This window comes from Rhinolophus ferrumequinum, chromosome 9 (genome assembly GCF_004115265.2).
Source record: "Rhinolophus ferrumequinum isolate MPI-CBG mRhiFer1 chromosome 9, mRhiFer1_v1.p, whole genome shotgun sequence".
In the NCBI taxonomy this organism is placed as follows: Eukaryota; Metazoa; Chordata; class Mammalia; order Chiroptera; family Rhinolophidae; genus Rhinolophus; species Rhinolophus ferrumequinum.
This window is the reverse complement of record NC_046292.1, coordinates 27,163,015-27,284,910: the sequence shown is the minus strand read 5'-3', so window position 1 is coordinate 27,284,910 and position 121,896 is coordinate 27,163,015. Positions and strand designations below refer to the sequence as shown.

General features: G+C 41.5%; 4 protein-coding genes and 2 long non-coding RNA genes across 7 annotated transcripts; 4 read left to right on the top strand and 2 right to left on the bottom strand.

The window, feature by feature from the left end:
- Window positions 1–377: 377 nt before the first annotated feature.
- RHBDL2 (rhomboid like 2) lies at window positions 378–46,308 on the top strand. Of its 2 annotated transcripts, XM_033115297.1 has the most exons (8): window positions 378–602; window positions 18,887–19,147; window positions 21,856–22,004; window positions 24,901–25,013; window positions 35,518–35,618; window positions 38,068–38,128; window positions 42,087–42,148; window positions 42,961–46,308. In XM_033115297.1, the coding sequence occupies exons 2-8, from the start codon at window positions 18,908–18,910 to the stop codon at window positions 43,138–43,140; spliced, it is 906 nt and encodes a 301-aa protein (XP_032971188.1). In that variant the 5' UTR covers window positions 378–602; window positions 18,887–18,907; the 3' UTR covers window positions 43,141–46,308. The 2 variants fall into 2 exon arrangements, with proteins under 2 accessions (XP_032971188.1, XP_032971190.1); XM_033115299.1 differs by lacking the exon at window positions 38,068–38,128.
- Window positions 7,985–14,564, bottom strand: LOC117027481 (uncharacterized). Its single transcript, XR_004423931.1, has 3 exons — window positions 14,355–14,564; window positions 11,898–12,016; window positions 7,985–10,323 (listed from the first exon to the last, which is right to left on the bottom strand). It is a non-coding gene; the product is annotated as an uncharacterized LOC117027481 (long non-coding RNA).
- On the bottom strand, window positions 31,412–62,095 carry LOC117027480 (uncharacterized). The gene is made up of 3 exons (XR_004423930.1): window positions 61,742–62,095; window positions 39,988–40,080; window positions 31,412–34,349 (listed from the first exon to the last, which is right to left on the bottom strand). It is a non-coding gene; the product is annotated as an uncharacterized LOC117027480 (long non-coding RNA).
- Window positions 48,981–51,407, top strand: GJA9 (gap junction protein alpha 9). Its single transcript, XM_033115295.1, is given in 4 exon segments — window positions 48,981–49,293; window positions 49,296–49,437; window positions 49,439–50,264; window positions 50,267–51,407. Coding segments are annotated over 4 exon segments (1,551 nt in total). The 5' UTR covers window positions 48,981–48,992; the 3' UTR covers window positions 50,549–51,407.
- On the top strand, window positions 52,491–59,700 carry MYCBP (MYC binding protein). The gene is made up of 5 exons (XM_033115300.1): window positions 52,491–52,640; window positions 52,836–52,908; window positions 56,425–56,473; window positions 56,715–56,844; window positions 57,939–59,700. Exons 1-5 carry the CDS (start codon window positions 52,557–52,559, stop codon window positions 57,981–57,983), a joined length of 381 nt encoding a protein of 126 aa, XP_032971191.1. The 5' UTR covers window positions 52,491–52,556; the 3' UTR covers window positions 57,984–59,700.
- A 100-nt stretch (window positions 62,096–62,195) lies between the features above and the next one.
- RRAGC (Ras related GTP binding C) lies at window positions 62,196–79,892 on the top strand. The gene is made up of 7 exons (XM_033115296.1): window positions 62,196–62,559; window positions 64,211–64,414; window positions 65,394–65,593; window positions 68,071–68,185; window positions 69,160–69,302; window positions 70,981–71,129; window positions 75,204–79,892. Exons 1-7 carry the CDS (start codon window positions 62,323–62,325, stop codon window positions 75,353–75,355), a joined length of 1,200 nt encoding a protein of 399 aa, XP_032971187.1. The 5' UTR covers window positions 62,196–62,322; the 3' UTR covers window positions 75,356–79,892.
- The last annotated feature ends 42,004 nt before the right edge of the window (window positions 79,893–121,896 follow it).

Here is a 121,896-nt window from a genome sequence, read left to right as displayed (position 1 = left end):
TAATCAGAAACTGGCAGACCTCTTTCACCAGGGCCCAGGTTCTAACCAGTTTGGTGGAAAGAGCCAGGGGCTTGTGACTAAATTCCTGCTGTGCGTCATCAAGTCACCCACCCTGGTGCCCAGGACCAGGCCTGGCTTCCCTCCAGAGCACAACCAGATGCAGGGTCTTTCCCCAGAGAGCTGAGAATGGAAGGCAGAAGACCCAGACATAGAGAAGGAGGGTAGGACGCAGAGGAGGGATGGAGTTCAATGCCGTGTCCACGGAGAAAGAGCAGAGAGGCTGCCACAGGCTCCCTGGCTCAGACCCAGGCAGGCGGAGGGGGAGGACTCATTCATCCAGGGCCAGCCCAGGAGTGAGACTGCGGAGCTGGCTGGCCCGGCCCAGTCCTGGGGTCAGGGCTGGGAAGGATTTCCTCAGGCTCCCTCCCCCAGTGCAGAGCCGCTGGGAACCTGTCGGACAAATTTAGTTCGGGGAGGGGCCAAGGAGTGCCTGTCAGCGCAGAAAGTCGGGGCAGTAGAGGCAGCCCCTTGGCGGAGCACGCCCGGACCCGGGGAGCAGCCTGTCCTGCCTGGGGCGCCCCTTGGCCTACCGAGGGAAGGAGGTAAGCTGCGGGAGCTGCGAGCGGGTGGACGGAGTCCCTCCTTGGGGACAAGAGAGTTGGTGGCAGGAAGCATGGGGGCAGAGGTGGAAGCAGCGGGAGGCGCAGGGCTGGTTAGAGTGCTTCCTTGGCAGCCTCCCTTCCTGAGTAGCCTTCAGAAGTGGCCGCTAGAGATCTTGCAACTTTCTTTTTAAAGTTGGCAACACGTTAGACCAGGAGTCAGGGGGCTGTTTCTTGGTTTTTCCGCAGGGACATGATGGAAGGACCAGGTAATGCTCTTCCCCATCCCTGCCCTGGTCTTCTCTCCCTTGATTACATTGTAACCCAGTAACTCCCCAACTCCTGCCTCCCAGTTTTTTCCTTCCGTCAACTAAGTAAGTTCCTAGCCCTCCTGTGGTGCTCCCCCTCTGCCCTGTCTAGGGCACTGGAGACCACAGTCAGGGGGGACAGCCTCTGCTTCTTCGTGCAAGGCACCTCCCCAGGATTATTTGTTTCCTCCTTCCTGGTATGGGATATCTGAAGGATTTCATTCATTTACGTATTTGTTATTATTCATTTGTTTACTCATCATTGTTTGAACATGTATCTGGATTCTCTGGGGTGGGGGAATACACACAATTTCTGCTCTTCCTGGGAATAAGAAAACTGAAATTTATTTCACAAACATTTAATGATCATCTATAAGCTGGTGGTCAGTGTGGCATAGAGGAAAATTATTTTGGCGTCACAGAGACACCTGATTTCATGTCCCACTTCTCCTGTTCTCTTCCTGAGCCTCAGTTTCCTTATCTGTAAGATGATATTGTTATGAAGATGACATGGGACAATGCATGTCACACACCCAGCTGGCACACATGGAGCCTCAATGAGCATCCATGCTCTTCCTTTCTTTTTGGCCCCCTTCCTACCACGTCCCTCCCTAACTGCCACCGCCCCTCCCCCTACCCCCGTTAGGCTTGTAAAGATGTGTAAGTCAACTTCTGGCCTTGAAAGCACTGAGGCAGTCTTGTAAACACAGAACAATGAAGAGAGGGAGGTGAAGAAGCGGTGGGGGTGGGGCTCAATAAGGAAGGTGTCTCCTGGGGGTTTGAGGTAAGAACTCTGGCCCAGGGCTGGAACCTGGAACTTGAGGGAGGTGTTGTCCCCAGCAGGCTCTCCTGCTGTGTTTCTAAATCTGCGCATTCACACTGAACAAGTGTCCCTAAAACCAACTCTGCTTTTAAATGCATTATCTCATTTCACCATAACCCTGTTGTGATACTATCCCCATTTTACAGATGAGGAAATGAAGATACAAATAGGCTAAATGATTTGCCAAAGGTCACATGGCTAATAAGTTTCTCTGTATCAGAAAGAATAAAAAGGACATCATCATTTCCCAACTTCCTAGACATCAGCTTCTCACTTCCTGCACATCCCCTGCTCTAGGCTGCTTCATCCAAGTGGAGAAGAGCACACTCCTTCCCTGTTTTGTTAAATCATTCACTCATTCATACATCATTCATTCAATCAAGTGCTCTATTGGTCCCAAGAGGGCAGTGACAGTGTCTGTTGGTTCACAGTTGTATAACCAGCAACTTTAATATCCCTGATACAGAAATGTTTGATGAATCCCCTGTGAGTAGATGAGTCTTGCAAACATTTACTGATGTTCCGTAATAGGGATTTGAAGATGAATAAAACAGAAGTCCTATTCTCAGGGTGTTCACAGCCTTGTGGAGGAGATGGTGATAATATAAAGACGACAATGGCGTCCTAGAGAGGAGCAGAAGTTGCTGAGGGAACTAAGAGGGCATTTAATTCTACCATGTCTGCTTTGTTTTCCACTGTATCCAGTGCCTAGCACAATGGCAGGCACGTGGCAGATGCTCAATATGGCTTTGCAGAGGAGATGTTTAGGACAGTGTAGTGAGGGGCGGCCTGCGGGGTCTCAGCTCCCACTCCCCACGTAAGAACGCAGGACATGGTGAGGCCAAAAAGGAACACCCACGGAGCCATAGATAGGGGAATCATACCACTACATTCTCGCTGGTGGCTGGGTTGGGGACACAGGAAGCAGGAGCCACATTATCCGCAACCTGCCGTCCACTTCTTTGCCAACCAACCAACCCCACTTGCTAGCTGCAATCCGCTCTTGCTAGCTCAGCCACCATCTTCTTGCTAGCCCCCATTTTCTGCTAGCATAAGCACAGCAGTTATATTAGTGGCCAATGGCTCACTGGTTACAGCTGACGGCCAACTAGCCACAGCTGATGGCCATCCAATCACAGTTGATGGCCATTTACTACCTGAGCCAGCACCTTTCCACATGAGAGCGAGAGCCTGGAAACTGCACTCCTGGCTCTGTGCCCACAGACAGTCTTGAAGGGGGTGTTAGAACTTCATCAAAAGAACAAATTGGGAAGGGAAGATTGTCTAGTAGAGGGAAATGCTCAGGAAAAGTCCTAGTGGAGGAAGGGAGCTGGAATTGCTGGGGGCTCAGTATGGCTGAAGTGTAGGGTGTATATGGAGGAATGGCAAGAAATGAGAGTGGATAAATAGGCAGGGCTCAGGTCATGAGGCCCATGTGTGCCTTGTTAAGGAACCTAGATTTTATACCAATGGCATTAGGTGACTATTGAAGGGATTTGGCAAAGGGAAGACATCATCTGATTTGTATTTCAGAAGTGTGGCTGATACATGGAGGAGATGAGACCAAGGTCTCCAGGCCTGATGGGGACCCTACCTGTCTGAGGAAATGAATTTTCCCTTTTAGGACTTCCTTTCTAGGACTTCATGATGGTTCATGAAGAGCCTCCTGACTTGTCTTGTGTCCTGATCTATGGGTGCTTGGCCTCAGGTGTATGCTGGGTTACAACTAATCTATTCTTCCTAATAAAAGTACTGAAATTTACAAATGATTTACATGTGTACAATTTGGAGCAAATTCAGGGATATGCTGCTTACTAATTTGCAACCCCTTGTGCTTTCTTAAGTAAAAGAGAAAGAGATGGAGCTGTAGATGGGGCACTAGGAATTTTACCGAGCTCTTACTTAATGTGTCCAGGGAGTTTGTGTCGAATATGCCAGTGGGCCTGGAACAGGAGGGACGTGGACATGGATAACTCTAAGGGAGTCAGTTTCCAGATTGTCAGGTTCTACAGGTACTCTTTCCTGAATCCAGCTGCTTGTCTGGATTCTTTTAAGCTCTCCTTTTCAACTCTAATTCATTGCTTACCTTCTCTGGATTTACTAGACCCTCATTGAATCTTTCTATGGTGTGTCGCTTGGGGATACAAAAACCAGAAGGATGATTGGAGAATGCTCTGTTTCTGAGAGAGCAAGCAGAGAGAAATTAGGTAAAATAGACTGTAGGGGTGGTGCCTTACTACAGACTCTTAGTATTTATTAAAAAACAAAACAAAAGCTTGTTTAATGCTAATTATGTGCCTGACACTTCAAAGGGTGTTACAGATTAATAAACTTTAATACTCATATCAGATCTATAAGTATTTATCTGATATCATCTTTTACAGATGAGGTTCCCAAGGCACCCAGAGGTTTATTTAATAAGTTGCCGAAGGTCACAGCTATTAAGTGGCAAATCAGGATTTGATCTCTTGTACCTTTCCTCTATAATGTATACTATTAACCATTATGCTACTTTACTTTAAACATGCTTTAGCTCTTTATCTATGTATTGTAAAATTAGAATTGGGACTTGAGCCAGTTGTCATGGGGATGAAAATGGATACATTTATAGAAATTTTTAGAAATGAAGGTGGATTTTCTTACAGACAGAAATATTCTGGTTTGGCTGATAAGTTTAACAGTGAGGACTGGCTTTGACAATCAAATTATATGGTAGACAATTTTGTGGATGAAAAAGGAGACACATGCTAAATCTGACAAGCTCAGGGGAAGCCAGCATGACAGGCTGTACAAACTCAGAGACCGAAAGTAACCACATAAGATGGTCTGAACATAAAAATTCCTAACTAAAAGCGGGTCATGGCTGGGAGTCACATCCTAGGCCTGTAGCTTCCTTGACAAAGGTCAAGTTTTACTTGAAGTGAGTCTGTCAATTGTCTTTTTGGAACTAAGATAACATACCTTTGAAATGTCAGAACAATCTCCTTTTCCATACCCCGTAGGGTACAGCCCACCACACCTGAGTATGAGACCACAGAACTTCTCATTGTTATCTTGTTCCCCAAATACCATCTCTATGTGTGCTATAAATGTTAATTATTAACTATCCTGTACCCACCAATGTAAAAGAAGTATGTGTCTCTCTGTTTTACTTTCTATCCAATCCCAGAGATTTCCCCACTTTGCTTTCTCCCATCCCCTTAATCTACCACCAATGGATTTCATAAACCTTCCTTAGGTCCCCTCCTTTGACTAATGCATAAAATAAGCTGCAAAACTGCCATTCTCTGGAACATTTTCTTAATCCATTGAGATTTTGCTTCCTGAGCCCTTGTCAGTTGGGCTCAAATAACTCATGAAAATTCTCTGTAGGTTTGGATGTTTCTTACGTAGAAAATTTCTATAAATTGAACAAGTTAAATCTGTAGCTCCAAGGTTTGGGTGAAAATATATCTAAAGCCTGCCTCTACTAAAGACGGTGCCAGAAAATTCTGCCTTGGAACCTACTTTAACTTGATAAAAATAACTTTAGTTATTAACTTAAAAATGTGTGAGAGGGTCATAGCGTTTTAAAAATTCTTATGGGGACTTGAGCAAAAAATGTGAAGACTTCTGGTATATGGCACACATAAACATCATGGGCCACGTACATCATGGTGGGGGCGAGGATTCTGATCGGGTGAGGTGAAGTGGCTTGTCCGTAGGTAAGCAGGGGCAAAACTGGAGCAACAACCAGGGTTTTCTGACTGCCGTAATTTCAGTGCTCTTTCTATTGTTATTCCATACTTCCTTCTTCCTTCCTTCTTCATTTATTTGATGGTTTGCTTGGGAAGACTTCCAGGGAGATGCTATTTGTTCTGAAGCAGCTAGCCTTGTGTGTATGTATCGGGGTGTGTGAGGGGTAAAGGAGAAAGGGTTTGGTGGCGGGAACTGCCAGGGCAAAGACCCTGAGGCAGGAGAGACCCGGGTGTGTTCCCGGAACAGAAAGAAGGCGCTGCAGTTGCAGCACAGAGATATTGGGGGAGAGTGGTAGAATTCCACGAAGAAGCAGGAGCTAGGTCCTGCAGTACCTGATCAGTCATGGTAAGGAGCCTGTATTTATCTCAAAGATAATGGGAAACCATTGGAGGATTTTATTTAATCAAAGAGTTGCTATATTCTGATTTACGATGGTGTTTTGTTTTGCTTTGGAAGGGGCAGGAGTGGAAACAGATGGAGACTAATTGGGAGGCTATTTCAGATGAGACATCTGCATCTACTCTATGGAGGGACACGAAGAGGAAGTGTTCATGGGAAGGCAAAATGCTGGGATGTCATTCTGTCTTCTAGTTCTGATGAGCTGTGTGGGTAGTGATTGCTGTATAACAAACCCCCTCAAAACGCAGTAGCTTACAACAACAGCCATTTTATTTTGTCATGATTCTTTTCCGTTTTTCTGCTCAGCTGTCAGCTAGGGTCCATCACTTGGCTCTTCGGATGGTCCCTGACTTACAATGGTTTGACATAACCATTTTTCAACTTTATGATGCTGTGAAAGTGATATGCATTCAGGTCTTTGAATTTTGATCTTTTCCCAGACCAGTGATATGCAGTACAATATTCTCTCGTGATCCTGGGTGGTGGCAGGGAGATGATTTTGTCCAACTGTAGGCTAACGAAAATGTTGTGAGCACATTTAAGGGAGGCCAGGCTAAGCTATGATGTTCCGTAGGTTAAGTGTATTCAATGCATCTTCCACTTACAATATTTTCACCTTAAAATTGGTTTGTCAGGATGTAACCCTATCGTCAGTCAAGGAACATCTGTATTTAGTTGATGGATGAGCTGGGCTGGAAGGTCCCAGAAGCTTTCACTGATAAGTCTGGCATTCTGGTGATCGTGTACGTGGCCTCTCTCTCCACGTGAGTGGCTTGGGCTTCCTCATAGCTAGCCACCTCAGGGTAGTCAACCTTCTTATGTGGTGTCAGGCTTCACAAAGGGAGGAGCATTCCAAGAGGAATGAAAGTGGGGACTGCAGATCTCTGAAGGGCTGGCCTTAGGAGGTACCCAGCGCTATTTCTGCCATGTATCATTGGTCAAAACCAGTCACAGCGCTGGCCTTGATGCAAGGAGAGGAGGAACAAACCCTACCTCTTAGCGGAAGGAATGGCAAATAATGTGCTCTCTCTTTAATTTACTATACTAGGCTTCTGGGAACTGGATAACCATAACCACTCTGATGATGCTGACCCACTTTTAAATCTAAATCTGAATCTGTGTTGGAACAATTTGTAGGTCTTTATTCCTCACTGGATAGGGAGGGCTTGGGAAACAGGAGGTAGTTGTTTTTTCGTTTTTTCTTTGTGTTCCCAGAGCCTAACATACATGAGGCATTCAGGGAATGCTTGTCCAATGAATGCACAAATCAAGTAAGAATTCATTGGTTATCACACGTGGTGGACCTAAGAATACCCCGGGGAGCTGTTAAAAAGACATGCAGATCCCTGGGCAAAACCCCAGACCCTATGACTCCAAATCTCCAGGGCAGGAGTTTTCAGTCTTGCCTGCACATTAAAAAATACCAGCACTCAGACCCTAGCTCCAGAGTTTCTAATTCCATTGATCTGGGGTGAGCTCAGACGTCAACCCTGTTTTACACTCTCCTCAGACAATTCTGATGTGTAGCTGGTGTTAAGAGCCACTGTCCTAAGATTAGAACCAGCCATCTTCACCTGATGACGTCCCCAGATGATTCTGATGTAGGCGGTCTATGATAGATGGACTAATTATCCTCTCAGTTTGTCCAGGGCTGTCCTGATTTTAGCACCCCAAGTCTCACATCCCAAGAAATCACTAGTTCCAGGCAAACTGGCATAGTTGCTCACTGTCAATGGACCAGTGTTTAAGAAACATTTTAGATGAAGCAGTGAAAGCTTTTTTGAAAAATACCTACAAATTCTCATGAAAGCAATGATTCTGCCTCCTTACTAAAGGGACTGACATAGTGTCATAATGCTATCAAGCAGAGTCAGCTCTTTGAATGAAAGAGGATGGCTCAGCATCAGGATTCCCCATGCTGTGGTAGGTCTGTTAACCTAGTTAAATAGTGTGTCCGTCTTTCGGAATTCTTCTCCACTGTATTCCTCAGTGTACATGAGGCAGCTTTGAAAGCCTGACCGCAATCAACAAGGATGGTGTGTTGAGGATAGTATGAGATACAGGATGAAGTTCTTGTGTCTCTACACCAACCATTGTGTATTATTATTACTGTTTTTCATATTATTAATAGGGTACTAAAATATATGTAATATCTCAAGTAGCTCTTTGGGGAGGCAGTGTGGTGTAGTGGAGAGCCTAGGATCTGGCTTCAGAAAAATGGGTAGGTACCCCAGCTTTGCTGTGACTAGGCATGTCATTATGGGTGCCACGTTTTGCCTTAGATGTTCATTTGTAGGATGAGAATAATAATGACGTCTTCTTCACAGGCGAGGGTCCATTGAAATAATGTAAGTGAGAGAGGTTCTGTGGATTGGGAAGGGGAGTTTTTGTGATTGTCTTAGAAGGGGAGAGACACAAAGACATTATTGTGCTGAGTGGCCTTGTACATGATCAAGGCCCTGGTCCCCTAAACCTGAAAGACAGCCACAGTTGTGGGATTCTAAGGAAGAAGCTTTTAATGTGTAGTGGGCATGCAGACACCTCAGGAAACAGAGCGTCCCTACCTGAGTTGCCCTCACAATTGAGGCCAAGTGTGTTTTGCTTCAGGAAGAAGGAAAACTTTTGGAAAAGAGGGTTGTAAAGGCATTTTTTATTTTTAGATCTTTTGTCTATTTATTCCAAGTGTATCCTCAGAGACGTAGCAAAAAGAAACAACCACAGCCACAAACCCATAATATTGAAAAGCTGGTTCTTAATTTCTGCAGCTAAAAAAGCACTCTTTCAGGCTATAACCACAGAGCTTGCTGCAGGCCTCTGGAACTGGGCATAATGATGGTTTGCAGTGTGATGAAGGAGGCTGTTAATCTTTGTGGCCCAGAAGCCCAATCTGTGGCCTCTCCAATTACCCAGGTTGCCTAGCAACACCACCAAAAGCCTCCCCACCAGGTCCAGCTGGGGAGCAATTGGGCCCACCCAGCACAGCCTGCTGCCCAGCCTCCTGGGTTCTCTGGCCACATCAAGACTGCATGAGCCTCAGCAGGGGCCTGCCTGGTACGGATGAATGGGTGTGGCCAGCTGCTTAAAAAAAACCAATTCAGATATTTAGAACCTGCTTGTTTGAATGCAGCTAGGAAAACAGCACAAGCTAATGATCCAAAGTCTCTTTTGCCAAAGAGGAGTGCCTTGCCAGTGCACTCCTGGGTGAGGTGAAGAAGAGAAGGTGAGCCTGACTTAGTCCTCTGGGTGCTCAGAGAGGCAAATCCTTTCTTTTCCTGGATGCCTGTCTACATTGATTCCCTGTGGCAGCAGTGGGAGTGGGGGATTCCCAGCGCCATCCTCGGGGCTGCTGACCTGCCAATTTTTCCACAGCTCCTGTTTGAGAACTTCTAGGGTCTGGTCTGGGTCAGTTTGGGGAACTGGAGAAAGAAGAGGGATAGGGTAGAGGGAAAGATGGGATGGAAATAATCGAAACAAAGATGTACATTTCTCTAATATTTATAGTTGGTGCATAGAAATCATAAGGCAGAGGAATTCAGGGGTCTTTGGAGTCAGATGTCCTGGGCTCATCTTCACTGGCTGTATGACCTCGATCAAGTTCTCCGGAAGCCTGAGTTTCCTTATCCATAAAATAGGGACATTATTATCCCATCTTACAAGGTTGTAAAAATTAATGAAGAGAATGCTCATAAAGTATTTAGCATGGAACCTGGCACACAGTGCTCACTCTTAGGGCAACTCTTATCATTTCATTTGATTCTTATAATAATTTTGCAAGGTACTGAAGTGAGAGAGGAGCTCTATTTTATAGTTGAGGAAACTGAGGCCCCGTGAAATGAAGTGTGGATGCTGAGTAGAACTCAGGTCTCTGCAGTGCCAAGCACAAGGAACATTGCTCCTGAAAGACAGGCCACAAGCCCTTTTGTAGCTATTAGAGCATGGTGGCTCTGCAGGTCTCCTCTGACAGATCAACGATGGCAGACCAATAACGGGGTGGGCATGGAGGTGAGGTGGGTGTGCAGAGGAAAAGGATGCTGGGAAGTGCTTTTCAACATACAGTGAGTCACGTGAGACTCTTAGTTAATGTGGTGTGGATAAAATCCCTCCCTCCCCCTCCTCCTTCCCTCCTTCTTTCCAGGATTGTTTTACGTGAACTTTTTATTTTAGAATAATTTTAGATTTACAGAAAAGTTGCAGAGAGTTTCTCTTTACCCTTTCCTTGGGTACAAATATTTTCTGCATACCTCCTGTGTGCTAGGAACTTTTTGGGCACAAGGGATACAGCAATAAAACTGTCTCTGTCTTCCATTAGAAGATCAGAGTAGGTGGGGTGGAGTGGACCTTGGAGATCCTTAGTTTGTGGTTCTCACAGGTGCTGCTGCCTCCACTTCATTGGTGTACTTGTCAGCGATCGATTAAAGGTATTAAATTAGTTTCTTCAGGAGTGGGGATGAAGAACCTGTATGAAAACAAATGTTGAAAAACAAATGCCTGAGGGGATTCTAAGTCATAGTCAGTTTGGGGAACTACTGGTGTTGTGCTGACTGTTCACTGTGCACATGAGAGAACTTCTCAGAGCCGGGAAGGGACTCGCTCCAGGTCACATAGCCAGGACAGTGGCAGAGTCTGGACCCGAAAATAGGTCTCCTGGTTCTGTGTTCTCCTTACACTATGTCTCCCAAATACAGAACAAGAAATGAGTTTAACTTGTGACAGGAAGACTCCAGATAGTTTCGAAGAGTTTCTTGGCTATTTAGATGTATTAAGGTCTTGGTTGCAAGGGACAGAAACTGATTCTGGCTGATTACACCAGTAAATGAATTTTATTGAAAGTACATTGGATGGTGGAAAAAAAAACAAAAATGATTTCTCTACTCCTACTCACACTTCTGACACTAAATGTGTGAGTTTTCCACACCAAGCAGTTCTGACACTGCCTACCCCACCGATGAAGGGCTCAGTCCCACCAGATTTCTCCCCACTTCAGTTGCCAATTGCAAGTCTGGGCTTCCAGTACTTCTGACTGACCAGCTATAAATTAGGGGTTTCTATTAACTTCTCCTTGGGTTCAATAATTGGTTAGCAGGCTCACAGAACTAAGAAGAGGGTTGTAATTACCTTACCAGTTTATTATAAAGGATACAACTCAGGGACAGCTAAATGGAAGAGATGCATAGGTCAATACCTGATAGGTTCACCAACATGGAAGCTCTCCAAATCCCTTTGTTCTGGGTTTTTATGGAGGTTCCATTACATATGCATGATTGATTAAATTATTGACGACTGCTGATTAAACCCAATCTTGAGCCCTTCTCCCTTAACCAGAGGTGTGGGATAAAAGCTCCAATCCTCTAATCACCTGGTTTGTTTCCTCTGGCAACCAGCCCCCATCCTCCAGGAGCCACTTTGTTAGCCATAAACTCAGGTGGGGTTGAAAGGGGCCTATTATAAATAACAAAGAAGGCTCCTCTCACCCCTATCACTCAGGAAATTCCAAGGCTTCTTGGAGCTCTGTGCTAAGAACTGGGGATGCAGGCCAAATATATAATTCTGAGTATATCATAATATCACAGGTAGGTTACAAAATCACTCTAAGGCTGCAGAAACAAGGTTTGGGAAATAAGCAGAAACAAATATGCGACTGACTGTACAGAATCACATCACAGAGCCAGGTAGGCGAAGACGGCCTCGTTGCTGCAGCCTTCATCAAGCAGACATCTGGCATTGGATGCTGGAGGCCACACTGACCCCAGTGGCAAGGCTGGACACTGGGTACTGTTGCTACTGTGTTTCCTTGAAAATAAGACCTAACCGGAAAATAAGTTCCAGCATGATTATTTCAGGATGACATCCCCTGAACATAAGCCCTAAAGTGACTTTTGGAGCAAACCTTAATAGAAAACCCGGTCTTATTTTCGGGGAAACACTGTACTATTTTATACTGCACTGCTGTGAATAATTTTCCCCATCCCCAGCTCTAGCCTCAAAAATCCTAAGCAAATGCAGCTGATGGGTCAAACTGAGGTCACGTACCTGAGCCTTAGCTGCCTAGGGACCTGGAACAGTGAGTATTGGGCATTGTCAACTTCTGTAGTAGGAAGTGGTCCCTGCTGCCCACCAAGATTCATGAGATGAGGAATTCTCCAAGAAAACTGAGAAATGATCAGTACATGTATTAGCAAAAGAATACAGTTAGCCCTTGACATTTGCAATATTCAAGCTTATAGTTTTTGTGTTTCATTAGCTACCCTCAAAGGCCCGTTGTAAATGAATGTGACTTGAAAGACTGGTTTTGCCTGTGTCAGTCGGGTACCAGTTAGTGAGCCAGGCCTACTCTACGGTGCCACCTTGACGTCTCACGTGCTTTACTGTTTATTCTCTACTAGTGATAGCCTTCGTGTGACTTGCATGCCGTGACTAAAATCTTTGTTTCTTGTTGGTGGAGTAGAAATGACTCATAAACATAAATCATTCGATAGTGCCAGTGATAGAAATGAAAAGAAAGTGAAGAGGTCTGAGAAAGTTACTTTTATTTATTTATTTTTTGGCCACAAAGAGGAGTTTTGGATAAATTAGCATGGAATGTCAGGTTAAGTGGTGTCTGAAGAGATCCACCATGCGGATCATATAGATACAACAGTAAGCGCGTGGGGATGTCATATTAGTGCGTGCTGCAGACAGAAACTGCTCTAGGAGAGAGATTAAGCTTTACTAAAAGATGAAAAGAGGCACAACTGACTAACCAAGTTTTCTTTTTCTTTTCTTCTTGGGTGCAAAGCGTTGAACATGGTTAATACTCCTCACACAACAAATTATATAAATAACTTTACTTCTGCACTTAAGAATCATTGAGGGCCTGAAATGGAATCACTTAACTTTCGGGCTATAATTGCTAGCGTAATTTTGGGAGACACTACCTGGTATATAGTGAATGGGGACACCTGAGAAGTCTTTGGAAAAATCCTTTGCCGATATCAAGGGTCTCCTGTGTCAATGTCCTTATGGAAATGTATATTTCTACACTTCTTTCTTTCTTTCTTTCTTTCTTTCTTTCTTTCTTTCTTTCTTTCTTTCTTTCTTTCTTTCTTTCTTTCTTTCTTTCTTTCTTTCTTTCTTTCTTTTTCTTTCTTTTCTTTCCTTCCTTCCTTCCTTCCTTCCTTCCTTCCTTCCTTCCTTCCTTCCTTCCTTCCTTCTTTCTTTTCTTTCTTTTCTTTCTTACTTTCCTTTTTTAAGGCAGACAACTATTCTGGGTAAATGAGCACAACTCTGCCCTTCCCAATCCTTGGCCAACACACAGGCTCTGTGATTCATAACATAAGCAATGCGACCAGATGAGGTCAGGAAGTAGGGAAGTTCGTTCCTCTTTTTCTCTTCTGAAGAATACTTGCCAGCCATGAAGGGAAGGTCTTTGGTTCTTGGTGTGCAGGGGTGGGGGTGTGGGGGAGCAGACATCTCCACTTTTAACCAGAAGGCGATGAGTCGTTTCTACTCCTCCAACAGTCTAACAATCTAGTCCAGTTGTCCCTAGTGGTAGGATGTGAACATGTCACGGCAGTGCTCTCCCGTTTTGATGTGTGTGTGTGTGTGTGTGTGTGTGTGTGTGTGTGTGTGTGAGAGAGAGAGAGAGAGAGAGAGAGAGAGAGAGAGAGAGAGAGAGAGAGAGAGAGAGAGAGATTTCAACAGAGTTGGTAGCCACTTGCTGCAGATAAAGGTGAAGAAGAATAATATCAAGCCAACATTAAAGAAAGCTCAAGAAACCTGCATGATCTTTGCTTAGTGAGTAAGAAAGCACAGTCAGTATTGTAAATAATTCCACTCAATGAGCAGCACTTTGATGAGTGTGGCCAAGTAAATAATGTGATAGCTGTGGATGCTTTTATAACTCTGAGATTATAGTAATATGTTGTAATCATGGCTGACTTGTTTTGAGACTCCTGCCCTATTCAATTGGGCCTCCAAAAATTCTGGTAATAAAAAGTGTGCTTCCAGATACCCCATCCCAGCTTTGACCCATAGAGAGGCCACACCCATGCAGGGACAAAATTAATGACATGACCTTAGATTAGATTTGCTTATGAGACTCTAGGGAGGGAAACCGTGGACTCAGGAGCAGAAGTGCTGGTAAGCAGATTTGAGCACAGTGTGAAGAAGAACTACGTAAGAATTAGAACTGTCAGAAAGTGCAACAACCCAATTAAAGTACATTTGGGTTCTTTGTAACGTCTCGCTACTCTAATGTATCTGTAGGCTGGATCTCTCGGAGTAGGATGGTTCTGTCGAAAGGTATATCCAAAAAGACTGCATCGATTTACACCCCATGACCAGCATCCATTTCCCCACTGCCCCGTAAGTGTGGGTCAGTTGTTTTCCTTGTTGCCAATCTGATTAGGCAAGTTTCCAAGGTGGTAGATTGTGCTCAGAAATTCAGGTGTGAGAGTAGAAGAAAAACAGGAGTGGGAAGGATGGGCCCTGCCAGACTGGAAGCAGCACCTGTGAGCATCCAGCACCAGATGTTGGAGATAAGATGAAGCAGGGAGAGACTCCTGTCCTCAGGGACCAGGGCGCACACACAGGTATGGAGGTCAGAGTGGGATAGTGATTGACTGGGAAGAGAGGCAAAAACAAAACTGCGGTGACTATCAATGTGCTCATCTGCTGCTAGAGCCTGCAGTAGCTGGAACTACACGTCAGACCTCTTTACCACACATGCCAAGGAAGACAGCAGACATACAGTGAGTCTCGGTGAAACTGGATGGGTCAGATTATCTTCGCAGCACGGGAAATGTGTTTCACTAAAACACCTATGGGCTTGAAGTTGTAACATTTCTGGAAATTTTGAAATCTGGAGAAAAGAGAAATTTGGGGCGGAAGTGTAATCCTTGTTTTTCTACCTCCTTTTATAGATATAAAATTGTATTATTAATGTGGAACTTTATTTCTCATAAAATCATCATGTATGATGTTTAAATTTACAATAGGGCTTATTAACACAACGTGAATCATCTCTAACTGAACTTATTTTTTAAAATGCTTTAATATTTGTGGTTAAAGCTGCTGGTCTTAAATCCACACTGTGTCTTGCCAATTATGAGAAGTGACCAAAAACTAGAAATAATCATCAGTATCCAATGAAAACTAATAAAATAGTTATGTCTATGGACTTAATGTCTGACCCTTCAAGGTTGGGTGAGTGGAAGGTAGAAGGTGTGGGGGAGGGAAGAAGCCTTTACTTTCAGAAAAGTTGTTGGGAAAATAAAAATAAAAGAATTCTCTTCTTCCCTAAATTTAGTTTTGAATAAAACCTGTTGTAATGTAATGTGGAATCTCGGCCTAATGAAATACATTTGAAAACAAATTGAATTTAACTTGATTTCCAATCACCCATCCATTAATAGCCAATAATAACTAACAATTACGGAATGTTTACTAATTGCTGGATGCTATTCTAAGTGCTTTACATGCATCATCTCAAAAATCTTCCCAAAATGCTACTATGAGGTAAGTGCTATTATTATCAGCCTCACTTTAAATGGAATCTGAGGGTTTCCCAATAAGTTAAACATAGAATTACCATACGTCCAGCAATTCCACTCCTAGCTGTATGCCCCAAATCAATTGAAAATAAAACCTCAAACAAAACTTGTACAGGGATATTCATAGCAGCTCTATTCACAGTAGCTAAAAGGTAGAAACAGTCCAAATGTCCTTCAACAGACAAATAGATAAAATGTGGTATGTCTATCTACAATACAATATTATTCAGCCATAAAAAAGAATGAAGTACTGACACATGCTATAACATGGATGAACCTTGAAGACTTTTACTAAGTGAAAAAAGCCATACACAAAAAGTCACATATTGTATAATTCCATTTAAACGGAATACCCAGAACAGGTAAATCCATAGAGACAAAGCAAATTGGTGGTTTCCAGGGGCTGGAAAGAGGAGGGATAGGTATTGGGGGTTTTTGTTTAGGATGGCAAAAAAGTTCTGAAACAAGATAGTGGTGATGGTTGTATAACATTGTAAATGTACTTAATGCCGCTGGATTGATTGTACAGTTTAAAATGGTTAAAATGGTAAATTTTATGTTATGTGTATTTTACCACAATTTTTAAAAAATGTAATTTGAGGCTCAGAGAATTTAAGAGATCTAAGGTTATAGCTGATGTGTTATAGAGCTGTTTTAATCTCAATCATTTGGCTTCACGGCTCATGCTTTAAAAAAAAATTACAGGGGTGGCCGGTTACCTCAGTTGGCTAGAGCACAGTGCTTTAACAACAAGGTTGCCAGTTCGATCCCCACATGGGCTACAGTGAGCTGCACCCTGCACAACTAGATTGAAACAACTACTTGACTTGGAGCTGATGGGTCCTGGAAAAACACGCTTAAATAAATAAAAGTTAAAAAAAAAATTACAGTGCAAACTTTATTTTGGGGCCACTTAGGAAGTTTAGATACATTAGACTAAGCTGAAAATATCAGTAGCATTAGATACTATTTATTAAATACATACTGGTAACAAACATTATATGCTATCTAGACTTCACAGTGACTTTGGAAGTTTAGTATTATTATTCAGTTTTGTGTAGGTGTGTGTGGTAAAACATACATAATTTAAAATTTACTATTTAACTATTTTTAAGTGCACAATTCAGTAGAATTAACTACATTTATATTCTTCAACATCACCACCATCCATCTCCAGAATTTCTTTGTATTCCCAAACTGAAATTCTGTACTCATAAACAATAACGCCCCATTTCGTCCTCCCCCAACCCCTGGCAGATATCATTCTACCGCTCATAGTACCAGGCTCAGGGCTATTGAATGGGTTTACAAAGAAAACTAAGACATGCCACTCCCAGGTCTACCTTGCGTCAAAACCTGTGTTCTTATCCTTTAGTGACCTTAGCTCTGTGCCCTCTTCACCCCGTTACAGAAGTCCAGTTGTAAGATGAGAGTGCTGTTGTTGAAGTGTACACAGGGGATGCCTGTGGCAGGGAAGTGGGAGAAGGAAGCCGGTGAATGGAATATGGTTGAGATGAAAGCCAGGGGTGAAGCGATTTCAACAGACAGGTCTGTTAGGAAGTTTGAAGACACGGAGGATTTGGAACAGATTGCTTGCCTTCTCTTTATTTTCACAGATTGTTCTGAGGAGTATGTAAGATTTTGCAAGGAGATGTGCTTTGAAATGCCAAGGGTGCTCTGCATACACACATCCTTAGGACTCACATCACTACAGAAGTGGATGTGTTTGAAGGACGTAACTCATGAGAGCAGTTTCAACGGGGGAGGCAGATGTACAAACCCCTCATCGAGACATTGGTCTACAAAGTGGAGAAGAGAAATAGTATCGTAGTTGAAACTTTAGGGTCAGCAAAGATCTCATAGATATGCCTTTACTTGGTTTTTAAATTAAAATAGTAATGCATACTTAAATATATAGACACAGAGGTGGATTACCCGTGAAACAATAAAGCTTAAGCTTCAGACCTCTCACGTGAGCTCCTTCTGAGGCGGTGTATCTACTTTTGTAATTTTAATTTTATATATTTTTCCCAAAGAAAACCCTCCACATTATTTAAGGCTCCTCAAAATCTGGGCCCACTCCTACATAAAGGGCAAAAATCTGGGAAATCCCACCACACAGGTATAATCATGGTTAATTCTCCAGATTTCTTGTGTATGTGTATTAGTACATTACTTTTTACAAAAATTAGATCATACTCTATGTACTATTTTGCAACATGATTTTTTTTCTCTTACTATATTCAATCTTTCCCCTTGCCCCCCCACTTTTTTTTGACCATGGAAATATTTGATTGAGTGATTTTAGCAGTTTAACCAGGAGTAAAAAAATAACAGAACCAAACCAAAAGGAGAAGCACAGTACAGAGAGCACCATGGTACAGGGAGAGGAAAGAGGGTGTAGATCAGGCCTCACTGGTATAGACGTGCTGCCCGGTATAATAGCATCTGCTTGGTATCACCTCGCTCAGTTGTAATTACACAATTATTTGTGCAATTTTTATTGACCTCTGTCTCCTCCATTACATTGCACGCATTTTGGGATAGGAGTGGTGACCTGATACATAGTAGGTTTTTAATAGATATTTGTTGAATAAATGTCTGAATGATTGATTGAATGTTGAGGATTGAGTCCAAGGAACCACTGGGTGTAGAAATTAATAGGAACTCAGTCAAGAGTTTTTGGTGTCAGAGAGTTGTTGAAAAGATGTGTTTTTGCAAGTGTTGACATTGAACCCGGAGAACTAGTAAGGAATGGCCTTGTTAACTCAAGTGTGCTGCAGAATGGGCAGCAGTAGTATTTTAGAAAGGATACTGATAACTTAGAAAGAGAAGATGAAGCTTATCAAAGTTATGTGATTGTTTTGGGAGGTGGGTGAGTAGGAATCTCACTATTTTATCTACAAATCCCTCCCTCCTGGGTGGTTGTGGAAATCTAATGAGTTAATAGATGTGACAGTCCCCGGTATAGTGTCTCATACACAGTAGATGTTCAATAAGTGACTTTTGATTCTGAATCAGAAACCTGGGAGTAGAAGCAAGATGAAACTAAGAGGGGAAAGGAGACTGATCAGTTAAGCTACAAAAAACTGAGTTCAATTATGCAGGGTGCCTGGTTTGGGCTCTGAGATACATCACCTTCAGGACAAAGGTAACAGTTGACTCGCAAGTCAGTGGCAGAAGGGAAGGATGGGTATATAAGGTAGTGGTGCCATTTCAAGGCTCCAATCCATCCCCTGGGTGGTGGCAGTAAATGAACCATAAGTGACCCCTAGGAGCTCTCTCCCTCATTTGTACTTTGTCACAATTACAAAGTGGTGATGAGAGTATGGATATTATGAGTATTTGGGCACCAGCTCTTCATTGTCTTCTATCAACATATAGGAAAGGCTTTGGAAACCAATGATTATGCCAGAGAAGCCAGGAAAGAGCCATGGCCTGAAGACTATAGGGTCATCTGTTTTTCCCGGATTTTCATCTCTCTTTTAGGTGGAGGTAGGACCCAGGACAATGGCTGCTGCTCATGATTTGGAGATGGAGAATGTGAATAGGAGTAGAGACATAGAAGAAGAGCTGGAGGAAGAGAAAAAAATGAGAGATGATGGGGAAGGTAAAGATCCCTTCAAGAATAAAAAGGTCCACAGGATTGTCTCAAAATGGATGCTTCCGGAAAATGTCCGAAGAACATACATGGAGAGAGCTAATTGCCTCCCACCCCCTGTGTTCATCATCTCCATCAGCATTGCAGAGGTAAATATGTTGGGTGGTGGGCACTAGTGCAAATACCACTGGGGAGTTCCAAACAAAATGGGGGTTTAGATTGGATCTAGATAAGAAACTGGAAAATATGTAAGAAGAGAGCACCGTGGTGGCAAGTACAGCACACACGTAACTCAACTTACACTCTCTGGAGCTCTCTCCCTGGGTTTTTCCTATATTACCAGTCACTTTCAGCCAAGTGTTGAGCTTTATCTTTCAAACAAGTCCCCTGCCCAGCAGTGACTATAATTTCAGTGGCTTCATTTCATTTTAGCTGGTGGGGGCTTTAGAAACCAAATAATCTTGGCATTGCAAATTGGTTTGCTTTCATGAACCAACTTAGATTGGCTGGTAATATATGTTTTACAAGTTATAAGCTGCCATAAAATTTCAGTAGAAGAAAAATGAGATCATCTAATGATGTCCATCAGCAGCATGTAGTGTGTTTTCAGGCTCTGATCTAGTCCTCTTGTTTTCCGAAAAAGGAGTGCAAGACCCAGAGACATGGAATGACTTGCCCTAGCTCACACACTTAGTGACTGGGCCAGGACTGCGCTTCTCCTGAACCTCATCAAACCTAGTTTTTTCTCCCACGCCATGAAGTGTCATAAAGGAATTGGCAGAGAACTTCAGGGGCATTAGGAAGTCCCCAACGGAATTCTCTTAACTCCTACTCATGCCTCAACTTCCTTACCAGGGACTGTATTAGTCAGGGTTCTTTAGAGAAACAGAACCAACAGGATGCATTTACACACATTATCTATTTATCTATCATCTATCTATCTATCTATCTATCTATCTATCTATCTATCTATCTATCTATCTATCTATCATCTATCAATGCACATACTGATAGAGAGATACGCCTATTAATTTGTTTTAAGGAATTGGCTCATACAATTGTGGAAGCTTGGCAAGTTCAAAATCTACAGGGTAGGCAGGCTGACTGGAGACCTAAGGGATAAGAGTTGGAGTTCAAAGGCAGTATACTGGCATTTTGTTTTCCTCAGAGGAGGTTCTATTAAGGCTTTCAACTGATTGGATGGGGCTCACCCACATTATGGAGGGTAATGTGCTTTACTCAAAGTCTAATGATTTAAACACTAATCTCATCTAAAAAAATATCTTCACAGAAATATCTAGAATGATGTCTGATCAAATATATGAGCACTGTGGTCTAGCCAAGTTGACACATAAAATGAACTGTCACAGGGACCAAGCCTCTTACGGCTCAGATAAAGATAAGGCTAACATGTAAAGATTCCTGGGAGAAGCTTTTGTCAAGGCTATGTTTGTTGGAGGGACATAGCTCTAAATTTTCTCAAGGGATTTTATTGTGAGACAACCTGCAAGTAGGAAGCCGTCATAAGTCTTTCTGTTTTTTTTAGCACCCTGCCTCATGTTATCTTTCCAGCCTATAGATTGATTGGCCTGCTGATGGTCCAATCAGCTGTGTGTGTGTGTGGTGGTGGTGGTGGTGATGATGATGGTGGTGGTGGTGGTGGTGGTGGTGGTGGTGGTGATGGTGGTGGTGGTGGTGGTGATGGTGGTGGTGGTGGTGATGGTGGTGGTGGTGGTGGTGGTGGTGGTGGTGGTGGTGATGGTGGTGGTGGTGGAGAAGAATGGGATAAGGTCACATGGTACAAAACATGCTGGCCTAGACAGTGAGTGCTGTGGACAAGGCAGTTTTCTATAGAAGGATCATGGGTCAGGTGCTGAGATATCTGCCTCTCACAGACAGATCAACTTTTTTATTAAAAATTATTTTGAATACACTTTCTATTTTAGCTTTATAGAAAAGTTACAAAGATCAGAGTTCCTGTATACCCTTCACCCAATTTCTCCCATTGTTAACATCTTACGTTTCCACAGTACATTTGTAAAATCTAAGAAGCTCACATTGGTATATTACCCCAGACTTTGGATTTTGCCAGTTTTTCCATTAATGTCCTCTTTCTGTTCCTCCTGTACCCTCCAATACAGGGTGTCACACTGAATTTAGTTGTCATGTCTCCCCAGTCTCCTCTGATCTGTGACAATTTCTTAGTCTGTGTTTGGTTTTTTTTGGCTTTGATAGTCTTGAGAAGTACTGGCCAGGTATCCTGTAGAAGATCCCCCAGTTGGGGTTTGTCTGATGTTTCATGATTAGACTGGACATATGGGTTTTGGGGAATAACACCACAGAGGTGTGGTGCCCTTAACATCGTATCACATCACATCACATCATGGAGTGGGGACAATCCATATGACATCCCTGGTGACATTAGCCTTTATCACTTGGCTAAGGTCATGTTGGCCAGGTGTCTCCACTGTAAAGTGACCATTTTTCCCTTTCCCCACTCTATTCTTTGGAAGCCAGCAGTGACTTAATTTCATACTAAGTTGTAAGTGAAAGACCAAATGGTGGAGGTAAGGATGATGAGGGCAGTGGGCATTTAGGAGGGTAAAGGGGTTCAGAAAGAGTCTTCTTTACAGTTTGGTTGAGGGCTGCTCCTAATCACTGGAGGAAGTAGGATGTGACCCCGGTTAATGGTCAGATAGACGGCATGGAAATTGACTTCCTGTCATCTTCTGAGCACGTGCAGTAGAGTAGCCCACTCGAGAGTTAACCATGTGAAACATAGGTAGTGCCTGTGGACTTGAATGGGGCCTCTCTGCAGAAGGCGTGGTTAACATTCGTGTCTGTTCCTCCCTGTCAGCTGGCGGTGTTTATTTACTATGCTGTGTGGAAGCCTCAGAAACAGTGGATCACCTTGGACACGGGCATCTTGGAGAGTCCATTTACCTATAATCCGATGAAGAGGGAGGAAGCCTGGAGGTTTATCTCATACATGTTGGTACATGCTGGGTAAGGAATGATAGGTCACTGATGTCAGACATGACTATAAAGAATTGTAACCCATAACATGTGTTCGGTGTCTTATTATTGATAAGGCATTTTCATGTCCATAATCTTGTTTGATACTCACAGCAACCCTAGGAGGCAGGTGTTACTCCCGCCGTTTTACATCTGAGGCTTAGGGGATGTAGTCCCTTGCTCCTTGTCACACAGCTAAGTTGCAGAGCTAGGACCTCAACCCATTAGTGCTAACTCCAAGCCCAGTGTATTGCATTATAACTGCCTAATATTGGTATTTATTTAGGAGTATTAATGAGAGGAGACCAAATCATTACCAAACTAAAAGTATGTTCCCCTGGTTGTGCGATGTTGCTAAATGTTCCCTTTAAGATATGAAACATTGCTCCCTACTGTCTCTGCCCCATCACACACTTAAAACAATAAATAATTCATGAGCATTTTGATGCATGTATAATGCTATTATCCATCTGGAATAATACAAGCAATAGGAGATACAGTGCCTGCCTTTTACTTTTGCTTATAGTTTCTTAAATGCTAATAGGCTCTTATGACCTTGCTCACAGCCCATGATTCATCATGTCCGCTGCAGACAGTGAACAGCTGGTGCTGGCCCCACCGCTATGGTGGATTCCTAGAGTTTCCCTTGAGGCCAACTTTGTGTGACCTATCCAGCCCTGAACCTTGAAGGATGACTCTGGCATGTGGTTAAATAACATTCCATGGCAGGACACAGGGCTGAGAAGCTTGACAAGTCAAGGACAAATCACCAATGGCCCAGTTTTTGAGGACCGTTCCACACTTTGGTTTTCCATTTGAAAATATGTTCTGAGCAAATGTGGCTCCTGCACGCAAAGACTTTAAAATTGTAAGAGGGAACCATGAACCGGTAATGCAAGGCAGTATAGTATTGTAGTATACAGTAGGTACTTCATCTCTTTGTGCCTCAAATTCCGTATCTGTAAAATGGGGTAATAGTACCTACCTCATAAGGTTGTTGTGATTAAATCAGACAACAGTTATAACATAATTTTTATAGTGCCTGAAACATAGTAAGTCACTCAAAAAGAATTTGCAAGGTTGTGTGGGACATGCGATATATGGGGTTGTATAAATTAGGAATACATTTGGAGGCAAGTAATGAAAAAAATCTAACAGGGGTTAAACAAATGAAGGTCAATTTGTTGAAGTCCACAGGTATGTGGCTGGTTCATCAGTTTAAGGAAGCCTGGACTCTTGGTCCTGTGCTGGCACCTCTGCTTTTTCCCTTGGCCTTTCTCTTATGGTTGTAGGTCGGCTGCTGTGACATGGCGACCCTCTACCTAAGAGAGGCTGGGAAAATCAATAGTAGCTTTTCCAGCCTCACTAGAGGAGGTAGACAAGGGATAAGGAAATGGATGTTGGATTAGCTAGAGTAATATAAACAAACAGAGGGAAAGATCAGAATGGGAATGGCTTCACAGATGACATGGATTCAGGTAGGACTTTGAAGGGTGAGTAAAGTTTGGATGAAAAAAAATTAGTATTTCTGTCTCAGGTATACAACAGGATCTCATCTTTATGCCACTTCTACTCTTGATGTTGAGCAGCAGAAAGAGTGCTTGGGGTGATTCTTGGGGTTTTTGTGCTATTGGTCACCTTGTCTTCAAGTTGTTCCCAGACAACAGGATGGGATGGCTCTCTTTGACCTTGTTCAAATTCACAAAGTGCACATATTTCCAAATCCTTTTCAAGCCTGAGTTCTCTGTAAGACTAGTGTAACTGTCCTTGCTAGACTGTTCTGTCCTGTTACATGCTACCTGTCCTATGTCGGTGAAGATGGCTTGGACAGTGAGAGGGTTGTGCTGGGTGTGCACACACCATAAAGGTGAATAATCCGTTCTGCCAGGTGTGCCCAGAGAAGCTCTTTAATGATCTGCTGGATATTTGTTAAGTAAATTATAATGTAAAACACAATCCTTAAAACTAATACGAAAGCTGCTGCATTTTATGGAAGATCTAACACCTGTTTTGCTTTTTAACTTTTTGGTTTAATCTGAAATCTCTTAAAAAAAAAAGGGGGGTGATTGTGCTACATAGCAACTAAACTGAGGATTACGCTAATGTGGAAATGTACCAAACTACATTCAGAGATTCTCCCGAGAGGCTGGTGGGGTTTGACAAGTAAAATCATATGAAGTTCACTTTAAAACATTTTTACCTATTTAAACTATTAGGTTGGTGCAAAAGTAAATGTGGTCTAAAAGGTTAAAAATAATTGCAAAAACCGCAATGACTTTTGCACTAACCTAATATAATAAAAAACACCCATACTCAAATATGTTACATGCCAAATTGTAGTACATGCGAGATACCAACTTTAGCTAGTGTTATTAGGTGATTGTTTTTCATTCTCGGAAACTTTTTTTAAAAAATGGGAATGAGGTTCTCTTGCTATCTCTGTTTTATTAAAGAATATTCTGAGATTGCAAGAGCAATTGTTTAAAAATCTATTGAAACTTAAACGCAGCATGAGTGAGTTAGTATTTTCTCAATATTGTGCAACTAAAACAAAATAAGATGACAGTTGTTATCTGAACCTAATTTCAAGTTTATGTTCCTTAAACCAGCCTCACTGTTCTGTTTCACGTTAGCAGTAATTGCTATAAAACAGAACTTATAAAATAATGTATATTTCTAAATGCCCTTTTATCTGTTTTACATATTGAAACCCTATTCAAGATTTTGTTTTTAATAAGTCACTTGCTAAACAAAAAAAAAATTAGAAAATGGAATTCGAGTTAAGCAAGTTCTTAACTAGAAACAACACATCAGTGCCTATTAATCTCCCAAGGAAATAACTGCCTGGGTTAGTCATAATATTTGACAACTGTGTTTGTCTCTGCAGAGTTCAGCACATCTTGGGGAATCTTATTATGCAGCTCGTTTTGGGTATTCCCTTGGAAATGGTCCACAAAGGCCTCCGAGTGGGGCTGGTGTACCTGGCAGGAGTGATTGCAGGTTAGTGTTCGGAGGGCACCGCGAAATCAACACCTCTGGACTCTTGGGAGGTAATAAAGCAAAGGTAATAAACGTTGATAATGGGTGTCTTATTTAGGATGTATTGTACTCCCAATATCTGCTAGAAAACCTGGTAAGCTTTGGAGATAAGTTGATTAGAGATACTAGTCACTCATTGTGACTATCCTCAGGTATCTATTTCACAGTCAAACAGGGTTTTGCACAATTGGGAATTGTGAGTAGGCTTTTACATATTTGGTAAAAGCCTAAAGCCAAATCATGAAAGCGCTTACATGTCAGACAAATGATTTTGGGAAGTAACGTGGTCAAATTTGCATTTAAGACGAGCATCTTCAAGAAAATATAGAGAACAGTTAAAGGGGCCCAAAGACTGAGTAGAAACTAGTAGCAAACAACAGTGACCTCTAAAATGGGGTGTGCCCAAGCTGATCCATTACAGTGTGGGCAGAAACTATTAGAACTCCCATCCATCCGTTTATTTATTGGAAACATTTTTTAAAAATTAAACTTTTTACTTTGAGATAATTATAGATTTATACTGCAGTTATAAGAAATAAATACCTACTAGAGGTGCCATGTACCCTTTCACCAGTTACTCCCAATGGTAAGAGCTTGCAAAACTATGTAGTATGGTACCACAACCAGGATATCCATAAAGATATAGTAAAGGTAACATTTCCTAACACCACAAAACATTTCCTAACACCACAAAACATTTCCTAACACCACAAGTAATACTCTCTTCCTTCCCACCCCGACACCCTCCTTCACCCCTGGCAACCTCTAATCTGTTCTCTATTTCTATAATTTTCTCACTTCAAGAATGTTATATAAATGGAATGATACATTATAAAGCTTTTGGGGATTGGCTTTCTTCACTTGGCACAATTCTTTGGAGATTATCTAGGTTTTTGCATGTACCAATAGTTCATTTTTATTGCTGAGTAGTATTCCATGGGATGGGTGTACCACCATTTGTTTAACCCTTCATTCATTGGAGGATATCTGGGTTTCCAGCTTTTGGCTATCACAAATAACGCTGCTATAAACATTTGCATACAGGTTTTTGTGAACATCAGTACAGAGTTTTGTGAACTTGAGTTTCCATTTCTCTAGGATAAATGTCCAAGAGCCCAGTTGCTGGGTTACATGGTAGTTGCATATTTAGTTTTGTAAGAACCAGCCGAAATGTTTTCCAGAATGGCTGTTTTATTTTACATTCCAGTATTGTATAAGTGATTCAGTTTTCCACATCCTTACCAGCATTTGGTGTTGTCACTATTTTTTTATTTTAGCTTTGTTCATAAATGGGTAGTGATACTTCCTCATGGTCTTAATCAGCATTTCCTTAATGGCTGATTAATGTTGAACATCTTGTCATGTACTTATTTGCCATCTGTATCTCCTCTTTAGTGAAGCGTCTGTTCATGTATTTTGCCCATTTTCTAATTCACTTGTTTTTCTTACACTGTTGAATTTTAAGAGTTCTTTATATATTCTAGATCCTAGTCCTCTATCAAATATGTAGTTTGCAGATATTTTCTCTCAGGCTGTAGTTTGTCTTATCATTATCTTAACAGGGTCTTTCACAGAGCAAAAGTTTTTAATTTTGATGAAGTCTAATTTATCAGTTTTCACTTTGTGAATCATGCTTTTGGTGTCATGTCTAAGAACTCCTCACTGAGACCTAGGTCTTAAGTATTTTCTCCTATGGTATCTTCTCAAGTTGTAGTTTCATGTTTTACACAACATGTGATCCATTTGAGTTGGTTACTTTTTATATAAGGTGTGAGGTTTAGATTGAGGTTCTTTTTGTTTGTTTATTTGCCTATGGACATCCAATTACTTCAGAAAAATCTGTTGAAGACTATTGAATTGCTTTTGCACCTTTGTCAAAAATCCGTTGGCTGTAATTGCGTGGGACTATTTCTGGGTTCTCCTTTTGTTCCGTTGATCGATGTGTCTATTCGTCACCAATACCAGAGTCAATGCCACTGCAGCTACATAATAAGTCTTGAAATCAGAGTGATTCCTCTCATTGTTTGCTCATTTAAAAGATTAGTGTATGCATTTTTCTTTTACAAAAAGATGGTGTCTAATTTGCTGGCTTTTTTGCTGTGATAACACAAGGCTTTCAGCAGTAAGCTAGCTAACATGTTGAAAAACAAACACAGAACATATCCCTTTGAGGACATAATATCATTTTTTTCTTAAGGAAGAAGAATGTAACTACTTTTCCAAAAATACTCAGGCTATGAAAAGGGCATTTTGATAACTGGTCATTGGAAATCAGTCCATGTTTATGAGACTTTGCTTCTGAAAATGATGCAAGAACTCTTCATGTTCATACTTAAAAAGCTGGGAAACAATTTCCTAATCTGTTTTCAAATTTCTCACTGAAGAGTTTCAGTGCATTTTAAACTTATTATAATACTTGCTGATTACTTTGCAAGAACTAATGACTGACATTAGGAAAAGTGGGAATCATAGTCAAATTACAGCAAAATTTTTGCATAATTGGAATAAATACAGCTAATGATGCAATTCTTCCAATTTAAATTACACATCATTTTTTAATTTTATATTTTGGCTATGACACTGATTAAGAGAAAATGTCTATAGAAAAATAACTGAATTTAGAAGTACAAGTAGTCTCCCCTTATCCAATGGGGGTATGTTCCAAGACCCCCAGTGGGTGCCTGAAACTGTGGTAGTACAGAAACCTATATATACTGTTTTCCCTATACATATATATCTATGATAAAATTTAGTTTATAAATTAGGCACAGTGAGAGATTAACAACAATAATAATGAAATAGAACAATGATAATAATGTACTGTAATAAAAGTTCTTTGATTGTGGTCTCTCTCGAAATGTCTTTTTGTACTGTATGTACAGTGTGGGTATGCTGGACAAAGGGATGATTCACGTCCTGGGCTGGATGGAACAGGATGGTGTGAGATTTTATCATGACGCTCACAACAGCATTCAATTTAAAACTTATGAATTGTTTATTTCTGGAATTTTCCATTTAATATTTTCAGACTGGTAGACTGTGGGTAACTGAAACACTGGAAAGTGAAACCACAGATAAGGGGGGACTATTGTATCTGTATTCCTGTGTCATGATATTTATCCAGGATTTTAAAAAATAGTGAAGTTTATTTAAGAAAACCAATCATTGAAATATATTTTTTTTAATTAAAGACTATTTTCTTAGAGCAGTTTTAGGCTCACAGAACAATTGAGAGGAAGGTACAGAGATTTCCCAAACACCCCTATCCCTGCACATGCACCGCCTCCTCCATTATCAACGTCCCCCAACAGAATGGTCCATTTCTTACAATTGATGAACCTACATTGACACATCATAATCACCCAGGTCCATAAAAGATGGAATTCCCTCTTGGTGTTGTACCTTTTACTATGGTTTTGGGCAAGTGGTGTAATGATATGTATCCACCATCGTATCATACAGAGTATTTTCACTGCCCTAAAAATCCTCTGTGCTCTGCCTATTCATCCTTCTCCCCACCTCCAACCCCTAGCAACCACTGATTTGTTTACTGTCTCCATAGTTTTGCCTTTTCCAGAATGTGATATAGCTGGAATCATATAGTATGTATCCTTTTCATATTGGCTTCCTTCATTAGTAATATGTGTTCAAGGTTCCCCCAAGTCTTTTCGTGGCTTGATAAGTTTTTTTTATATCATTAGTGAAGTAAAAATAATTTTAAAATGTTGTGTAATTAACATGTCCCATCCTTTAAAATTCTATTTTTATGTTTTTAAAAAACATATTAGCACGGTAGTACACATACATGTAATTTATAAGTAAATGTACCAATATTGCAGTGGGTGGTTGTGTTAGTTTCCTGGGGCTGCCATAACAAAGTGCTGCAAACTGGATGGCTTAAAACAACAGAACTGCAGTGTCTCACAGTTCTGGAGGCTGGAAGTCTGAAATCAACAGGACCATGCTCCCTCCTCTGATACCTGTCCGGGAGAATCCTTCCTTGCCTCTGGTGAGCCTCTGGTGGTGCATTCCTTTGCTTGCAGCTGCAGCCCTTCAGTCTCTGCCTCCATTCACATGCTGTTCTCCCTTCCAAATGTCCCTGTCTTTTCTTATGACACAATCACATTGGTTCAGGGGCTCACTATACTCCAGTATGACCTCATTGTAACTAATCACATCTGTAAGAGTCCTATTTCTAAATAAGGTCACATTCTAAAGTACTGGGGTGGAGGGGGCGGTTAGGATTTCAACATGTCTTATTTTTGGCGGGGGGCGGGGGGTGGGACATACTTAGGAGTTTTTACTGATCAAAGCTTTGCCAGCCTCCTAGAGCAGAGAGAATGGAAGCAGCCATGAGAATTGGCAAGGCTTGGTTACAGCTCCCCATCCTGCTTCTCTCCTACGTTTGTGGATCCTGTTTTTCCACCTTCTACTTCTGTTCCTGCACATTTTCCCCCCGATCTTGAAAACCTTTTGTGATGTTCAGGCTCTACCTGGCTCCAGCATCTACATTCCTGTTTCCCCCATGGCTTGATTTCAACCTGTGGAATCAGCTCTGCCCCAGTTTCAGAGAAGAGAGAACGTGAATAACCTGTTCAGATCCTTGCCTGTTTTTGCAATAGCTTCTTGGCAGGTGTCTCTACACTATTCTGGTCTATCCTTTACACTGCTGTTTGGGTCACCTTCCTCAAACACAGATTAGATCATATTATATCCTTCAAAGAACACTTACAGTGGCCAAAAGAAAGCTGAAATGCCCAAGATTGCTCTTCATTACCCTCCACTGCCTAGCCCCGTTGCCTTTCTTTTCTTTTTTGCTTTTTGGAGGAATTGACTTCTTTACTAATGTTCAAAAAAGAAATTATACATGAAGAGGTTAGGGGATGACCTGATATAAAATGTTCTTTTTAAAATCTTTTTTTGAGGTATGATTGACATACAAAAATCTGTACATATTTAATGTATACAACTTGGTGAGTTTGGAGATAAGCATACACCCATGAAACCATCACCACCATCTATGCCATAAACATATCCATCACCTCCAAAAGCTTCCTCCTGCCTGTTGTCTTTCTTGCTTTGCTATTTTTCTAGATTCCTTCATAGGTATATACTCGTGATTCTAGTTTCCTTACTCTTGCTCCTGGCAAAGTGTGGTTCATGGATCAGCAGCACTGGCATTACCTGGGGTCTTGTTGAAATGCAGAATACTGGGCCCCACAACAGACCTAATAATCAGAATTTGCAGCTGAGCAAACCTACAGGTGATTGAGAAGCAGTGGTCTGTACTCCAGCCCAGGCCTCCCCAATCTGACTGATCATCAGAACCAACTGGAGAATTTGTTACCACTGACACTATCCAGCTCCCATGCAGATCTAATAAATCAGAAACTGGTAATATGGCCCTGGGATCTGTGTGTTTTGTTTTTCCGTTTAGTGAGGTTTAACTGACATACAATATACTGCACACATATAAAGTGTACAATTTGATAAATTTTGATATGTGTATATAACCATGAAACTATCACCATAATCAAGATAATAAACTTATCTATCACTCCCCCAAAAGTTTCCTTGTGCCCCTTGGACATCCCTCCTCCAGCCGCTCCCTGCCCCTCCCCCACCTTCACTTGGCAACCACTGATCTTTATAGATTTGTATTTTGTAGAGTTTTATATAAATGGAAGCATAGAATATGTACTCTTTTTTTGTCTGGCTTCTGTCACTCAGCACAATTATTTTGAGATTTATTCATATAGTATTTCATTGTATGGATGTGCCATAATTTGTTTAATCCATTCTCCTGTTGGTGGACACTTGGGTTGTTTCCAGTTTGGGGCTATTACAAATGAAGCTACTATAAACATATATATACAAGTCTTTGTGTGGACAAATATTTTAATTTCTCTTGGGTAAATACTTAGGAATGGAATGGCTGGATCATGTCATAGGGTGTGGATAATTTTTAAGAAGCTGCCAAACTTTTTTTTTTTAAAGATTTTATTGGGGAAGGGGAACAGGACTTTATTGGGGAACAGTGTGTACTTCCAGGACGTTTTTTCCAAGTCAAGTTTTTGTCCTTTTAATCTTAGTTGTGGAGGGTGCCATTCAGCTTCAAGTTGTTGTCCTTTCAGTCTTAGTTGTGGAGGGCGCAGCTCAGCTCCAGGTCCAGTTGCTGTTGCTAGTTGCAGGGGGCACAGCCCGCTATCCCTTGCGGGAATGGAACTGGCAACCTTGTGGTAGAGAGCCGGCACTCCAACCAACTGAGCCATCCAGGAGCTCAGGGGCAGCTCAGCTCAAGGTGCCATGTTCAATCTTAGTTGCAGGGGGCAGAGCCCACCATCCCTTGCGGGGACTCGAGGAGTTGAACTGGCAACCTTGTGGTTGAGAGCCCACTGGCCCATGTGGGAATCGAACCGGCAGCCTTCGGAGTTAGGAGCACGGAGCTCCAACTGCCTGAGCCACTAGGCCAGCCCGAAGCTGCCAAACTTTTTAAATAGCTTTACTGAAATATAATTCACTGTACAATCCACTTACTTAAGGTGTATAATAAAAAAATAAAGTGTATAATTAAATATTTTTTAGTTAATTCACAGGGTTATGCACCCATCATCATAATCTATTTTAGAACAATTTTGTCCCCCAAAGAAACCCTGTACCCATTAGCAGTCACTTCCTACTCCTCACCCTACAGCCCTTCTCTAGCTTTAGGCAACCACTAATCTACTTTCTGTCTCTTTAGATTTGCCCATTCTGGACATTTCACACAAATGGAATCACACATTTACACAAATGGAATACGACATGTGGTCTTTTTTACTTAGCATAATGTTTTTATTGTTCATCCATGTTGTAGCATGTATCAGTGCTTCATTCCTTTTTATGACTGGATAATATTCCACTGTATGGATATACCACATTTTCTTTATCCATTAATCAATTGATGGACATTTGGGTTGTCTTCACTTGTTGGCTATTATGAATAATACTGCTATGAACATTTGTGTACAAGTTTTTGTGTAGATCTCTTGGGTATAAACCTATGAGTGAATTGTTAGGTCATATGGTACAAAGTGGCACCATTTTACATCACCCAAAGTTCTAGTTCCTCCACTTCCTCAACAGCACTTGGTATCATTCATCTTTTTCATTTTAGCCAATCTAATGGGTGTATTACGATGTCTCATTGGATTTTAATTTGCATTTCCTAATGATTAATGATGTGCTCGTTTGCTGTTCATATATCTTCTTTGGTACAGTACATTTAAATCTTTTGCCCATCTAAAAATTGGATTATATTCCTTATTAGATATATTATATATTCTGATACAAGTTCTTTATCAGATACACGACATGCAAATATTTTCTTCTAGTCAATTGCTGTCTTTTCATTCTCTTAATAGTATCTTTTGAAGAGTTTAAGTTTTAAATTTTGATTAAGTGTAATTTATTAGTTTTTAAATTTTAGGAATTGTGCTTTTCAGTGTCATACCTAAGAAATTTTGCCTAGCCCAAAGTCACAAAGATTTTCTCCTATGTTTTGTTCTAGAAGTTTTATAATTTTAGGCTTTACATATTGGTCTGTGATCCATTGTATACATGGTACAAGGTATATACAGAGGGTGCCAAAAAGACGTATACACATTTTAAAAAAGGAAAAAACTGTATTAATTGTAATACTCAATATATACCGATAACCGAAGATGAATACATGTCACGTTTGACTTCTGCAATTACAGGATGTGCTCAGAGTGGTTACCATCAGCGTCCAGACACTTCTGATTACGGTGAACTACTGCTTGAGCATAGATAACATCGCTTAAAATGTGTACACAATTTTTTGGCAGCCCTGGTATACACGTGTCATTTTTTGCATGTGGATGTTTCTACTTAATAGCTTCTTCTGCCTAAGGATTTCCTTCAACATTGTTTGTAGTTGGGATCTGCTGGTCATCAATTCTTTCAGCCTCTCTGTCTGGAAAAAAAATCTCTGCTTTCATTTTGAAATATATTTTTACTAGGCATAGAGTTCCAGCTTGACAATATTTCTCTTTCAGTACTTTAAAGATGTTGCTGTATTGTTTTCTCATTTGCATTGTTTCCAATGTGAAATAATTTATCATCTTTATCTTTGTTCCTCAGTATGACATATGTCTTTTTACTCTGGTTGTTTCTAAGATTTTACTGGTTTTGAGCCATGTGGCTTTGTTCTGTTGTTTTTTCCCCCCCATGTTTCTTGTACTTGGGGGTTGTTGAGCTTCTTGGATCTGTGAGTTTATAGTTTTCATAAAACTTTGGCAAATTTGGCCATAATTTCTTCAAATATTTTTTTTTTTAATTTATTGGGGTGACAATTGTTAGTAAAATTACATAGATTTCAGGTGTGCAATTCTGTATCACATTTTTTCATTTTAGACATTATAGTTTTCATCTTTAGAAGTTTGATTCAAGTCTGTTTTATATCTTATATGGCTCTACTTAACTTTTGAACATATATAGTTGTAATATTTATTGCCCTTATCTGCTAAATCTAACACCTGTGTCAGTTTGGATAGGTTTTAATTGATTTTTCTCTTCATTATATGTCATTTTCCTGCTTCTCTGGCAATTATTATTTGGATGCTAGACATTTTACCTTTGGATGGTATATTGTATTTCTATAAATATTCCTTGGATTTGTTTTGAAACTCAGTTACTTAGAAGCAGTTTGATCCTTTCTGGTAAGATTTGTTAGTTGAAACTGTTTTTGAGTCATGTTTAGTGCTAATTATTCCCCACAACTGGTGCAGGACCTTCCTGTGTACTTTACTCAATGTCCCATGAATTATGAATTTTCTTATTTGAAAAGTTACTTAGCTTCTCTGGTGCAGCGTGAGCAAAAGGTACTCTTCTCTCCTTTCTGGTGACTCTTTTCTTGGCTCGGATAATTTCCGCACATGCTCCTCTCTGGTGTTCTCTATGCAGCGCTGTCCTCTCTGGTGCTCTGTCTTTCAAACTCTAGTTGCTTAGGTCTTTCTGGACTCTAAACTCTATTTCATCGACTTGCTGAGATCTATCCAGGTTCCCCCTTCATGCACTGCAAACTGAAATCTCTCTTAAGGCAGAAAACTGGGCAATCAGACAACTCATTTACTTTTTGTCTTGCAGGGTTCATGGTCCTTTGTTATCTGATGTCCAGTATCTTGAAGGCTACTGTTTCATATTTTTTTCTCCAGTGCTTTTAGTTATTTCAGGTGGGAGGGGAAATCTTATCCTTGGATCTCCATCATGGCCAGAGTGTACATTTGTATCTGTATTCTAAAAAATAAATTTATCATGATTAAGATGCAACCACATTAGTCCTAGTCTTTAGGTTAACATTTGAGAAACACTGCTCTAATCCTTTTGAACTACTTCTCACTGATCTTCAGTCACCCATATACCTTTGTTTCTATGCTTTGCTTTTCCATATCCGTAAGTCCTGAATACCTTCTTCCTCTTTGTTTTCCCTGTCCAAATATTAAAGATTCTTTAGAGTTTAATAAAAAAGCTATCTCATCCTTCTCAGAGTAGCAGGGCCTCCACTTCTCTGCAATGAAAGTCATTCCTTCCTAGGTGCTTCCATGGCAAATTTATTACTTTTTAAAAATCATAGTTGTTATATTCTGCATTTTATAATTGTTTGCTCACCCATTTGTAAGATTCCTAAAGTCAGACACTTTGTCTTCCTTGTACAAAGTAGGTATTATACTGTATCCTAAGGAATGAAAGAGAGTCTTGAAAGCAAGAGACTAGGTAATAGAACTAAGCAGTATAGAAAGAATGTCTTAGAGTTTGCATAAGGTGGTTTTAAAGCCTTGTTTCGGTTCAGGCAATCTGAGATTGGGTTAGCAAATAGGTTTCATCATGCTTGGTGAATCTGATTGAATGGTATGTTGAGAAGGATTCTGAGGCCACATCTTTACTCTGTGAGAAAGCTAGCCATTAGATAATATAATGTTGGTATGTCTCAGGTATTTTGATAGTTTTGGCTAAATATGTGGGGTATTTTGAAACAATAGCTAACAAGTATATAATACATGTCAGGCAGTGTTCTAAGCATCATGCACATATCAGCTTATTTACCTCCACTGACAACCTACTGAAGTAAATTCTATTAATATTCCCATTCTGAAGCAGGGAAACTAAGGCACAGAGAGATTAAGAAACTTGCTCAAGTCACACAGCTGGCAATGCTGGCTCCAGAGTCTGTGTGCTCTTATCACTGTTATACTGTCTTCATATTGAGCATTTAATGTTTCAGAAAAAAAAAAAACTGAGGTAGTTAATCCACAAAGCTATACTTTTATAGTATAGAAGGGACAAAGTGAATATGTTGCTTGTTAATATGATAACGGCCCAAGCTTCATAAACTTTTACCTTAGATTAGATTTATCTTTCGTGATTTTTATAGTCATGTCTGATCCTTTGTGTTTTCTTTCCTTAGGATCTCTTGCCAGCTCCATCTTTGATCCACTCAAATATCTTGTGGGTGCTTCAGGAGGAGTCTATGCTTTGATGGGAGGCTATTTTATGAATGTTGTAGTGGTAAGAACTTTGGGAATGGAATCTATGGACTTTTTCTTTTTTAAAACAATAACTGGTATTTGATTTAGGGAATCTTCATTTATAAATATTAACTGAGCACTCATCTTCCTTTTTACCACCAAAGTTTTCCTTTCATATTTTATTTTTATTTTTTCTCTTATCTCAAAAGTAATGAATACTAAATAAAATTTTAATTTGAAAAATAGGAAGTCAAAATCCCCAATATAGTATTTGTTGACAGTTTGTTATACATCCTTTCAGACCTTTTTCTATATGTATTCAAAATCCTACCAATATTAATACTACAAAAGTGGAACCACCCTTATATTGTTCTGCATCTTAACGTTGAGTATCCTGCCCATCTGCCTATCTATGTCAGTACATAGAAATCCACCTCAATCTTTTCAAGTGCTCCACAGCTCGCTCTATAGAGGTATATCCTGACTTACTTAATCTTTCACTGAAAATGTGGGGTGATTCCAGCTTTTCTCATTTACAAATAATGCTGTAAAGAATGTTCTTTTATATTTATGTTTTCGCAGCTGTGTGATTTTTTTGTAGGATAAATTCTTAGAAGTAGATTTTAATTCCAAATTGCCCTCCAAAGATTGAATACTGTTTTACACTCCCATGCTATAGTATGTGAGAATGCCAACCACTTTTTAAAACAGGCCAAAATCCTGGCTAGTTCTTAACCCTTTAACTACATAAGTATACTTTAAAATATAAAGTTTTTATATTTTATTTATATTTATTTATATATTTATACTTTTAAAATACTGTAGAAGGAAAAATATGAAGCAATTATAAAACTCTTTCAAAAATAAAAGTCATTTAGAAACAATAGTTTTCAAACTTTGGGTTGCAATCACTAGTGGTTGTGAACTCAGTTTAAAAGTTGTGGAAAATTAAGCAAAAATGAAAAAATTTCAGTATGTAGTATGTGTAATAAGAGTAAATACTGTTTGATTTATGTGTGTACTGGATTGTTATGTAAATTATGTATTACTATAGGTCGTGGTCACAACAGTTTGAAAATAATTGATTTAGAATAAACATGGCTATTCCAGCATCTTTACTCTTTGGGAAGAGAGTTAATAACTTGAAAGGGAAGGGAGAAGAAACTCAATGAATTAAAGTGGAAATGTCTTTCTAACTCAGTTCTCTGGTAACACATGAGGGTACTGCAAGCTGGACTGAGATTTTTCAAAGCTAAAATTAAACTGTTTTTTTTCCGCCAACATTTAAAATTTTTTTGAAATTATCTTAAAAAAATAAGATAATACTCAAATTTTAGTTAAGTCTTTCCTAACTCCTACCCAGAAAGAGGATAAAGAAGTATCAAATGAATATTAACCAAAAAAACTTGGAACTATTTCATCAGACTTAGTTTGACAGCGTTTATCTTTCTCTCTCTCTCTCTCTCTCTCTCTCTCTCTCTCTCTTTCTTTCATCTTAAGTGTTGATTTTATATTACTTATATTTAGATTATTTTCTATCATAAAATTGTGCCTAGTTTATATCATGGAATTAAATGTCATGTTTCATTTTGTTCTCCAAAGTTCACCAGCGTAGTACTCTCCAAATACATTTGAAAACAGCTATTACACCAGTCCTTTGTTCTGCAAATATCTGATACTCAAACTGTATTTTAAATGAAAAAGCAGATGAGGAGAGTAACGTATTTCCCCGAAAATAAGACCTACTTGGGCAATCAGCTCTAATGCGTCTTTTTTTTTTTTTAAAGATTTTATTGGGGAAGGGGAATAGGACTATATTGGGGAACAGTGTGCACTTCCAGGACTTTTCCAAGTCAAGTTGTTGTCCTTTCAGTCTTAGTTGTGGAGGGCACAGCTCAGCTCCAGGTCCAGTTGCCGTTGTTAGTTGCAGAGGGTACAGCCCACCATCCCTTGTGGGAGTGGAACCAGCAACCTTGTGGTTGAGAGGACGCGCTCCAACCAACTGAGCCATGTGGGAGTTAAGCAGCAGCTCATTGACTTCATTCTAGTTGTGAGGGCGCAGCTCGCTGGCCCACGTGGGAATCGAACTGGCAGCCCTGATGCCCAGAGCTCGTGCTCTAAGCAACCGAGCCACCCGTCCACCCTCTCTAATGCGTCTTTTGGAGCAAAAATTAATATAATACCCGGTCTTATATCTTATTATAAGATATTGTAAGATTATTATAAGATATAATAAGATATAAGACTGGGTCTTATATTATATTATATTTTATTATATTATATGATATGACCAAGTCTTACATTATATTATATAAGACACGGTCTTATATTATAGTAAAATAAGACCGGGTCTTATATTAATTTTTGCTCCAAAAGACACATTAGAGCTGATTGCCCGGCTAGGTCTTATTTTCGGGGAAACACCATATGGTGGGGGGTTTCATTTGCCAATAGATAGCTTATCTTGTTATTATTTATCTCTTTACAAGAATTTTCGAGAAATGATCCCAGCCTTTGGAATTGTCAGACTACTGATCATCATCCTTATAAGTAAGTTTGTTTTGTGAACACTTCACATCTTCAATTTTACTGGTTCAACCTTCAGAAGGTCTCAGTTTCCTAAACACTAAATCTAGGGTGATTGCTAGCCTAGAGTCAGAAAATTGTCAGCTCCAGAGCCCTAAGCAGAAAAAGGAGGGGTTTTCACAGACCCTCATGGGTGGTCCTTAGGTGTACCTCAGTAACATGTTTTTCCTTTTAATTTTTTTCTGAAGTTGGGGAAGTCAAAAGAGTAGAGCTCTAGGCACTCCGTCCACTTCAACCACAAAAGCTTCATTTATGTTTTATATACTGGGTTTTTCTTATTCATACATTGGTTTCTATATGATTTTTTCTGGAAAGGGAAAGCTTGAAAACCAATGTTATAATCTATTTTCTTTCTCAATTTCTAAATTTCCAGATTAAAAAAAAACTGATCTAGGATATATGCATGGAGTGGTGGCTGAGGATTGAAGATGGGACTGGAGGAGAAGGAAATGAGAGGTCAGGGAACTAGAAGATGACTAATATGGCTTTTGATAGCTCCAACACTTACCATAGAGAATGACATGCTAGAGGAGTTTAGGAAGAGTGTTCAATCTAGAGATGAGATGGAATTTTAATTGAGTTTAAAAGTCAGGGTAGATTTTTGGGTGGTGGCAGGCCACATGGGGAAGAAAACGAGCAAAGGTAGTGCCAGTATCTTGTGTTTCCTGTGCTGCTCCAGCTCAAGCTGTATCCACACGGAGGATGTGGGGAGAAGGACAGACGCTGGGGTCAGACTCTGAGGTCAGACTTGAAGGTCGAGACAGAGATGACACTTGATAAAGCCGAAGACTTTGGCTGTTCACATGATAAAAAATGATTCTGCTAATTGGTATCAAGAGTTCAATTAGCAACACTGAACAGGGACAACTACTTCTGAGGAAAGATTAAATTTAGTTTGTAAACAGTTTAACTGTAAAAACAATATTTCATCTCGAGAGAAAATGAGTGACTTGTTTATAGTCTGTACCATACTCTATGTAATTTTTTTTTCTTCTATATAAGAAATCCAAGGGGTGGATAGTTAGCTCAGTTGGTTAGAGAGCAGTGCTCTTAACAACAAGGTTGATGGTTCGATCCCCACATGGGCCACTGTGAGCTGCGCCCTCAACAACTAGATTGAAACAACTACTTGACTTGGAGCTGATGGGTCCTGGAAAAACACACTTAAAAAAGAAAAAAAAGGAAAGAAAGAAATCCAAGAAGTGAGGGAAAGTTGTCAGCCCAGAAAGGAGAGGAAATGGCTGGGAGTTAGTTACGTAGGAGAAATGCTGTGGGAGTAGAGCTGCCGCCTGAGTTGTTCAGTGTCACAACCAGAACCAAGGGACAAACAAGTCCTTTGACTGAAAAATGTTGTTACACAAGTTATCTGGGTCTTCAATCTGCTTCTCTTGGGTAATTATGAATAACTGATTATAAAATAAGCCTCAAACCCTTGATGGGGAAATTGTTTTTATACTCTTAATATTCTTCAATGTTGGAGTAAAAACCCTTTCCTCGTGCACAGGGTTTCTTCAAAGACAGTTTATGTAACATTATGTCATTCTTAAGGTAAGTAATAAAGCCACTGAATGATGTGCTTTTATTGTAACCTTCGAACAGAGGTAGGACACACACGCTAACCATCAACCCTTCCCACTTCCTGGCCCACGTCATTTCTAAAAATTCTTTGGCCTGGTTTACCTACTATTGAAAATAAGAACAGTTACAACACACACCAGATTAAATACAATATAAATACATTTTAATTTTAAACATGTTTTTTGGGAAACTGTGTAGATATAAAGATATATAGATGTAAAAATTATTTGGGCGTAAGGACTTACCTTCATTAAGCATTTATTTGTTTGGATGTGTTTTCTAATGAAGCAACTGAGATTCCCCTTTGGAAAACGTTAAGGAAATCTCACATTTTCATCCTGAAAAAAAAAAATCCATATAAAGTCAACTTCTTTAAAATGAGTGTCAAGTTTTTAGTGAGGACAATGATTCAGTTTATTGGAAGAAGGTCTTTTCAGGTGGGAAGACATGTCTCAGATTAGAGACTGCAGCAATTTAAGAAACAAACTCCCCTAGGAAGCACAAAGAGCCAGGCAGTGGTGTTGGAAGTGGGCAAGATCAGAGAGAAATGGAGATATTGACATGACAAAGACTTTTTGAGAGGTGGCCTCCTACCTTGAAAGACTAGATCAGAGTAACTGTTTCCAGTAAGTCAGCCCTGTTCTCTGGCAGGGGTTTTCTTATACTTTTGTAGTTCCATCTCTCTGTTATTTACACTGGACCAGAACATGCAAATGATTGAAAATACCATACAGCCACATTTTCCCAGAACTTTGTGTAATAGTCATTTCCAATTAAATTAATATTGATTACTTCCTCGACCTCAATTCCCGCCCAGTGACTTCAACGTCAATATAGTAGTACTGAAAAGGAAAGTAGCCAGGACACGTGGTCCTGATGCTATTTTCCCAAAGGCAAGGACTAGGTCTTTCCATCTCCTAGGTCACAGTGGCTCACTAAGCAGAGCACAGGTAATTGGGGGATGGGTATGGAATGTGACAGCTGCACAAGATGTTTCCAAGTGCTGCACGGGAGTCCTTCTAAGTCAAGAAACCCACAGGCTCCTTTCACAGCACAGATCTGACTTATTCGAAGAATGTCTAAGTTCTGGCTCTCACTGCTCTGTTGGAGAATGTGGACTCATTCCCTTTCCTGGCCCATCTTAAGTACTCATGATGGTAATTAGAGGCAGTTAGTGTGGTGGATGAGAGTGGAGCCAGACTTTTTAAGGTTCAAATCCTGCCCCTGCCTCTAAGCTGTGTGGCCTTGGGCAAGTAATTATTAACCTCAGTGTTTTGCTTTCTTTATGTATAAAATGCCACCATCATTCCTCACTTGGATGCTGTAGTAGCAGTAACCTGGCTGGTCTCCCGGCACCTGTCCTTGCTCCCATATTATCTATTCCCTATATAGCGGTCAGGATGGTATTTTAAAAACGTAAGTTAGATCATGTCACGCCTGTGCTCAAAAGCTTTCAAAGGCCCCCTGTCACTTAAAATAAAAGGTAAAGTCCTTATAGTAACCCATAAGGCCCCTCCGTGGTCTGTCCCCTGCTCATCACCTGTCACTTTATCCCTAACGGTAGTCCAGAATCACCTGAAGTCTTGTTAAAACACAGACTGAGCTTCACCTTCAGAGTTTCTGATTCAGTAAGTCTGGGGTGGGCCTGAGACGTTTAATTTCTAATAAGTTCCCAGGTGATGCTGCCACTGCTGCTCTTGGGAGGAACTGCATTTTGTAAACTACCTACCCAGCCACATCAGCTGCTTTGGGATTCCTCAAGCAGAACAGGCACATTCCTGCCCTAGGGACTTTGTGCTTGTTCTCCTCTCTGCCTGGAAGACTCTTCAGCATGGCTTGCTCCCTTACCGCCATCATATTCTCAGTGAGAGCCTCCCTGACTCTATTAAAAATCACACCCTACTCCCAGCGTCCCCCATTCTCCTTCCTCTCTCTGTATCTCTCTATAGCACTTAGCACCATTTGACACACCTTATATTTTACTTATATTTCACACCTTATATTTTAGCAAACTAGACAAGTCAGCTTTGAGACAGGGCTACCGGTACGTGATCTGTTCATTGCAGTTTGTACTTTGCCTGGAAGAGTGCCTGGAACATAGAAGATAATAAATATTTGTTGGGTGAATAAATCTGCAAAATGGGACGATAGTACCGATTTCATAAGATCATTGAGAGGATTAATGATACAAGGTTAATACATGTAAAGCTCTTATATGGAAAGCACCTGGCAAAGAATTTGGTCTAATACATGTTAACTGCTACTGCTATTAGAGGGAAACCAAACACATTTGGTGCACTGTTGTGGAGACCTTGGGGCTTTATCAGGTTGTTTTTCCTTCTAGTTGTGTCTGACATGGGATTCGCTCTCTACAGACGGTTCTTTGTCCCTGCAAATGGGTCACCGGTGAGTTTGGCTTATTATCTTTTTAATGAAAATTTGTTTACCTATCATATCAATAACTAAAAATGGTCATTAAATAGGGGCCACAATTCTGTGATTTAGGGCAATCAAATTTCCATTTGGAAGAAAATTCCTGAGGAAATCAGACTTTTGGATTGTCCTATTCACTTAACTCTCATGGCCCTGACCACTGGCTCTACTAGTCTACACCTGCCATACTATACTGCCAGCTATTCCAGAACAGGAGAGAAGGGATTTCACAACCCACAGAAAATATAAAACATTGGAAAACAGCAATGCCACTTTGGGTCCAGATGAATTTATAATATAAAGAAAACTGACAAAGATTTCATTTTGTTGAAATTCGTCTTTGAATTTGGCAGTTTGTGGTTTGAGAATTTGCGTGTGTTGTATTTATCTGTGCTTTCATTCTAACATTTTATATGGGATCAGATTATGCTCCTGTAGAGATCCCTCATGCAACCCAACTCTGTTCTCTTGGTTGGTACTATGTAAAAAAAAAACAACCAAAATAGAAAACCATCCAAAATATGATGACGAACAAGAATGAGAAACAATGGCTCTGTCTTGTGTACTCAGAGTTGGTGAAATGACATTTTTTAGCTTTGCACGTTTTAGAACATCTTTTTATGCACATGCAGTTTTGTGTGTCTTGCCTGATCTCCTTGTTCTTCAAACCTTTAAGACTCTTGTGTGATTGTGATGGTATTTGTTGTTTAGTAAGAGAGATGCAACTGAAATATGTAATTAGCATTTTCTTCTTATTTCCATTTCCCCCCCTTTTTTTCCCCAAGGTGTCTTTTACAGCTCACATTGCAGGTGGATTTGCTGGAATGTCCATTGGTTACACTGTGTTTAGCTGCTTTGATAAGGCACTGCTGAAAGACCCACGGTTTTGGATAGCAATTGCAGGTTATTTAGCTTGTGTTGTATTTGCTGTGTTTTTCAATATTTTCCTATCCCCAGCAAACTGACCTGCTCCTAATAGAAATCAGTTATTAAAAAAGCCATCTGGGAAAAAAAAAACACTGTGAAGAACTTTATAAAGAAACAGAGTGGTCCCAGCTAATGCTAACAATTTTAAAAAGAAGACAAAACACCACTGAAGTCATCAGTTTCAGACTGCTAACAAAAGGATGCGGGGTTTAGGCAAGGTGCTTCTAAAAGCATGGGGAGGGAAGAGGAAAAGAGAAAAGGGAAGGGCAATAAAAAGCAAAGACTGGGTCTTCGCCAGACATATGGTGTGCATGTATGTACCCTCTAAAAGAGACTTGCTCTCCTTGGAGGCTACATTGTAGAAATTGCTTGATAGCTGATAAAAACTTTTCATACCTGTGTCAGACTATTGATAATCACTTTCGATCACTGAGTAGATAGATCACTGAAGTGCTTTATATACACTATTGCTAATCTATTTAACAACCCAGAAAGGTGGCTATTACTCTGTATCTTAGAGAGGACATGAATATTCTTAAAAATTCAAGTAACTTCTCTAAGAGGGGGCAAAACATAAAGATTGGTAATCACTTTGAAAGCCCATACTCTCCTCCCCTTCTGGTCTAACAATACTTGTCTTTCAATACTGAAAGAGTATCATGGAGTATAGAAATAAACATTTCTGTGGGTGCACCAGGAATACTTTATAGGAGATGAAATACCTTATAGGAGAAGACAGAATTCTCTGGACTTCTAGTTTAAGATTCTAATAGCTTCTCTAGGATCCCAAGGAACCTGCAACTGGCTTTCTAGTACACACTATGTCCAGGATATATGAGGTCATATGTCATATATTGTTCTGTACCTTGCTTTATAATGTGATGTAGAGATCTTTCTCTGTTACTAAACAGAGATAGAGATCTTTATTCTCTGAGTTGTTGAATGATAAAGATGTACTGTAGTTTATCTAACCATTCCTCTAGTGGACATTAAGTCGTTGCTGACTTTATGTTACTACTAACAATGCTATGTGAAAGTTCAGTGTGTCTTTGAGTATGTGTTGCTGAATGAATGAATATTTCAAGCATCTAGAAACAGAAATGTTATGTTAATTTTGATAAGTTTAAACTGCCTTTTAAAAAATTTGATATGCTTATTAATTTACTATAACTTAAATTAAAAAATGCATAGAAAGTAAACATGTTTAAAACTCCTTTTATAAACAACTACTGGTATGTACGCTTTTTACTTTTGCATTCAGTCTTTTGTAAAGAGCTTTCAGCATTATTTTTTGAACCATTAAAGTATTTTCCTTTATCCCTGTCACTGTGAGTTAACATCAGTGGACTTTATACACATTAAAACAAATAGCTGTATGCATTTATATTCTTACAGTATATGACAGTAACAGTTTTCTCATAACTTTGCCCAAACCAGGTATCATAAATCTTTGAAAAACTGGCATTTTGATAGTTAAAAAATACTTCATTTTAATTGTATTTCTCTGACTACTAATGAGGTTTAGTGTTTTTAAAGTTTATTAATAATGTATACTACACATATGTAATTTATGTAATACAAACTATACAAATACGAATGTATATGTGTGTATATGTACTATAAATTTCCCCTGATGAAATGTTTGTATTTAATCTGAAAAGTAGCTATTAGTTGGCAGATGAGGAAATATTCATCTGCCATGGCCAATCTACCAGGTCACTAGCTCTGAGGAGACATTTAATGCCCTAAAGAATAATATAAATGTTAATAATAGAAAACTAGACAGAGCAACAGGATTCATCTAACTATGAAATCGGACGTGACTCATTGATTATTAAGATGATGACTAAGAAGTTATTGTCTAGTCAGAAAGATTTTTTTGGTACTAGAAACACTGTTCACATGACCAAAGACTGATTATCTTATTGGGTTCCCCAGTAGGCAAAACTACCATTAAAAAAAAGCACACAAACATCTCCTGGTGTTTTAAATTTGACATCTGTTTATGAAAGAGGAACCATTTATTTGGCTTACTTTGGGCCTCATAACTTTAACCTTCTAAATTGTGCTATGATTGGAAATATTGCAAGTAATCTTCATCTGTGCTGTCCAATAAAGTAGCCACCAGGCACAGGTAGGTCTGTAAATTTTAATTAAAATTAAGTAAAAACTCAGTTCCTCGTTATACAAGCCACATTGCGAGTGCTTAATAGCTACTTGTGGCTGGCTAGCAGCTACCTTATTGGACTGTGCAGACAGAGTCTATTTCAACATCATTGCAAAAAGGTTTTTGGACAGCGCTGTTTCAGAAGCAAGAAAGAGCTGAATGGGAAATGGATTTTATCTGATGGCTCACCCATTCACTACATGAAACTGAATCAAATCTGCTCTACACCTGCCTGCCAAGGGACAAACTCAGAAAACAAAGTTGAAGATGGCCGTGGTATAACTTCTTTTAAGCATGATTTGCTTCAGATTTATCTAAACTAAGAAAGGTTTGTGCTAATCTCTATGTTTTAGCTAATTAAGAGTCATTTAAAATGTTTTTATCTTTTGCTTTTGAATTTTATAGTACTGTATCTGTGGACAGTACTAGTAGTCACATCATTTGCTATGAAAGCTTTAGAACCTAAGATCTGTAGTGAAATAATACTGCTGCTTCTTTCAGGAAATACTATGCCCTTTAAGGAAAAAAAAATCTTTTATTTCTTTTTGTGATAGAAAAGTAAAATGCTCAGATACATAAAAATTAAGTCAAGTGTGACAATACCCAGAGATAATCAGTTAACTTTTTTTTTCTTTTTTTTTTTTGGTGGAATGAAAAGCAGGTTTATTTAAAATGCCAGCATTCTGGGAGGATGGTGGACTCCTGTCCAAAGGCCATCCCCCCGTCAGTTAACATTTTGATGACTATCCTTCTAGGCTTTTTTGTATGCATCTCTACATATAAGTGAATTTACAATAATGGGGCCATACTACTCTATTTTATAACCTGAATGTCACTGAAACAATATATCAAATGTCTTTTTATATCAGCATATATTTATTATTTCTACAGTTGGCATAGTACCATACTCTGGATGTACTATTACTTATTATGTACAATATAGTCATGTATTGATAATTGTGATTACTATCATGAATAATATGTGCTTACACTTTAAAGTGCTTTGGATTGTTGGGTCTAAGAGTATATTATTGCCAACATAGTCAAATCAAGTAGACATTTTCTCTATCTCAGGAATACAACTAAATTTTAGAAGGTTGATGCTTCTGCAAGTCTTTTTAACTATATAAAGCTTTAAAACATACTCTAGAACCAGTTATTTAAAAAATCAAAACTATCACTATTTAAATAATTAAACTTTTAAGAGAAAACATGACTTCTTAATATCTCTTTCATGCAAATTTCAAAAATGCTTAATGAGGAAAAAATAACAGTTTAGTAACACAAGAGCTGTCTTTAAAGCCACATTGATTGAATTTGAATGCCAGTTCTAGTTGTGTGTCCTTGGGTAATTTAAGGTGTGCTCAGTTTTCTCACTGTAAAATAGGGAAGCAACATACCTACCTCATAGGATTTTTGTGGTGTACGTATCTTGTAGCTGTAGTATCCCTGTATGTTGTTTGATTGTGTAACATTTCCCTTTCTACAGGACATTTATATTTTAAATGAAAGTGAATGAATACGTTTATTATTTTTTTCCTTTTTTTGGGGATATATTTCCTCTTAGATATCCCAGGATATCAACCTTAATATAAAACCTACTGGCTGATAATCCAAGCATATAAATTATAACTTGCCCCATTGCTTCCTCCACAACTGCAAGCTACATGTCTTAAATAGGTCAAAAACTGTTAGAACGAAAATTTCTCTAACACCACCACCACACCAATGTTCCATTTATTTCTAAGTAATATCTAATAACATCCTGGTAGTACAAGATAGTTGAGAATTTTTGGAGTTCATTTTATGATAAAAATTTACAGTAGAAGGAAAGAAAGCTCCTGGAAAAGTGTGTGACCTGTGAAGTGGTGTATTGTCACAGCAGTTTATGGGAACTTTAGACCACTGTAAGCATAAACCAACTTGCAACCTATTTTTACATATCCAAGCTCCAGTAAATCTCAAATTTAGTATTTCATTCAAACTCTGTTGAGGCATTTTACTAACCTCATTCCCTTTTTGGCCTGTAAGACACTTTAGAATTGCCTAACAGAGTTTACTGTTGTTTAGAAATTTGCAAGGGCTTCTTTTCTGCAAATGCCATCAGTAGATAATTTTGTCAACAATGCTATTGTCTCCTTTTAGTACCACCTAAGTCTCCTTTTAGACTTAGACCTGCATCATTCATGGCATAAATTTTACTCTTGCAAGATAACTACCATCTCTCTCTTAAAACAAGATCAGTTTAACAAATCACATAAAAGCTTCATTGTTTTGTCTTTCAAGACAAAGGTAAGCTTCCCTAAGCTTGAATGTATAGTTATTAAAAAAGAAAACAAGGGCTGGCCTGGTGGCTCAGGCGGTTGGAGCTCCCTGCTCCTAATGCCGAAGGCTGCCAGTTCGTTTCCCACATAGGCCAGTGGGCTCTCAACCACAAGGTTGCCCGTTTGATTCCTCGACTCCCACAAGGGATTGTGGGCTCCGCTCCCTGCAACTAAGATTGAGTATGGCACCTTGAGCTGAGCTGCCACTGAGCTCCCAGATGGCTCAGTTGGTTGGAGTGCATCCTCTCAACCACAAGGTTGCTGGTTCCACTCCCACAAGGGATGGTGGGCTGCACCCCCTGCAACTGACAATGGCAACTGGACCTGGAGCTGAGCTTTGCCCTCCACAACTAAGACTGAAAAGGACAACAACTTGAAGCTGAACGGCACCCTCCACAACTAAGATTAAAAGGACAACAACTTCACTTGGAAAAAAGCCCTGGAAGTACACACTATTCCCCAATAAAGTCCTGTTAAAACAAAACAAAACAAGAAAAACATCACAAGTCATAAGAAAAAAATATCCTGGGCAATAAAAAATTATTTTAAACCGGCTTTGGAACCACTGTTTGTCTAAGCCTCCTAATGGCACCTTTTAATTTGTAGGAGGCAGGCTGTATAAATGATAGGGATGAAATAGAGTAAGAACTAAAATATATCAGTAGATTTTAATACTAAAAAAAAAAAACTACAATATTTTTCATAGCAAAGTTAAGAACTTCATAAATATTCATAATTATATTACTGAAATGATTTCTGAAAATGCTCAAAAGTTGTCATAAAGAAACCAGAATTTAGACATTCAAATGTGGGTTAAAAAACTAATCTGAATTCCTATAGCAAGAGCCAGATGTTTCCTCTGGTTTCATTAAATGCTGTATCTTACTGAATTATGAAATGAAACGCATTCATTTTTCTTTGTGTATAAATGAGATTTTAAAATCATTGAATTTGGTTATAACTTTTATATAAAAATAATCTTAATAAATAGGTTTGTAAGAGCAAATCAATAGTTTTTAGGAACCTCTCCAAAAGCTCTGAGTTTAAAAAAACAAAACAACAAACTTCAGCTAAGAAAACTCCTTTCTTATAGGGAATCCTACAGTTCTATTCTTCATAGAGTTTACATACATCCCTCCCCAGGTATCATGTTTTTGTTTTTTTCATTGCATTGAGGTCTAAACAGAAGTGATTTTTAAGCTTCTGACATCTTATTCTTGGTAAGAGATTATCACAACTCTAGGGAAAAAGTAAAGCAACCAGCACACTGAAAGAGTGATGCTTTGTTCATATTTTGGCCATAGGTTTGCTTTAAGATATAGCACGCCTGTCAGAATAGAAGAATTTATCTGCCTTCTAGTTGATGGGGTTCAGACCTAAGGTGGGCGACAAAATAAACATGGGGGACTGGAATTTCCTTGGAGGCATTCTGGAAGAAGTTCACATCCACTCCACCATGACTGGAAAGGTCTGGCTCACCATCCTGTTCATATTTCGAATGCTTGTTCTGGGTATAGCAGCTGAAAATGTCTGGAATGATGAGCAGTCCGGATTCATCTGTAATACAGAACAACCTGGATGCAGAAATGTATGCTATGATCAGGCCTTTCCTATCTCCCTCATTAGATACTGGGTTCTGCAGGTGGTATTTGTGTCTTCACCCTCCCTGGTCTACATGGGTCATGCTTTGTACGGACTGAGGCTCTGGAGAAAGAGAGGAAGAGGGAGAAAGCTCAACTGAGCGGAGAACTGGAGAGGGTAGAGTTTGAAATGTCTGGAAATCGGAGGTTATTAGAGCAAGAACTTTATCAGCTGGAGCAAAGGAAACTAAATAAAGCTCCACTCGGGAACCTTGCTTTGCGCTTATGTGATACACATTTTAGCTCACTCAGTAGTTGAAATTGGGTTCATGATTGGACAGTATCTTTTATATGGATTTCATTTAAAGCCTCTATTTAAATGCCATGGCCACCCATGTCCAAATATAATTGATTGCTTTGTCTCAAAACCAACAGAAAAGACAATATTCCTATTATTTATGCAATCCATAGCCACTGTTTCACTTTTCTTAAATGTTCTAGAAATTTTCCATCTAGGCTTTAAAAAGATTAAAAGAGAGCTTTGGGGACAATATAAATTGAAGGATGAGCATAATGAATTCTATGTGAATAAGTCAAAGCAAAATCTTGCCAAATATCAGAGCACATCTGCAAATTCACTGAAGCGACTGTCTTCTGCACCTGCTTATAATCTGTTAGTGGAAAAGCAAACACACGCAGCAGTGTACCCGAGTTTAAAGTCATCTGCATTTCAGGCATATCCTGACAATCACAATGGAAATCATGAGAAATGCATTCTGGAAGAACAGGAAACTGTGCTTTCTAATGAGATGTGCATACTTAGTACTACCTGTAGTCATATTCAACACATCAGCTCAAGTACTATTGAAGACACTCATAAAGTATTTGGAAAAGAAGTTAATGGTAACCAGTTAAGGGGAAAAAAAGTGAAATTGATGGCAAACAACAGCAAAAGGAACCAGTACTTTAGAGGTCACTGTTCTATTCCAGGTTTTACTGTAGATCTGAACAACCACATGGGGCAGTCACCCCAAACAGCTTTCTCCCTGCCAGCTAACTGCACTGTGAAACCGACGTGGCTTCGTGGCTTTGTGCTACATGGAGTCCCTCTATAGAAGATGAAAACTGGGCGTCACTTCCTAAAGGTAAACTCAAGGGCCAGTTCAGAGAGGGCACAATCAGAACACTTTCTCCTTTACAAGGAGATTTTCAACCAGCTGACATTCCAGACACTCCTAATTCTTCGGGAGACTTGTCCTATGGATCTGAGTTGGTCAGAACCTGCAATAATCCTACCGCTTGTCCACCAAATCATTTAGTGTTATTGACAAACAACCTCATTAGTAGGCAGGCTCCCACTGACCTTCAGATCTGAACAGCTGTTGGATTTCAGACATTCTGCATATATTACAGAAGTAGCCTAGCGGTGGGCGGAGCATAGACAAAACAGATAAGGGCAGCTCTAAAGACCAGCCGCTAAGGCAGACAACTACAAACTCATTTCATAAAAGGGAAAACAGCTCAAATTCTGAATTGTGAAGGGTTAGTTTTAAAATCAAAGACATAGAGTTACCAAATCAGGATTAGTTTTTCACCGGCTCCCTTCAGAATTTGTGAAAACTGATTTTGGACAAATCATATGTTCAGAATGTAGGCTAAATGGATTGGAACCAGGATGTTCCTTGACGGGACAGCAGCCTTAGTGCTGGAGGAATATTTTCCTGTGAGTCCCCACACAATGTAGATGATGTTGGGTCTGCCGGCAGTTTCTGGGTGTAGGCCGGGATCGTGTCTCCTGAGACCAAAGAATAGAAACACGGACCCAGGAGAGGCAAAGAGTTTTAAAAAGAGGATAGTGTATTGAAAGCAAAGAGTCAAAGATCCCGAGTGGGAGGGGAGTCCCAAGTGGGTGGGGAGTCCCGAATGGGGATGGTCCCTGACTGAGGCAAAAGCTCTTACTTTTATACCTTCCCTTCCCTAGCAAAGTATAAGAATTTCATAAATATTCATAATTATATTACTGAAAATTTCTGAAAATGCTCAAAAGTTGTGATAAAGAAACCAGAATTTAGACATTTAAACGTGGGTTAAAAAACTAAACTTTTATACCTTCCCCTTCCCTTGTCTGTTAGGGGAAGGGGAGCTGTTCGAAGAAGGTAACTGTTTGAAGGGAACTGGCGCTTTCTAATGAAATTCGTCTACCAGGTTTGTTCTGCTTGCCCATTCTAAAGGAATTAGCAAAGTAACCCACTCTTATCTATCAGATCTGCTCCATTTGTCAGGCCAAAAGGAATTTTATGATTAATCTTAAGGTCTTGTTACATTATGTCCTGGAGCAAAGGAGTGATTTCAAAACCTGGAGTTTTAGGATATGGCTGTCTTTGTTTATTCCACCAGGGACCTCCCTGTCTACCCAGGGACATGCTAACTATCCTGTATCATTAGCAGATTGTTTTTAATGTATATAATCCCTCCTTTTAGTTACTGATCTTTTATTTCTGTACACCGGTTAAATTTTGTTTGCTCTTGGGACTTGACTTAGTTCCCTTATAGACTGCAATCTGATGTGTCTTGTGTATAATCATAATGTTACCTAGTAAACAAAATCTTAAAAAGATTGGTGACTTTCTTTGACCAGTTTATAGCATGGTGAATTTGGTGCCCAAATTGGAGTCTTGGCTTGACAACTGGTCATCTAATCTCGCCACTTTACTAACAATACCTACCCCACAGGTATAGTATGATTAAAATAATAAACGTGTTTAATACAGTACCTGGTACACAGTAAGCACTCAATAGTGCTAGCTATTATTAGCACGTCACTGTTCACGCTACAGAGGCCCACATCAAGTCGGCCACGAAACAAGTAAAACTCAAAACGTAAAAGCTAGAACCGAAACATACGATTCTAAACACACTCCTCAAGCCATTGGAAATCCAAGGGTCGCCTTGCGTCAGTCTGGGTATTTTTTCAGCATGAGAGCCAAGAAGCCAGCACATATGTTACCACAGCTTCCGAGGTCCCAGTTGAGACGGATTCGCCCACTACCGGTGTTACGGCTTCCTTCCCCCGGGCAGTAGTCCTAGTGCTCCTGGGCTCCGCGGGCCCGGTCGCTGGGCGCCACGCCCATCTTTGGCCCCACCTGGACACTTGTCTCGAGTTATCGAAACCTCGCCTCTCCACTAGCAAACTAATCCGGCAGCGACCGGAAGAGGAAAGAGAGGTGAGGCTCGGATAGCCAGATGGGCGGGCTTACGCAACCTCCCTCGGCTCAGCTCACTATTGGACATCCAGAGCGTCCTGGTCGCCATGAAAACAGGCCACACCCCGGCCATCCCGGACCGTGGTTCGCAAGTGCGCAGGCGCGCGCGGCCTTCCGCACATGAGCAGTGCTGCTCAGAGCCCGCCAGCCACGGTCTCCGGCGCCAGCGACGCCGCTGCCGCTGTCACTATGGCCCATTACAAAGTGAGGGGGGCGCGGCGTGGCTGGGGGCGTGCGGGCGGTAGCTAGCCGCTGGTCGGCTCCGGGTGGGATTGGGGGCGCGCGCGCAGGTTTGGGGGCCTGAGGTAGCGAGGCGGAGGCGGGGTTTGCCGGACTCCCAGCGCCTTCTTCCTTCCCCGGCCCCCGGGTTTCGGCCACTGACCCGCCGTGTCTTCTCAGGCCGCCGACTCGAAGCGCGAGCAGTTCCGGAGGTACTTGGAGAAGTCGGGGGTGCTGGACACGCTGACCAAGGGTGAGCATGGGCTAGGAGATGTTTCCTCGTGTCCTCGTCGTGCTCCTCGGGGCTGCGCCCGAGAAGCTGTGGCGTGGGAATGGAGGGCGTAGTGGTGCGACCCGTCCGGGGTCCAGCGAGGTGGGCCTCGGGGTTCGGCGGGGATCAGCACACGCTTAGTTGCCGGACACCGCCCGGGTTGGGTAGCCTCGCTCACGCTACCACTCTCCGGGCCGGGATTGAAACTGTTGCAGCTGTTGCAAAGTCTCTCCAACTTCCGTTGCTTAGCCTCGAGCAGCCGCAGTGGGCATGTTTGCTAAAGACACTGAGATCCAATTCCGCCCGCTTTACAGTTTCTGCGGAGTCTTCAAACTCCTGTTAAGAAACGTTTAACCTCGAACAAAGGGCAAGTGGGAAAATTTACCGATTTGAAAGTGCGCTATGAAGTAGCTAAGTGAGCCTAATCCCCACAGTAGGCGATTCATAGTCTTTTAGGCTGTGGCTCTTCAACCCTGGTTTCATAGTCCATATCAATTCCTACTTTGTGCAGATTTCATAATTCAAGTAGAATTACAGTTTAAGGAACTTGAGGGCACATCAAAATGGTTATATTGTTTTCATTTTTTAAAATGGAAGCTGTCACACCGTGTCTCTTCCTCCAGGGTTCAGATCTAAGTAAGGTGCTTGAAGTTGGAGGGTTCCAAGAGATAGTTGGGGCACTGCTTATTTCATTAGCTCAAGAGTTGATTTGAATGCCTGTTACATATCACTCATTGGCTGGGGCTTTCAAGGGTGTAGAAGAGCTGGCAGGGATGAGGACCTGGGTCCACATGAGAAGAACAGTGTCTTGGGAAATAATTTGGTAACTGCTCTTTGGCCAGAAGAGAAGGTTAGGAGAAAACTGTGGGAGAACTAATTCTGGCGTCTTAGCAGAAAGCAGGGCTTTGAATTCCCAAGCATGGGCTGGTAATTTTGAATTGCTACTTACTTTGGGTTTAAGTAATGGTTTCCCTATCTCTTTGCAAATAAGTTTCAGTAAACATTAAAGGACTGCTCTATGAAAGCGCCGAGCTTTGTTGTTTCTGGAAGTGTCACAGAGACTTAGAATCTCATCGACCCTCTCCCCTCAAAAAAACTCCACAAGTTCATTTCTTTCATTTAATCAACCATTTTATTCAGGTCTCTGTTCTAGGCACTGGGGATACAGGAGTGGAAAAAAAAAAATCCCATCTTTAAATGAGCTTATTTCACAGTTGGGGGAGACAGTTAATAAATACATAGTGTCAGCCAGTAGTGTTATGAATAAAAACAGCAAAGTAGGGGATAAAGAGTATAGGGGATAAAGATGGGTATGCCATTTTTTTATGGGGGATAGGTGGGGAGAAGGCGGCTCTTAAGTAACATTTAAGCAGAGACCTGAATGAAATAGTATGTGATGTCAAGAGTTCCAGGAAGTGTAAGGAGGCCAGAATGGCCAGATGGAGTGAGTGAAAGAATGGTAAAGGGCAGAAAAGTGACCCTTGTGGGAGGTAACTGAAGATGTACAGCCTTGTAGCCATATATGGATTTAACTTCATGAGAGATTGGAAACCACTGGAGGTTTCTTTTTCCTTGCTCCTATCTACTGGTATCTAACCCTCAACGTCCCTAGATTTCCAGTTTACTAAACAACATACTATCTACTGATGTGATCTATTTAAAATTTGACTTTCAGCTTCAAACATAGGTACTTTACATAGATTTAATTTATAATTTTTATCTAGCTTATTTCCAAGAGGATTTGAAACTGCTTCTAACATTAAAACACTGTAAGACTGGATGTCTAAAGATAAAGATGATAAGTCATTTGGAAGAAGAAGTATTTTAGTTATTTTGAGCACTGTATCAACCTCTAAAAATCCTGGCTGCTAAGGCAAAAAGGGGAACATTGGGTATAGAGTTTTTCTTGTCTGATTAAAAGGAAGTATATTCCATCTATAGAAAAACACAGGAAACTTGACATTTACATTATGTTCTGTGATTATCAAACTTTTAAGCACCACTGACAGAAATTTAAAAATGGAAAGAAATGGGATGGGGGAAGAAGAGGAAGAAAAGATAAGAGTATTCATGTCTTATAAAATTAGGATTCAATAGAGATCAGTGGAAATTAACGGAAGAAACAAGTTTGAGCATATAATTTAAAGAAAAAGGTAGTAAGTACAGGAATTAAAGGGTACTGTAACATTGAAAAGGGGGAGAAGTGAGGGTAGTAGTGGTGTAAACATTTTCTCAGAAAAATAGTTTTGTAAGTGTATTTAGAGATGAAGAGTAACTATCAGAACTCAATTTAAGTTGTTAAAAGTAGCTGCCCATTTGAGTTTTTACATACTGTCTATATTATTTTGATGAGTTATTAAAACTAAAAAATAAAAGGGAAGCATGTAAGTTGGTTTACGACAGGAGTTCTTACCTTGGGGTCTAGATATGCACATTTGTTATGTGTAGTTACATATCTTTGGCTTTTATCAGATTTTTCAAAGGGTTCCATGCACAAAAAAGTTAACCATTGGTTTAGAGAGATTTTTATCTGAGTAGTAAATCCTAGGAGGAATTTGTTCAATAAAAGGTGAGCAAGGTAGTGCTGACATGAGCTATTGGATGTGAAATCACTAAAATATTTTAATATTGATTTGAGCATGTTGATTACTGGTAAAGTTTTTGGTTGGTGGTTACTTAGCATGTTGTGTATGAAACTACATTCTTGAAGAACATTTTGAATTCAGTTTTCCAGTAATTACCATAGCCACATTGGTTCTCTCCTAAATTTTTCTCAAATTTATCTGCCTTATTTCCACCCCTCTATCACTCTAGTGCAGGTGTCTTATTTTTTTCAACGTGTGATTACCGTATTAGCCTCTTAACTGTTCTTCCTGCCTTTATTCTGGTCCCACTTGTTGATTTTCCACACAGCAGTCAAGAGTGATGCTGTCACTCTCCTGCTGAAAATGTTTATGTGTCTTTTGTTCTTAGGATCAGAGTCCAGCTGAACTTGCAGGATCCTCCCTTGTCTGCCCCCACCACCTTTCCAACTTCTTCAGTAAATCACTGACAGTGGATACTCGTGCCACATGGTTCACAACTCCATCTAGCCACACTTGAATTTCAGTTCCTCAATATGTTGTTCGGTTGCCTCCTGCCCTTCCCATCTGCAACCCTCACCACCTCAGTCTCAGGTCTTACTTCCCTTCCTTTAGGAAGCCTTCCCTGGTGCCCTTAGGCTGAGTTAGGTGATCTTCCAAAGTGCTCCCAAGACGCATTGTCCTGTACTATCCCTTTGTACTCTTTTTTATCTAGTTCCTTGCTTTTGCACTAGACTGTAAATTCATTGAGAGCAGGGACCATGTCTGTCTTGTTCACCATAGTATGGACAGTCCTAGCAATGTGCTTGGCATATAATAGGCACTTAATACGCATATATACCGGGTTATGGAATACAATTTCAGCCATTCAAATTTAAGACTTTAATTGTTGCTTTTTTTGCTTTTTGATTTGCAGTATTGGTAGCCTTATATGAAGAACCAGAGAAACCTAATAGTGCTTTGGAGTATCCTTTTCATCTTTCAAGTCAGAAAAAGGCCTTATTTTTGGAACTCTGATCACATAGATAATAACGTTTAAAATACTTTTGATTATTGACAAAGTTACTTTCCTTTGAGTTTTTGGATGATGATCTCTGGGGAAATATGGGTGTAGGGTGGGGTGACTCTGATCAGAGCTATTGATGCTACTCTGGGCCATTTCATTAGTTTCATTCAGCTCAAGTAAATTCTTAACTTTAATATTAGTTTTTTAAAGCATCACTTAGGAGCTGCTACCCCAGAAAATCCAGAAATAGAGCTGCTTCGCCTAGAATTGGCAGAAATGAAAGAGAAATATGAAGCTATTGTAGAAGAAAATAAAAAACTGAAAACAAAGGTAAATTTTTAAAAAGAATTCATGTTAAAAATAATTTTACCTTTAGTGATGATATGATCAAAACCTCACTAAAATGGACAGTAGGGGAGGGAGGAAGGTGAATAGTTATCTCAGTTAATTGCAAGGCTGAATGGATGCCCTTTTTAGAAAGCCACAGATAAATTATAAATAGGACAGCCAAGTGTGGTCAAGAGTTTCTTAGGAACCTGCATCAACAAAAAGAGAATATTGGTTAACGCTGCTTATAAAAGTAAATGGAGATTTCTGAGTCTTAAGCAATTGATGTAAGTAGGTCAGTAAAGGGCCATTGCTAGTCATAATGTGGAGGCCCTGTCATGTGTTAATGTACCTCTGTAAATTTTGCTTGCACTTAATTTTGTCCAGTGCTGAAGTTTTTCCTTTGTTTAAACTCCTCTGAGAATTTTCATAAATTTCAAATTAGTCAACTCTAAGTCTTTGAGGTTTTACCACACTCTTAATCACACAATGCATTTTACATTACCCTAGGCCTTTCTCATGATGTGTTTTATCTTCTCAACAACTCTGATAGCTAAATGGAACAACTCAAATCTTAGCCTAGTGCTCTTCCACAACTTAACATAAAAGAAAATGCAGTACCTTAAATTACCAAGATTCCATAGTGTGCAAATGCCAGTTAACTCTTGGGCATCTTGTAAGTCAAAGACATTAGCAGCTCTTCATTGACTGCTAGATTCATGTCATGTAATTCTTTTTCTCAACTTTTTAGGAAAAAGTTCAGTAAACTTTTGGTGGAGGGGAAGAAAGTTCTTTACTATAAGCCACAGCATCTTTGGGAAGATACAGATTATTGCGTGTCAAGTACTTCAGCAGTGTAGCCATGAATTGTAATTAAATCTTAGCTTCCTAGTGATAGTAAAAGTTTATGTAAAAAGAGCCTTCATTAGGTTTGCTTGTATTAAATCTTAAATCATTGAATGGTTATAAAAGGGTAGGATATTAATACGAACTTACTGACAAAAATTGAGTAATAGTTGACTCGTTTTGTTACCATTAAATTTTTTACCCAATATAGAATTAAAATTCACCTAAACTCCTCTGTCTTTGCCCTATAGCTTGCTCAGTATGAACCACCTCAGGAGGAGAAGCGTGCTGAATAGGATTCTTCTCAGTTGAAAAGACACTGAAAAATGGTTTTGTATGACTTGAATAGTTTGTATAGTATATAATCTTTTCTGAACAGATGCTATAGAACTCTTTTAATATGTTTAATTCACCTATTACACTTTAACTGTTATAAACACGTATACTTAGAATCACCAATAAAAACTCAATATAACCTTTTTGAGTCTTAAAAGCAGGAGAATCCAAAATGAACGCTGAAAAAATTCTAAACACAGCCATCTAATTCATTACCTTAAAAGACATTGTTTTTTAGTCTGACTAGGCATGATGGTACTGGTTGTATTTTAGCCAAGGAAGGTTAGCATGGAGCTGTTTCTTGGTTTAGTTCAGGATATGAGCACAGGTACAGTCATGCTTTAAAATGTAGATCATACTGTTCATATTCTCTGTGGGCAGGTGGAGAGATCTGTGTGACAGATGCTTCTGCGTGGATGGGTTCCCATGAATCTTTTGCTTTTTTATATCATGTGGGACAAATAATTCTTCTTTGCCACCACTTTGCCTTAGATAACCGTGTGTGTGCCAGTTTGAACTCTGATACCATGTTTTCCTTCTATGCAATCATGCCCTATCTGATAATGTTGCCTTGCTTGCTCTGTGCTTCAGTGGGCCTACTTGCACATTGGCCTTTCTGTGTTGATTTTCAATTTGCTGTAATAGCAGTTACCCTGATTGTAATTTATATAACTTTAAACAGGATCACACTTTCCGCTGTATTAGTTGCTTAGTTGAGCACAGAACAGAGGCAATATAAAATTCTGGGTTCACACACAAGTTGGGATGAGAAAGGGAATGAGCCATATATCGTGGAAAATTATAGTTTGCGGGTATAATTATATAGTGCTTTTTTCCTCAAAGTATTTTTATAGCCTTGAAGTCATTTTATCTTCATTATCCCTGTGAAGTAGGTAGGGCAAGCATGAGGGGAAGTTGGGTGCTGAATTTTTAGGCCAAAGACTGATATTAATGCAAATTATTTACTAACTGTAGAACCTTGGGCACATTAGTTAACTGCTCTGAGATTCACTTTCCTCATCTGTTAAATGAGAAGAATATCTGTGCTGCCTACCTCACAGGGTTGTTGTGAGGGTCAAATGGAATGTATGTGAAAGATTTGTAAATGGTAAAGCACTATATTCTTGTTTGTTAGTCCTTTTTCCTTCCTTTTAGAACACCTACAAACAGATGTTTTGTTTTCTAAATCATTTATTTTCCTTACCGATTGACTAACATTATTAAGTAGTCCTATTTCATGCATCTTATCCAGATTGTTAGAGAACCTGTCTTTATTTTTCGGTCAAAACACAGAGGAAAAACAATCCATTGAAAGCTGGTTTAACTAGCAAAAGTCTCGGCACCTGCTGGAAACTGTCACTGAGCCAATTTTAAGGGCATTTTAATCAGTCATATTGGCAGGAATATGGTGATGGTCTGGGTCTCTTTTAGTCACAAGTTTGTTTTTGGAGGGGGGCCAGATACTGTTGGAAGAACATTCACTTGAATATTGGTTTATATTTTACCAATTTGGGTGCCTCCTACATAGACAGCAGTGTACTGAGTACTGGGTGTTATAAAGATGAATGACTTGAAGTTAGTTATGAGACATGTATATAAGCAATTACATTGTGGGATAGGATGTGCGAAAAGTCAAAAGAATAATAAAATATGGCCCCATAGGGGTTTTGGAAGAGAGGGAGACTTGGCTTCTTTAAGCAGTTGGTATGACAGTCCCTTTGTGTATACAGACAAGTATAACTTTTCTGGTAGCCAATCCTCATTTGCATTTTTCCCATAGGACTACTATTAATATTTATGTAGTCAGGTGACTGTCTCTTGTACCATCCTTTCAGACAGAATGGCAACCCATGGGTTGGATAATCACACTTTTTGGTGGAACTGACCTGCTAAATTGCTATACCAGTCAGTGCTCTTTAAGAATTTATGGTCAGCCTGGCCTCTGGAGTCTTCTTCAACATTCTGTCAAGGTCTTGGATGAAGACAGTATACAAGAAGAGGCTCAATGGAGTAGAAAAAAGATCCCATCCATTCAGTTCCTGCTGTGCTTCAGCTAACATCTATAAAGTGCCGATTTCATAGCTTGCCTACCTCACAAGGTTTTGTAAGGAACAAATCAAATATAATGGATGAAAAGTATCTTGCAAATTGTAAAAGACTACATATGGGTCAGATGGTAGTGATGCCAAATCTGTAAGTGCCACAAAGTTGGAAGGGCTGGTTGATAGGCTATTGACACATGCTTGAAAATGCTTAACAACTTGGGAATACCCGAACTTCTGGGCCTAAATAAAAAAGCTGAAATATTAAGTGTTATATTTAGGTTAAAAAATGCAGTTATACAAGTTTAGGCACTAGGACTGCTGACAGAGTACTAGTTCTAGTTAACTATCAGTGGGAACTACTTATACTCTATGGATAATAAAACAAAAAAATTCCATTTTGGAAAGCATTAATAGAAACATTGTCCAGGTGCTAAACAGTCATCCTGAAAGCTGTATTGGTTAGTATTGCATTGTAGACACCAGGGATTTGATGGATGCTGACAAACTCAAATGCATACATATATAAAGGAGAGTGACCAATAGGGAGAGGGCATTTGACAATATAAAGCCTGGCCATTAAAATTAAGTAAAATCCAAAATTCAGTTCCTCAGTCACACTAGCAACATTTCAAGTGCTCATTCCATGTAGGCTGCTATAATGACCAATACTGATGTAGAACATTTCTGTCATTAACATTCTGCTGGACATCACCTTAGAAGGAACAGTTGAAGGAACTGAGTGTGTTTAATGTGGAGCAGAGAAGACAGTGGGTAATGAAGACTGCAATCTAGGTCTGTCATTAAAGAGATGAAGACTACTCCTGTTTCATTCCTTTTTAAGCTCCAGGGAGTGTGATTTTTGGCCTGAAGAATAGACTTTGTTTTAAACAAAGTTCTATCACAGTGGAATTGGCTGCCTTTTGAGGTAGTGAGCTCTCTTCCTTTTAAAACTATTGAAGTGTATGCTACATGTCTATTAGAGATGCTGTAGAGTAGATCCTCTATAGGCAAGAAGTTGCACTCCATGACCTCTAAGGATGTATCCTACCTTTAACTTCTAGATTCAGACATAAACCAAGTCCCAAACCTGCATGAACATGCTTTCCCTTCATAATCAAGAGGTTAGTTTCCTAGGAAGACCAGTACCACCCCCACCCCCACTTTCGGAGGAAGATCCTCTTTTGTCCAATTTCCATTCTAAAGCCTGACTTTCCATCCCTGGAGGGTGGAAATTCCTTTAGCTTTCTCAAACACTTGATGACAAAGGTTTACTTTGGTTTGCTTTCATTCATTCCTTTGATCTCTGACTTGGAGGTCACAGAGATGCAGTGCTCAATGAAGGGATGGAATTATTGGAGAACTAGACTTTGGATAGGTGGGTAGGTGGGGAAATTGAGTCCTGTTGAGTTTGAAGTGGCAGCAGTATTCACTGTCAGTGATTTCCTATTCTACCTGCTAGAACTGTTGTTATACTCGTCACTCTGCCTTGTTTGAGGTTTTGCCCACATTCTGGCTGGCTCCTCCATACCTTTGCATCTCCCTCCCATAGCCATCCATCTTAGTCCTTGCTCAGACACCAGGTCCTTGTAGACTTTCTCATCCTCCCAACTCCCGAGCATTTTCATCTGTACCTTTGACCTTCCCACCCTATATCTCGTACCAAGGCTACTTACGCAGAAGTCCGATATCTATTAATCTTCTAACAACGGGGAAGCAGGCAGGGTCCGTGTCGATTCCAGTTTTGTGCTCCTTGTGCCCCAGGACTTCGCAGGCATCAATAAACGTTGATTTGGGCGAGTACAATTGTAGTAGGAGGACAATCAATTCTCGCAGATGCCCAGAGAGCATCTCCCGTTGCGATGGCCTCCGGAGCTCCAAAGATGGCAGGACAGCGGTGAGAAACAACGCGCGTGGCTGGGCAGGACCTAGGTGCGGGCTGGGGCGGAGGGCAGAGGGCTCGGCCCGGCGGGGCCACCCTCCTCGTGACTCCTCCTCCCCCCACCTCGGCTCCGAGTCAGGTGATTCCGGGCACGTGACGGACACCACCTACCCTGCTGTTTCTGAGTGGCAACTTGAGCGGCCAATGAGCGGCTGGGTCTCGGAGTGAAGCCAATGAGGGCCGGGCTCCGGGGGGCGGGCCGCACGGCGGTGGGGGCTGCCGGGGGCGGCGGCGGTGGCGGAGAACTGGGGAGGCGGCGGCCTGGCTTGGCCTGGCCTGGCCTGTCAGGGCGCGGGTGGCGGCGGCTCCAGCACCATGTCCCTGCAGTACGGGGCGGAGGAGGCGCCCCTCGCCGGCAGTTACGGCGCGGCGGATTCGTTCCCAAAGGACTTCGGCTACGGCGTGGAGGAGGAGGAAGAGGAGGCGGCAGCCGCCGGCGGCGGGGTTGGGGCGGGGGCTGGCGGAGGTTGTGGCCCGGGGGGCGCTGACAGCTCCAAGCCGAGGATTCTGCTCATGGGGCTCCGGCGCAGCGGCAAGTCCTCCATCCAGAAGGTGAGTGAGGCCGCGCCGCGTCCCTCCGTCCCTCCCCCGCCCCTTCCTGGGGGCTCCGGTGGCCGCCTGGCGGGGGAGGCCCCTGAGGAGGGCGGCGGCCCGGGCTGGTCTGCAGGGCTTTTCCACCGCGCTTTCTCTTTGGGGAGCAGAGCCCGAGGCGCGGCCCGTGCGAGGACCCCGACCTATAAGTGCACGCCCAAGTCAGCTGAGGCCGAGTGGGTCGCCGAAGGCGAAACTGGCTGGCAGGAGGCAGGTGCCCGTGGCACCGCCCGGGACCTCCGCCTCCTGGGACCCAGCCCCTGTGCCTTTACGAAACTGAGACCTACTCCCCAGTTATAACTCGGAGAACTTCACGGACTCCCTCCCCTGCCCCGTTTTTGTGTGTGCCACTCACTTCAGGTGACCTGAGTTTGCAGGACTTTTCAGGTGAGCCCCAGGGAGCAGCGTCAGAATGTTGTGACTAAGTCACTGGCCATTTGAATGCTTGCTCTTGTTACTAGCACGAAGGAGACTTGACTGTAACATTATTGGAAATTGGGGCTATTATGGCACCTATTTTAGTACTCGTGGCCTGGTGAGTATAACACTGGTGATGTTACTCCTGTCTTTGTGATTACAGAAATCTGAAACCTTGAGAATATTTGCAGACCTAGGTCAGTCCATTTACTTTCACTTGGGGTCTGCCGGGACCAAATGGAGGTCTGTACACTTTTTAGTAAGGGGTAAATAGAGGCAAGGTTGGCCGCCTCCCTCAGCCATCGCCCCCTTACCAAGTGAGCTGCTCAGAAAACACCTGATAACCTGCTCTTTTGCCCTTTCCACTCGGTTGCAAAGGTCTGTCCAGAATAAGCCTGTGTGCGATATTTGGGAGACATGATGTTTTTAAAAAGTAGCCTTCTTCCGAATTTACTAGATTACTGTGTTTGAATTTACTTTGCACCTCTACAGCAAAATTTGGGTAAATTTTTGGTAGGTTTTTAGCAAACTGATTTTAATTTTTTTTTTCCACTTATGACTCACTGGGAGTAGCTGTCCATTTTTATCTCTAGAAAGTAACAGAGGCATATCGGTTTTATGTTAGAGTTGGGCGGATTGTGATTATTGTGATTCTTAATTGCCTTTACCATTTCTTACCACAGCTGGCTTTTCTCTGTTCCCAGTTTCCCCTCCCTTCTCCTCCTCTTACCACTTTCTACTTGGTATAATTACTGTCTTTGTTTTATTTCTTCCACAAAACAGCAAACTCAATGAGGGCAGGGTCCAGTCGGTTTCCCTAATGTAGGCATTCCAGTAAGTTTTCAAAGAACAAGCTTCTTAAACTTGAGCTATAAACTTTCATAATCTTAAAACAGATTTTGGCAGAATTAATACAATTTAAGAGGAAAAAAATCAATTGAGAGAGAGTGCTGCTACTAGTATTGAATATGGTGCAGAAAAAATAGGAAAGTTTCAGTTCTAAAATAGGCTGAATGGAAAGTAATTTGGTTATCTTCTGCTTCATCAGAAGTAAAAGGACAGTGACTAGCAAAAGATACACCATTCACTTTTTACCTCTTAAAATTTTTGCTGTGGGATCAGATTCTTTAAATTATGTTAATCAAGGGTAGAATTTTGAACTCTAAGTACAGAATTGTCTTCTTTCTTTTAACAGGTGGTGTTTCATAAAATGTCACCCAATGAGACCCTCTTTTTGGAAAGTACCAACAAGATTTATAAAGATGACATTTCCAATAGCTCCTTTGTGAATTTCCAAATATGGGATTTTCCTGGGCAAATGGACTTTTTTGACCCAACTTTTGACTATGAGATGATCTTCAGGGGAACAGGAGCATTGATATATGTCATTGATGCACAGGTAGTTAGGAATAATGATGTTTACTTTTTTTCTCTGGTGTCAAAAGATGTAGAAACAAAGTAGAGTTGTTGATCTTCTTTGTCATGTGCTTCTTGCAGCTTATTTTGTTGCCAGTTGATTCCCTAGCAGTGCAAGAGATGCAGAGTGCTTTGGGAGTAGGCGGATCATGGTACAAGTACAGAACAGCAGCTGACTAGGAGATACGGTTCTAGCCTTGAGTTGTGGTTAATGAGCAGGTTTCCACTTTTATTTGTTAGTAGAAGACGTTGCTGTACTTTTATTAACTGTGGCACTATTGATGTCACTCACTGAAAAGATCTCAATGCCCGTAACAGCAGGAGGCATATGAGAACTGAGTCTGTAAATATTAAAGTGGATGATTTACTTAATTGTCCACATTGAGTTTAGCCCAACACGCATTTACTGAGGGCCTAGTAAGTGGCAGGCACTCAGATGAATGGGGGACATGTCCCTGTCCTTAAGAAGCTTTTTATAAGCTTAAACATTAGTTGGGAATGCTTTCTGAGTGACAGGTTCTGTAATGGGTGCTTTCACATACCTGATCTAATTTAGTTTATTCTGCACAATACTGTGAGGTAGGTACTATAATTCCAGTTTTACAGATGAGTAAACTGAGATCACAGAGTTTAAGCAAACTGCTTAAAGTCACACATCTAATAAATGGCAGAGCTGCGATTACTTTAAAAAAATTCTATTGTGAAGAAATGTCATTTCATTTTTCCTTTCTTTATCATTAACAAAAATTACAAGTATTAACTTGGTAATTGAATTTTGTTACCTTGAGAGATCGAAGATATATTTAGTGATATAAGTTACTGTATTTGAATGTTTGAGTATTTATGAATAATTAGGATAACATTTTTCGTGGTTGGGGGCAGAGGTGGTTTGAAGCTTTCTTAACTCATTTTTTGACTTTTACAAGATTTCTCTGTAAAAACGATTTTGTTCTGACTTACAGGACGACTACATGGAGGCTTTAACAAGACTTCACATTACTGTTTCTAAAGCCTACAAAGTTAACCCAGACATGAATTTTGAGGTTTTTATTCACAAAGTTGATGGTCTGTCTGATGATCACAAAATAGAAACACAGAGGGACATTCATCAAAGGGCCAATGATGACCTTGCAGATGCTGGGCTAGAAAAACTCCACCTTAGGTAACAAATGTGTGTTTGATATGGGAGCCCTGAAAAATGTATAAATGTATTCCCATCTCTGTCATGACAAACATAGCTTTCTGTCACTGGTATACCTTTCCCAAATCTGTAATGTGTTTGATTTCTTCTTTGTTAAATTCAAGCTGTTTTAGGAGCCTGATGTTATTGAGAAATTACTTTCCTGCTTTTGTGCATTTTCCTGGAGGTTGAAGTCATGTGAAGTGTTTCTGTTTGTGCTTTTACAAATTCATCCCAAGAGATCAAAGTCAGGCTGTTTCCTCATGGCATAAAACTGCTTTGGGACTCCCTAGTTTCATCACTTTTTTTCCCTTTCTTGCCTCAGTTCGACTCGCTTGTCACATTTGTTATAGAACTCTGTTTTTACAGTATTTTTCTCAGTAGGAAGAGCCTTCTAAAGGAGATACATGTTCGTCTCGTTTCCAATGTGTCTTGTTTATGTGTTTTAAAACACTTTATGCTTTTATGAAACTAAAGTTTGAGTTAGGTGGGTTTAGCCTATAAATCTGCCTAAGGCTGCTATTAAGTTTAAAAACTCCTGGTTCATAATTAAGTACCATTGAGAAATTATTAAAGAACCCTGCTAGTTGGGATTGATGATTTGTGTTCTGAAAGTGTGTGAGGAGTATTTCCTACATCTTGTATTTTTTTGGTGTTACAGGTAGAAATGAGTAATAAAAAGTACCCAAGAAGAAGTTATCTTGATGATATAAACAGCTTAAAGGGGAAGCAGGAGAGAGACACAAGCGTAGCTATTTCCTTATCCCTTGTCTGTTACAGTGACTTCCTTATAGGCTCAAGCCAACCCCCATTCCTGCCAGTAATATTCCTTAGGGCCTCAGGTTTCAAGGTCTTTGAAACCTCAGTTATTCTTCTAGGAGATCATGTAGAAAAGTCTCATTGATTTCTAGTTTGCCTGGATTAAAATTTTAACATATTTATAAGTAATTCATGCTTTAAAAAAATTCAGCAGTATTTGTAAGAGAAATTCCTCAATCATATTTTTTGGGAATCCACTATTAGTAATGGATTTTAAGCCTTGATTGTGCTGTGTTCCCCAGTGCCCATGGGAATCCTAACTGATTTTCTATAGCATTTCTGTGTCCCATTCCAGGGCATCCTACTCCAGGGGTATACACCATCCCTTTCCCCAGTTCTTTATAGGACCCTAGGCTTTGTTAACCTCAGTAGAATTTTGCATCAAGATTTTAATAATTACTAGTAGTCCTGTGGATGAGATTCCATTCGCTATTCTTGTTAACAGAAACTCAGCTTACTAAAATGCCCTGTTTGTCCTGTCCTGTCCACCTCCAAGCCTCACTGTCATTTCAGGACCTTCTCACATTGCTAAACTTTCAGCCTAAAGGAAACACTAAAACATTCTTTAGTCCCTGGTGCCTTTGGGGGGTCATCTTGGCCTTACCTATGCCCTTGCTCTCACATCTAGAGTAGAGCCCCATCTTGCATAGGGTTAAGTTCTTAGGTCAGCTCCTTGAAAATATCTTTAAATTACCTGTGAAGTGTGATACACACAATTCTGTGTTTCTGTTTTTGTAATATTTGCTTACAAATGTGTCACTGATGCAACTACTTAATGAAGAGTATACTCTCTAAGCGAAAAAACAGGTAGAATTGTCCACACTGTTTAAATTGTTAAAGACCTGCTTCTCTCTCCCTCAAATGTGTGTTTCTTAAATCTACAGATGCTAACTTCTCTACCATATATCCTTCTGGGCCACCAGCTCCCATCCTCCTTAATATGTTATTTACATAAATTCTAAGCACCAGTTGTATTCATTTGTTTATTCAGCAAATGTTTATGAGCACTGTTCAGGGCAGTGGGCTTGCAGCTACAAGCCAGACTGATAAAGTCTGTCTTGATGGAGTTTGCATTCTGATGAATGAGACAGCTCAAAAACACTTATAAATAAATGTATAGTGTAAATTTAAGTACTTATTGATACTATGAAGAAAAATAAATTAGGGGAAAGGGTAGAAAGCAATGGGTACGGGGGTACTATTTTAGGTAGGGAGGTCAGCAAAGAACTTTCTGAGGAGATAACATTTTAGTAGAGACCTGAATTAGGTACTTATTTACTATATGTCACCAATCTCCTCTGAGCTTTCTCTTGGTTTTTGTCAGTTATTGGCTTAAGAAACCGAGCTTTTTGGATCGAATTGCAAAGACTTAGGTGAATATTTTAAGTTTCTGCATCTGAAAATGCTTTCTGGGTACTGCCTCAATTGCCTTCTGTGTAATTGCAGTAGAGGGATGGAGAGCCACAAGCCAGGTGGGGACACTGCATTTATCATCTTGAACGATGGGAATGGTGGACAAGATAAAAAGGCCTTATTTGAACTTACTGAAATCAGATGTTAAGAAACTTAAAATTTTGTGTATTATGATAATTGTCACCAAACTTAAGATATTTTTCAAATTAATCTGTTATGTCTTTCAGCTTTTATTTGACTAGTATCTATGACCATTCAATATTTGAAGCCTTTAGTAAGGTGGTGCAGAAACTCATTCCACAGCTGCCGACCTTGGAAAACCTATTAAATATTTTTATATCAGTAAGTGAGCTATTTAATTCACTGTAGTTTTCTATTCCATTTTCATTGAATTTGTTTGTATTATCACATTCTCTAAAAAAAAAAAATTGCTTGAATTTGTCTGAATCCAGTTTAAAGACTAAATGACACACTTAACATGCAAAGTAAATGACATTAAAACATGGCTTATTGTCTGAGTTCTTTCCTTAGTACTCACCCTTTTTGTCTTAAAATTAAAAATTTCCTCATGCTTTTTTAATTAAAAATATCTTCATGATACCTGTTTCCTGAAGGAAGAGTAGTAACTGGAAGGACTGGGTTTTGGGAATTTGACTCAGTTTAATCTCTGAGGTCACATTAAAAAATTGATCTTTTCCTTTCCTTGCTAACTGTAATGTTAGTGTCACATTTCCATTCTTATATTTTGAGGATTCAGCTTAATAGAAAGATATCCCCCAATAAATTTAGCATTCAGCCATTATATTTTTCAAACATTACTTTAAAGGACTCAGTGTGTAGTGATCTCCAGTTCTTTTGGGCTTTTGGATTATGCTAGTTGTTGATGTCAAACTAATTCTTTTATGTTTTGCTAATTGTCATGTAAAGTCTTTCTGGTAGAAAGGTCATTCAAATCAGAGATTGATTATTATAACAAGAAAGGGTTATTGAAAAGGTAGCCAGTTTTAATTTTGGGAGGATTTAAAATTAAAAAAAAAATTTTTTGTTGATGTCTTAGAAAATAATTCATTTAAGTAAAGAGGAGGAAATAAAACAAATTTGACTAATGCAATTATGTCAGTAAATCAGAGCATGGAAATAATTTCATTTTGGATAATAGAAGTGTCTCTGAACCAAATACTATTTGGTTATTTTAGTATTGAGTTGTATAGTTAAAAATGTCCTTGGATGGTTGTCAGTAATTCAAGATCTTTGATAAGTTACAAACTGTGATTCTTAAAAAAAACTGAACACTTCCCCAATTTTGTTTTTCCAAGAATTCAGGTATTGAAAAAGCTTTTCTCTTTGATGTTGTCAGCAAAATCTACATCGCAACAGACAGTTCTCCTGTGGATATGCAATCTTACGAACTATGCTGTGACATGATTGATGTTGTAATTGATGTGTCTTGTATATATGGGTAAGTTATGTATGTATTTCTGCAAGATCTCTGGTGGAAAACTACCGTTTCAGTTTGCTAGGGGGAGTCATTTCTGAGGCCTCTAGCAAGTACTGTCTGAAGTGGACTTGTTCTGACCATAGTGCTTCAACTTGGAGCATAATTTCTCTATAGGTGGGCTGCTGGGTCCGTCTTTACACCTTCGGAGAGGATGGATAAGAACCGTTAAAAAAACTACAGTTAGGTATCACTGAAAGTTTCTCCCACCATTGTTTGGGGGGGTTTGCACTGCGTCGTCTCACTTGGGGACTTAGCTAGATCAAAAAACTAGATTAATTAAAACATCCTGAATAACAGACTATGTACTGATTCTTAATTTAACCTCTGGCTTTGTGGAATGAGAAGTTCTTAATTTTTTAGAGAGCTAAGAAACTAGGAAATTGGAATTAGGATGTCAGAAGGACTTATAAAAATTTGATCTGTAAGCCTGAGTTTCCACCATAAATCTCTAAAATGTAAACTCTTTATGTAAATTCACCAAACTCTACAGAAATTTATGAAAGCTAGCAAAGATGTGATTTTATAGAGTAGCCCAGAGGATGAGTGAAAACTTGGGAGAATTACTGGTATTTCAAAAACCAATAACTTCTGTTGCCTCTGGTAGCCCCGATTCCCCTGATAGGTTAACATCAGCACTCACAAGGCTTTCTGATACCTGTGTCCTGTATCTTTTGTTCCTTTCTGCTCCCCTTCTTTCATCGCTCTGTCCCTTCCCTTCACCTTGGTCTGTCTGCCTAATTTGTCAGTGTCTTTCTCTAGCTGCCACTGATAGGAGAATGCATTTGTCTCACCTGTTTTTCTTGTCTATTCTTGTCTTCTGTTTCACTTTTGTGATTACTTGCTTTCCTTTGTTTTCTTTCCATAATGAAAATGAGATGTCTATATATTATGTTATTTAGTAAAGTTTAATGTTTGCATTCCTAATTTTAAAAATGGATGAATAGAACATTTGCTTTTTCTTTAAAACAAATCAAAATTTTGTTTTAAATCAATGTTTTATAATAAAATCAAATGTAAAGTTTATTTTCAGTATTAGGTATGTTGTAAAATATAAAGTACGTTATGAAAGAAAAAAATTCTTTATCTCATTATTATTAACACAATCTGTGCAATTTGGTGTGCTTTATTGTAGTTTAATTTGCTTCATAATTGTTGATTTACATTTTTTGAAGGGGGACTACTTGTAACAATTCTAGGATGACAATTCTAGTTTAATAAATGAAAGCTTTCAGACCCTATCCGGCTCACTTCGCAAGATCAGGATTCCATAGTATCTTTGATCGACTGTATTTATTTTAGTTTTTTTCTTACTCTTTTTCACTAATGGCAATTTTTGTATTTTAGGTCCTTTATATGCAGACTGTGTCAGTATAGATTAGTATGAGGGAAGATTTGAGCCTGCTGTATTGCATGCATTTTAGGTAAAGAAAGGTTTGAATGCATGCATGGTATGCTTCAGCAAAGTCTGGGAACCCTATACCTCAGTGAGAACTTCTGTTCCAATATATTTAAGACAGTATTCTTCTTTCTCAAAAGACATTTGGGAAACTGGGTGGAAAAACTTGTCATTGTGAAAATTAAATGTGACAAAATACCAAGTTGGGAACCCTGTAATGAACAATACTTTCTTTTAAAACAGGTTAAAGGAAGATGGCAGTGGAAGTGCTTATGACAAAGAATCTATGGCAATTATCAAGCTGAATAATACAACTGTCCTTTATTTAAAGGAAGTGACTAAATTTTTGGCACTGGTCTGCATTCTTAGGGAAGAAAGTTTTGAACGAAAAGGTAATGGCATTTTAAAAAGTTGTTTTTATGTTCTCATCATAATTTCTTAGGTTCTTGAAGACAAGAGAAAATAATATTACAGTGTTAGACGATTAAAAGTTCAAATTACTTTTGTCCCTTCCCTATGTAGTCAGACTTTCTCCTTTCGATCTTCTATTTTAAATCAAGCTTTTTATTCCAGCCTCTTTTATTTCGGATCCTTTCATTACCTAACCGCCTGCAGTTTGGCTTTCCCCGGAACCAGTTTACTGAGATGATTCTTTTAGAGGTTACCAGGTTACCTTCTTGCTGCATTCAGTAGTGTTTCTCATTCTGTAGCCTCTTCGGCCTTCTGAAGCACGTGACTTTGTCAGTCCCTCCTTTCTTGGAGCTTTCTTTTCTCTTTGCTTCCCTAAAGCTGAACTCCCCGGGTTGTTTTATGTATTTGTTTCTCTGACCATCTTTTCTGTTTCTTCTGACCGTTCCCCCGGCCCCCAGTTCTGAGCATTCTTGAGAGCCAAGTCTTTCTGCTCACTTCTCTTACTCTCCAGGTCAGCTCATCTAAGCCATGTTTTCTGACTTGGGCCCATGTTCCTGTCCCATGTTTGGAGCTATTAGTAAGACATCTACACATAAATATTTGATTATTTTGTCCAGTGTCAAAAACTGATGACTATATTTCCCTTTGCTTTGTGTCTCTCCTGGCTGCCCTACTTCTGCTATTAGGACATTTTTCTGGTGTCCAAGCTTAGATATCTGTAGTCAGGTAATCGAATGGTAGTATTGCTGAAGGGGCTCTTGCAGATAAGAGGGCATTCAGTGTTCTCCTTTTTCCATTCTTTTCCTGTATTGTTTACATTGAATTTTCACCAAATCTTATCATTTGTTTCTTGGGTTTTCTTTCCTCTTTCCCTCCAGGCTTGGGGTGCTGCAATAACTTTCTTCTTGAGGTTATGCATTCAACATGCATATATATGTACACACATACACATACATATATACACACACATATATTTATATTGAAGACATTGTATGTATCATCTTTTATTCCGAAGGCAGACTAGATTTTGGAAAATTACTTTTATCATGTTATTTACTTAAGGATCTATAAGAGTTCCCTGTTATTCACTGCAACACGTCCCTGCTCTTCTGGCTGAGATTTTAATATTAATATTAAATGAATTAATGTTATTTCATTAATGTTAATATTAATGAGCTATTTCAGATATGCAAAACTTTTTGGATAAAGCAAAAATGTTTGCATTCCTTTGAGCTTAAGAGCTAAAACATTACAAATACGTATATGTCCTCTGTGTCTTCTGTGTCTTCTCAGTTAAAAACCCCTCCTTTACACTCTGTGGATTGTAATTTTATTTTTCCCATGTGTGATTTACTTTTTCACTTCACGTCTATCCTTTAAACAGTATAGTGTATTGTACATTTTTGTATAAATAATGTAAAAATGTAAGTAGTCTCTTTTGTGACTTGCTTGTTTCTCTTCATTCAAGATTGTTTTTGAGATTGATCCATATTGATAACATGTAGCTCTAGTTTATTCATTTTCACTGTCACACCATATTTCATGCGTTGGATATACCACAATTTCTTGTCTTGTTGCTGGATATTTAGATTATTTTTAAAATTAAAAATAGTTTTGGAACAAATGAACATTTTCCCTTTACACATGTGGGGAATTTCTCTAGAATATATACTGTGTTTCCCTGAAAATAAGACCTAGCCAGACAATCAACTCTAATGTGTGTTTTGGAGCAAAAATTAATATAAGACCCGGTCCTATATATAATATAAGACATGTAATATCTTATATTTTATTATGTTTTTGTTATGTTATGTTATATTTATGTTATATTTACTATTTCACTTAATTTTTGCTCCAAAAGATTCATTAGAGCTGATTGTCCAGCTATGTCTTATTTTTGGGGAAACACGGTATTTAGGAGTGGAATATATAGAGGACATAATATCTTTATTAGGTATTGCTTTGCGTTTTCACCCCAGCAGTGTTGTGTGGGAGTTCTTGTTACTTCATGTCCTTGATAATGCTTGCTTTGTTAAGATTGTTTATTTTTCAGCTGGGAGGTGTGAAATGGTACCTCATTTGCCTCTAATGTTTGCTTCTTTTATTAGTTAGGGTAAGCGTCTTTTTCATGGTGATTACTTTTTTATGCCTGATCAAGTTTCTTCTTTGGTAATTTACCTTTTCATATACCTTTGTCTCTGTACTGATCTTTTTTCTGCTGTATCTTTTTTGTGCTTCTTAGGATTTCTTTATTTTTCTCTATTATTTAAAATTTTAAAAAACTTCTTGGTTATGGAAATTTTCAGATGTACACAAAAGTAGACCAGCACAATGACTCTTCATGTGCCCATTTCCTGCTTCAATAATGATCAACATCTGGTCAATCTTGTTTTGTGTATAAATCCTTACAACTAAATTATTATTTTTTTACTCTTTTGTTGTTAAAATTGTCAAACATATAAAAAAAGTAGAGAGTAATATAATGAACCTTTTAAATCTATCACCCAGAGTCAACTTTTATAAAAAATAATAGCCATCTTATTTCATCTCTGTACCTCTTTCCACACTATATTATTTTGAAGCAAATTCCTGATACCAAATCTTTTGTCTGTAGATTTCAGCATATATATCTAAGAGTCCTCTTTTTCAAACATAGCAGTATTACTATTAATAAATGTAAACAAATTATAACAATGATTTTATAATATCATCAAATATCAGGCCAGTGTTCAGCTTTCCCTGTCTGTTTTACTTTACCATTTGCACAGAAGTCGATTTCAATGTAGTTGAATTTATCTAAATTTTTCTTTTACAGTTTTTTCCCCCTTGAGTCTGAAGGACCGCCTTAATTTGGCTCTAACTTACTAATTTGGAGTGGATTCCCAGTACTTCTACCAAGAATTCTCTGCGCCTATCTCCAGTCAGACTGGTTTCTTTCCGGTCTTCTACTTGTGCTGTGTTCTCCTCCCAGCTCCCTGCTCTGTTCTTACACTTTTGCTCCTCTTTCCTGCCTAATGAACTCTTTCTCCAGGTGCTGCGTCGCCCTTCAAGCTTTCATTGGCTGCTCTTGCCTTGCATTTGGCTTTCCCCTTATTTGGACTTCCGTTCACATTTGTAGTCAGTTTGACACCAGATTGTTTTGATTGATTTTTAGTATGTTGTTTTTACGTCCCAGTGTCCTTGAGGGCATAGGTACTTCTCTTTCTGCTCTGCCATTCTTAGCACTGATTCTATTCTCAAGGTCACCTCATGGTCCAGAATGGCACCAGGAGCTCCAGCCATTTTATACATATTTCAGACATTAAGGAAGAATAGGGGTGAGGGAATAATACATGCATCCTCTTCCTTTTTAATGAGACTTCACTGGAGTCCCACACGCTTCCACTTATCTTAGTGGCCAGAATTGGTCACGTGGCCATATATAACTGCAAGGGGGGCTGGGAAATGTAATGTTTCAGCGGAGCACCTGTGTGCTCATCCAAAATTCGGGTTGTTTCTGAGGGAAAAGGGGGAAAATGGATATTTAGTAAGCAACTAGTCATTTCTGTCACAAAAGAGAATGTTTTGTTTGACCAAAATCTTATTTGGAAGCCAGTTCATGAAACAGATGAAGAAGGAACTGCCTTGAAGAGGGGTTACAGGCTGCCTGAGGTTCTGCCTGATGGGTCTCTCTGGTACCGCCAAACCCTAGGGCTCAGCTGAGCAGTTTGTCAAACTATTATTCTAGCTGTTTCCTTCAGCTCTTCATTGGCTGCCCCAAAGATGTGTAAAAGTAAAAGCTTGATATTTCATGAAGTATTTTATTTTCATTGTAAATTTTCTTAGCAAATTTACCTTCGTAATTGTTTTGTTTAACCTGTTTACTCTCAGACCCCAGAGGTAACCAGTGTTAACAATTTGGGCGTATGCTTTATCATGTTTCCAGCGTAGAGAATTCCTCAGTTGGATGTTTGTTTTTAAATACATACCGATGATTTCTTTCTTTCACCAAATGTTTCCTAGTAGGTAATTTCGCAGTTGACATTCTGGAGGCCTGATCTTTTTTTCTCTTGCAGGTTTAATAGACTACAACTTCCATTGTTTCCGGAAAGCTATTCATGAGGTTTTTGAGGTGGGCGTGACTTCTCACAGGGGCTGTGGTCACCAGACGAGTGCCCCCAGCCTGAAAGCATTGACACACAATGGCACACCGCGAAATGCCATCTAGCCTGGCCATCAAACATGAATTCCAGCGGTCGGGGCTCTGTGCCTGCTTCCTCTTCACTCCAGGGTCAGATGCCACATGCTACAGGACATGGGAGATGCCGCTTGTGGGAACCTGGTGCCTGTTCCACTGGAGACCATGGGTAGAGGTTCTCATTTGGATGAAAACCCCTTCAACCAGTGGTGTACAACTGAAGCTACTATTTCTTTTATTTTTCTTTTTATTTTAAAGAAAGGCAAAAAAGAATTCTAGATAACATAAAACTCAAGTGTGCATTTCTCCTCTTTGGGGTCCTACTTTAAGTAGTTGGGACATTTTGGACCTGGAGATAACCCATCTTTACCAGGGGATGTTGTTATCATTTACCAGTTGAAAATAATAGAAAGAACTGAGTTTTTATATACTTATGTTTTCATTTTGAGTAGTGTCTAAAAATCCTGCCTTGCATAAGTTCTAACACTGCCTCTCAGATTTCAGTTTTGGACATTGCATACTTAAGATCTTTTAAATGTGTTTGCTTGCTAACTCAGAGACTCATGCTCTGACTGCAGCAAAGGACATTCCTGTATTTGTTACTGAAGAAATGAGAAAATTTTATGCTGCATCAGGTCAAGTGCAAGGGTCAACAGTGGCTACTGTGTTAGTTCCCTTGGAGGTATTGAGGAAAAAAATTTTAAAGCAGAAGAAAATTTTTGCACATGTGTTTTGGGTACCAGATAATCTGGGTTCTTTCTCCTGAATAAGATAAATGATCATGTCAGTGTAGCAAAGGGGATTGAAACAATTGTTTTCCCTATAATCTCCTAGGGGAGGAACTCATTATGTCATTGAAATACTTAACTCATTTTTCTTTAAACTTGATACCAGCCGCTATATATCTTTTATTCTAAGCTATCTAGATTCTTTAAGTACTGCTGTCTTGTTGACCATGAATGACTCTTAGGCACTGGTGGACTGTCCACTGGGATTTGGAGAGAGCACATGGCGCCACACATGTGTTATTAAACATACTTCAGTTCATCTCCAGTATTCTGACACCAAGTGTCAACTGTGGTACTTTCTTTTGTCCAGGATATTAATTCTCAGTTGTTTCTGTTTGTTGATGGTTGATACCCTTTCCATTGATTTAAACTTACACATTATTTTTACTCCACATGCCCAGTAGTCATGTATTCCAAAGCCACTGGACCACTTGAGTACATAAGTGCCACTGTTTAATGAAATATGTATATTCAGGTCTGTAAACCTAACAGTGTGACTTGGAGTGCTTCCTGCAGATGACTCTTGACTGCTGAGTATTTACATGGACCATGGTGATATCCAAAAGAAAAATGCTTTTATATTTATAGATTATTTCATTGAACTATATAAAATGGGTATCAATAAATGTATTTACACCAAAACCAGTTTTTTATTTGCCTAAGATATGGTGAGGTGATGGAACATTGGGTTTTCCCACACTATCATTTTATCATCCATTTTTTTGTCTTTTGCTGCCTCATATGGTTAATGTGGCTATGTTTCAGGACTTCCAAGTTCTGTTCTGATGTAGGAATTTCATGCCTTGTATCCAGACATCTCTCCTGGCCCATTTCTGCTTAGGTCTAAGCCCAGGTGAAAATGTTTTCTGGTTGTGGTGTTTCATACTAACAAATCTCACTCATGATGGACAATATCCAGGGCCTGGCATAATGATGCATTATGTCCAAGCTAGGAAGGGCTAAGGAGGTGAGTTTAGTAGAACACCATATAAAACATTTGTACCGATTTCCAGCTTGTTCATTTCTTCCACTTATTGGCCTTTAAATGTCAGTTAAATCAATGTTTATGTATAGATGCTTATGTAGTTAGGTTGGGTCTAAGCTGATTGGAATAAAGTATACATTAATTTATAGAAGGGAGGGAGGGAGATCTTGGAAGATCTTTAATTTCATGATTGGGCTACTTTAGAAATTCAGTTTTAAAACTGAAATGGAAATCACAGAAACATTGAGAACAAAATCTTAAAAAGACTGTCAAATCCTGTATCCTTTTTCAAGTTATGAAAACAAAAGTCAGGAGGACGAAACAGCCTTGTCCAGGGTTATAGATGGTATGAGACCATATAACTAAAGCTCCAAACCAGGATACTGTCGTGTTGAGAGTGAAAGGGATGCTCTCACGAATGATGCCAGCACAACAGATGTACTGCACAGTCCTGGGGACACCAAGGGTGGCTAGCCTCGTCATAGATCTAGTTAGTGGCTAGGTGTGGCACGTAGCCCAGTGCTGCCTGCCTTCATCTTCAGCCTCAGGCTCCCATTGGTTGAATGGATGAGTGTAACATCGTACGTAGATACGCAAGAAATACTATTTCCCCCCTACTATTACGAAAAATTATAAATTCAGGGAGTGATGGAGAAAAGGCAAAAAATTGTGAAATAGAAATAAAGTGAATGGAAAAGGAGACAACTTGGAAAGGGGAAATGGAAGAATCATACTAGACTTGTTAACAAGGGTTTGCCTCCTGATACGTTCTGCATCCTGATGGGTGTTTATCTGTACAAGGCTACCTTAGAGAGCTGGGACAGATGGTGAAACAAAACCTTTAAAATCTTTTGCATCAAGATGTTTTAGCTGTTTTACACACCACTACCTCTCCCATTCACACACATTTATGTATACACATTTATACACACACAGACACATATAACGGTTTCCCAATATAAAATACTGAAGGTATTTGTGAGTTGCCTTACTTTACCTTCTACATTTTAAGTTCTGTATTTATAGAAAAACAAGTGATTTTAAAGAAAATTCCAATAGTTACAAGCTTTGTAGATGGGGAAAGCAATGTGTGTGATTTGCGGACTCTGTTAGGGTTTTCTATTTGTCCTGTTTTGTTTTGCAAATGCTGAAAGTGCTTCCAATTATATCCCAAGGAGATTATTAGCGAGTATCGTTGTTTTCTGTCTTAGCTAGTAATGCAACTTTAAGCATCCATTTTCCCCCAGAGACCTCCGAAGGAATATAGTCTTTACAAGGGAATGTAGGCAGCAAGCCGTTGGGCATAGCTGGAGTGTATTTCCGTTAATAGTATCTTCCCTGAACTGCTCCTACAGAGTTGGGAGATTGTAGAATATCCAGGAGGGGCATGAAGTATGGATAACAACCACTAGCAATTATTTTAGGTGGTTTATATGTATTCATGTAGTCTTCACAATACTTTGTGAGATAGGTATATGTTCCTATTTTGCAGACGGGGAAACATAGGCTCAGTTGTGAATGGTGAAGTTAGAATCGGAATCCATAGTTTGATTCTAGAACCTGCATGTTTAAACTGCCACTTGACTTTACTTCCCTCGAAGGGAGGAGGGAGGATTTGCTCATGGGATGTGTTGCAGAAAACGAAGTCGATAGTTACATTTTGGAAACAGCATCCTGTAGCCTCTTCTTGGAGATATACTACATAATATACAGTAAAATATTAAAGGTTCTGAGAAGACCTGCAATAGAGATGTCTCTACCTTGGCTTATAGCCGATGTTCCTAAGTATATTCGACCCTTTATGAAATGTCTATTTAAGAAGTATATAATACACTGAAGGACACTTGACTGAAATGTTTTCAGTAGGATTGGAAGTACAGTTTTTATTTCATTTTCCACGTGTCTTAATAACCTTCATTGAACTAGTTGAAAGAGTAAAGCTTGTGTATTTTCACAATGGAACTTAATAGCTCATGCTGATCCTGCAGCCTGGAATCCACTTCCCTTGGCCTGTAGAAATTCTATTATCCTACTAGCTCAGCTTAACGGCCATATCCGTGAAAACCGACTGATCACTTCTTCCTTTTCCCACCTCCACTCCCCTCCCCTGTACCTTCCTTGGCGGGTGGATGGGGTCTGTTCTCTGCTCCAATCACTTGCTCAGCACCAGTCCTTGTAGGTAGTGATGGGGGAGGCATGTTTTGCTACTCTAGCATTTCCTCAATATCCCGTATGTTGAAGAAAACCCGTGCTCACTTAAATCGTCTCGCATTGCAGCTTTGATGTGAAGGCAGGGGTGCCTTTCTGGTCTGGGCAGTAGCTTGTCTAGCTTTTCGCCTGGTTTGGCTGTAGTGTCCAGTTCGTTAGTGTTTGACCTCTAGGTGGCGGTGTTGTATTATTTAACGCGGCTTCTAGCTTTCAGGCTCCCGCACATTTGCTCTGTTAACGAAAGTTTAAAATGCCCTTGTCACCCAAGTGTACACCGAACTTAGAGATGCAAAGAATTGCTGATATTATTTCCCTTGACAAATCAGGACTGATTTGAGACTATATAGGAAGGGTGGCAATTTGCGATTTTCCCTTTTGGTATGTTGTCAGCTTTTTAACAAGGGGTTGGATAGGACAGTCATAACATCATTTGCTTCATCGATTATGGTTTCCATGGGGACCTTAAGAAGACCACTCTATCCACATTCCTGTAGCAGGCAGAACTGTTTGCTCCCTAAGCATCTGTTGTACATGTATGTTCTCTTCAATGCTCCCATGTAAAGAAATGCCATATATTTGAATTAAAATATCTGCTTTCATCACTTCCTTTTGCCTCAGATAAGGTTTGTTGTAATCATGTCACACCTGAGAGTTACAATACTGCCAGGGAAAAGGCTCCAGCCCATTATCCTCCTTCCGTGGGCACTGTTTTTCTTGTAGTGCCATATCATCTCCCCAATTCCCAGCTGTGACTTTGTTTTGCAAAGACAAATTGTAGTGTAAAAAGGATTAGATAGGGGCGGCCGGTTAGCTCAGTTGGTTAGAGCGTGATGCTTGTAACAACAGTGTTGCCGGTTCGATCCCCACATGGGCCAGTGTGAGCTGTGCCCTCCACAACTAGATTGAAACAACTACTTGGAGCTGATGGGTTCTGGAAAAACACACTTAAATAAAAGTTTAAAAAAGAAGAATTAGATGCATCGGTGCATCTTCAGAACTGTTTAAAATATAATTGAGAAAATTGTAAAAGGACAGTTATGATGAGGAATTGAGTGGAAGGAAACTAGTCGACCCCCTCCCCCAACTTCCAAGTGCCTGCTATTACCCATGTGTTGCCCTAAAGTGTGGCAACTTCCCCTTTAAGATCCTTACACTTTAAAAAGCATCTTTTGAGCACCTAAGGTGATTAAATATCAGAAGGCATTGGGCGGTCGATTAACTTGGTTTAATGCAACATAACCTTCAGAACAGAAGCTTGGATTATAAAGAAGGAATATTAATCTTCTACAGTGTTCTTTTCGCTGGTTTTTGTTTTAAGAAGAGAGGTGCTGGTACACTCATTTTGGTAAATTGTATATATTCCTTTTTTATTTCCGTGTCCTCCTGTCTATTCAAATAGGCATGCAAACTTCGTGTTCCAGGTAATGAGTCAGTTGAGAAGGGAATGTTAATTTATTTGAAGACTGGACCTATCTTATTCTGAAAAGCAATGCTGAAACTCTCTGTACTGGGGCTTTGTCCCAGAAAAGGCATTGGCTTTACAGCTTTGGGAAATGAACTGAGAAGTAGGCTTATAGCCCTACTAACCATTTTTCTAATATCTGTCTTGACTTTGGAAATAGAGCTGTTTTCCATTTCCTTGCTTGGAGGATGCCTTTTTGCTGCATGCGTGGTAGCTCTTCTTGGTTAGATGTCTAAGACTGAAGGTTCTTTGGTCTCTGTTTCCTCACTACATGACCCTTGTGGCAGTCTATTGATGGAAATGGGATAATTGAGAAAGATAGGCTATTTGGCAAAAAGGAACTCATAGGTGTCAGGGGTCAGCGGATCTCAGTGGAAATGCTCTCTGGACACAGAGTGATGAGGCTGGATGGTGGGGGAAAAGACTGAGCTGAAGATGGAACTAGCACACTGAGAGGGTGGCGGCAGAATTTAGGGAAGGAAGGCCATGTCAATCAGTGGAAGGTGGATAGGTGGGAAAGAAGTCAGAATGATCCTTGCAGTGAGAAGAAAACCAGGTAGACTGTGATACGTGAAATGCAGCACCGAGACCTGAAGGATGAGAATAAATAAGAAACCTTGATTTTTGCCTAGGAGTATTGGTGAGTTTGAAAGACCTTCAACCTGGAGATCTGGGCCACTTTATACTTCTATAGACCATTGACTCTCGTCTTCCAATGTAGTATTAAATCCCTAAATTATTCTCAATTCCTTTCAGATCCAAGACAATGGTTATAGAAGTAGTTGTTTAACTGGTATTCTTTTTTATTTTAACCCAGGCTAGATTCTTACCACATTTTATCTCAATTCTTACAGGAGCCTCAGCTAGTCTCTTAGATTCTCTTCATTTCCAAAATCTGGACTAGCCTATAATAATAATAGTACTATTTTTGTTATAATAATTATTAGTATTATTAATGTTATGATACTTGAGTGCTTACAACTTCCCAGCCATTGTACTAAGAGCTTTATTCATTGTATGAGAAGGATTGTATGCTTTCTCATATAATCCACTCAGTGTCATGAGATTGGAGCTATTGTTGTGGTCCATTTTACAGATGAGAAAGCTGAGGCAGAGAGGCTAAGGAACCTGCAAGGACATATTGCTAATTATTGGCAGAGCTTGCACTTGAAGTCCCATCTGTCTTATGCCAGAGCAAAGGTCTGTCTTCTTGGTACTAGCAGAGCTCCTTAGAGGCTGTGTCTACAGAAGGAGGAAGGATAATGGCTACCTGGGGACTCTGAACAGCTTGCTCCAGAGCTCTTTGAGAGTAGCTACAGACACCCATCGTGGAAGAGGCAGAAGTCCTGTTCACCAGACAAGTTTTCTCGTCCTCTTTGGCACAGGGATAACATTTCCAGCTTCCCTTGCAATTAGGGATGGTTATATGATTGAGTTTTGGCCAGTAGAGCGTGAGTGGAAGTGATGTATACCACTTCCAGGCCTAGCCTGTAAAACCCTGTCATACATGATCTTCCATGCATGATCCTTTCCCCCTCTACCAAATTGCTGTCGGTGAACACAGCAACACTATTACAAATGCAGAGTGTTGACATGGAAGGAACCTGGCTTCCTGGATCACTTTGGTGGAGGCTCATCTGCTGAGTAGAAACACTCACACTAGACTGTTACATAAGCAGTGCGCAAGTGTCTCTGACGTCTTTGAGATTATGGGCTTTATTTATTATAACAGCTGGTTTTATCCTAACTTACACACCTATGCGTAACGTGGGTCATGATTCTTGGCTAGGAGCTTAGGCAGATAGGGACAGAGACAGGAAATAACTTCTGGAAAGAAGTGAACCAGAAAGGTCCAGTTTTTGTGGCCAGTTGCTTAATGCTAAAATAATGTTTTTCAGGCCAAGGAGAGTATAATGAATACAGAATTTGAACTCTAGGGTTTGCTGGCTATTCTTCAGGGCAAACTTCTAATGCAAGAGGTTCACTGTATGACCATAGGAGTCAATGGATGGGTTACAGGGCTTCTGAGAGCTCTTGAATTTGTGTGCAAAATTACCAATTGGACAGGTGAACCTGGCTTTTCTCTGTATTTTCCCAGGGGTCTGCACTCGAAAAGGTGAAGCAACAGTTGTGAATCTGAACACAAACATCTTAGGAGGCATATTTAGAACAGAATTGAAAAAAACTTGACTTAGCTGGATATTCTGGATTTCACATTCTTTCCTAGGGGTTCCCATTCTCCCCTCTTGTATATGTAAAAACTGAAAAGAGAGCTTTTTATCGAAACCAATACGTTAGCATATGGTACAAGTGTCAATAAGCGAGTAAAATAGTCTGGGTGAGGGAAATCATGAATATAAAACGCGCTTGTCTTGTGATCAAGTAGCACATTAGGCCAATAGTCTTAGGAATAAAAGTAAGGCTAGAGCATGGCTTACCATCTGGCCAGCCAGCTTCCTCTTCTCTGTATGTCCAAAGTGTCCCCACCCTTCAACTCCCTTGCTGCTCCCTCCTCTAACAAGCCTTCCCTGCTCCTGCTTTCCTCTTGATCTCACTTCTCAGTAAGACTCATGGCCCATATTCTGGTCCATCTCATCTCCTCTTAATTATTCTTCGTGTATAATGAAATCCTGCAAGGGGCCATCACGAGGCCTAGGCAGAGTCTGTGCTCAGAACAGGCTCTGCCTCACACTGCACACCCAGTACATTGCTGTGCTGGGAAATAATGGGGAAAATGTAAACAGCAGGACTGGGAGATACAATCTTTGATCTGTGAAAGACATCTTAGGAACAGACATGCTGAATCCGTTGGGTGACCAAAATCCACTGCCTACCTTCTCTGGGCTAGAATCCAAGCCACATACTTATTCATTCATTCATTCATTCATTCATTCAACAAATATTTATTGAGTACCTACTAGGTACAAGTCTCTGTGAATAAGATAGCCAAGTTCTTGCCATTATAGTGGTGACTGAATTTCATTCTGACGAAAGTTCGGATGCAAGTGGAGGAAAACGAAGGCTCCGAGAAGCAGAGTGTCATGCCCTAAATCACACACCTGTTAAGGAGTGTCCATCTTCTGCCTCCAAGTCCCAGGAACTTGTCAACACACAAAAAGGGTAGGGAGGAGAGATATGAAAGGCAATTTGACAAAGAGTTCTATTTATTGTCCTTTTTTAAACATAAAAATGAAAAGCTTCTCTATGTAAAAATGTACTATACACAAAATAGGAGAAACTAGGAAAAACGTTTGCTAATGTGTAATAGAAAAAGTGAATATTCTTCATACAGTTTTACAAATCAGTAAGAAATACGTTCCAAAATAAAATGAGAAGATACCTGTGTGTGACAATCACATGCAAAGTAGAAGGGGCCAAAAACATGAAAGTCCATAAAACTTCATAAGTAATAGAAGAAATGCAAATTAAAATAACAATGGGCTTCCCATTCTCTTTATCAAATGGGTATTTTCTTCAGTGGATGATACTCCATGTTGATGAGAGTACAAGAATCTTTCATACATGCTTTAGCAACCAATTTTAGGATGTTTTTAAACTGATTGATTCTTGTACCTCTTTAAAATAACAGATTTGAAAAGTCTCTTACTTTTTAAAAATGCCTTTTTCACAGTGATTTCCAATTTTTCTACAGTGAATGTGTATCTTTTTTATATTTAACAATACCGTGTTTCCCCGAAAATAAGACCAAGCCGGACAATCAGTTCTAATGCCTCTTTTGGAGCAAAAAATCAATATAAGACCCGGTCTTATTTTACTATAATGTAAGTCCAGGTCTTATATAAGACTCGATCTTATATAATATAATATAATAATAATATAATATAATATAATATAATATAATATAATATAATATAATATAGATCGGGTCTTATATTAATTTTTGCTCCAAAAGAGGCATTGGAGCTGATTGTCCCGCTAGGTCTTATTTTCGGCGAAACATGGTATACATATGTAGGGACAGAGTCCCAGAGAGCAGTTTCCAGGCTCTCAGCCTCACTTGGAAAGTTGCTGGCTTGGGTAGTAGATGGCCATCAGCTGTGATCAGATGGCCATCAGCTAGAACTAGTTGGCCATCAGGTGTAACCAGTTAGCCATTAGCCACTAATATAACTGGCGTAGCTATGCTAGCAAGCGCGGAATGCGGCTAGCAAGTGCGGTTAAGCAAGCGGATTGTGGATTGCAGATCGTGTTGATCCTACTTCCTGTGTCTCAACCAGCCGCCATCGAGAATATAGTGGTATGGCTCCCCTATCGATGGCTCCGTTGTTCCTTTTTGGCCTCACCATATCCTACGTTCTTGTGCGGGGAGCGGGAGCTGAGTCCCTGCATTACAACATATATGCATTTTAAAGAATTCTATAAAAATTAAAGGGAAGGTGAGGAGGAGAGGTTTATTGGTTTTTAACATGCAAAAGAGCGTGCTCCTAGACTCCGAGTAGAGGAACCAAGTTGATTGCCTGCAGTTTCATTCTGTGTCAAACTGCCCCTTTTTTGTGCATCCTCACCTGGCCCATCTGTCATCCTCTTCCTTTCAACTCCTGGTCATCAAGTCCTCTAATTCTCGGAGCATGGTCTGTGCAGTTCCTGTTGTTATGTTGTATGCATTTACAGCAGTGGTTCTCAATCCTAGTTGCACTCTAGAACCACCTGGGGTGATTTTAAATAATAACGATACCAGGTCCATCCCAAGCCAGTGCAGTAAGGCTGTGCCCGTGTGACTTAATGTCAGGGGTAGTGTTGTTGAGAACCACTGGCCTATAGGCTGATCTAACTATATCTAGGTACTTCATGTGCCTAGGCTTAGGTCATGGGACTTGATATATAGGCTTGTTGAATTGAGTTAAATAGGTTTGGTGTCCCAGCTCCTCAAGCACAAAGAATTCTGATTTTGCCACTTCTTTCTTTCTTTCTTTTTTTTTTTTGATATGTCAGAGACACACAAGAGGTGTCAGATGTGTATTTGTTAGTATACGGTTCTTTTTTCTTCTCAATTCCTGGGTTGTAGTAGCTCAAAGTATCTGTAGTTAGTACCAGGTTTCTTGTGAAAATTTCACAGAAAGATGAATTTTGATCCACTTGGTTAAACTTGCATTAAATTAAACTTGGTTAAATCTTGCATTGCACTATCTGACAGCAGCAATAGTTAGCCACCATAGGGTGGTGACTATATTTATCCATCTCCGACACTTGGTAGGTGTCCAATAAATATAGGATGAATGAATGAATGAATGAATGACAAGATGGAAACTAGGACAGTACAATGTCTCTAACTTCATGCTCGTCTCTTATAAGGGTCTCTAGCTCCTTCAACTACTACCCATTCTACCCTTTACCACTAAATTTTTATTTCAGACTTAAGTTAAATCTCACTGTTTTGGTGATGTTTTATCCTCAAACAACTTGCAGGCACTACATAATCTTTAAAGTAAACCAAATTATGGGCTAGGACATATTCAAGCACATTCACTCCGGAACTTGGGCACCTACAGACAGTCTGTCATTTTCTCAAATGGCAGCATTTGCTCTCACACAGAATCCACCTTCCCCTCTCCTCTGAGTAAAGACTCTCAAACAGGTATGAGCCTCACCAAACTTCTCTTGTTGCATCTGCTCTGTCGGCAGGCACGGTACTGTGAAAGCAAATGTCACTGCCGCAGCCATAATTTAAGACGTCCTTTTAAAAAATTCCAATTTCATCATTTCACAGAAGAATAGATCAATATTTCTACAGTTAAGAGTTTAGTTAAAAACCCTGCTGTGCAATGAAATAATGCATCTGCTATTGGCGTAGAGCAACTGGGATGTTAATTCCCTGGTTTTGTGTCAGTTAAGGGCAAATTAGCCTTCCAGCACCAGTCATGACTCATTATGTCATTATGTAGAAGGCACTTACTGTACCTCCACTACTATGCAATTTAGATCCAATAAAAATTGTGACAGCGTTTTTATCCACTTCATTAAGCTACTAATTTCTTGTAAAAAAATGTACATTAATCTTTTTATAGCTTCATGCAGAGTGGCATATTTTTAGACTCTAACATTGATTAGGTCCTGGTTAAGAATAATTTTCACAGTACTTTTAAGAAATGTAAATAAAGTTACAATAATTTAATTTTTCAACATAGTTATGACAGTATTGATCTTAAAATGAACATGTTGGCTGAATTAAATGTGTAGCCAAATGAAATACAGACTGAATATTTAAACATGCAACAAATTACAAAGCATGGCTTAACAATACCCTGCAAACAGAATGAAGAGAGGGAGCATGAACCTCCATGGAAAATATTAATTGCTCATATTTTAAAAGATGTAAATGGGGATTTTTTTTGACATCTGACTTTTCTTACTCAAATGTTTAAAAAATACAGTAAAAAATTGTCTTCCTCCTTTGATTTTTCATTCCTTGTGAAGTATTAATGATTCTTCTGCCTGAATGTATTAGGGAGAAGTAGAAAAAGTTCCCTCGGTTGTGCTATTAGTAGGCTGGCGTCAGAGAACATATGCCCAAGGCTTTCAGAGGGTACTGCGGGCGGTCGAGGGCAGGGTGTTGGCATCTGGGGACTTGGTGGCAGGGGCTGCTCCTGTTCACTCCAAGAACCCACCCTACCCAGGTCTTTTATGACCAGGCCTGACCAAGCCATGAATCGTGTCCTCATTGGTCGTAAAGGCGACTTGTAAATTCTGGCTGGCATTTGATGCAGTTTGCAGATTTCCCATTGGATCCTGACCTGCCTCGCCGGACTTGTCTCCTTGCTCTGGACTGAGCTGCATTCTGACTTGGCTCCCCTGTAGCAGTGCTGTCTTCTGCTTTCCCAGGCCAGGGAATCCCAGCTCAGTCCTGGCCTCCAAACCTACCCCATTCCAGCTCTCAGCAAGTGTCCACCACACCAGCCCCAAGAGGCATACAGGGAGCGAGACGGGGTGTGGAATGATTGGACTTTATCATAGGAGACACACAGTGTGTGAACAGTCCTGCACTGGAGTTAACGACTTAGATTCTCCCAGAAAATAGCTGCATCTCCTCTCAAGTCTGTCCCTGTCTCCTGAAAGAAGGCTTTGTGCGGGGTGATTACAAAGATCTGTAAGGGAACTGAGGGTCTAGGCATGAAGCCCTCCTTCTCAATGTAGAAACTCGTTCCTGGGGCATCCCTGGTGGGCTGTGCATGGTCGCTTCCAATGCTGGGAAGCTCATTCTCTTTGTTTCGTTTTTTGAATTGATTGAGTTCTGTATCTTTCCTGAAAGGATTTAAAGTAGAGAAGGGTTTCCTGCCTTATACGATATTCTTTACTTTCATCCAGACAGTACAAGTCAGAGCCGTTCTTAACCAGCCAGTCACGTCTCAGTGTGAAAGTCAGGTCTCAGTCATGTCTCAGTATGCTGCAGCTGCTTGTCCAGATGCTACACCGTTGTCCAGGTTCCTGCTTGTGTGGGGCCAAAGGACTGTCCTTAGCCTGTAGCCCAAGCAGCCGCTCCCTGGCCCTTCGTTGCTCTCTAGAGAGCCCACAGTGGCTGGAAATGGTGGTTCTGCATTTTGGCTGCCCCAGACCCTCGGCTCAAACAGAGACTTTTTTCCCTGGTGTTTCCCTAAAGCTGCTCCTCTTCGCAAAGGCTACTGTTGCTTCCCAGCTGTTTTCTGCTGGGCCACGCTGTTCCTAGCAGCGGAGCTCCTGTTCTTCTCATCTGCGCAGTGCTTTACCCTTGGGGAAGAGAGGTCAGTCTCCACCCTCATCTCCTCACTGCCCCTCTGTGAGGCAGACAGCTACACTGAGGCCCAGAGAGGCAAAGTGACTCACCCAAGCTCACACAGCCAGGAAGCAGTGGAGCCAGGATGAGAACCCTGGCCTTCTAATTCAAAATCTTGTGCTCAGTATATCAGAGCTTACAAAATGCTCTTGGGAGCAGGACAGAATAGTGGTCAAGAGCTTGGGCACTAGAGTTGGGTAGATTTGGGTTCAAACTCCAGCTTTCCCACTTACTAGTTTACTTAGCTTGGATAAACTTAGGTAGCTTACCTAACTTCTCTGAGCCTCCGTCTCATCTCGTATAAAATGCAGATCAATACTTTTAAACCTCACATGGCTGTGGTCAGGATTAAATGAGAAAAGATGTGAAGCACTCAGCCTTGTATGTGGCACATATTTAAACTCAGTAAATGGTAGCTCTTATTATTATTATATTATCATCATCATTACTACGACTTGATTCGAATCTCCCCATAATCCTATGCAGCAGGTATTCATTTATTCATTTATCAATATTTATAATCATAACAGCTAAAATGGAGAGGAAAAGATGAGGTCCGGCCCGGTTTCTTAGGATGTCCTTGAAGCCTGCTCCTGTATTTCTTTCTGCCTGCGCCCCACATCACTTTGTCAAGCCCAGACCTACAAGGCTCCTTCCTTCTTCCTTTTCACACGCTTAAGCTCAGGGATGCTGAGCCTCATGGCTGTGTAACCTCCGGTTCTCAGAAGGCTCCCGGGCTGACATCGATGGAGTGGCTGGGGAAGCAGGATCCAGCCCAGAGGAGGAGCTGAGCTGTGCCCCAAGCACCCAGCCTCTCTCTCCAGGAAGAACGGGTGCTCTAGGGTCACGTAATTACTCTCCACAGAAAGCTCTCTCAACTTAAGTATAGGGTTCTGTGTGTGATGCTGTCTGCAAGACAGCCCCGAGGACTGGCGGGAGGTTAAGTTCTGTTTCTCTTCAAAACAGCGATTCCTTTGAGGTTTATATAAATACTCAATCAGTTTCCTATTATGACAATGTGAAGGAGCAGTTAGTTGTATCTTCATAATTAAGACTTGAAGAAAAGTCAGTGACAGTGAATAAATTAGACGTGGATGTTTTTCACCCTCCCTGTCCATTTCCCTGTATACCTTACTACCCTCCTGGGCCCAGCCTGCTCGCCTGGCCTCTCCTGCCCTAAGTATTAGGCTGAGGAAGCCAGGCTGTGACTCTCCTCTCCCTACCAGGCTGTGAAGTCCCAGAGTAGGAGGGGCTTAGGTTTGCAGGCTCCTTTGCCAGATGGCATTTGATACGAATATTGATGTTAATGGCGTTTGGATAATGCCGCTATCTGTGGCAGGGGCTTTATTACTGTTATGAACGGCACAGTCCTGGAGGGAGCCATTCCATTTAGTTACCTTCGTGTGTGAGTTGCAAATGTTTAACAGACAATTATCAGGAGACGACATTATAGGGGATTTGAGTTTTTCCTGGATTCCCAAGCAGGTTCTGAAATCAGTTGGCGCCTTGGAGCTCAGGCGCCTTGAGTCGGTCCGGGCTGCCTGAGATCGTCCACTTTTGTGCAGACGCTGGTCACCCCAGTCTTTCCAGTTTGTCTTTCGACAAGGCTTTCCCATTCTCGGGGGTTAGGGGGGTTCTGCTTTGTTGCAACCTCTCCATATTACATACATCAAAACCCTACCTTTTACACTTCCTGGGGGAGTTTGAGCTTCTTCCTATTAAAAATGAATAGTAAAATCCTCCACTTTCATCCTAATGGGGTTAGTAGGAGGTGTTTAGCTTTTTATAGCTACCTAGATGATTGAAGGAGGCAGATGAAGCCATCACAAAATTAAGGAAGAGGTCATCATTAGAAGGCCAGGGACCAAAGTCTTTTAAAAGCATTTCTGGTCTTAATTCAAAGCGCCTCTCTGGAGAGCTTCAGCTAGCAGAGGCCACGGGATTCCTCCACTGGAACCAAAGCTTTGGAAAGGTGGGGACTGTGTGTATATAGCAGGTTTCTCTTCAAGTCCTGAGGAAGGGCCAGTCCCTTCAGAGCAAATGTGACACTTTCAAGATGGATTATCTGGTGAATAGTTAGGCCTGTTTCCCTATATCACGCAAAAGCCCTCGTGAGAAATGGATGAACGAATGAATGGACCTCAGGTGTTTTTGGGGTCCTGGAAAATGGTTTCAGAGGCTGGGCTGTCGGTTGCTATCCACCAAATGCTCCTGGGAACTTAGATATCAGGCAAAATGGGAAATCAGGAGGCTGAGCTGAACTTCTGGAAACAGCATAAAAATGGATTGTTGTGTGTGCTCCCAGCACAGCTCTAAATCTGAATACAAAATAGAAAAGATGCTCTTTTGCTCCTTTCAGACTAATGATTTTGTCCTTTTTCCCTCTCCTCCTCATTTTATTTCTTCATCTATAACATCTGCAAGAGGGCAGCCAGACTAATAAAACTGCGCTAAGCTTGCCTAATGCCAGCCATTGATCCAAGGGTGGGACCCGATTAATCAATGGGATTTTAGCAGTGTTCACGTCCCCGAGGGACACCAGGTCCAAAGACAGTTCTTGCCTCGGCAGAAGGGAGGAATCTGAGAACTGACAGAGCTCTGATTCTCTGTGTGGATTCTGGGAGGTGGGGAGTGGGGATGTGGGGTGCCCACCCCCCAGGAACAGCCTTTGTGGTAGTTTCAGACAGCTACCTTGGGTGTTTGATGGCCTTGCTTTTGGAATGTTCACGTCCTCTGCAGTGTTACATCATGGCAGGATTTGCTGGGCTCCCGGGGTCGGTCCTGTGGGAGATGGAAAGGAGTTTCTAGAACAGAGAAAACTTCACCCAATATACACATACAAGGCACCTGTCACGTAACTACAGGCCTGGGGAATCATCTCCTCTAACCCTTTCTTGTGCAGTAGAGGAAACTGAGGCCCAGAGAGGGAAGGTTTTGCCCAAGGTCATACAGTGAATTAGTAACGCTGCAGAACCTGCCCAAGCTCTTCACCTTCCCTGTATCTATAAAGCTGAGTCAGAACTGGACTCTGTTGCAGCCGCATGAGAGAATCAGTGTTGATACAAGCAGTTATAGAAAATTCAGGCAGGGTATAGATACCCAAACAGAAGAATTCAGTTTCAAAAATGATAAAAAGTAGGCTGCATATTCCTTTTCTTCCTTTTCCTTGAATATGATTTTTATTGTGAGCTATTACATTTAGAAAAGTGCATAGGACGCAGATGCAATCTGATGAGTAAATTATAAAGCAAATATCTTTGCAACCACTACCCAGGTCAAGAAATGGAGTATTACCAGCTCCCCAAAAGTCTACTTTGTGCCCCCGTTATCCTAACCCTTCCTTCCAAGAAGTTACCCCTATCTTGACTTTTGTGATAACCATTTCCTTGTCCTTCTTCATAATTTTCCCACCAAAATAGCTTATTGCTGCCTGCTTTGAAACTTTGTATACATGGAACCATCCTGTATGTATGTACTCTTTTGTGTCTTGTTTCTTTGATTGCGAGATTCATCCATGTTTTCGCCTGTAGCAGACTTTCATTCATTTTCATTGCTAGTATTTTTTTTAACATGAAAATTATCTTAAAGATACCTATTAGAACCCTCGTGAAATAAAGTGTGATCCTAAGTGAGCTGAAATAAAATGCAGCTCAGCCTAAGGGGTGGGTGTTGGAACAAGAGTTCCTCAAAGACGTTGTGTTTTGGACTTTGGTTCTGGCTGCCCTGGCCAAATCCCAACTTCTTTGTATTTAACTTTAGGGACCTGATTGTTTCATGAATTCCCTCAAAACATACATTAACTTAAGGGAAACAAGGTTGTGCTGAGGTCCAGCTCTCCATGCAGCTGGCACAGGGAGGGAATCTCAGAATTCCTTGCTTTGCCAACGAGGCACCAGACCTAGACTGTGAGCGCCGTGGGGGCAGGGGCTGTTTTATCTCTCTCATCCCCAAGGCCCAGTAAAAGTCAGTCCATAGGAGGAGATAATAAAGGTCATTCAGTACAGCCCTCCATAGGATGCCTGAATTTTCTCAACAATACGCTTTTCAGTGATCAGTGATTGAGGAAGTATTTCCTTGGTGGGCTGATGGAGGCCCCCCCAGATGCAAAAAATCAGCTTAGTAGTGGAGGCAGGACTCCTGATCATCCTTTGTACATTTGTGTCTTATATTCAAAAGGACCTAGAAAGGTCAGTGTTAACCAGAGACTCACCATTTCTTAAGAAATTACATAAAAGGGAGTGTGGGGAAGAGAAGCTTTTATTAAAAACAAACAAAGCCTGCAATGTGCTTTTGCAGGTTGCTGCTGGAGAGCTGGGTGGGCTGTTTCAGGTCTCCTGCTCTGAGGTCTAGGCTTTGTGGCCACTGAAGCTTCTCTAGGTGGCTCTGAACCAGGGTCTGTGCACCTCCTGCTTAGTCAGGAAAGGAAGCTGAAAGTGAGGCCATCTCTGCTGTTTTGGTGTGTTGGGTTGGCTGGACAGCAGTCTGATGGGCTATCTGTGCTCTCCACCTGCTAGTACTCAGTGACCGTCACCTTACCCAGCCAAGTCAGACATAAGGACAGTTACCATGGCAGCTAAAGATGCACATGAATATACGTTGGGTTACTTTTAAGTTTTTAATTTTTTTAAAAAGCCCATCCTTTAAGAAGTATCTTAAAATACTTAGGACAATCAAGGTTTATTGCAACTCTCTCCTCCTGTTTTCTCCCCAGGGCCCCTGGAGAGTCCCAGAACTTTCATGGAATCCATCCTGGAAGTTAAAAATCTATACTGTACTTTTTAATTTTTTTTGAGACATTCAGTGTAATTTGCATGTATTTGTTTGTTGGACTGCTCATTGAGTCAGTCTTCTCCACCAGATGTGAATCCCACGTCTGTTTTGATTGCCAGTATTCAGCTAAAGGCTTAGTAGGTACTTGGTGATGGGTAAATATTTGTTGACTACTGAATGATGATGGGTGCCTGTTGACGGGTCTGACTCAGTTGTTTGAAGGAAAAAGACCTCTGACCCCATCCAGGTCTCTGAAGGACAGTTCAGAGCTCCCCCCAGAACCGAGGCCTGTAAGGCCCCCAGGAGCCCTGGAAGGCGCAGCGGGGAGGCCCGTCTTCCTGGAAAGCCTGGCTAGGAATTGTCTTCAAAAGCTGCGACTCAGCCCCCGGAGTCTGAGCACGAATAAATCATTAGCATTTTATTTACAATTCTGGATTTACAATTCCTAGAAAAGGATTCTGTTGTTCAGTGCGGATGTCTGCTTTGCTGGCTTTCTGCAATGCCTCCTTCTTCTCCTGTCTTTAGGGGACGGGGTTAGCTCAAGACTCGGTTGGACAACAGCGGGGTGTGGAGCGGGCGCGCGGAGCGAGCGTGTGGCCTCGAGGAAGGAGGGTGCATCACTCCCCGGGTCTCGCATTTCGCGACGACCCTTAGCGGAGAAGTCGTATCGTACACGGGGCAAGGAGGTTTGATTCAAAGAGGGTTAGGAACTTGTCCAAGGTCACAGAGCTCGTGCTGAAGTTTGCAAGCCAGTCCTTGTCCTCCAGACCCGCGGTCCTGGGAGCCCTCTGCATCGTGGTCCAGCTCCGGTCACCGTCCGCGCCTGCCTCCCGCGCCCGCTAGATGGCAGCCTTGGTCTCCGCCGTGCTACGAGGGCCGCCGGGGCTCAGCGGGGAACGGTGGCCACCCTCGGGAGGGTCTGACTGGAGGCCCCGCGGGCTGCTCTGTGGGAGGGGTGGCGAGGGGCGGGCTGGCGAGGTAGCGCAGGGTGAAATCTGCAGTAGGAGGCCACCTGGCTTATCCTGATCCAATTCCTTTAGACCCAGGCTTTAAGCCTTATTCTTTCCCTCTCCACCAGACTTGGGCGTTCTGAGCCTTGCACGAGCTGCGGGTGACCCGGGGTCAGTCACTGCCGGTCACTTAGCCACAGAGATACTCCCTCCACCCAAGAGCCATAATGGCAGGCAGAGTCACCCCTGCTCATCCTCAGGGCCTCACCTTTGGGGAGCAGTGATTAGCGCATCTCAGGCTGGCACACTTTAGGACCTGGGCGCAGCCACTGCAGACAGAGGTTTGTGTAGAGGACGTGGTTCCTTTCTCAGGTGGAGGGGAAGTGGGACCCAGAGGGCTGGGGTCAGTTCTGTTGTCTCTGGAGTGTATGATAGGAATTAATGGATTTGTTTTATTGGCCCCTTTATTTTGGGCTCCAAGTTTTAGGGTCTCTGCCTTCAAGGGCGCAACGTTCCTCTGGTGGGAGCTGCCTCCTATGCAGGTGAGGTCTGCAAATTCTCTCATTTCCCACCTCCAGTCGAGTTCCTTCTCAGGAAGTGGCTTCTCTGCTTTCTAGGAGGAAGGGAGCTCAGCTTGAATTTCTAGTGGCCATCTTTATGTATCGGTCAGGGACAGACCTGAGCTGCTTCAGGTTCTGAAATTGGGCCTTGTCATGGTGCTTGGAGGATGGGTCAGTGAGGCACAGAGGGGAAAGGTTTTTGTCAAGGTCCGATGAGGGCAGGCTTTTGTCAAGGTCACTCCAGGGCGCCCAGGTATCCCACTTCAGCACTCTTGCTGCTGCAAGCCTTGCTCAAAAGACTTTCTAAGTCGAGATCTGACAGTCCTTGCAAAGTTGACAGTATGCGTTGACTTTGAGAAGCACCTGAGGCTTTGTCTCAGAATGCGTGGACCAATGGACCATGTGAGTGGGGTCAGGCATTGAAGGGGCATTGTTCCCTCTCACAGTGGGTCTCCAGGCCATACCTTTCCCAACCTGGGCCCTGTAGATCAGGTCCGATGAGGGCAGGCCTGTAGAGTTAAGGAATGGTGGTGTGAACATCCACTGACCCTACACGTCACCCTCCACCCCCAAAGGGACCTGCCAGTAGGTGTAGGGAGCTGTGAGTAATTGGTATCCACCGCATACCCCTGTGTTAAGATCACAATTCCATGACAGAGCCGCTCTCTAATGGAGCCTGTAGACTTGCCTTAGGCAACAATGGCTCAGACAAACCCCCAAGAGCCCTACAAATGTGGGATCCCAGGCATGAACCATGCCTTGCGCACTGAGACCCATAAGGCGGCAGAATTTGATTTCGAAGGGGACTTGGACCTGGCACCTATCAGGCCCGCCATCAAATTACTCGGTAATTATTCCACACAGTCCTGCAATCGGCCCGGTCGCCTGAGAGCCGGCCAACAGATGAAAGGGGAAGGTGAGTGTCCCCGGAGGCCCCTCCCCACCGCGCCAGTTCTGGGTAGAGAGGGCCTCTCTGAACCCGGTGGATAAGGACCCCTTTGACCGCGTGCAAGGGCGTAGAGCAGCCTGCTGTCTTTATTGGCAGCCGGAGAGGCTGTTTGAGGAAATGGAAAAACTTGTGTCGGCGGCTTCAGTCTTGCAAAGGGGGTAGCCAAGCAGTTTGCAGCGCGTTCTGTTCCTCGCGCTGCCGCCACCGCCTCGGCTCCTCAGAGCTTGCTGGGGAGGGGAGAAAGGGAGGAGGTGACCGAGTTCACGTCCCCACCGCTGCCTCTCCTAGAGTGATGGATGGCTGTCTACTCAGGCGGGGGAGCGCCTGCAGGGAGCGGCGCTCAGCCTCCCACACCCGGCGCTGAGGCTTCGTCAAACTCCCTTTCCCTAAATGCTGGGAGACTGGGGACTCTGGGTCAGTTAACTTGGCCGGTTGTTTTGCGTTAATGAGACCATCCTTTTCGGATTCATCCTGATCTGTGGCAATCTTGCACAACCGTCCATCTCCTCCTCTGGGCTCCACTGGCCCAACCTTTTACAGCAAACCCACGTGGGTCCTCCTTCCTCAGATGCCTGAGGCTCAGGAGGTGCCAGGACTCACCTGAGTTTTCTTTGGGTGGCCCTTTGCGCTTGGGTTAGGGCACAGCTTATTTTTAGGAAGACAGATCAGAGAGGTTGGGTGTCCTCTGATCTCGTCTTTAAAAGACAGTACATGAAAAAATTCCATTGATTGAGGGCCCTAGTCAATCAGTTAATTACAGGAATTACATTCTATTTTGACTTTCTTCTCTCTCTACTCCAGAATGTCCTTAGTAAATCTTTTGTTGCTGGGAATTCTGAAATCAAACCGTCGGTCCTGAGGGATGGGGAGACAGCGCTCCTCTTATGGAAGTGGCTTTTAGTTTGCAGTTTGCCTCATGTCAGGGGATCCTTGGGTCTCGTACATGATGGAAAACCAAATCCCAGCTGTGGCTTCAGGGTAGGACATGTGGTTGCTGCATCTGGGGGCCACAGTGCTTCAAAAACCTCACCAACAATAACGATGATGAAAATAATAATGCATGGCAGCTAACAGTTCTTGGCCACCTACTATGGGCCACGTACTGTGCGCTTTATCTTCATTATCTTATTTAATCATCAGACTGCACCTGCATATAAAGTAGGTGCTATTGTTATTCCCATTAATCGGGGGAGGAAATTGAAACTCAGAGAGGTCAATTAACTTGCTTAAGGTGACACAGCTGGAAAAAGACAAAGGCAGAACTCAGCCTGAGTCCTTCTGATTTCAAAGCCCTGGGCTTCATCACTCTACTGTTACACAAACTGGCAATTAACTTGCTGCAAAGCACACTTGTATGTTGGGAACTACCTTTCAAAATTATTTTATCGTTTTGCAATGAGTGGATGTTTGGTTTTGCTGCTTCTCTCTTTCTTTTTTCAAAATAGAGTGAAAAACAAAAACAAAAAACCCAACTGTCATTTTCCAATGGGTCAGCCACATTAGAGGAAGAAGAAACTGCTGAATTTCATTGTTGGCTTATATAAAAGAGAAGTTGCCTTAGAATTATTTGTCTTAAAAAAAATGACCCATTGATTTAACTAATATTTAATACACTTACTGTGAAGTCAGCTAGAGTGTCTTCCTTTTACCACTCTTCCCAGTGTACTCCAGAGTCCAGCTGGAGCTGGACAAATCAGTCCCCCCTTGGTATCCCACCATACCTGCCTTTCACCTTCTGTGAGGATGGAGAGGGTCACCCAATGAGAAACCTCCACACAGGCTGCTCAGCTGAGTTGGCTGTGAGTTGGCCTAGAGCCATGGAGGGTGAGAAACTTTCAAATTTCAAAACTGCCCTGGGCCAATTTAATAAACTTCTGCCACCTCCATCCTCTTCACATTTTTGAATTCTTAAAAATTCACTCCCATCTAAGACGCATACAAGAGTGGAAGGATTTTGGAATGTTAATAATGCAGAATTTTACAGCATAGCAAGGTGAATTCTCAAGGGGTAACGGTTAACATCTGCTTTCTCTTTTCCCAAGATAACAATGGGGAAACCTGTGCTTTGCACACACACGCACCAAGCCAGGATTTGAGAGCTGAGTCTCTCTGTCTCTCTCTCTCTCAGCAAAGAAGTAAATTGTCCCCAGATCTGGCACTAGGAACAATAACCAGAAAACTTGGATGTAGCAAGAGTGACAGTGATAGAAAAAAAAAAAAAAAACAAAGCCAATCTCTCAGGGGGCACTTTCTGGGCTGTGAACAAGACCCTTTCTTCCAGGGGGTCTGGGAGATGGCAAGAAGCTCTCTGCATCCTCCCAGCGGGGCAATTCTTAGCAATCAGCATCAGAGCTATGGTCCTGACATGTCCCCTGGGAAGGAGCATGATGCTTTATATCAGAAGGAGGCAAACCGAGAGCTGAGTCTCTAGTTCTAGATACAGGTCCTGGAGCATGGGGTGGGGGTGTCTCATGGTTGTCCTCTATGAGGGTTACTATGCTGCTGCTATCATATCTGCCCTCTACGGCAAAAGGTAGTGACTACAAGTGAGCTCTAGAAACAGAGGAACCTGGGTCACAGTCCATATCTGCCTGTGTGAACACCAATAAGTGAACTCTCTGAGCCTCAGTCTTCTCACTTGTAGAATGGAGATGATACTGGCCTCCTGGGGTGTGGGTTGCTTAGTAAAGAGTCGGGCTCAGTCCATGGTGACTATTTTAAAAAGCCACACATAAATAGCTTTAGTCCACACTTATTTTCTAAGACCCATTTCACAGCCCTTGAGTTGTTCATTTTAAGGAATAAAATATTCTGTGACTTGGAACCCGGTGACTGAATATAATTTTTGATCAGCCTTGGCTTATAGGTTCACTTGAATAGTTCTATGGAAATGCCAGAGTCAAATCTAGGAGTAGTACAGACATTTTTTTTTTTTTTTTTAAAGGGAATCTATTGGTTAGTTTTACTTGTAAAAAAATGACCCAGAAGTTATTTTTAAAAATGAAGGGTGCCAGCCTTGTGCTTGCAGCTACCTAGGCATTTTTATCACGGGATTTTTTTTTTTTTTTCCTGAAACAAATGCTTGTATATATTGCAGCAACATCTTGCAGAGAAATGTGAAGAAATGGCCAGGCCTTGTTGTATAGATGCCATTCTAGCCGAATATTGGAAGCCCTGAACTGGTGCGCCGGCTTCTCTCTTTCGCTTGCATAATGCAATTTAAATCCCTTGTTAATTTCCAGGTCGAGTTTCATTCATGAGGATAATCTTTAATTGATGTTAAATATAGGGATCAAGTTAAGTGCATTATTTCTTTTTTACAAAGTGCTAATTGTTCATGTTCTCATAAATTATTTTCTCTTCTCATGTAGCAGGTTTTATGAAAGAACTTTTCAGCCAGTGCTTTTAACCTCATTGTATGAATATTATCCTGTAATCAGCAGGTCGTTCAGATCCTTCCTGTGCTGATGATTTCTATGTCACCCTTCAGAGCAGAAAGGAGAAGAAAAATGAGCTCGTTTTGAGTGTATGCATATATAGGTGGCTCACAGACATTAAAAAAAATTATTTATACCCAAACATTTTAAACTTCAAGCACATCTTTTCAGTAGCTCTGTTCCTACTGAGACCCTTGAGGGATTCAGCCTAAATCTGCTATTTTAAAAAAGGTCCAAACAAGTCATTAGTTTAATTTCTTTAGTTTTAATTGTGATAGAATGTACATGACATAAAATTTACCATCTTAACTATTTTTAAGTGTCCAGTTCAGTAGCGTTAAGTACATTTACAGTGTTGTGCCACCAATCTCCGGAATATGCTTCATCTTGCAAAACTAAACCTCTTATCCATTAAACAACAACTCCCCATTCCTTGCTGACTCAGCCCCTGGAAACCACCATTCCACCTTCTGTTTCTATGAGCTTCACTGCTCTAGGTACCTCATATAAGTAGAATCATTTATATATATATATATAATTTTAATATAAGATCAGGTCTTGTATACTATAATATAATACTGGGTCTTATATTAATCTTTGCTCCAAAAGACGCATTAGAGCTGGTCTGGCTAGGTCTTATTTTCGAGGAAATACGGTATATACACACACATACACAGAGGGTGCCAAAAAAATGTATACACAGTTTAAGAAAGGAAAAAACTGTATTAAAATTACGCTGATGGTAACCACTTTGAGCACCTCTTGTAATTGTAGAAGTCAAACGTGACTCTTATTCATCTTTTGTTGTTGGGATATTTTGAGTATTACAATTTTAATACAGTTTTTTCCTTTCTTAAAATGTGTATACATTTTTTGGCACCCTCTCTATTTTATTTTTTTTTTTTGTGACTGGCTTATTTCATTTAGCATAATGTCCTCAAGATTCATCCATCCATATGTTAGTATTTCCTTTTGAAGGCTGAATAATAGTCTATATTATGTATGTACCACATTTTGTTTATTTATCTGTTGATGGACACTTGGGTTGTTTCCACCTTTTGGCTGTTTTGAATAATGCTGCTATGAACATGGGTGTGCGTTCGATTGTTTCATTTATTCTGAAAATGTTTAACCATGTTCAGAAAGGACTCTGCGCTAAGCTTCTGTAAGGAGATGAGAAAGAGACTATGTCTGCCCTCAAGGAACTTGTATAAAAAGAAAGACAAGACAATAGTAATTAATACCCACTATTTATTGAGCTCTCTGTGCATCCTATTACTTAATCTTCACTGTGACCCTCTCAGGGAGCTCCTGTGTTATTCCTATTTTACACACAAGGAAAGTGAAGTTCAGAACTGTTAAGTCACTTGCCTGAGATCATCAGTCAGGAAAACTGGGGTTTGAACCTTGGTCTGTTTGACTCAAAGCCTGTGCCCTTAACCCAGACAATATTGTGCCTCTTGCAAGGGCATACAGCCCCATGAAAAGAAGGTAAGGGAGCTGTGTCCTTTGGGAGACCCACAGACATTGTGCTGGGAGAGTTTGAGGGGCTGACATGGCTTTCTCTTGGGATCAGAGAAGCCTTCTTGGAGGAAGTGATGTTTGGGCTGGAGCTGGGAGGACGAGGAGGATTTGGGTTGGCAGAGATGGGAGGGAAGAAGATTTTATGGGAAAGGCATCACGAGAGAAGATGATGAGTTCAGGGCCAGGCAAGGGCTTCGGGTGGAGTACGAAGGGACTTCCCAGGCGGTTAAGCTACAGAGTTACCCATGGAGTCAAGCCACGTGGAGCTGGAAGGGCTGAGAGATGTGGACTCTCATGTCACAGACTAGGAAGCCAAGGTCCCAGGAGACAAACACAACTCAGGTCTCCAGACGGCAGGCCAGTGCTCATTCCACAGCAGATTGGAAACGACTGAGAGATCTGGTTGTGGGGATGACGGGAAGGCACTGAAGATGTTTGAGCAGAGGTATGGCGTGGTTTGGGCGACGTGGGCATTTTGACCTTGTATTCTGAGCCCCAGAACCACCGGGCAGTCCTAGGCATGGCGTCAGGGGCAGTATAACACACACAAGGGCTGTTGTGACTCAGGAGTCCTATTGGTTTTGGCTGTGGGCCTGTGCTGAGTGGACAGGACAGACCACCCCTCTCCCGAACTTCTGCTGGAAGCCAGTAATTGTCTCCCTGTAAAGTTACTGAGTTTGCTGCTTCCACCTTGGGTACATTTCCAGACTTGAAAAACAAAACAAAAACAAAAACTGGAGACAGTATGTGCAAGGGTGTTTAGGAACACAGGCCCTGGAGGTATAAGGGAACACAGAGGTATAAGGGAAACTACCTCTCTGTGCTATAGTTTTCTCTGTGTAAAAAGAGAAATGCACTAGACTTTCTCCAAATTTAAATGAAATACTGTATCAAAGAGAGGAGGGTGTCTGACATTAGCAAGCTCAATGTTAGGGCTACTGTGGGTATTTCCAAGAAGGCTCAGCAACATGTTTTCTCCTAAGGAGCAGCCCAGTCGGGGCAATTAGCGCTGGCACTCAGGCTGCAGATCCGGCTCTTGATCTAGAACAACAGAGACACCAAAGAGGGCCCAAGGGCCAATGTCAGGTGTTAAGTGTTAAGTGTCTGATTTTTGGATTTTGACAGCCCTGCTGACGTCAGAAAAGCTTTCAGCTTGGGAAAGAAGAAGTCAGACCTTTCTATTCTTTCATCCATTCCATAAATTATTATTTGTCAATGTCCCACTATGGCAGGCATTTGCCAAATGATGTCCGCACATGGAGGTAACTGAAGCAGTCCGGGCTGGGCTTAGCAGTGTGTTACTCCCACCCAAGGCAGGGCCTTTCACAACGTATTAACACTTTTTGGCATATGCTGTGGCAGGATCTATTTTTGACATATGAATGCAGTTTGCTTTTTTTTTTTCTCTCTTCCCCAATCCCTATTTGCTCCAAGCCAATAGCCTGGCCCTTCGAATTCCTCTGCCTCAGGGATTCTTGTGCAGAGCAAAGCAGTTGATTGAAGAGAGGGCTCTTGTTCTGTAAAAGCCAGAGCTCCTTAAATAAGTGATACTGGGTGACTTAGAGTGGGGAGTGCCTTGGAAAGCATCGAGAGAGAGAGAGAGAGAGAGAGAGAGAGAGAGAGAGAGAGAGAGAGAGAGAGAGAGAGAGAGAGAAGACAGAGCCTTCATGGACCTGGAATGGGAGAAGGTAGTGGGTCCCTCCAAGGGAACCTCAGGGACTCATTTCCAGAAGATATAACATGAATTTAGAAGGCTGGCTGCCTAGCATGGAGGTAGCAGAGCTGGTCTGGCCCAAGGGACTGTGAGGCTGGGCCTCCTGGGCATGTCCTTGGGAACAAGCAGGACAGATGACTGCTGGTGACCAGAGGGTCTCTCTGAGGCTTGGTGCTGCCCAAGACCCCAGGATCCCTGAGCAGCCCTGGGGCAAGGAAGAGCCCCAATAATAACTGATTAAATTTCCCATGCTTGTAGAGGGCTGGATCTTCAGAGCTGGACTTAACCTTATTTAAAGAAAATAAAAATGTTCCTTGGACACTTCAGTTTGAAGATTGCATTTCATACCTGCCACGCTCCATTTTAGCCACACAGCCCTGGGGTGGGAAGTCAGGCAGGCACTGATGACCACTTACTTGACAGGTGATTCAGCATGCTCAGAGGAGGGTGCAAGCTCACGCAGCCAGGAAGAGCCAGGGTTCTTCCTGCGGTGACTAGGCTGGGTCAGTGTGGGGGTTTGCTTGTGCCCAGAGATGTGTTCCAGGCAACCAGGGGGGTGTGCGTGGACAGTACAGCTGGGAGGACTACCAGATCAGGAGAGGCCAAAGCTGTGGCTAAAACACCCCTTGAGGAGTCATTCTTTCACCTTTCTATTCAGTCACTCATTGAACACAGATGCAGAGCACTTACTAGCATGGGACAGTGCTGAGTTCTCAGCACTAGACATGATGACACAACCCCAAAAGGCTCACAGTTCACAATCCACCGTGAGAAAATCAAGGACAGAGAGCTGCTTCTGGGGAGGAGGGAGGAGGTGAAGTTCTCCTAAATTGGAGGAGGTTGGGAGCAGGTAGTGGGAAGTGGGGGGGGTGGTTTCCAGAGGCTCTGACATCTGAGCTGACTCTTGAAGGACAGGGGAGTATTAGCCAGGTGGATGAAAGAATGATGGGAGTTCCAGGCAGAGGGAAAAAGCATGTAAGAGAGGTTGGTGTGTTGAGAAAGACTAGGTTAAGGGCGGCATTGTAGATGGGGACAAGGTATGAGAGAGTGAGTCCGGATCAGTGCAAGTGTGTGTCAGTGAGAGGGATGACATGGCTGCCTGCTGTGTTTAGGAGAAAGCCTTAATTCCTTACTGTGGCCCACTAGACGCTTCCTGATCTGCCCCTGGTACTCTGCCCTCTGCCTATCACATGCCTCTGTTCCCCTCACACTCTCTTCTCCAGCCCTTCTGACTTCTTCCAGTTTCCCCCATCATGACTTTTCTCTTGCTGTCAGATCTTTGATTCACACATGCTGTTCCCTTTGCCTGGAACTCACTTCCTCCTTGCCGCTCAACCTGCCTAACTTTTAAAATGATTTTTACTTGCACAAGTAATGCACGCATCCCTACTCTTAAAAAATAGTTTTATTTAGATATAATACACATACCATAACATTCATTCTTTTAAACTGTACAATTCAGTGTTTTTTATACATTCACAAATTGTGCAACTAGTACCACTATCTAATTCCAGAACATTTTTGTCCCCTCAGAAAGAAACTTTGTGGCCGTTAGCAGTTACTCCCTGTTATCTGTTCTTGTCCCCATCTGAGCACCCTTTCCGCCACCCCATTCCCCAACTCCTGGTATTCACTAATCTTTCTGTCTATAAATTTGCCTATTCTGAGCATTTCACACAAATGGAAGCATACAATACGTGGCCTTTTATGACTGGCTTCTTTCACTTAGCACAATGCTTTCAAGGTTCTTCCATGTTGTAGCATATGTCAGTACTTCATTTATTTTATGGCAGAATAATCCATTGCATAGATATCCCCCCTTTTATTCATCCATTCGTCAGTTGATGGACGTTTGGGTTTTTCTATATTTTGGCTGTTGTGAATATACTGCTATAAACATTCATATACAAGTTTTTGTGTGGACATATATTTTCAATTCTCTCAGGTGTATACCTAGGAGTATAATTGCTGGGTCGTATGATAATTCTATATTTAACTGGTTTCCAACGGCCGTACCATTTTGCATTGCCACCAGCAGTGTACGAAGGCTACAATTTCTCCACATCCCTTCTGTGTGTTTGGCCATTTTAGTGTGTGTGAAGTGATAGCTCACTGTGGTTTCGATTTCCATTTTCCTAATGACTAATGATGTTGAGCATCTTTTCATGTGCTTGTTGCCCGTTTGCATATCTCTTTTAGAGAAATATCTATTCAAATTCTTTCCCCATTTAAAAAATTTAGGCATTTGCCCTTTTATTATTGAATTGTAAGAGTTCTTTATATATTCTAGATCCATACCTTTTACTAGATATCTGATTTGCAAATATTATATTTTCTCCTGTTTTGGGGATTTTTTCACTTTTCTTTTTAGCACACAAGTTTAAAATTCTGATGTATTTAAACTTATCTGTGTGTGTGTGTGTGTGTGTGTGTGTGTGTGTGTCTATGAGTGTACGCGCACGCACGCTTTTGGTGTCATAGCTAAGAAACCATTGCCTAGCCCAATGCCACAAAGATTTACTCCTAGGTTTTCTTCTAAGAGTTCTATTGTATTAGCTCTCACATTTAGGCCTATGATCCATTTTCAGTCCATTTTTTGTATATCATGATGTGGCTATCCAGTTGTACCAGCACCATTTGTTGGTAGAACTAGTCTTTCCCCACTGAATAATCTTGACATATTTGTCAAAAATCAATTGATCTTGAATGTAAAGGTTTATTGCTGGCCTCTCAATTCTATTCCATTGATGTATATGTCTACCCTAATGCCAGTGCCACACTGTCTTGATTACTGTCACTATGCAGTGAGTTTTGCCTCTGTTCCTCCCCTCCCCCGCCCCAGGTAATTACAGTTGCTCACCACATACCTACTAGGTGCATGAATGGTGGACAGAGGAAGCCACTCCCTTTGACTGATGCTGGGACGGCAGGTGCATGCACACATACACCTAAACCTCAGGGCTTCTTAGTTCCTTAAAAGGTGTCACCCCAAGCACAGGCTTTTCCTCCAGCTTCCTCATTTGAGTTCATTTCTTCCTGAGATCCTTCCTGGGCTAGAAAACTTTAGTCGCATGCAAAGTACACGCCGCAGTCTACCATAGAGACAAATACGTCTGCTCACGCCTGCTATCCCCAGCCGTGCAGGAGTTTCCTAGCTGTCAAGACCTCTGCCACTTCACCCCTCTGAGCCCCATTTTCTTTGACAGTATTAATACCCACCTCTCAGGATTGTTAAAGAATAAATTAGATAATGTGTCAAGCACTAAGATAAGTGCTTTACAAGCATTTACTCCTAGGCGATAGGTACTCGGCTTCATTTATAAAGGCAGGGAAACTGAGGCACACACACATCGACGAGGTTGGAGACCAGGGCTTCACAGCATTCCGTGGCAGAGCCAGGACTTGAGCCCACACCGGTCTGGCTTCAGAGCTTGTGCGCCACGGCCAGAGGTGCAGGGACGGCCGGCAGGGAATTCCCTGGGAGAAGACCCCACTCGGGTCAATTCTGAGGCGAAGCCTGCCCCTCCCGCGTTCCCTGGCATGCGGTCCCAAAAGAGGTCTGGCTGGGCAGGGCGGGAGGCGGGGCTCTCCCAGGGGCAGCCCGCCCGGCTTCTAAAACCAAGGCGGCTGCCTTCTGCCTCGGCGGCCCCTCTGCTAAGGACAGCGGGGCGGGCCGTGCCGAGCGTTCGGGCTGCAAAACAAGCAAGCACAAAAGAACACATCGGAAGGCCTCTAAAATGCTAATGCGGCGCCCGCGCGGCTGGCGGCGCGCAGCCCGGGGCCGCGGTCACGGTGCTGTGCCTCATTATTGCTGCCGGGCCGGCGGCCGGGAGCAGCGGGGCGCGGGCCGCTCGCCGCGCGGCTGATGGCGGCGCTGATGGTGCGGCGGGCGGCGCGCAGGCTCAGCGGGCGCCCGGGCCTGCGGGGCTGCGCGCTCCGGGGCCCCGCGGCCCCGAGGCCCGAGCCGGAGGGCGGGGAGTGGGCCCCTTGTCCCCACTGGCCGGGCCGCGGCGGACGCCTGCACCTGATTCCTAATTCCCATTAATTGTCTAATTAAAAAGTATTTCTTTTAAAAAATCAGAAAAGTGATCAACTAGCTGTGAAAAGCTCAAACAATACAGCGGTGCATAAAGTAAGAAGCGAAAATGCCTTCAATTCTTCCTTCCCAAACCTCTCCAGAGATACTAACGACCCTTTACAGATAGGCATGTAGCCTTCCAGACTTTTTAATAGCATAGCCATTTGATTAAAAAAAAAACCAAACATCAAAGTCAAATCATAACACAGCTTTTCCCCCCACCCCCAGATGCAATCTTGTTATATACTCTCATCTCTCGTTTGCTTTTTTTCATGTAAAAATCGGCCTGGAGATCTTGCCACGTTATCAGGCCTAGCCCTGTCTAATTCTTTCCGAAATCCATGTAATATTCTAGAGTACCAGGGTACAATAATTAATTTAACCTTTCTCCTGCTACTACTAATTAAATGCTTGCTATGCTAGGCCTTTAACTAAGTACCTTATCTGTATCGTGTCATTTAATCATCATAACAGAGGTAAATGTAAGAAATCCCTTTTTAAGGAACGAAGAAACAGGCACAGAGAGGTGAAGAAACTTGACTCAAGTCACACAGCTAGTAAGTGGCAAACGAAGGATGCGAACCCAGGTGGACTTGACTGGGAAGTCTTGCTTTTCTCGGAAAACTCAGTGCCCAGCCAAATGTATCATTCAGGTCATTTGGCTGGAGGCGCTTTCCTTTCTCAGTTCCTTAGCCCACAAACGAGCTCTGCATACATCTGTGTTTCTCTGGGATTGTGCTGATTTCATCCTGATGATTCTAGCACAATGATTTTTATCTAGGGATTAAACATTGCAATTGTTTTATATTGGTAAAAAACAACTACTAGAGGATATAAAATGAAAAGCGATTTTTCCACTCCAGATTTCCAGTTTCCTCTTCAGAGGAAACCCCTGTTAGCAATTTCTTATGTATCTTTCTGTACATTTTCAATGGATGCATATGCTTTTCTATATAAATGGTAGCATACTAGATAGGCTTCCGGAAATTTTCTGGGTATACTTACATGTTTTACATATAGACTTAAGATTTACTTGTCTTGTTCCAAGAAATATCCTATTGGTACTTTAATTGGGATTATATTTATAGCATAATTTAGGGAGAAGTGATATCTTTAGTGAGTCTTTTTAATCAAGATCCCAATCTGACTTTCATTTACTCTGGGGCAGAGGCAGTAAATGCTCACCAAGTATTTAATTTGTTCCCCTGAATTTTGCCACTTCTTGCAGATGACAGGGGGCTACATAACTCGTTCCGGTCAGTGAAATATGAGCAAAAGTGACATGTGACACTTTGGGGCTGAGGCATCGACAAACCCAAGCGTGATTGTCTACTTTGTCTTCCCTTGTTTTGGTGATCATGGAAGCATGAGGCATTACAGGATCAAAGCAAGCTCGTTGCTCAGCTACACATGGAAGACAGCTGTCTTGAACATTTGCTGAGATATACACAACTGACTTCAGGTGAGAAAAATAAGCTGATACTGTGTTAAGTCACTGAAATTATGGTGCTGGTTTTTCCTGCAACATCATTTAGGCTATACTGCCTGGTACACCCTCAGTAGAGTTTTAAAGTGTTACTCTTATAGATTCTGCACATTTCTTGTTAGGCTTGTTTCTTTTTTGTTGCAATTATAAATAGGATTTTCTTTTCTTACTGTATACTTTCTAATGGCTTGTGATTTATATATAGAAAAGGTATCAATTTTTATAAGCATATTACATCTGTAGTCAGTCATCTTACTGAAACTCTTAGATTTTCTAATAGGTTTTTCAGCTGATTATCTTGGGTTTACCTTTCCTTTTTTTTTCTTACCTATTTGCTAGTATGGATACCTGGATCACTTCCAGTTTGGGACTGAATCAAGGTATTATGAATATTTGCGTACAAGTCTTTTTGGGGCCATTTACTTTCATTTCTCTTGGTAATACATACAAGTAGAATTTCTGGGTTGCAGGGTTGGTGTACATAAGTCATCACTTAACATTGACAATATGTTCTTGGATTTTAAGGGAAACCACATATAACGAAACCAATTTTACCATAGGCTAATTGATATAAACAATTAGGCTGTTTATATCAAGTTCCTATGGCATCTCATCAATGTTATCATGAAACAATGATGAATGAAAATATCTTTTCGTTCATCATTGTTTCATGATAACATTGAAGACCTGCCATATACTTAATTTGATAAGAAAGTACCAAACCTTTTCTCAAAGTGTTTTGCATGTCCATCAACAATGTATGAGAGTTCTGATTGCTGTACATCCTTGCCAAGACTCAGTGTTGTCTGGATTTTGTTTTGATGCTTAAGATGTGTAGATCATGTTAGTGTAAATCCATCTATTGTTATTTTATTAAGAATTTTTCTTTATAAAATCTGGAGTGAATGTTGAAATTTGTAAATTCTTTTCCAGCGTCTATAAGATGATCATATAGTCCCTATTTTTGATTTGTTGAATTAAGAAATAGTTCCTAAAATTGAACCAGTCTTGCATTCCTGGGATGAACTCCATTTGGTCCTGTATGTTAGTCCTCTAATATATGGCAGGATTCTGTTTGCTAATAATCTATTTAGATCATTATTCAGTATTCATAAATAAGACATTTCATTTTGGGTTCTTCTTTTCATAAGAAGGTTTTAATGTTTTAATGGTTTTAATGTTATACTGGCTTTGAAAATGGATTTAGAAGCTTTTTAGTGTCCTCTGCTCTGACCCAGTGATTTTGGACTTATGGTTTCTGTATGATGTTTTCTCAGCTTGTTGGTTGGTTGATTTTGACCTCATACAGGTCATGGGCAGACCCATAAATACTGCCTGTCGTTGTGTGAGACCGTGCCTACAGTCACAATATACTGAGGCAGTGGATAAGAGCACAGGCCCTGAAACCCAGTGGGGTCAAATTCCAGCTCTGCCACTTGCTATCAACAAAGGGCAACTGAGGCTCAGAGGGGTGACTGATTGGGTCAGAGCATAGAGATAAGAAAGATTTTGGATCCTCATGTATAAAACAGGGACAATAATAGTATCTGCTTCTTGGATAGTTAGGAGATACAGTGACAGGTAAAGATACTAAAATAAAGCCTGGTATTCCATAAGCAGGTGGAACAGCAAAGCTGGTTCCAACCTCTCAGTTGAAATGAATCGAGCTGTTGCAGTTCTCTGCTAATCTACAAAAATTTGTGTCATTTCCCTAGTGGCAGCGTTTTTTTTTTCTCTGTTTTTTCTGATTGTTTGTTTTTTGCTTTTATTTTTTGACACAGTGTAAGGATGTAAGAAAAGCCAACCCAAGCTTCCTTGGAAGTTCAACTGGGTTGATGGTAGGAGCCATCTCCCAGATGGGTCCAGCCTGACCCACTCAGACCCCTGGAAATTGGGTACCAAGAGTAGTGTCTTCTCCATCACCCATTCCCTTCACCTGCTCGTGTTTTCCTTAAAGAAGTGAAATTGACGAATGCTTTGGAGCAGGCTAGTTTCCTGGCTGTGGCCACATTTTCTGTGTTTTGTTTTCTCTCTTTTTTCTTCCCGTTTTGAATGATTCTTTCTAATTTTAATTTTTTTAAAAAGCTAGCTCTAAGGCTTCCTTCTTAACATCCTGTTTCTGAGGGTGGAAGGATTCCTGGTTTTCCCCAGTGGAATGGCAAGAAAGTAGGGGCAAGAAAGGGGGGACAGAGGCTGCTTCAGAAGGGTGTGAGCCCCTTTCCATCCAGGTGTTTGAGCAAAAAGAGGATGGCCACTAGATATGGAGGCTGCAGTAGGGATTTCGAGATTGGATGACGGGGTGGGCATGGGGAGTGGGGTGGGGTACATTGGACTATGAATAACTATTGGGAAGAGCTATAAAGGTGAACAGACCTGAATACAAGTTTCTACCTCTGCAACTTCCTAATAGTGTGATTTCTGACAAGTAACTGCTTTTCAGAGCCTCAGTTTCCCCATCTGTGAAATGGACACAATAATACCTACCTAACAGCAGGAGGTTGTGAAGAGCAAATGGAATTATGGGGATCAAATGCTGTTTCCTTTCACCCAGAGATTCTGTGAAGCAGGGAGGACTCCTGATGCTCAGGAAGACGAGCATTGTTGTTTTTGGCATCTGCCCCTCTTTGTTGCTCACCCCCAACTTTCTGCAAAGCACAGGGTATGCTTGCATTTAGAGGTTTCATTTGAGAGGGTTTAGACGGTGTGGAGGCTATGGCTACAGGACCAGGCACAGATGTCACTATGAGTGGGTACTGTTGTGTATTTGGGTGGTTTCTGTTATATTTGGCCTCACTGGCTTCTTTCCCCAAAGTTTGTGATTAGATATGTGGGCATCATTGGGATGTCCAGTTTGGCAAAATGACCTTCCTTGGACTAGAAATGCAGTTGTCTGTTGACTTTCTGTGGGCCTGAGGAGAGTTAGGTTTCAGTGTTCATTCCATTGTGCCAGAAAACAACAAAGGATGCAGTTGAAAACCAATGGAAACCATTACATTTTTGAGTTTTCAGCTAACAATTTATGATGAAGAAATTCTCAAGAGAGGAAAGATTTGGAGCTTAATATACAAGCCTGCCTGTCTTGAGGTTTGATGGTTAAACATTACATTCTAGAACTACAAGATGCAATAATAAAAAATTTTGGGAAAATTTCCCTATAATGGCAGATGGAGATTAAAATGCATTTGGGGACATTTCCAACATACATGAACATAGTGGATGAATGCAAGTCCTAAATGAGCTAACCTGTGGGAGCCAAGCTCTGCCCTCACACCTCCAATTGAGGGGGGTGTTCAAAAGACCGAAGGGTCTTTAGATAATTAGATTGTAAGGAGTGGGGTAAGAGTTAAATAGCTGCAGCAGCAGTTTGGTGAGATAAAGCGATTCTGGAACAAAAGTAGTTTTGGTTTGGAGTTTCAGATTATAAAAGATGTCGGCACCAGCAAAGATCTAACCAGTGTGAATACGGACAGAAAATGATGCTCATTTTGCAGTGGGGGTAAACTGAGACTCGGAAACACAAAGATTTCTGGAGGCTACCCAAGGAGTCAGGTGTATTTGAGATAATAATGCACATGTCTTTGTCCCAGCCTTCCACACGGCTCCTCTCCATCTGGGGCTAAACACCCTGCTGTTTAGGCTGGGCTGGCGTGAACACCACCAGGACTACAGATTCTCCTTCTGTAGGTGCTAATTAGCAATGCGGAGAACAGAAACCAACTCCTAGCCAAGGCTGTAGCCTGGGAGCCGCATGTAGGGGAGATCTGGCTGCATCTCCCAACCCTTGCAGTTGATCCTCCCGGGAGGCTGAGAGTGTGATGACTCTGGGTGCTTTGTTCCCCCATTGCAGAAACAATTCCAAGTCATGGGTACTTGGTAGAGGAAATGTCTCTGGGGTGGTGGAATGCCCATTGCTCCTTAGCTGTGGGATCCTCACTAAGCTGGATCCGGGACTGGGTGGTGGCATGCTTTGTACTGTCTGATGAGGCCTCTCCTTCTCCCCTATCCTCACTCCCCATGCTACCCAAATCTTCAAAAATTCTACTGGAACTCACCAAATGCTCAGTGTGAATGGATTTCTAGTGGACCCTGGTCAAGGGGTTGAGCTTTGTACCTGGAGTGATATAGGGTGGAACGGAGACAGCACGAGGGAGCAGAATCTAGACCAAGGTGTGTGACTCTGGGGACTCAACCCTCATCAGAGGAGGGTTTAAAAAGTCCTTCTGTAGATCTCCCAGGCTGAGGTGACATCTGGGCGTCGTATTAGCAATACCCTCTACGAATGCGAGCCCTGAGAGGGTGTTCGATGGCTGGCCACAGGCTCGGCTCTTTCCCCATCTCGAGGTTTACATCCTGACAGCAACACGCTAGCCTGACTCTGATGTGAAATCCCTCGTGCCTAGAGAGAGAATTGTTGGAGGCCAAGGAGCAACCCACTGAGTGATGAGCTCTGAAAGCAAGGAACAAGGCAGCCCAGGAAGGAGGACTTTGCTCTGTGGGTCAAGGACACTCAATTCACGATCTATGAAGATTTTGGAGGCTGCTTTCTGGAAGCCTGAAACACCCAAGGACCTCTTTGTTCCTGGCTGACCTAAGGCCAGCCCACTCCCTGCAGCGGCCCCTGGCTCCTCTCCATCACTTTGTATGTACCCTGGGCTCGGCCCGGAGGTCAGTTTCCCATCCCAGTATCCTCACCTGCCTTACATGCATATGTTTCAGTGCTAACAACAAAAGCACTAGAGAAAAGGGGGGTCTTTTCTCTAGAGCATTTATTATTAGGGGCCCATGGTTACCCGGAGAAAAAAACACCGACTTCCAAATTCTGCTCTGGAAACCAAACCTAATTTAGGGAAGTACAATGTGCTGAAGAAAGATTGCCTCTTAATTTTAGATTCATGTGGAATGCAGGCAGGATGGCAGAATCCCTTAACATAACACAGGCTTTTTGGTGGTGTAACAGAATAATAAATCCTTGAGGAATTCCCCAAGCAAGGTAAAGTAGGATAATATACATTTCTTAATATTGCAGAAGTTTCCTTAATCTTATTGTTTAAACTTTTCAATAAACCATAATGTTTATTAGTAGTTTTTCATTTCCAACTGTCAGATAATTCCTTTTGCTAAGTTGGGGTAAACAGGGTCCCCCAGTGCCTCTGGTTTCAGTTTTGTGTGATATATATCTGACCAGACACTTGATGTAATAGAAAAGTATTGTGTTTTCCAGTGTTGAACTTAGAGGTTCAAATGTGTTAATGCAATTGAATTGATTGTAATATTTTATAAAAGTTTCTCCAACGGAAATATGGTTAGTGAATTGAGTTGTCAGAGGTTATGAGAGCACGTAGAGAGGCTGGCTTACAGTGCTGGAAGTTTCTGGCTAAGTACGAAGGGATGGGCAAGGAGGCTTGGTGGGAGGCGTTCGTTCCGTTTCTCAGAAGAGAGGCATCAGAAGGAAGGGCAGCCGGGTTTCCCCCGGGAAGATCTACAGGAGGGACAACATGCATTGGTATTTTATAAAGGGAATGCATTTGTCCTCAGCGAGCATGGCATGGCTGGTGCCACATAGGACCTCCTTCGCTGAACACCCCCAATTCGAGTCGATCGGGAAGTTGAGGAGGCTACCCCAACCTGGAGACTGCCCTGGAGAATTCCAAACCCCTTTTGCAAGAAAGGGTGGGTGATGGCAATGTTAACCACCAGTGAGAGAGAATTTTTTTCTTTCTCAAATGCCCTGTTATTCTTGCAGTATCCCTGCAGAGGAAAATCCTATCTTAAAGGATCAGCACAAATGATGAAGAAATTCATTTTACCCTCTCCCTTGACTCTTTTTTAATTGATTTTTTTTCCCTCCCGGAAATGGCAAATAATTTAACATTGTTACAAAATTCCTTTCGCTCAATAGCAGATGGGAAAAAAAACAAACCCACAATCACAGTAAGGAAAAGGGTAAAAATCCCATTCGGATAATGAGGTCTATAACAGAGCCATTAGTTCTGCTTGAAGCTCCTGCCAGCCCCAGATTAAGGTGATGGCCAGTCCTGTGTTTTTAGATTCCTTCCGTAGCACACTCTGCATACCCTTTCACCACCTGCTGGGTAGTTCTGGCATTCTGGTCTCTCAGAATTAAAAGACAAAAAATTGGCCCGGGATGTTTTCTGCTTTCTGTGCAGGTGCCGGTATGATGGAGAGGATGCTCAAGGCAGAAGCCTGTTGGTTTTCCGATGCTGAATTCCAGTTCCCTGGCTTTCTGATATTTAGCAGTCTGAATATACTTTTCAGAAAAGACTGGACTGAATGGAGCAATCAGTCGAGAAGGGTTCTGAATGCACCTTTCACAATTTCTTCTTCGCTCTTTTTAAAATGATGCTCCAAGCCAGTTAGAACCCACGGGGACTGGAGGCATGCAGGTGAGCCTGCCTTCCATAGGGTTGCCTTTGAGCCTTGCATCTCTTTTCTGCTTTAGAATTTAGATCCACTCTGAGATCTGAGAACGTAATCTGTCCAATACGGTAGCAACCAGCCACGTGCGGCTATTTAAAGTCAAATTAAGTAAATAAAGCTAAAGTGAAAGTTTAGTTCCTCAGTTGCACTAGCCACATTTTAAGTTCTCAGGGGCCACGTGTGCCTAATGCCTACTGAATTGGATAGTGTAGAACAGTTCCACCATCACAGAAAATTCTACTGGGCAGTGTCTGTGTGAGGCTCTGGGCCTGGTTACCCAAGCTGGAGGCTTGACTATGCCGTCATGCACCGCTTAATGACAGGGAAGAAAGATGCATCATTAGGCGATTTCGTTGTGCAATGGTGTGCAGTATATAGTAAAACCTATTACACACCTACGTTGTACGGTATGGCCTATTGCTCCTAGGCTACAAGCCCGAACAGCGTGTTACTGTACTGAATACTGTAGGCAGTGGTAACACAATGATAAGGATTTGTGTATCTAAATATAGAAAAGGTACTGTAAAAATATGATATAGAAGATTAAAAACTGTACACCTGTATAGGGCCCTTACCATGAATGGAGCCTGTAGGACTGGAAGTTGCTCTGGGTGAGTCAGTGAGTGGTGAGTGAATGTGAAGGCCCAGGACATTTCTGTACAATGCTGTAGACTTATAAACACTGTACACAATTTATAAAACAACACAAGATTAAATCAAGCACAAGAGAAAATGATGCAATCAAAAGATGTGGTAAACATGACATGTACGAGCCTGCTGCCAGCGTAACACGGCATGCTGTTTTATAGCAAAAGTTTTTTAAAATTTTTTATTGGGAAATATTGGGAGCAGTGTGTTTCTCCAGGGCCCATCAGCTCCAAGTTGTTGTCCTTCAATCTAGTTGTGGAGGGCGCAGCTCAGCTCCAAGTCCGGTCACCATTTTCAATCTCACCATCCTATGCGGGAATTGAACCGGCAACCTTGTTGTTGAGAGCTCACGCTCTAACCAACTGAGCCATCCGGCTGCTTCTCTGGAAGCTCAGCAGCAGCTTGTTGTCTTCAATCTAGTTGTGGAGGGTGCAGCTCACTGGCCCTTGTGGGAACTGAACTGGCAACCCTGTTGTTCAGAGCTCGCCCTCTAACCAACGGAGCTATCCGGCCGCCCCACAAATTTTTTTATAGATAGAAAGCGTACACTTTAAAATACTGATAAAAAGTATAGTATAATAAATACATAAACCAGTAACATGGTTGTTTATTATCATTTTCAAGTATTATATACTGTATATAATTGTATGTGCTATCCTTTTATTCCACTGTCAGCGCAGTATGTTTGGTTACAACAGCATAACTAGAAACATGTGAGTAATGTGTTGTACTACGATGTTATGATGGCTATGACATCACTAGGTGATAGGAATTTTTCAGTTCCAGTATAATCTTATGGGATCACCATGGTATATGTGCTTTGTCGTTGACTGAAATGTCATTGTGATACATGACTGTCCCTGAGACATACAACTGGAAAGCCCCCAGAATTTGATACTGTTTAGACAGTAAGGCTTACTGTTTAATGGCAGAGAGCAGAAAGGAGCCCATATATACAGCCTATGGAAGAAAGAACATATGAACTGGGCTCTCTTTGAATAAGGCTGCTGGCAGCCATAGGCTGGGGTGAAGTGGGGCCCTGCCCTGTAACTCTGCCTGATAACCATGATACGATGCTGTGATTCATTTTATCCCAGTTGGCCTTAAGGTTCCTAGCAGAGGGACTGGAATATGCCAAAACCCCAAAGGGGCAGGAGGAGAATAGCACATTCCAGGAATTGGAGGCCATCACTCATTCTAAGGAACTGGCAAGGTAAATGCTAGGCAAAGGCACTGGCTGTGATTAGACCTACCGTGTACTGAGGCTGAGCATGCTGTCAAGGTAGCAACATCAAGACCTCTTCCCACTCAAGATTTCAGAGGGTCTGTCCTATGTGTGACCTTCAGCTCAGGCCCCAGGTTTCTCAGCTTCTTCCAGAGCTGGAGTCATGAGCCTTCCTTGGAGATGGTGTCAGTCAAGCTTCCTGCCTCCTGGAGAATGCTCATGGAAGGTGTGGCGGATTGTAATTTCCAAAGATGGCTGCACCAATATACATCCCACTCATGCTCTTCTTATAATGTGAGATTAACCCTCGTCTTCAACCTGGATGGACCTTGATAATTGCCTTGATCAAGAGAGCGTAGAGGAAATGAGACTGCATGACTTTGGAGGTTAGGTCCTAGAAGGTGATAGGCAGCTTCTCTTCCCCCTTCCCTCCCCTGCCCTCTCTTTCCCTCTCCTTCCCTCCTCTTCCTCTCCATGCTCCTTGGAACCTCTGGGCTGCCATGTAAGCAATCTGATTACCTTGCATCTGACATGCTGGAGAGATCACGTGAAGTGGCCACTTGGAGAAAGAGAGAGATGCCTGAGGAGCCCCATCTGGTCCAGCATCTAGCTGGGGCCCCCGAGATCACGGAGCACAGACAAGCCACCCCTGCTCTGCCGACCCACAGAACCCAAGAGCATAATAAATGAATGTTTTGTGCCACTTGGTCTTGGGATACTTTGTTACACAGCCATTGTAACTGGAATAGTGGGTCTGGTGGGATCCTTGGAGGCAGGGAAAAGTACCAGCTTTTCATCTTGGTGACCTAGAGCATCCCTGGCAGGTGCTAGAAGCAGCAGGGTGCTTTTGCAAATGCAGTCAGACCATGTGAATTTGGAATTTGAAATGTGGTTTGGTTTCTAATCAGGGTTGGGCTGGAACTTCCCCGAGCATCTTCCATCAAGAAAGAGTTTGCAGAATCAAATAGAAATGGCAACTGAGTGAGGGGGAGTGCTTTAGTTATCCAAGAGGGCAACTGCTTTTGGAGAGACTCAGCCAAGTGTGCATTGCTATTTACACATAAACTATTGATATGCTTACCATAAGACCTTGTCAACCCACCAAAGTGGGCCCCTAAGGACCTAGTTATGGGAATTACAACTAGGTTAGATTTAGAGCTTGGCTAACATCAATCTAGTCACTTGCACTTAAACAAATAATAATTGATGAGCATTTCCCAGTGGTTCTTAGAATCCAATTCTTACTTTTTGGAAGTAGACCAGCCCCTGAACTGGTCTGGTGTGAACTATCATTGCTATTATTTATTGAGAACTTCAAATGTGCCAGGCAGGCACTGTGCTGGGTACTTTAACCTGAAATATTCTCATTTAACTCTTGCAGCATGCCTTTGAGGAAGGTTCTAGAATTATCTTTGTTTTGAAGATGAGGAAATCATGGCTCAGAGAAGTAGAGCAACTTATCCAAGGTCTCCCCACAGTCTGACTTCAGAGTGTGGGTGGGTGACTACCATGCTGACTCAGCCTCTCCGAGGGGGCTTTGTCCATCCTCCCAAACGGTCTGGTGCCGGGCAGCTGGCACAGCACAAAGGAGCTCCTGAACTCTCTGTATGTGCATGGGTGAGAGGTCTCCTTGTGGGTGCCAGTGCAGTAGCCTGTGTGACTTTGGACAAGTCATGTCCCAGTTTGGGAACATTGGCCTTGAAGATCTAGAAGCTCCCTTCCCAGTCTTGTCAAAAGAGGCTCTGAATCCAGGGTAGCAAATATCCCTTTAGTTGCAGCTCCTGTTTGCAAAGCCTGCTACAGATGCCTTAATTAATTATTCAGGCTGACATCTTCAGCTCCAAAATCAGAGGGCTGAGAAAAGATCATAGGAATATAATCAATGTGAACTTGGCTGATAATCGCTGGTCCCAGGGTTGTGTGAAGGGAAGAAAACCCTCCAAATTGGTCTTCTCTTACACTTTGGCCCTAGTTCTGCCAGCGGCCAAGATAAAACCCTCCTTTCTCAATAATTAATGAGCAGGAGCGCCCCGGGCCTTGGCCCCCGGGAGGAGACCCCTCATGGTGGCTGCACCTCCAGAAGCCTGCTTGTGAGCACACCCACGTGTACCAGCCAGTCGGGGAGCGAACACTGAGTCACTGCGACTGACCCAGCAAAGTGCTGAGAGTGTGACCAGAATGAAGGGTTGCTCTGTCTGTCTCGGAGGTGGCGTGGCAGATCAAATCACAGCGGATCAGGCGCCGAGATGTTGCCTTGCTCTGAGTGACAGAAGTTAATAATTAGTGACAATGATTGACAGATACACTCCATCTGCTGCTCCGACGCCTAGGAGCAGTTATTCCACAACTGTCTGCGGGCACAATGAACTCCCCCGGGAGCGCAGGCTGGCCTGTGATTGACAGCTGCCTCCAAGAGAGACAGGCCACTGACGGGAAAGTCGCTGTCAGCAGAAGCTCTCTGGTCCCCCCGTGTTCTTGAGGAGGCTCACTCGCTGTATACATTTATTCTGTTTCATTTATCATGTCAGCCGCGGTTTTAAATAGATTACTAGCTAACCTGTTTTTTAACTGGAGAGTTTTCTATGGGTAAATTAGAAATATCCGCCTATGTCGACTACTTCCCGGGACTCAGGTCTTCCAGTTTGTTCTCTGGGTAGACGGAGGAGAGGAGATAGGAGCTTACCTGGATTGTAGATTTAACGGATCTTTCCATTAAAATCAAAATGGAATCTTTAACCAGAAGCCCTGTAAAATGGTGCTGAGCCTTACTTCGTAAACCTGGGCTCACAAGTCCAAACTAAAGCACGAAAGCACCCTCTTTTTTCCCTAAGAAATAAACATGTCTCTGAGAGTGCTTTTAGTTGACATAACTTGTAACAATTGCTCCTTATTTGCATTTTTAGACAATGAGAAGAATTCTTTGACAATTCAGAACCCTACCTTTCTCAGGGTGAACAGTTTATTCCCTGGTGATTTCATGGTTCAAATCTGGAACTAACTAGCTGGGTATTCTTAAGTGTAGGTTACAGTTCTATCTAGACCAAAGTCCCTGCCCTATTTCTTCCCTGAGTATTTTTATCCTAAATTAAAGCTCAGCTTCAAACCAGCCCACATGTAACTGGAGGACTCTGACAGTTTCTAGCCCTATTATAAATAGGAAAACAGAATTACATATATTTTTTTACTAGAGGAATTGTCTTCACCCAATTGTTCCTACTTATAATTTGTTTGGCTTTCTGGAAAAAATGCATTTTAATTTTGCTTCATTTAGGATCCCGCAGATAGGCTTTCTGGGCCATTACTTACTCCCCTCTCTTCTTTTGTCCCCCTGATGCTTCAGCATAATTTAAAGGACTGTCCATCGTGATTATGAATAAAAGCCTACTTAAATCCTGCTATTTAAAATACAGTGAACCCTGTTTATATTGATCTCATTCAGAATGTTTTCCCGCATATGATGTCCATCTTTTAAAGTATGGGTCATGTTTCCTCTTGAGACATTTTCTTATCTTATTCCCCTAAAATGATATAAACAGTTTCAGTATTCTTGATAATTAGGTATGCGGGTAAAGAAAAGACATCCTGTTCTTTTTCAAGTTTTTAAATGATCGGGATACCAGAAAATGAAGTCATGGGGAATACAAATGTTTGCTGCTTACCCAGGGATCTGTTTTCCTCCCTGTTTGTGTGGTTGGTGTCTCTCATATCTTTTCTAGAGAGACTTTATAAAAGGTGAGTTGATGGAACATGTTTATCTATTTAATTTTGGTCCATCAGTTGGAAGATCACCACCATCTGTTTTCCTACTTTGAACCTGCCTCAGATAGAGCTACAATGGCCTTAAGTCGCCAGGCACTGTGCCAGTCCCAGGAATGTAGAGACACCTTCAACAGCTCACTACCTATTGAAGGATTGGACCAGCAAACCGGAATTATACTATTTCATGAATAATGCTGTGATGGGGGAAGAGCAAGGGCTGAGGGTACCTGGAAGAGAGGCACTCACCTGGGTCTGCAGTGGTCAAGGAAGCATTAGGTTTCTAGGCAGAAACCTGAGGAAGGGGACAGGGGTAAGAGTGAGGGTGTTTCAAGCCACAAGAATGGCATGTGGGGAGGAGCTAAACAAAGATCAGGGTGTTGCCGCGTGAGGAAGTGGAAGTCCCATCACGCAGGCCTCATGTGTCGTATTGAGGAGTCTGGACTTTATGTTAAGGATTTGCACTTTAGGAAGATCGCTCTGCGGTGAGAAGCAGAATGGCTTGGAGCGGGTGTGCGATGGGAGGCGGGGTGTGGTTAGGAGGCTGTTGCAGGAAGGACCTCGGCCAGGTTAGGGAGCACCCGAGGGAAAGGAGAGGTGAAGATACATGGCAGAGGCCTCTGGGCAGTAGACTCAGTAGGCTTCGGTGCTGAGGATGGTGAAGGGCCTTGCGTCACTGGGTAGAAGGTGGGGCTGTTCTTTAGGACGAGGGACTTAGGAGGAGGAGCATGTTGGGGTGGGAGAGAGATGACGAGGTAAATTTTGGACATACTGAGTTTGAAATGTCTGCGGTCAAAGCCAGCTTTGTTGGGTATGGAACCTGGGAGGTTGCCCTGCACCCAGAAGGGTCGGCACTTGGTTTAATGCTCTGCTGTCACTGTCTTGAAATTCTTAATGAATTTTGAACAAAGGACCCAAATTTTCACTTTGCACTGGTTCCGTGCCCAGTTCATCCGAGTGAAATAATCAGGTTAGCAGCTTGATGTCTGGCTCTAGAAGTCAGGACGAGAGGAAAAGGTCTGGGATGCTTTAGCAAAGAAAGAGGTATTTAAAACTATGGGAGAAGATGGGCTTATGAGGGAGAACATGCAGAATGAGAAGAGTATCAAGGACAGGACCCGAGAGACACAGAATTTTAGGGACAGGCTCCAAGGGGGGGCGAACACTCAAATACAAAGACCCTGTTACCTGTTCCTACATTTTGCCTTTGACATGAAGCACTGAAGGTTTGCCGTTGTCTTAACTCTGAGGAGCGTCTGGCTCCATGTCAGGATATCAGCTAAATGGCAATTCCAGTCAGCAAATGAAAAAAAAAAATCTTACATCAATCATCTTAGTTATTATTATAGACATTTGCAGCATTCTCCAGATTTCAAAGCACCTTCATTTATTCATTCAATAGATATTTACTGAGTACCTACTGTGTGGCAGTCCCTGCCAGGCACTGAGCTGGGTGTGGAGGATATATCAGTGAACAAAAGACACAAAAACCCTGCCCTCATAGAGCTTACGTTCTAGTGAGAAGAGGTATAAACATAATAAATAATACACATAAGAAAAATAAGTTATATATTAAGTGATAGCTGCCTTGGAAAAAATAAAATCTCACTTAGTTTTTCTTTTTCAAGAAAAAAATGACATTTTGCCTCATGTAACATGAAGCATCATGGATGGGCATTGGGGCTCCAGTGTCATCTTCAGGTCTGGTTTCTTTCTCTGTGTCCTCTGTGCTAACTATGTTACCAAGTGGACCCTATCCTTAGGGGTAGTCAGAGATGGTGCGAGCAGACCCCAGGTGTAAATGCAGCAGAGGAGAGTGAATGAC

Bases quoted from the DNA above. Each gene is read 5' to 3' on its own strand.
- MYCBP (XM_033115300.1), top strand. From the start codon at position 52,557: ATGAGCAGTGCTGCTCAGAGCCCGCCAGCCACGGTCTCCGGCGCCAGC. The intron at 52,641-52,835 runs GTGAGGGGGGCG...GTGTCTTCTCAG, and splicing joins TCACTATGGCCCATTACAAA to GCCGCCGACTCGAAGCGCGA. The intron at 52,909-56,424 runs GTGAGCATGGGC...TTTGATTTGCAG, and splicing joins GCTGGACACGCTGACCAAGG to TATTGGTAGCCTTATATGAA.
- RRAGC (XM_033115296.1), top strand. From the start codon at position 62,323: ATGTCCCTGCAGTACGGGGCGGAGGAGGCGCCCCTCGCCGGCAGTTAC. The intron at 62,560-64,210 runs GTGAGTGAGGCC...TTCTTTTAACAG, and splicing joins GCAAGTCCTCCATCCAGAAG to GTGGTGTTTCATAAAATGTC. The intron at 65,594-68,070 runs GTAACAAATGTG...TATGTCTTTCAG, and splicing joins CTAGAAAAACTCCACCTTAG to CTTTTATTTGACTAGTATCT.
- RHBDL2 (XM_033115297.1), top strand. From the start codon at position 18,908: ATGGCTGCTGCTCATGATTTGGAGATGGAGAATGTGAATAGGAGTAGA. The intron at 22,005-24,900 runs GTAAGGAATGAT...TTGTCTCTGCAG, and splicing joins TACATGTTGGTACATGCTGG to AGTTCAGCACATCTTGGGGA. The intron at 35,619-38,067 runs GTAAGAACTTTG...TCTCTTTACAAG, and splicing joins ATTTTATGAATGTTGTAGTG to AATTTTCGAGAAATGATCCC.